This window comes from Sciurus vulgaris, assembly GCF_902686455.1.
Source record: "Sciurus vulgaris genome assembly, chromosome: 6".
NCBI classification, from domain to species: Eukaryota; Metazoa; Chordata; class Mammalia; order Rodentia; family Sciuridae; genus Sciurus; species Sciurus vulgaris.
In genome coordinates, this window is record NC_136466.1 from 7629327 (window position 1) to 7753995 (window position 124669).

Genomic DNA, 124669 nt, shown 5'->3' on the forward strand with positions numbered 1-124669 from the left:
ACAGGACAGACGCTCGGACGGCCTGGGACAGGTGACAGCATCCTGCGTCTCACTTCTGGCACAAAAGACAGGAAAATTAAAACCGTTGAGAACAGCTATGGTTCACCTCTTAAACCACCAACAGGCAAGGAGTCAATGGCACCGGAGCTGATGAGGCTCCGAGGAAACGGGCTCCCTCATCGAGCAACAGTGGGGACATACGTGGGATGCGCTCCAGGGAATGAAGTGTGGTCACACCTGCCAAAGTCCCAAATGCACACTCCACACGTACCAGGAGCCGCACTTCCGCCTGTTCCTGCAGCTCCGCTCTCACCGCGCAAGCTGGGTGCCGCTGGGGTTCCTCCGCCCCTGAATTCGTGTTGGGATCAACTGCCACCGTGACGGCGCTCAGGGGGGACCTTCCAGAGGCAACGAGGCCACACGGCTCTGCCCTAACGAGTGGATTCCTGCCACTCATGAGGCAGTGGGTTCCGTAGGGAAGGAAGGGTTCTCGAATGAAAGGGCGGATCTGGCCGCCTCCTTCTCTGACTCAGGCAGGCTCGCCACTTCGCCCTGTGACAGACTCTGCAAGCCCTCCCAGAGGGCGCACCACGCTCCCGGGCACACCAGCCTGCAGAACCAAGACGAAACGAACCTCCGCGGTCCATAAATTACCCAGGCTGTGGTGCTCAGCTGCAGCAGCAGAAGACAGACTGAGAAAAGTAGGCAGTTCTGTACCAGAGTATTGTGACAGCAAAAGATTCAGAGCAGGGCGGGTGCGGCTCTGTGGTCGAGTCTTGCCTAGCATGCGCAATGTCCGGGCCGCATTCCCGGAAGGAAAAAAGAGAGAAAAGATTCAAAACGACCTAAGTGTCCATTAATGGGAGACTGCTTAAATAAATCATGATAAGAGTCATACAATGGAGCACAATTTTTAAAAAGAAGAATAAAATTATTTATGAGGCAATATGAATAGAAAAGAGGAAGAGAAAAGCACAAAGTATACCAAAATAAAAATAAGCTATCATTTGTGCAGGAGCCTAATATATATATTTACATACTTGCAAATGCGTAGAGCTCAGTGGTCCAGCAAGAGGAGGGGAAGGGCAGGAAGAGCATATTTCGAGGACTGTTTGGCACGCAGAAAGACCCTATTTTAAAATATAGGCAATTACAAGGAAAGTTCTTACCAGCAGGCTACAGGCTTATTTTGTGACCTGTTTCTCTGGGCAAGACTTGAGTCTTTCAATAATTTCCCAAATAAATCCAATTAATTTTATTCTCATTTAATGAATCCAAATGAAACCAATGCCAACAAGGGGAAGCAAAGGACAGAGACCAACAGGCATGGAAAGCCCCTGCTGACCCTCCTGCCCTGGCCTCTGAATGAGCTGGGCACAGTCACTGCTTCCCTCGGCCACATTCCCGGCCTGGGGGATGGAACCGGCCTCCCCAGAGCAGGAAGGGTGTGGAGCCAAAGACCAGTAGGCGGAAGCAGCAGCCAGAGCCTGGAAGCTCTCTGCCCTCCCTTACTTGCCAGGAAGGAGGGCGTGGAAGTAGCCAGCCGTCTGCCTGGAGGGCAGAACCAGTCCCTGGGGCAGCTGCAGACCTGCATCAGCTGGCAGCACGGGAGGAACCCACGCGGTGGCAGGGCGGCTGGCGGCTCCCCAGGGAGTCACCTTCACGTTCCGGCCTCGGCAAGTCTGACACTGCTCTCCTCTGTCTTGTGCCTTGCTGTGCTTTGTTGAAGACCCCACGCGTGCCAGAGAGGGCACAGGGTCTGGGGGTCACTGGGGAGCTGCCGTTTGCATCCCAGTGATCAAGGGTGCTTCCTGCCTCCAAGGGTTCTTGGTAGCTCCTCTTGTGAGGCGCAGCACACCTTCCCCTCTCTGCATCCCCAAATTCCTCCCTCACCTCCACATCCCCCAGGAGCCTCCCGCCAGAGAGTTCAGCCTGAGGCCCCAGGAGAGGCAAAGGCGCCCGGCGAGTCCTGGCTCTCACAGAGTGTGCCCGGGCCTCACGCTGCCACCGTTACTGCCCGTGGGCCTTCAGGCCCACAGCAGCCCAGCGGGAGGGGAGGACTGGGCATGGACAGTCTCTGCTCTGGTTGCGCTGGCACTTCCGGGCTCCCAGCCCTGCCCCAGGACCCCCAGTGCTGCAGGGAGGCGCTCACAGGAGATCTCCTGGGCTACAGGTGACGGAGCAGGTCAGACCCCTGCAGATCAGGCTCCAAAGGGCAGCTGGAGCAGAGGCCTCAGGGGGCAGCACCTGTCCCGGCAGGCGTCTTGCAAGGGTGACGTGGGTTCTGCAGATAAGGAGACTGGGTTTAGCCCGTGAGCTTTCACTCAGAGAAGCCAGAGGAGCCCCTGGGTGCAGAGGCCTTTGCCAGCTGCCACAGGGGCTGGGACAAAAGTGGCTCCCCTCAGAGGGGGTCAAGCCCTAGCTCAAGGAGGGGGACACCAGGTCTCTGAGGCTAAAAAGAGAAGAGCCGGCTGGGTTGTTAAGACTCACATGCTGGAAGCCTGGCCCTCAGTGTGGCCATGTTGGGAGGTGGAACCACAGGACGTGGGGCCCGGCGGAGTGCTTGGTCACTGAGGGTGCCCTCAGAAGGGACTGTGGACTTGCTGTCCTTCTGGGCTCTGCTTGGCCATGTGACCTCTTCCTTCTGCACCTGCTCCAGACATTGCCATCTGCCATCTGCAGTGGGTGCTGCAGCCAAGGGAAGCCCTTACAGAGCCTGCGCCGTGCTTTTGGACTTTCAGCTTCAAAACAATGAGCCACAGAGGCCTTTTGTCTTTATAAAGTTAGCCTGCCTCAGGTACTTTTTTTTAGTAACGAAAAATAGCTGAACATGGATGCAGATGCAGGGACTCTCTGCCTGGTCATTTTGGAGTTTCAGTTTTTCAAAGAAATCATAGTTAATTCCATAATGAAGAGTTCCTTTCCATTCCCTAAAATGTATCCAAGAAAAAGCAAAGAGAACTGAGATGCTGAGATCAGTTGGGGGCTCTGTGAAGTCCTGGAGGGCCCTGAGGTCACCCCCATGTCTGTCCCCTACAGGACTCTGCATGGGGCTGAGGGGATGTGGGAGGAAAGCTGGATGCCCACGCACAGAGACCTGGGCCCGAAGAATGAAAACTTAATACTAACTCAGCTTTGCAAGTCTGTGTCCCCCAGAAATGTTGACAATCAAGACAAAGAACCTCCATTTTCAGGACCTTTAACTTAGTTAACCACAACGCAGGGGCTCCTCCTCAGGCACAGTTTTTCGTCCTCAGCCTCAGCTACTCATGAGTCACCATGGTCTGGAAATATTCAAAGAAACCTTCCCTATTTTGAGAGAGCGAGAAAGAGGCCGCGTCCATGTGGCTGTCCTTGCGGTATGTGGTTGCGATTGGCCTGCTTTACTACTAGTTACTGATGGTCGCTTTGTGTGCCTCATTTACACATTCGCTGTCATCAGAGGTGTGCAGGGAAAGCGAGGCACCCACTGGGTCCTGTGACGCACTCCCCAGGGACCAGGGCCTGCAGCACCAGGCGACATCTTCCCATTGTGGACGGGACAGGCCAGAGCTTGCAGAAGGAGAGTGCACAACCCCGGTCCCAGGGAAGGACCTGCAGACTCTGCAGAGAGGTCAGTTCAGATCCTGGAGGCCAGGCCCTCCCGGGGCAGGACTGGGCAGCCATGGCCCTGCTGCGTACTCACCCGGGGCACTAGTCTGACCGAGCAGCGCTGTCCTCTGTGAGCACAGGGCATTCTCACACCCCAGCTGGGGCCAGAAATCGCTTCCCTTTGCTGTGACTCTTGGACACTAAAGTGCAGAGAAGAGCAGGCCACAGGCTGGGCCACCAAGTGGCGGGCAGGCTGCAGACTCAGAGCTGGCTGAGCTGAAGCTGGATCCCCGGGCGCTCCCCAGCCATGCAACCCGGGAGCATGCCCTCATCCCCTCATCCCGTGCTGCCCTGAAATCAGGACAGTGACGTCCTGTCATCCAAGGTGACAGGCTTTGGGGGCCAGGTGCAGTCAGAGGCTGACAAGTGGTGGATCTGTCGTCAGGGACACCTCTTCATCCAGGTGGGCCCAGCGAGAGCACAATGAAGACGGTTCCACTTGGGTGGGAACAGAAATGCCGGCTGTAGGTCATGGACTCCCGGGGGAGGAAAGAGCCAGGGCAGGACTGGTGGGGGAAGGGAGCCATGTCACCTGGCCTGGGGTGGGACAGGGGCTCACACTCATTCCTCTGAAGCGTGACTTGCCCAATTTGTCTGGAAGGTGGCAAGAGACCTTACTCCATGTTCACGGTAACCAGCGAGGCAGGAAACACGGTCTCGTCCTCTGGCAGATGAAGGGGCTGAGGCTCAGAGAGGTGCAGGTCCCCAGCCCTCAGGAGATGCTGGTCCCGAGATCCGTCCCCTCATTCCGTCAGCAAAGGTCGGCAAGCCCCTCCCCTCCTGGGTGCCAAGCTCTATGCCGAGCCCAGTGCCCTTGGGATGCGGTCAGCCTGTTGCAGGGCAGGTGCCAAACCATCCCAAGTGACGAGCACCTGTTGCCTACTGTGACCAGTGCCCTGAAGCTGGGCAGATGGGCACTCCACCACGGAGCACCGTGGGAGTCCGCGGGGGCTGGGGCTGTGCAGAGAAACGTCCCAGGACAAGGGAACCTTGGTGAGCACAGGGGACCCCTCTGGCTTGCCAGGTGGGTCTCGTGGCCTTGATTCCCAGGCAGAGAAAGCAGCAGCTAACTCTAGACGGCCTCTGGCTGCGGGAACGAGGAGGAGCTGCCAGCCACGAGGGCGCCTCTCAGGCTGCCGGCTGCCGGCCTCCGTCTCAGTCACCAGGGACCCCAGGGGAGCCTGGCGGGAGGTGTGTGTGTCCAGGCGGAGCAGGAGAGGCGCCTGAGATGCCATTGGCCCCAGGGCTATCAGTGTTGTCTTGCTGAGAGAGGTTCAGTGGCTGGGAGGGCACAGACAACTTCCACTACGATAAAACCACACCGTCGGCGGCGGCCGGCCCTGCTCTGGGTCCCCTGCCGACTGCTGGATTACCGTCTGAGCTGTCCCCGCCACTGAGGCCCAGGCTTCCAGTGCTGAGGCAGACTGACAGCTGCAGGAGAGACAGGCTACCGGGCCTGTGCTGGTCGAAAGAGGGCGCTGGGTCCCAAGGGAAGGCCACCCCAAGTCCCGGAGTGGAGGTAGCCTGGCTGCCTCGGGGTGAGGGCCATCTGGGCGGGCAGGAGCAAGCTGAGGACCCGCAGGCCAGGGGAATGTTCTGCTCGGCATCCCAGGCTGCAGGGCCATGGAGAGCTCATAGGCGCCAGGGACTGGGGGGAGACTGCGGAGGAGTCACCTCCGCTCAGGAGGCAACGAAGAGCAGCAGCCGGTCTGCCCTGCTTGTGCCTCGCTGTCTAGTACTCCCACTCGCTGGCCCTGGGGCTTTGCTTCTGCTTCCGTGATGAAGTGGAGTCACAGACACTGATCCGAGGCCAGCTTCTCCCAGGTTCACAGAGTGCCCCGGAGAGTCTTCCTCGTGGGAACACATGGGACCGCCTCGTTCTTTCCAACAGGTGCAAACTAATCCATAACATGGAAACGAATTTTGATGGCCTTGTATGGGTGAATATTCTATGATTTCCATTCCCAACCATTATAAGGGGCTGCTAGAGTGAATATCCTGCCGTTCAAGTGCATAGGTATGTGTGGGGATGGGTTGTATATTTGAACTTTTGCAATATCCGATATGTATATCAAATGTTGATACCTTTTGCTACTTCTGCCTTGTTGAAATGTCTCCATTACTATCCACATGTTGGAAATGATTTCACCGTGGCCCACAGAAGCCAAAGACGTGGCCAACACTTAATGAATGGTACGGCTAGGATCGAACCCAGGTCTTCCAGCTCCTAAGACTGAGAAGCGTGTACAGTGGCCTGGAGTGTAAGTGCCCTCTGTTGCCATGTCAATGGGGGGATTGCAATGAGTCCGGAGGAGCAGGTATCCCGTGTGCTGGTACTGAAGACGGAATCGAGGACAGGCAATTAGGGTAGAATCCAGAATCGGGTCAAATCGAGCAAATGGAGGCCACAGAAGCCATCTGCGTCTGGGAAGTTGGAGACCACCTCTGGGAGAGTGGAATGTCCAAGACCTCCAGAGACCATTGGTTGCCAAATTTATCTGCGCTTACCATCCTTTTTTCAAAAGGCTGAGGCGAGGAGTTGCTAATTAACGCCCCGGGCCCCTACCTGCCTGAGTCACTGCATGGGCCCCTCCCCCGGCCCATGTGCTTCTCACCTTTTTGTCTTCTCACCTGCGTCTCCTGGGCCAGGAAGGAGAGAGAAGGAAGGGGTAGACTAAAACCTGTAAAAAGGGCAAGACTTCCTCACCCCACGGATTCCGCCTTTGGGTCCCTTCTTCCACCCGGGAGAAGTCTGCTCTGCTTTCCTTTAACGAAGCTGCTTACTCTGCCGCACGCTTGCCTCGCACGCTTCTCCGGGTTACACCTCAGCACCTGAGGAAGCAGGACTCGCCAGGGTAGCCGGCGGTGTCAGTACTGGCGCGTCCCCGTCCCCGAAGCTGCAGCCTGTCACAGTCCCTCAACCTCCTGCCCCCACCTTCCTACCAGCAGCCCCTGCCCGGGAAGCAGGAGCCGAGGGTCAGCATTGCAGTCTGGAGCCCACGCCGCCCCCTCAGGAAGCACAGATGGCTGGTGCTGCCCCAACTTCAAGCCCCACGCAGCTCCGTGGGGGCCGCAGCTGTGTCGGGCAAGAAGCTTCCTCTGCGCTCAGCACGTCTGCTACCCGGCCAAAAGCACGGCCCGCTAGAGCGTCCACTTCATTCCTCAGGTTGGCCCGGAGGCCCCGCTCAGCGAGGGCAAACCCAGACAGGTCTGGGGCTCCGTGCATCTCCCCTCTGGAGTGGGAAGAGGACTCTTCCTTTCTCAGAATACACCACTTAGGGGCAGTGTCTGAAGCCAACGTGTCGGGGATCAAGCAGAGTTCAGCACTAATTGGCGGGCGGAGGGGGAGTCATTAATTAATCTCCCTGCGCTCGGCACGCGCGGCTCCTTGAACCGTTCCTTAATTCGCTGTCGCCCACACTGCCTTCAATCACGCCTCCTTATTTATCAAGCCGAGTGACAGGTGGCTCCTTGCCTTTCTCTCTGAGAACGCAAGCTCCGCGTGTCCATGGGGGCCGGGCGCTCAACCCTCCCGGCCTTGCACAAGGTCAGGCAGAGTAGGCCATCCTCCAGGACTGCGATCCGCATCCCACAGCCACGCCGCCCCTCCACGCCAGACGTCGGATGCGTCTGATCCTAGTGGCTGTGTGGACCAGATTTCCATCATTAGGAAACACCCGAGACCATCAACTTACAAGAGGAAAACAATTCGGCTCACGGTGTCGAAGTTTCAGGTCCTTGACCAGGTGGACCTGTTGTCTTCAGCCCCTGGGGGCGCAAAGGACAATGGCAGGAGCACCAGGCCCAGCAGAACCGCTCCAATCACGGTCGGGAAGATAGAGAGCGAGAAGGGGCCCGGGGCCTGCAGTCCCCTCCAGGCCACCCCCAGTGACCCAAGGCCTCCCACCAGGCCCCTCTTCTCAAAAGCCACCACCCTAGGGACCGGCCTTTGCACATGGACCTTTGGGGGACACTTAATTAAACTGTGAACAACAAATGAAGACATTCCATGGTACAGGAAGCATCCTGGACCCAAGGCCGAGCCCCCCCTGATCAAGTCCCAGCTTCCTCTGCTCTGGCAGGAAGGGCCCTGGAGGACCTGAGGTGGGCCTCATCATCTTGTCCAGTGTGGGTGGCTTCCAACAAGAAGATGTGCTGCTCACGGAGTCCCAGACGTTAGCCAGAAGCCCTGGGTCTTGGGGAAATTCCCTGTGCCGGGTGCAGGGAGCTGGGCAGCCGTGCTCATGGTAAGCCCTCAGCCTTGGCAAACAGCTGACAGCACCTGACAGCCAGGCAGGGTGGTCAGGAGGGTGGTGGACAGGGCCTGGGGTCGTGTTCGGCCATTGCTGAGCTGAGGCCTCCTTTGGAAGCAGTTGAACGCTCGGACCGCGTCTGTCCTCCCACGTCTTCTGTGAGCACTAAAGCAATCGGGTTAAGAGCGCGTCACTGCACGAGGGTTAGCGCCTGCTTCAGGGGCCTCACGGCCGCAGTTCAAGTCTGCGCCTTACTATTTTTGGCCTTGGACAAATATTCATGTCGCTTTTCTTTTTATAGAAAAGAGAGTCATCTTTTTAACTACCGTAAACTCAATAAATGGTAGTTAGTAATGCTCGATTTCCTGGCACACGGTGAGTGCTAAAACATGTCCTGTGGGGACGCCCATTTGCATAAGGAGCCTCGGCACTCCTCGTGCCCACGGGAGTAGCCTGGGGCGTGCGGGGCTGCCCAGGGCAGCAGGCCTTGGTCACGGGTTGCGGGAGGATCAGCCTGACTCAGCAGACCCAGAGGACCTGGGCCTGGGCTTCGGCAGGAACGCCAGGGGTCCGTGAATAGGAAGTCCCTCCCCCACGTGCTGCAGGACGGAGCGAGTGAGTGGGAGAAGCAGCAGGGCCTGCACGGTCCACCTGACTGTCCACTGGACCGGAAGGAGAGGTGACTAGAATACCCGTGAGGTGCTTCTGGGCGTGTCCTCCGCTTATGGAGTCACGGAGGTAAACAGCAGAGCAGCAGAGCAGGCCCTGTGGGTGTTGGGAAAGCCAGCTGAGCATGTGCCTGGCGTCCCCAGCTCCCCTCAGGTGACGGCTGTCCCAGATGGAGAAGGGCGGTCTCCGTGCCTCTGCAGTCACTCCTGACTGTAGGGAGCTGTCTTCTCGCCCTCGGTGCTGAAAGTCCATTCCGCCAGCGGGACAGTCTCCGTGGCAGGAGCCCAGCAGGGCTGGCGTCTCCCTGTTTCCTTCAACATACCTTTGGCCCTGCTCAGAGCAGCTGCAGACACAACCAGGTGAGGGACAAGGAGGAGGAGCCGGGTCCTCGGGCAGTGTCCTCCAGGGAAGATCCCATGTGTCCCACGGCTCATCCAGGCCAGGCCCTTCCCCACTCCCTCCCACTGCTGGCAGGCCGTTTTAAAATTCCAGAGTGGTTCCCTCTGGAAACACTCAAAGCCCCAGCCTGGCCCAGCCTCCATCAGCAAACTGTCCCCTTCCTTCCAAGCAGGTACCCACTGGAGGGGCCAGGTCCAACTTTGTGACCCCTCCACCCCCCTGAACTGTGGGTCTCACAAGATGGTGGGGTAATGTGCTGCTGGCACTCAGCCTGTGCCATTAAGGAGGGAGGTTTATGCCCCTTGGCCAGAAAGGCTCCCAGGTCTGGGTTTAGGAGGACACAAAGTCACTTGCTACTCAGGGTGGGTTAGCTACTATAATCCTCATTTCACCATGGAAAAGTAAAGGCACAGAGAGACTTTAAAACCAGCCTGAATTCACACAGCTTGGTATGGTGGACCCAGGTTGCTAGGAGAAACTGGGGATACTCGAGATGTTGGACCCTCTCTAAGGACACCGGTAACTGCCTACAAACGTTTCTGATTGCATTGGTCTATTTTGTCTTACTACAATTAAATGCCTGAGGCTGGGTAACTTTATAGACTAAAAAGGTGTATTTAACTCATAATTCTGGAGGTCCTTGGGGATAGCCATAGCAGTGACTTGGCTCTGGTGAGGACCTCATGGCAGATGGCATCATGGTGGGGGCATGTGCCAAAAGGAGACATCACATGACAGACAGGAAGTCAGAGATCACCCATCTCTCCTGAGAGTCAGCTGGGGTCCTGTGGGGATTAATCGCTCCCCTCTGGGCCCCAGGCCCTAAAGTTCCCATCATGTCTCACATCACCACACTGGCAGCAAGTGTCCAACACAGGCGCCTTGGGGGACAGTCAGGCCCTGCCCAGTCCAGGGCCCGTGTCATTTCCTCATTGGGCTGGTTCACACTCAGTGGAGCCCAGTCTGTGCTGGGGCCGCGACTCAGGCACTGACCCAATACTCACGTCCTGGGGAAGGACGCAGTGCCGGCTGAGGTCGTTTCTGTCCAGCATCCTCCCCTTCCTTGGGTCACGCCCTGAGTCTCCTTCAGGGGAGCACGCCTCCTTCCGTCCGCAGGACTGCCCGGGCCAGCATGCGGCCCCTTCCTGATCCACTCCAGACATAGAGCTGGGGTCAGCTCCTGCACCTGACCCAAGTCAGGCCAGCAAGAGTCAGTCCTGCAGCTTTACCTGGAAGCTTTCGGAAAAGATGCCTCGCTGCCGAAGGTACTGGGTACCTGGGTACCTGGTGGAATATAAGCGTAAAGCTGCCGGTGGCTACTAGGGCGGAGCCCAGCCTGGAGCAATTTCTCACTGGCCTTGAAACAGGGATCAAGATGGGCCTGGTGGCGGGTCTCCCCAGACACTTGGGTCCGGGAGCCTCGGTGGTCCGACTGTCCGTCAAGCCCTCCGAGGTCTGCTTTCTTTTCCTTTTGCTATTCTATTTTTCTCCTCTCTCTTCCTCCTCTCTCTCCATTCTTGTTGTTTGCTCGTTTCGCAGGGACGGGGCTGGAACCCAGGACCTCCGCGTGCTGAGCGAGCACTCTACCATTGAGCTACACCCCCGTCCAGCTTTCTTTATTTTATTATTGTTTTGCAAAATTGACAAATTAAAAGCGTCTCTATTTCCGGCACATATGCGATGTTTCCATGTTTCACACATGGTGAGATGATTAAATCGAGCTAATCTGATCTATCTGTCACCTGCACACCTCTTTTTCTGGTGAGGAGCATCTACGGTTGCTCTCTTGGCAATTTGTGCGTGAGTGATACTTTCCTTATCAATTGCAGTCACGTGCTCCCAGGGCTGCGTTTCTGACCTTGTCCCTGAAAGAGTCCTGGAACACAAGCCGTGTGACTCCTTAGCACACAGCGGGGTGCTCACCATCCAGGGTGGGGACTCCAGATGAAGGGGCACAGCGATGGGCCTTGGAGGATGAGCGGGAGGTCTCAGTGGGCCTCAAGGTGACCCAAGACACACTAACACCATGGAGGGACGGGGCAGCCCAGCTGCGGGGACACAACTGAGTGGCTGGAGGGGATGGGCAGCAGCAAGGCTGGAGCCCCCACACCAGGGCTTCCGGCTGCTCGCCAAGGAGCCTGAGCAGAAATCCACCGGGGACTGTCAGCAGGGGAGCCCAGTGTCCCCACCACCAGGCAGCTCAGAACCCTCCTGGCAAGGGGTCAGCGACCCTGTCCTGCCCCTGACCGCAGCCCAGCGGTGGAGACATAGCTGAGCCTTGCGGGGAACAGTGCAGCAGGGGAGCCAAGGCCCAGGGAAGCCCCTCTGTGGGAGCCCCTGCTCCCTGAGGCTCGGGGGCCCTTCCGTTCCTCCTTGGAGACGAGGCGCGGCAGGCCAGGAAAGGCTCTGCCAGACGCAGGCTTGGGGATGCACATCCATGTTCCTGGAAGTGCCCTGGGACTCCCCAGGGGGTGAGGCCCCCTTCTCAGACAAGGGCTGCACGTCCCACTGCCCCTCTTCACCAGGAAGGACCAGGTGGAGGGCGAGGGAGGGTGGCCAGGAAGGGAGGCCGGGCGCCAAGACTGTGGTCCAGGCAATGGCGGCCCCACCTACCGACATCTGAACTGCCACGTCCTGCAGAGAGGTCAGAGCCAAGCGGTCTCCCTGGCTCAAGGGCACCGGGGAATTTCAGATGCGTCACCTCTGAGCCTGCTGGGGTGTCCGCGCGCCACAGTGGACACCGTGAACACACCTGGTCCTGGGAGTTGGCCGAGCCTGAAGCGGGAACAAGGCAGGCATCCCGACCCTGCCCTGAGGAGTGGCTGGCTCCCTGGTCCTGCGACATCCCAGCTGTGTGATCTGAGGCAGGGGACGGCCCCTCCTGAGTCTCGGTTTCCACACCTGCAGAATAGGGCTAAACCCACCCCCTGGTCACAGGGGAGGAAGATGACCCGGCCTGCCCTTGCTGTTCTTCCGCCTGGTCCTCCTGCCCATGGCCACCAGGGCAAGAGGGAGAGTCTACTCAGGGACTGAGGTGACCTGTGAACCTTGTGGCCTCGTTCTTCTTGCTCCTGGGGCAGGAAAGGCACTTTCTGGTGCCCGAGGAACACTTGCGCTCGCTTCTTTTAAATCTTCCTCACAAGGGTCTGCATAAAGTCCCCGGACTGCGGACAGCAGAACAGACGGCCAGGTGATTTTCTCCGACATCTCCTCACCTCTGCACGGGCTGATACACATCTGGTTGGAAAAGTTATCGATTCCACGCACCGGGATTGGCTCTGACCAAATGGCCCGCGGTCAGCGTGGCTCTCCCAGTAGCTGCTGTCCTTCAGTTCACCAGCAACACCCAGTGAAAACGCTGATTCCAAAACACATTTGCTGCTGTTGTTGCCGTTTCAGCCCTAAAGCTGGGGGAACTGGCTGCACTTCCGGGGATCCGCGTGGAGAAGTGAACGGGAAGCCTGCGTGCGACATGAGAGCAGGAGGGCCTGGCGGGGCTCGCGGCAAGCTGCTGGGTCTGCCCCACGTGACTCCCACCCTGCTCAGTTCTCAGAACTGCTGGCACACAGCCTGTGCCATCGAGGAGGGAGGTTTATGCCCCTGGGCCAGAAAGGCTCCCAGGCCAGGGGGTAGGAGGAGCTCACACTCAACTGGCTTTCTCTAGGCCCCTCGGGTGGGAGAGGGCTCAGGAGGCTGGGGAGAAGCCCCGTCCCTGGCAGGAAGTCAGGAAAGGCCAACCAGCCTGGGTGACCACCACACGACCACTGCTAATGAGATCGGAAGTGGGTCCCCGGAGCAGGCCTTGGCTGCAGGCTTGACTTCCTCTCACCTGCAGAGGGGTGAGCGTCGAGGCCTGAGGAGGAGCAGAGGCCTCAGGCCCAGCTGAGCACTGCAATCGCGGGCAGCTTCCAGTGGGACTGGCACCTGGGATCCTGTCCCCAGAGATGCTCACATAAGCCCCTGGGCAAGCTGGACAGGGGGTTCTTTAACTAATAACTAAGTTTATTTTAGCCGGTATTTAAAGCATAAAAATTAGACACTTCTGGGGTACGGCGTGATCTTCCCATACACGCGTTCTGCCACCTTCACGCCGGCTGGCAGGCGAGCATGTCCTCGGCTTCATCGCCTCTCCAGGGCGAAGGCATCCAGGATCCTGGAACAGGCGGCAGGTGACCTGGGTAGCCCGGGCGCTTTCTCCTGGCCAGCTGCCCCGGGCACCCCCTGGTGAGCCCTCCCAGCCTCCGGGACCCAAGTTCTGTTCTCAGCTGTGAGGGGAACCTTAGACCTGGGTGCTCAGACTTGCAGGTGCAGCCCGAGGGCCTGCCGTGCAGTGGCCTGGGAGCCCTGGAGGGCGGGAGCAGGGCAACTTCCCTCGCAGTACTCCCACCCGCCCCCCGAGCCCAGAGGCAATTTTCTTTTCACATCTTAACAACTCCTAAGGGAGGTTGGCGTGCTAAGAAAGGTGGGCATTGTAATTTGGTTGACAGCCCCTGCTCCGTCTCCGCCCGTGCGAAGGTGAGGTGAGTCTCAGGTGCCACGGCCAGGCCTGAAGTGCTGCTCTTGGCGGGAGTGGCGGGAGGGGAAGAGCTGTCTCCCAGCCTTGAAGGGCAGCTGCGTTCCCTCCCGGGGGGGCTGTCAAAATCCAGGTGGCTGGGCCCCGCCCCAGAACTTCTGACTCAAGTTGGGGTGGAGCCCGAATCAGCATTCTTGGCGAGCTCCAGGGTGGTGCTGGTTCTGCTGGGGGGGGCGGGGCACGGTAGAGCCACCAGGTATGTGAGCAGCCCGGGTGGCAGGTAGAGGAGGCAGCGGGCTCATTCCCAGGTGCTGGGCGCGGGCAGCACTGCTCAGGGCCCAGCTCACTGGGTCTGAGGTCAGGGCGGAGCTCCGTCCTATAGAAAGGAAAGCTGAGGCCGGGAGGGGCCGGGAGGGCCAGCGACCTCAGCGGGAGGCCTAGCCCAGGCAGTCCGGCCAAGCCTCGCACGTGACTTCTCAGCCGGGCGCTCGCGGGTGAGACACCTGGGGAGAACTTCTCTCTCCGCCTTTGCAGGACAGATGGGCGGGCTCCTCCGTGCAGGGTCACGTTTGAGCCCGTTCCAGCCCAGGCACCGCGCCGGGCGTGCCGAGAGGGGCCGTGTAACAGCTGCGTGTACTTCTCCTCTTTGGACCTGGCCCCTGCCTGGCCGTGGAGCAGAGGCAGGACAGGCGCTGCCCCGGAGCCAGAATGCTGGGCTTCGCTTTTGCCTGGACCTGTGCCAATGGGAGCCCGCCCCGGTGGAGCTTAGGCACGCTGGGCTCTTGGGTGGAGCTTGGGCACACTGGGCTCCTGGGTGGAGCTTGGGCACGCTGGGCTCCTGGGGACCAGAGCAGGCAGGGACTGAGAAGGGACTTCCCAGAGCGACACCAGCCCTCCACGTCACTCGTCAGAGTCTGGGGTTCAGAGAAGGAAAGGACCTCGCTAAGGCCTCGGAGCTGCAGCTGACCAGTGTTCCACTGGGTTCACCACGTGGGGGAGGCTGGGTTCCCAGCTGGTGGCACTGTGGGGACAAGGGTGGGGGAGGCTTGGTCCCCAGCAGATGGCACTGTGGGGGAGGGGGTGGGGGAGGCTTGGTCCCCAGCTGGTGGCACTGTGGGGGTGGGGGTGGGGGTGGGGGAGGCTTGGTCCCCAGCTGGTGGCACTGTGGCAGTGGGGTGGAGACTTTGGGGGGACCTATTTGGGGAAACACGCCTTGAAGAGGAGATTGGGTCTGCCCTTCTCTCTCTCTCTCTCCTTCCTGGCACCATGAGGTGAGCAACTTTCCTCTGCTTTGCACGTCTGCCATGATGAACTGCCCAAGGGCAATGGGGCCACCCGACCGTGGACGACACCTCTGAAACGCTGAGCCAAAGTGATCGTTTTCTCCTTTTAAGTTGTGTATCTCAGATGTGTTGTCACAGTGACAGGAGACTGGCACTGCAACTGGAAGGCCAGGTGCAGCAGCAGACTTGTTTCAGCACTTGTGTGCTGGGTCCTGAGCTACACCAGCACCGTGAATGACAACGGCCCTCCCGGCCACAGTGGCCACATCCACCGAGTCCACCAGCCTCCATCTGCCTGGGAGGCCCGGCCTCGATCCGTTACTATTCCTGAACAACTCGGTGCGACCACTTGCATAGCGGCGCTGTTGTTCCAGGTGTTCTAAGGCAACCAGAGCTGATTACAGGGCACGGCTGTGCCAGGCGATATGCAGACGCAATCCATTTAGCCTAGGGCTTCGCAAGCACCCAGGTGAAACCTGCTTCCCAAGGGCTTGGCCATGAAGCATGACCGTGGCTTGTGGGCTCCGTGGTGTCCCACAGAGGTTCACAAGTTGAAAGATGAACCCCTGGGTTCTCAGAAGCTGGCCTTATTTGAAAATGCAGTCACCACAGCCATTAGTTAACGTGAGGACAAACTGGGGTAGGGTGGGCCCCGAAATCAATGCAGCCAGTGTCCTTGTGCGAAGGGGAAACCCAGAGGCAGACGTTACGCGGGAGATCCTGGAAGACAGAGGCAGAGACTCAGTGTCGCATCTGCAAGCCGAGGTCTGCCAAGATGGCCAGCAAGTCACCAGAACCCGGAGAGTCTGGAGCTGGTCTGCCCTCCCAGCCCTCGGGAGGAGGCAACCCGCCAGAGCTGGGTGAGAGTAACATCTGACCTTGAGGCCACTTCGTTTGGTGTGCCACGCCCTTGTCCCAGGAGGACCAGCAAGCTCATGCACCATGTGACAGATGGGACCAATGTGACATCATGTAACATCCGTGGCCCTGTTCAGGGTCCTACCCATGGCCTCCCGTCTACCCCTTCCGGAAGCCTGCATTATGGAGCAGGCCCCGCTCCCCACACTGACTTGCTTGACCTGATAGAGACTTGAACTCCTATCTAACCAGCCGCCGAGATGCGAGGTTTGCCGACTGCCCCACCTGAAGGAGCACCCTCCTTTCCTTCAGGGCATTTATCACAATTAATGACGCTTTTTGCTGGCTTCCTGCTTATTTTCTGATTACGTCACCAAAAGTAGGTTTCTCAGGAGCAAAGGGGCAACGCCCGTTGCCAACCTGCGGATGCCTGCGAGCCCTCCCTCCCACTTCTAGGTGGGACGGTCTGTCTGGCGGGAGAAATGGGCAGGGAGGCAGACAGATGGCTCCCACTGCGACACGGTGACACGGTGAGCGGCTGGGTGACACTGTCTTTGGAGGAGGAGGAACGGGGCAGAGATGCTTCAGAGACCTGAGCAGGATTCTGCAGGGACACCGGTGTGTCTGGGGAGGCCCAGGGAGTGCGGCCCAGGGGGCAGCGCAGCTCAGAGCCTGGGGCAGGTGGCCTCCTGTGGGGCAGCTGGGGAAGGTGGGAGAAGCTGGACCTCCCAAACTAGCTCCCCAGCAGCCGCCACTCCGCCAGCTCTGGACCCGATCCTCGATCCTCGGCGACAGGAAGGAGCAGCTGGCCTCACAACCCAGGCCTCCCGGTCGCACTCTGCGCATCCCAGGACGAGCAGCCTGGCCGCAGGCTAAGGCGAACCCGGTGTTTTCTGTTCTATTCCACTTGGCCCCTCAGGTGCTGATCCACTAAAGGGACTGCAGGACAGCCGCAGGTATGGCCGAATTTAAAACACGGCTCCTGGCCTTTAGGTGGACTCTGAGGCCGGGTGTGAGTGGACAGAGGTGGGGGTCAGGGGCCCGACAGGGAGGGACAGCAGCCAGAGGAAGCAGGCTCCGCCGGGTCAGCTGGCCAGGCGACGTTCTGTGGTCAGGGAAGCAGCTCTGTCCCTCTGGGAGGGTTTGGCTGAGCTCTGGGGAGAGTCCCAGGAGGCCCCTCCTGCCTCATGCCCTCCTCTGCGCGGTGGGCGCGAGGCCGACCCTGGGAGGCTGTGCTGAGAAGCTGTGCTTGGACACCCCGGGAAGGTGTTGGCATCCGGTGAGACCCTGGCACGGCTCCAGGATGTCGCAGGCGCAGGGGCCCGTGGCGGTGGAGGGCCGCCCTCTTTCCCTCGCCCCTGCCTTCTCCCACCTGCCGTCGTATCTGGATTTGGAAGTGGAGACCCCTGGACCAGGGCTCTGCAGCCCACAGGCCTCCTGGTACTTCTCTGCCCCCATCAGGACCACGTAAGACCTCAAAGTCTCCGCCATCCCCGCCCCCAAACCTCCCAGGCAGCTCTGCTCCCTGAGCAACGGAAATAATCCGCAGCCTCCTCCAGGGCGAGAATTCTCTTGGTTCTCGCTGGTGCCTGGTTTCCATGGCAACCCGAAGCTCTCCTTTGCCACCCCTGGGAATGTCATTAGGCTGTGAGGGAGGAGAGGAACAAAGCCACCGTGTGCGGCTGCGGCAGGCGTCTGGGAGGGTGGCCTGGCAGGAGCCTTTTGTGTGGAAGCTTCGTTTTTTTCTTTCCTCTTCAATAAAATGCACAAACCATTTATTTACATCCATCCAATGACGCTTCCCCCCACCAAGGGAAAAAACAAATCTAACAATACGTACCTCGGTGCCCAGCCAAGGAATCAGGATGTGGATGCTCGCGTTTCGACAAGAGCAGCCCACAGTCACCTAAGGACCTCGTGTGCTTCTGCAGGTTAACTCTCCCAACCACCCATCTTACTGGTGAGGAAACAGCAGCAAAGCAGCCTCTCCAAAGTCGCAGGGTCCGCGAGGTTAGAACGGGATGTGCAGCTTCTTCTTGCTCATCATGCCCCCAGCCCAGGCTGACAGGAGGTGGTGGTCCCTGGGAGGGCCTGGCCTCGGGCCCCAGGCCTTGTGAGCTCCTGGCTCTCATCTTCAGGCTGTGGGGCTGAAGACCTGGAGAAGTCCAGGAGTTGTAGTCCACGTTCTGTTGCTATAACTAAGTGCCACAGGCCGGGCATTTTATAAAGAATACGGCTTCCGTAGCTCCCAATTCTGGAGACCAGGAAGTCCAGTGTCAAGCTGCCGGCCTCTGGTGAGGCCTTGCTGATAACATGGCAGAGGTCACATGGTGGGACAGCAAGAGTCCTAGCTCGGGAGTCCCTCCTTTTCTCATAGAGCATCCAGATGCTCTTCTGGAATGTTTAGGAGGCCCACCCTCATGACCTCGCCCCAGTCCCCCCAAAGCCCACCCCAAGTGCCATCGGCATTCGACTTTGGGACAAAGCTTCCAAGACAGGAACCTTTGAGGGACACATTCAAGCCATAGCAACAGGTACCAGCGTGTCTCTGGGACCCACTGTCACAGGATCTGGATCTCTTGTACCTCCTCTGCCCTGGTGGCCCTGACTTCCGTCTCTCCGCCCCCTCCCTGGGGCCACATGGTCTGTCCAAACCTCCCGCCTTCATGTACACAGCACAGGGTGAAGTCCTAGCGTCACCCAGAGCCCCTCCCAGTGGCTCCTTGTTGGCCCTCAGTGTCCTCCCCCCAAACCTAGCCTTGGGTTAGCTAGACTGAGCTCCCCTGGTGAGCCCAACCCCCAGCTTCCTTCTGACCCTTTCCCTCTACTTACGGTCACTTCTCTGCCTGGATCAGCACCTCCCTGTGAGCCTCAGCCCCCTGGCTGAACACTCAGCCTCAGCCTGTGCACCTGTCCCGTGAGGTCTTCGCCACCTCCACGCAGACCCCAGAGCTCCCTTCAATGTCTTACCTACGTGACACCTCACTGAACTGGGCAGTCTGCAGGGACAGAAGCTGAATCTGGTTCACTGCTATGACTCAGCATGTGACAGGTGCTGGGGGTCTTCAAAGGGTGGGCTGCTACCTGCACTAGCACAGGTGCAGATGGACAATGAGGAGAGGAGATCACGCAGACGTGACAAAAGGGCTTTACGCAAAGTCAACCAGAGGCTGTGCTGGGACAAGCAGGGTGTCCGTCTGAAGGCCACTTGCAGGTGCTGGGACGTGGTCTGTGCGATATTAGCGAGTCTGATCTGATGCTGGACGGACGGCCAGGCTCACAGCTCGGCCACTCAGGCATGCCCGAGGACTGGAGGCGACTGCTCTTAGCCTGTGGAGCCCGTTAACATCTCCAGCCAGTCCACCACCTGGAGAGGAATCTCTGGCTGTTAGAATACCATGAAGGTTGACAAGAAAAGGACTTAACGTGTGTCTAAAAAAGACAGAAAAGAACAAAAAGACTCACTCTCTGAAGGAAGCGATTTAAAAGATGAAAGCAGACGTTAATGAAATAGAATCCAAGCAAAACAACATCGGGACATAAGATAAATACAGACAGAGACGGTCCTTTGAAAAGACCAATCTCATAGAAAATTTCTGGCAATTCTTATCAAGAAAATCAGAGAGGTGATATTTAAAAAATGACTTTAGAAAGGAGAGAAGGAGAGGGACAACAGATAAGGGCGATATTAGAAATTTGGGTAAGAAAGCGTGGCCCCCAGGCCTCAGCGAGCCCCACGTCTCTCTCTCCCCTTGTCTCTAAAGCGATCACCTGGGGGAGGTGCCTGGCTTTAGGGAAGGACAAATTACTTAGATGGATCCCAGAAGCAATAGAAAACCTAAATAGATCAGTACCTATGAAGAAATCAGACAGGGGACAAAAGAACCACCATTTACAAAGCAAATAAACTCAGGAGGCTTATGGCCGGGTCTTCCAAATTTAAAAAAAAAAATGCTATCTATAATATATAAAGTAAACATCCAATCAGGTGGCATTCCTTCTCCTTCATCTCCGAGAAAAACCCCAACATCAAAACTGAAAACTGAAACAGGAGCCCTGTGCACCCAGAGACTTTGATATAAAATAAAGTAGCAAGTCAAACCCAGTGGCATATTGAAAATAAGGCCGGGATGCCTCATTAGGTAATATCAGAAAGATCTATTCACATAATTCACCAGCTTCACAAATTAAAGAAAAAAACATGTATGTTTCAATAGATGCCTCAAAAAGGCTTGAAAAATGATACAGTCACTTGAGCTGAATAAACTCTCAACCTAATCGTTGATGGTCAGCAAACATCAGATGCACTCATGGCATACAGAGCCACGACTCCTAGGAGCTGGACGTGAGTGGGCTTGCTGTCAGGTCCCCGCTCTAAGCCATCATGCCCAGCGACCCTGCCAGTGCACTAAGACTATGTAGATATGAACCTGTATTAATGAAGGAATCACACATCAAGCAAAGAAGCCGACATGATTTGCTGGCAATATTATTATCTCCCTCAAAAATCAGGTAACGAGACAACAGAACTAAGGAAAGGACTCTGTAAAAAAAGGATAGACAGAGACACAACATTAAACACGGAGTGATTCCCATTAGTGCTTAATAACCCATTATGAAATGTAGTTGAAATTTCCACTCATAAAAAAAAACAAAGAAATGCACACATAATATCTAGGAATAAGCCTAACATGAACTGTGTGAGATCCACCTGAAGAAAATTATTAAGCCTTTCAAATTGAACACAAATGAAATCAAAGTTCCCCTGGATCATGGAGGAGACGGCAGGGGTTGGAGACGGAGCTTAGTGGCAGAGCACTTGCCCACCATGGTCAAGACCTGAGGTTCCACCCCCAGGACAACAGGGAAGGAAGGAAAGTAGATTTTAAACTTGACATAGAACATGTAAAAATCACCAGGGAAATTTTCAATAATGACAGTGTAGAACTTGCTGTACTACAGACTACAATGATATATTTAGTGGTTTGGTAGTAAATGACTGATAAATAGAACAAAATAGAGGCTATGGAAATGGCTAAATAAATTTGGAAATTTATTGTGTGATAGCAGGCTGCCCACTTAATAAATAATATTTCTTTCTCAGTAGGAAAAATGAGGACAATAATAAAAATGTATGGAATATGTAGTTGAAAAATATTTAGACTTTTACATACTTATTGACATAGAAAGTTTTCCAAATACATATTGTAAGTTGAAAAAGGCAAGTCACAGTGCAAAGGCACTTGATGCGCTTCTGAGCTCAGATGCAAAAACAGATGTTCCTCAGCTCACGTGGACACACCATAAACCAGAAATACCATAAGCAGCAATGCACTCACTATACCTAACCCGCCCGTCACCATCACTGAGCCAGCCCGCCTTCAACATGCTCAGAATGCTGTTAGCCTGCAGGGGGAGAGGCATCTAACACAGAGCCTGTTTCATGAGAAAGTGCTGAACACGTCATGTGATTTGTTGAACACTGGACTGAAACTGAGAGACCAAATGGGCATAGGGTACCCTGCAGGGCACTGGCGAGTCCTCTCAGTCTCCTGGCTGTCCAGAGCTGTGGCTCACTGCAAATGCCCAGAACCATAAAATCCAGGGCCAACTGTGCAGTTGTATGAGTGTGGACATATCTGCATAGAAGGGTCCAGAAGATGCATGCTAAAATGTTCACAATGGAGACTTTCAGAGAGGAAACTGGGATGGAGAAGAATTTTAAGAAATCTCTCACTTTGTTCCGTATTCATGTAGATTATTTTAATCTTTCACACTGAAAATGTATTCATGCATTGCTTGATTTTATGCATTCGACAGTAATTGTTCAGAAGAAGAAAAGCAAAGAACAATTTCCTCATGAACTATGGGTGCATGCAAAATCAGTCTGGACCTGTGGGGAGCTCAGGAAGCACCCTGCGCTGCCTGTTTGCATCCTGACCCGACTGGGGTTCCTGGGGATGGTGCAGGCTCTTGCAGAGAGGCCTGCTCTGCCTGACCCCCGAAATGCTGCTCAGAGGCCCAGCCAGCTCCTGGCCTGTGCCCCAGGCTACCCGCCTCTGACGTTCTGGCCCCCGCTCTGCCATCAGCACTGGCTCCTCCGGCCTGACGGGGGCTGGTCCTTCCAGCTGAGGGGCTCAGAACATGGACGCCAGGGCCAGGGAGCAACGGCCTGAGCATGAGCACTTCCCCAAGCCACCGGAGACCAAGATGCCCGTCTTGGCCACCGTCTTTTCTCCTCTTCTGTCATCGTCTGCTGGTCTTGATGTCATGACTATTTCATGCACCAAACTGTTTCTCCTTAGAACAAAGGAGAGCAGGGACTTGATCTTTGTCTTCGCTTGCTCTATACGGGCACCTAGAAGTCTGCCTGATGCCCAGTCGTCTTTCAGGAAGTAGTTATTGGGTGACCTCAGGAAGTCACTTGGCTGGTCTTTACATTTACCTTATAGGGTCAACTTCCCTGCTCCTGGGAATGTGGACACTGAGCAAATATAAAAGGAGCCACTTCTTCTGCCCAGCCCAGTCCAGAGTAACTGTGCCCTGGAGGCCTGGACCCTTTATATCACAGCCCCATTATGAACGGACCCTGATTTCTGACCCCCCAGGGACAGACCCAGGATGCCGCTCAGCTCATTTCCTCTCCCTTGACATCTGTACCAGTTCTTGAGCCATCCGTCTGTGGGCCTCAAGCCATCCTCCTCCTCCGAGGCGTCAGTTCCATTTCCTGAATAACGTGACCCTCAAATCCGCATCAAGACAAGCTGGGGCTCAGCAGCGGCACTGGGGTGGCGGCTGGGACAGTCACAGGAGTTGCACTTTTCACCGTCTTGAGCACGTGGACGCAGCTCCCTATCTGCTTCCCTCTACCGTTCATGGAGAATCGCTCACGTCCCCAGCCTGCACCCCGGGGGTCCCTGCCCAAGTGTTTGCTTCACCAAAAACATGGATTTCTTGAGGAATCCTTAATCCAGCTTTCCCAGAGACCAGAGCCACGTCACCTGTGTCCCCTACCTACAGCTTGAATCTGTGGGGACATTGTCACAGACACAGCCAAACAGAAGACCACGGGTAGCTGCGAGCCAAGTGGACGATCAGGGAGAAGAAGAGCAAGCTAGGAGGCCTCGGTGTCCCCGTCCACGAGGTGGGCAGAGTGGCTCCTCCCCCAGCGGCTTGGTTCCTGGGCTGCTGAGCCAGTTCTCACGCTCCTGCCCAGCACAGGCAGGTGGCCCGGACAGTCGTTCCTGCAGGAGCTTCCCTGTGATCCCTAGTCAGTCCTTCACCCAGAGAGCCGGCCTCACTCACGGCGGTGGTGAGTCCAACACGTGTCAAACTCACATACCTGTGTGTGTGTGACGGTGTCGACTCCAAGTGCAGCTCCGACAGGCTCTGCCTAGCGTTGGGCCAACGCCACAGGAAGGTGCGAGGAAGCCTGAGAGGGGCTCCCGGGAGCCGGCAGGGAGCGGTGTCTGCAGCCCGGAGGCTCCACCAGGGCGGGCCCCTCACCAAAGCCCGAGCACAGCACTGCACCGCCGTGTCCGTGCACAATGGCAGCCTGGAGCCCACGTCTGGATCCGAGAACCGGCTTCAACGTGCGCCTTCTGTGGTTGCTACGTGACTTTTGAAAAACAGGAATAGAGCGATCCTGCTGAAGCATTTGATCATGTGACCCGCGTGTGGCGGAAGCCCCAGAGATGCATTGTGAATTTATGACCCGACCGTCAGGGATAATTTGGTGTGACCTTGGTCACACAGGGGACCACAGTGGATGGGAGAGAACGAAAGATGCCCCGGCCCTGCCATGAGGGCCCGGCACTGTGGCTGCTGGAGGGTCTTACAGTCGCCTGGATGCCCCCTCAGCCACGAGGCAGGTGCGCGCGAGACAGGGGACATGTGCCGGGAGCTAGCCATGTCACAAGTCAGCTGCGGTGTGACGGTGGCCAACAGCTGATGGCCGCGGTGTGAACAGGGTTTGTCCCTCAAACTCGTGCCAGACTCAACCCCTGAAGTCGCATGCTTCTGGCTCGAACAGGGCGGCAACGCAACAGAGCTGCCCGTGGGGCCTTTAAAGGTGGGCCGTGGACAGCGGGCAGGATCAGAGACGGTCATTAGGGTGTAGCCCCTTCACCGGGTGACTTCATAGGAAGAGGGAGAGGGACCAGCAGACACTCCACACTCCCACTTCCTGCATCTTGCCATGTGGTCCTCTGCACTGCCCTGGGACTCTGTCAGCTAGAAGGTCATCATGAGATGAGGCCACCAGACCTCGGGCCTCCAGAACCATGAGCCAAGATGAACCTCTTCTCTTTACAAAGTAGTGTGCCTCTGGTGTTTTGTACTAGTAATGAAAAATGAACTGGTACACTGACCTTCTCAGTCCCGTATCTTCTGTGTCTCCAAGATGGAAATGATGGCAGGCACTTGCCCACAGGGTGGTGGTGGTGGTGGCGAGGATGAAACGGTGTGGGGTGAATGGTACTGGAACATGGGGACGGCCCAGTGTGTGAGCGGATGTCATCAGGAGATACCCGTTCCCAGCAACACAGGAGGAATCCAGCCCTGTCTCTCTTCAGAGATGGAGTCTCCTGGGCAGCTGGTGAGGACCAAGGAGGAGGATCCGAGAAGGCGAGGAAGCAGAAGAGGCATGCGAGACCCAATGGTGGGCACTAGCACCATGCCAGGAAGGCAGAGGGAAGAAAGGAGGACAAGAGCATATCCCAGAACCCTCAGTGCCACACAGGTGGGGCTGTGGGTCACCCTGGCTCCTGCTCAGGCCAGGAGCTCATCACTTGGCATTTGCTTCCCAGGACAGTAAGACGCTCACTGGCCCTACGCAGCCCTCAGCACCATGCCCTGCTAGCTGTGGGCAGACATTTCCCAAATCAGCAACACGTCCTTAGGACTGTCACTGGCGGAGGGGATGCTGGAGGACCTCCTGGCCCTTCAGACCAACTGGAGACAGCCCAGAAGAGGACAGAGGAGCCCAGGAGGCAAGGTGTGCAGTCGAGAGGGCAGAACAAGGAAACCCAGAAAAGTACCAGCCTCGGAGGAGGGAGGGTGGCTGACGCTCAGAGGGGTCATGCTGATGGGCACGTGCTCTACTGCGCGGGTCAAGGAAGGCCACTAATGCGGTAAGCGTGCAGGCCGCCACAGCCATGGAGAGCTAACCGGTCCCCACGCTGACTCCCCTAACGCGCCCTTCATCTTGTTTAGTCCCCACGGCTACGGTCTCCGCCCGTTGGGCAGATTCGGAACCTGGAGCTCAAAGAGGCCAGAGCACTAGCCCAGAGCACCAGGAAAAGCAGGAGGGCTCGGGGCTGAGCGGCCGAGTCTCAGCTGCCCCGTACGTCCAGAGCCGTGAGCACGGCAGGGCCGTGTCCTGCGGGGGAGCCCGACACCGGCCAAGGAAGGGGAAGGAGACCCCAGGGAGGTCAGCACCAAGGCCCAGCCCAGGGCACCCGGGCACTTTGGAGTCACAGGCTTGCCTTGAGCTCCAGCTGACCCGAGATCAGTCCGCTGAGCCCTTTCATATCTCAGTTAGAGGGTCTTCAGTAAAAATCCTTTCAGACACAAAGTCACTGACCACAGCCTCCGCGACCCCAGCCCAAGGCTCGTACCCACATTCTGCATTTGCCCAGCTTCCGTGAAAACAGTCATTTCTGACAATTGGTAATGAATTCTCCAGCACATCCTATTTTTTTTTCTATCTCGGAGAAAACAGGGTGTGTAATTATAAGAACCTAATTATCAGATCTTTCAAGAGTCGGGCTGCTGGGGCTGTTTGTGGTGTCAGATCAACAGCACTGAAAGCTCTATGCGCACAATATTATAATTATCATAATCAATCCCGCTGCCCTCTTAGCGCTAAGAGGGGACCTCTCTTTCCAGAAGGGAAACAAAGCAAATCCCTTCGCAATGACAAATAAGCAGCAGCCTGAGAGGCCGTGCGCTTGGCGACGTGATCCCACAGACCAGGGTTCCAATCCCGGTCACACCCTGAGTAGCTGCGTGGCCTTGGGCAAGTCACTGAGCCTTTAGGTCCCTGGGTCCTCATCTCTGGAATGCAGTTGGCGTGAAGCTCCCTCCTCTCGCGGCCCCGTGAGGTTAGTAGACAACGCACGTCCAAGCAAGTCCCCGAGGGTGTGGCCCAAGATTAGCCCTCACAGATGGCAGCACTGCGTTTATTTGATAACCTCAGATTATTTTATTGAATTCTGTTGACAGATCAAGATTGCTCTCGGCAAATCGCCAACGCCTCTTCTTAGGTGCTCACTCATTGTCCAGGTATGGAGTTCGCTGCTTAGACCTACAGACGTCACCTGCTGCCGCCCTGCTTCTGTGGGAGAGGCCTTGAGGCTGTCGGCCTCATGTCCTGGCCTCCGTTTCTTGACTGCAACGATCGCGACTACCAGCTGGGGTGAATGCAGATGGAGCACAGCAAGTGACCTCCTCAGAGGACCCGCTCCACAAGGGAGCTCGTCTCCTCAGTGCCGCTGCCCAAAGGCCACTCACTGCACTCCACCCTTCTATGTAGGAAGCCAGTCAAGGGCCCGGTCCCACTGGAGCAGAGGAGTGAGCTGGCCTCCGTGCGGTCAGTAACTGCAGAAAGCCAGGATGCAAACGGAGCTCCAGTTCCACACTGAGATCTTTCCAGTGCTCTGTTTGGTCCATTCACTCAGCAGAAACCTGCTTCATGCCTCTGACATGCCATGTGGTGGGCTGGGCTACTGCACCAGTCCAGGCCTGACATCGTGAGGGCCAAGCAAGGCCTGTGCAGCAGAGAAGGGCAGCAGCAGCTTGCAGGCCTCTTCCTCCTCTGCCTCCTGCTCCTCTCTCTTCCCAGCTCTCTCCCTCTCCTTTTCTTTTCTCCAGGGCTTCACCGCCCACCCATACAGCCAGCCACATTCTAATGACATTAGTAATCAGTGTCAGCTTCAAACACCACCTATTTCGGGGGAAAAGCCACCTGCCAAAGAAAACCTATCAAGAGGAGAATTCCAGCTGGGCTCACCAATTCCCAGAGCGCGTGACAGCCGATAGCACCTGCCTAGTCGTTCATCTCAAAACGGGCTTCCTGAACACCCATCAGGCATTAGACATCCTCAGGGTCAAAGGTCAGCAAACGTTCTCGGCAAATGACAAGATGGCGGAGGAGCCAGGCTTGGCGAGCCACATGGTCTATAGGACTCCTGGAAGCCGCTCTTGTGACATCACCAATACGTAAACAAAAGTGGCTTCGTTGCAGGAGCTGATTAATAAAAACGGGGTGGGCCAGGCACCGGCCACCTCGTTCCAAGCACCAGGCAGGCCCCGGTACCCTTCATGGAGGCGCATCTGGGAATAAGGCAGACATCCGGGGGCCTGGGGTCAGAGACGGGAAAGGAGACGTGGGAAGGACGCTGGGTGGCTCCTGGGGTACTGAGCACCTGCTCCGTGCGGGGCGCCTTGTCCCGCGTTCTTTCATTTGTTTCCCCGACACCCTTGCCGGGCAGTGCGCGGTATACTTCATCACCATTACAGACAAAAATGAGGCTCCGCGGGCTGACCCGACCCACCTGGTTCCCATGGCAACAGCCAGTGGAGCCTGGCTTGAGCAGACACACCTGGGAGGTGGCGGGAAGCCTCCCTGCGGGGCCAAGCCCACGGGCTTGCTGGGCATCCTGGGCCCGAGGCGGAGAGGAGGCCATTCCACAGCGGCAGCGGGTCAGGCCTCCAGGGAAGCAGGGAGAGGGGCTGGTCCCCTCCTCTGCTGGGCGGTGAGCACCTGAGGACAGGTGCTGGCTTTGCCCACTCTGCCTCTCCAGCTCCGGGGAGGAGGCGTGGAAAGCCCTGGAAGCTGCTGCTGGTTGCCTTGCTGAAGACACGCGGGGCGAGCACTGACGTCAGCCGTGCCCCAAATCCTCGTCCCCACCCCGTCCCCTCACCCGTCACGGCCCAGAGCCGGCCCGCCACCGTGACCCTCGACTTCTGGCTATGCCCCCCGCAGCTCCACCCGGCCTCACCCGGGCCCTGGTCCCCGAGCCCTGCAAACCCAACCTGCACAGTTCCCAGGGCAGAGGGCATCCAGCTCCCTGGGGCCCTGCCACTGAGGACAGCCCTCCTCCAGGAGGCCAGGCTAGTGTCGGGTGGGTGACCACCCACCTGGGCCGACGCAGCCTCCCCGAAGGTGCGGAGCCCTCTGCCGCCCGACCCCAGGCTGCCCTGGCCCTGCTCGGGGTCTGCCTCACTGTGCCTGCGGCAGCTCTGGCTGGAGACCCCCCACCCCATCTTGCTCTGCCTCCAGGACAGAGCCCGTCACCACTGACCTGTTGTATTTTCCTTGGCAACTGTGTGTCCCTCTGTCGGCTCCCGGTGGGACTTGATCCACCCCCTGCCGCGGCCTCGGAGCGGAGGACAGCACCTGGAGGAGGGCAGACGAGCCCGGCCAGCTGCTTCAGACCCTGTGTGACCCGGAGGAGCAGCTCACCGTGTCTCAGGCAAGGCTACCAGCTCCCCAGAGAACGGGAGGTCACCTCACCGCTGGTGTCCAGTGCAGCCTTCCACCAGTGGGGGCTGGCCAGCGCATCTGAGCAGGCCCAGGGCCCTCGGAGGCCAGCCCTGCTCAGACAAGACCGTCCAGGCGACCCGCCCCCTGCCCCGCCGTCAGCGCCGCGGCCGGGCGAGCTGCGTCCTGGCACCTAGTCAAGAGGTCGGAGCTGGAGCTGCTCTGGTCACCTTGTTCCACGATCTACAGCCTCACTCGCCCCTCACCCTCGCCACCATTTGCGTGGTAGGTGTGGTCATTGTCATTTGAAAGACGAGGTTGTGGAACAATTGAGTCACTTGGTCAGCCCCTCTGTTTATTTATTCAACTTTTTTTTTCAAAACCAACCATGAGCCAGGCTCTGTTCAAGGAACCAGGGATCTAACAGAATGTCCCTCCCCAACCCGTAGAGACAGTAGTGTCACGGGGAAAGACGCACAATGACAACACAGAGATTCAGAGAGCAAATAGATCTGGCAAAGGGGGAGCCTGGGGTCAGAAAGGACCCTGAGCCGACACTGCACCGGGGACGTGGAGAGAGACACGTGCCACAGACCACAGTCACTACAGGACAGACCCAGGAGGCCGATGGTAGCCAGACCCTGGAGGCCTGGTAGACCGTTTTCAGACTCTTGGTTTTATTGGTATCGAGGTAAGAAGTCCTTAGAAAGCTTTGTAAAGAGCTTTTGAGCAGCTAGGAAGGTTTCAGAAACGAGTTCAGCCTCCCGTAGCTCATGCAGCCTCCACCCCAAGGCCCGGGTGTCCAGGGACACACTGGCTCTGAGGGACAGGGCTGGAATGGAAAGTGAGCCCAGCGCCCCGTGCTCCTCCCCGGCCTCCAGGGCAGCCCCCGTCTCCAGAGAGGCAGGCCTGGGAGCCCAGCCTCGGGGTCAGAGGCCATACCCTCCTCCCTGCACAGGGGAAGAGGCAGGCAGGACTTCCCACCTGTGCAGACCGCAGCGGCAACGCCAGCTGTCAGCCGAAGCATTTCAAGAGGAAGAGCTCCCTTTAAAAAGCCACAAAGAAACTCATTTCCTAGCAAACCTCGACTGGAAGAAGCAAAATCAGCCAACCCCCCATGAATAAAACATCTCGCCTGGCCTGGGAGTCCGCTCTGATTTCAGTCTCTCCCAGCACGGCAGGCAGATGTGTGCAGAGGACAGACAGCCATCGGGGCTTGCCTCTTCTTTTAGTTTTTACGTGAGTGTAAACAGAATTCCAGTAATCAAATTATTTGGGCCCATTAAAATTTAGTTTTCAAAAAAATTTTTTAAACTAAGATCAGAAATGCAGGAGCCAGGTGGAGCAGATCATCTTTCATTTCTGCTTTTCACCCAGCTTGGCACGTCCAGGCTTCCTAGGAATGAGATGGGGTAGCTTTTGATCTCATCTTAAAGAATCCCCCCCAGAGCATTGAGGAGCGTGCAGATGCTTCCCCAAGCGCACACCACGTTGGGATGCGTGAGGGGATGAGGGAGGAGGCTCCGGAGAGGGCCGCGTTCGGAATCCTTGACACCGAGCCGGCTGCCAATCTGTTTTTGGATGAATTCATGTATATGCCATGGAAATATGCAAGGAATTTTAAAGAGGCAGGAAACAATACACTTCTTTTAACAGTATTTGAATGCCGGAGATGAGTTACCAGACCTCCTCTCCAGCAGAAGGCCTGAAGTGTGTCATTCAGGATGCTGGCTGGAGGGCCGGGCACAGACACCGTGTGCAGTAGGGTTGGGTCTATATTCAGAGAGATGAGTTTAAAACACTCATTATCTCAATTCTTCTCTTGTGGAAAAAAAGCAGGCTGTAGGGATGCCAAAAACTGTAGCCGTATCTGTTTGCAAGCTTTTTCTTTTTTATATTTCTTCAAAGAGAAGCGGTCATAAGAAGCCTGAGTTGATCACATTGTTTCTGACATTCTCGCTGTTGTACTTGCTGATCCTTTTGTCTTGGATGCCCTTGCTGCTATTTCTGCATAAATAACTTCTCCTTTAAAATCCAGCTTATAGTTCTGCTCAGAGTATGGTGAATTAACTCCTAGCAATCATCAATTCTCCCAGAAATAACAACTATAAACTATGAACAGAATGTAAAAGCAAGTACACACACTAATGACTCTGGAGGATGATTAAAAGCAGGCAATTTTGGAGAGGAGTCAAAATGTAAAAAGGGCTGGCAGGGGATGAGCTCTCCAAATTTGCAGCTTTAGTCTGAGCTGGGTGGGGGTCTTAGAAATGGTGTGAGGCGACTGAAACTTGAATACAAACCCCACTACCTTTCTGAGGACAGGAGGACAGAGTCTAGGGTGGTCATAGCCACCAGAAAGTGACAGGAGGGGCCATGCAGGAAAGAAGAGCTCTGAAGAAGGTGAGTTCTGGAGTCTGTGTATCAACTTTGTCCAAGTACCTGACCAAGCTCCTGAACTGCACACGCACGGACCCAAATAGCCCAGATACAGATTAAACGCCGACCCAAAAGTGAGCTACCACCTTCTACAGGCAAACCAGAGATCAGAGGAACATAACAAATCTAGAGTTTCTGCAATGCAATCGTCAAAATGTTCAGGATGAAATCAAAATAACTCACCTTATGAAGAACCAGGAAAATGCGACCCATCTACATGGAAAAGAACACCAACAGTAAACTCTGATGTCGGCATTATTAGGAAAAAAACAGTAAAAATTCTAATAAAAATGAGGTAAAGGAAAATATGCCAGTGAATAAAAAGATAGGAAGTAGAAGTGCGTGGCATGGCACACCCACATGCCAAACAGAAAATCAAGACCTGAAAAACACAATATCTGAGATTTATTGTGCACTAGTTGGATAATGGTGAACTTCCAGCTGTATGTATTTGAAGCTGGGAAAAACATTGCCCTCACCTTTACCAAAACAGCAAACTGACAGATGAACTGAAGATGCAAAAATTTCATTACATACAGACACAGGGTGTATCGCATTCAAACTGCTGAAAACTTAAGTTGAAGATAATATCTTAGCGGCAGTCAGAATGGAGGAAAGAGACTTTAAAAATTTTATTGAGGGGGGAAAGATAAGAGTCTTCTCAGACTTCTCATTAGAAACTAGGCAACCCGGAAGACAACCGATCAAAGTGTTTAAAGCACCAAAAGAAAAATGCTGACAGCGTACACTTTTATACCCAGCAGAGATGTCTTTCAAAAACAAAATTAAGTCAGGAATTTTTCGAAGGAACAAAAACAGAGAGAACTCGCTACTAACAGACCTATGCTGACTGCAGGAAATGTTAAAAGTCTATCAGTCAGAAGGGATCTGGTGTCAGCAGAAACATGGGGCTACAATGAAACAAAACTAACAACACGGAAAGTGGGGAAATGCAGATAAGTAAAAAAAAAAAAATCACATTTTCTTGTTTTTAAATTATAACTATGAAAAGCAACAAGGATAGGAATATATTTGTGTTTTTGTCTTATTTAAAAGAGCCTTGTGTGACAATAGTCCCAGGGATGGAGCAGCATCCCTTGTGTGCTGTGAGGTGCTTCCTTCCAGCACAAGCAATACAGTAACGACCAGGGCAACATTTGAACCTCGAAACTTCTGCTCTTCGAAAGACACCGTTGAAGTGATGAAAAGATAAATCACAGAATGGAAGAAAATATCTGCAAATCACATGTCTGAAAGAGGACCCAGACCCAGAATATATAAAACTCAATAATAAGAAAACAACCTCAGAAAAAACAGGCGAAATATTCAAACAGATGTTTCACCAGAGGATGTAAAATGGCAAAGGTGTACATGAGAATATGCTCAGCATCATTAATTATTGGGGGAATGCAAATTAAAGCTACATGAAGTAACACTACACACCTATTAGAATGGAAAATGCACAAATTATTTTAAACTTACAATACTAATTGTGGTCGTGGACAAGGTGCATCCAAAATGCTCGTACGCTACTGGAAAGTGAAATAGTACAGTCACTGTGGAAATCAGGTTGGCGGTTTCTTACATCAGAGCACCCAGTAAATCCCTGCCCACACATTTTCCTGAGGGAAATGAAATGGGTATGGAAATGCTAATGGTGGTTTTATTTGCAATCAACAAAATCTCTATAGAACCTTAAATATCTCCAGGTGGGAAATGAATGAACAAACTTTGGTACATACCTACAATGGGATACTACGCAACAATAAAAAGGAGGTGACCATGGATACATGGTTGAGATTTAAAGACACGAAAGGATGTCAAATTCATCCTGTGAAGTAAAAAAACAGCTCATAAGGCCATACACTGCATGATTTCATCTTCATAACATCCTGGAAAACAAAACCTAAGGGAACAGAAAACAGACTCATAATTTCTAGCAGCTGAGGGTGAGAGAGGGATTAAAATCGGGGTCATGGGGGAATTTGAGAGGTGGTTAATGAGACTATTCTGTACCTTGATTGTGCTTAGTATACAGCTTGAGATGCTTTTCAAAACTCGCAGAACTGTATAGTGCAAGGGATGAAATTTAGCATACGTGCATCAGACCTTAAATTCTTAAAGAAATAAAAAGTCACCGTGCTGATGAAAGCAGCCCCGCGTGTCCTGCGTGATTCCACTTAAATAAAAGTCAGTCCTTAAGTGGGGGCTGGTGTTGAGTTGGCGCTCAATTGAACCTATGGGCCGAATGCACTGGGGCGTGGCCCACGCCGCGGCACTTGGCCAACAACACACCACACGCACTGTGGTCCCATCAGACTCCGAGGGAGTTGGCACGCTCCTGTCACCTGGCCGTGCTGAGGCCACGTCCAGCTGTAGCACCAGGCACTGCACAGGAGTTTGTGGTGGTGCTGCTGTGAGAACCCACCACACTGCCAGTCACACAACTGGTCAGCACATGAGGCTGGGCGTGGCTCAGCGTGGAGCGCTTGCCCAGCACGCACGGGGCCCTGGGCTGCACCCCAGCTCTGCACACACACACACACACACACACATACACACACACACACACACACACACACACAGACACACAGACATACACAGACACACAGACATACACAGACACACAGACACAGACACACACACATACACATACACAGACATACACACACACACACAGACACGCACACATACACAGACACATACACAGACACACACATACACACACACACACATACACAGACACACACACATACACAGACACACACACATACACACAGACACAGACACACAGACACACACACATACACAGACACACACACAGACACAGTCACACGCACACACAGACACACGTACACATATACCACGAGCAACTGTGATGTCGCATAACGCTTGGTTTGGACACCGCTGGTGGCTGGCTTGTGTTGCTGTACTGCACCTACGTGTCACACGAGCTGAGTGTGCTCCTTCTGCCTGTCAGGGCCGTTGTCCGTCCAGGCCTGGTGAGCACATCTCACTTCCTGTGGCTGGCGCACGCTCCCTTGCTGGCTCCTCCTGGCCCTGGGAGCACAGGCTGGGTGTGCAGCCACCGCACCACCCAGCTCTGCACGTGTGCCCTCTGCCACGTTTGCACAACCATGCCTTCCTCAGAATGTGGCCCCTTGGTCCAGTGGCACCTGCCTGGAAGGGACTGCTGGGGCTTGAGGTCCTCTGCCGTGTGGAGACAGCAATCTCACCTTTGTGAAAAGTAAATGGACGGTGGAAGTCACAGGCAGAGGAAGTGCTGGGGACGCACCCCAAGGGGCAGAGTGGCCTCCAGGGCCCGACATAGCGTGTCCGGCACGGCCGTCCCTTTGCACGGGCCCTCGCTCCTGCTGTCCCAGAGCTCTGGGCACCCTCCTCCGGGCAGTGCCGGCTCCACGCTCTGAGAAGAGCAGACCCTGGTGACCCTGCCCGCTCCTGGGGGCAGGAGGGTGGCCTGTCTGCCAGGCGGGCGAGGGCGCCGGCGTGTGGGCGGCAGCACCGGGCCCCTTGATTTATAGTTGGGCGGTGCCTTCTGGCTTGGCTCTGGGTTGGTGGTCCCGCTGAGCGAGGCGGGTGAGGGAGGACGGGGCCTGCGAGCCCCGCTGGGCGGGCTGCAGCTTGCTCGCCCGCTGTTCCCAGGCCCTCCGCTCCCACCCCGGCTCGGCCTTTTCCTGCTGCGGCAGGTGCTGTCTCTGAGCTGAAGGTGTCTGTGCGCACTGCGGATATGCGGAAATGTCAGCGCTCTTATTTCTGTGCAGCTTCATTTTAAATGCTCTTCAAAGAAACCTGCGACCTGGCGGCAGGGCCCTGGCACCAGACACTCGGGGCTGCATCCTAGAACCAGGTTTCTCGTGCCGTGCCACCTGGGGCAAGTCACTTCCCGCCTCTGGGCTTTGGGCTCCTCACCAGCAAAGTGGACTCTAGGCAAACCTGACGTGTGCTTGGTGACTGTGCAAGTCCCCAGCACACCGCCTGCCCACAGGAGAGGCAGACTGAGTAAGAATGTGCTGCTTTCTCCCAAATCAGCGGCACTTCTAAGACCTGGGAGGCCCACTTCACAGACATCATTCATTCAAAAGTATTTCCCAGGGCATTCCTGTGTGCCGGGGCCTGGGCCAGTTTTGGAGTGGGAGGCGGTGAGCGAGGTGTGGAATCCCAGCGCCTGGTGAAGGAGACTCAGGTGAGAAGGCAGTTCACCGGGACCTGCCTGGGAGCAAAGGGCCCCGCTGAGCCTCCCGCTGAAGCAGGCTACCAAGGTCAGGGACGGGGTGGGCCTGCTCTGGGGTCAGCAAGAGAGGGAATCCGAGGAAGAGAAGCCGAGCAGGCAGGCAGGTGACGCAGCACTGGCCGAGCACACAAGTACTGCTCCATTTCAAGAGCGCAGACGCCCCGAGGCCCCGGGCAGCGTGGGCGGGGTGCTGCAGCAGGAGCCAGCCATCTGATTTGTTTCCTAAACACCCCTGTGACTGCTTCGCAGAGAACGGATTGCAGTGGACGCTGGGTGAAGCTGGCAGGAAATCAAAGCCCGACTTCTTTTCTCCTCTGGAATCAGATGAACCTAGGTTGAGACCTCAGCTCTGCCACCAGCACTTAGCGGGGCTTAGATGAGCCCTTCCACCTAAGTCCTGAGTTTCTCATCTGCAAAATAGGAGTCATTTAGAACACGCATTGGGGGCTGCTATAATGACAGGGTTAAGCCACATACAGAGCTGGCCCAGAACAAGCCCTGGGTACAGGGGAGCGATGGCTGGTGCCACCTTCCCCCCACCCCGGGCACAGACAGCCCTGGCCTGAGCACACTCGGGACTCACACAGAACACCCCCTCATTGTTACAGCCAGATCCAAGTCCACCACCGTCAGCAGCTCCGGAGGATGGCAGTGAAACGGGCCTCACAGGATTAGTGCTGTAGCTCAGTTGCCTAGCAACAGCATCCACATCTGCATCCTCGCAGAGCGGGCTGCATCTTGCACCAGTCAAAACAAAGGCAGCAGAAGTGAGTCACAGCTAGGCTCTGAGAGCGCTGGAGAGGGCCTTGCTCTTGACAGGGATCAGATGCACCCAGAATCCAGCTCCAGGGAGGGCCCAGCCCCCCGCACCCACGGTGGGGCCCACGTTCCTCACAATTCCCTGGCCTCTGGTACGAGGAGGTTGGGAGGGGGCCGACCACTGCTGGAATACTCTGCATACATTAACATTCACGGCCTTCAGAACAATGTGCACCCTCAACTTACAGATAACGAGGCTCAGGGAGGATTAACGGCCCAAGCCCAGTCCAGCAGCACTCAATGCACTACGCCTCGCAGCTGGCCTGCAGACCCGCGCCCCACCCTGACCTCCTTCTGGGCTCTGCACCCAGAAAGCCAAGCACTCTGAGGCCACTCCCGTGGCTCCACCTCCCTCACCCAGCCCCCCCACCCAGGTCCTCTTCTCGGGATGGACCGCCACGGCCAGGGGTCAGCGTGGCTGCTCCCTTTCCTCATCAGCCTCAAGGCCGCACTGACAAGCCCCACACAGCCCCTCTCGGTCCTCGGGCAGGCCTGGCCAGAGCTCCGGGACTCGGTGCGCTCACGGCAGGCCCTGCCTCACCTCCGCTCTCCATGCTTCAGAAGCTCTTTCTAAAGGTGGAGTCTGACCCGTCACTCCTTTGCTGAAAGCTCTGTCTGACTGCGAGTTCCACCCACAGTCTGAAGCCCGGATCTCACCTCACCAGGGACCCCCAGGGCTGGACAAGCCCAGAAACCCCGGTGCCCATGCATGCTGCCGACATTACACATCATGCACACGCACACACCTGCACGCCGGACACTGAGTTACTCAGCTGTTCCTGCCAACAGCTGGAGACAGCTGGTGATCTTAGCAACCCAGGACCCTCCCTGGCCCTCAGATGACACCCACTTGCACCTGGAGGCTGACTAACATGTCACATGGACCAGAGGCTGTGGAGGTAGGCTCTGAGGGTAAAAGGACCCCAGGCTTTTGGACCGGATGACTTACTGTCACCAGCAAGGGGACTCACTGTTCCGCCCCACGGGGTTTCAAATGTGCCCGTGGATTCTTCAGCACTCCCTCCACAGGACCTCCTGCCGCGGCCACGGCAGTGCGCAGTCCCCAGCTCCTCTCCGCCTTCGGTGCCGGCAGCAGGCCTGGTCTCCACTGGGCCTCATGACAGCCTGGCCCAGAGCCCCCACCCCGCAGACCCCCGCCCCACAGCTTCGGCAGGATGGTGAGGGAGTGCTGAGTCGCCAAGCCGTGGGCCACTGGTTGTGCTGAACGGCATCCTAGAGCAAGTCGCCCACTGCGCCCGTCCCATCTGTGAAAGGGGCCTACTGAGAACAGCGTACAGCCCAGAGACTACGAGCCGGTGATCAGAAAGCAAGCAGCTGATGCCGCACTGAACAGTCCACACGTGTGATGTACGTTCTTCATTATCAAGTTCCCTTTCTCATTTCTAAAGACTCCAAGTCCGACTAAACTGAGGGGCTGGCCTCCTGCCCAGTCACACCTACCACAGTAGCCTGGGCACTGAAGGCTGGGCACCCCAGCTCCTTGGTGGAGAAAGCCTCGGCCTCATGACCCGGCCTCGGCCTGGAGGGTGAGCTTCCCTCGCGACCACAGCAGCACTGCTGACAGGCCACCACGCGCACCCCACGCTCTTGCTCCAGGCACCGTCTGCACGTGAATCCTCAGGCACAGGAACACTGGACCCAGCCACAGATGAGGAAGTTGAAGCTCGGGAGGAGCGCTGTGACCAGGGTCCCCACACGGACGCACTGGAGACAGGACTCGGGCTCGACCTGACACCAGAGCCACGGCTGCAGGAGCTTTGAGAACACCCTGCTCCTCCCTCCAGCCTCCTGACTTCTGGAAGGCAAGCGTTGGCCGTGGCAGAGCTGGATGCCTGCCAGGACGTCAGAGGCGCTGGCTTTGGGGGACACTACGCTTCTGCCTGCTCCTCAGGGAGCTTCCGGAAGTGGGAAGCCCTGTTTTGCGATGGTGCTGGTACCTGTGTGGGGCTGGCGACTTCCTGCCCCCTACACTGGCCGCTGCCCCATGTCCCTGCTGCAGTCAGGACTGAGTGAGGCCAAAGACACGGGAGCGAGTGACATCCTGAGTCACCTGTGGTGACTGGTGCTGGGGCCCATGGCACAGGCAGCAGGCTTTCTCAAATATCCATATGGCCAATTCCAGCTTCCCCCTTCACAGCCAAGAGGTGCCCGCCTGTGGCTAGGCACCAAATAATGACCCTCAAAGGGTCACCGGAAACCACCTTCGACAGCCTCTTTCCTGGTCTTGTCAGAATGGCAGGCGGAGGTCTGGCCTCTGTGTGAGGCTGAGAGTGCCTCGGCTTGCCAGGCCACAGCCGACCGCCACCCGCCAGCCCAGAGATGCCTGGGGCACCCCTGGCCGAGGCCGGGCAAGGGCAGGCCTGTGCTTTTGCTGAGGAGCAGAGGGCCTGCCATGCTCCCAGAACCAGAAGCGTCTCTGCACAGGACCTCACAGCGCAGAGCCAGATCCTGAGAGGGGACAGCAGGGCCGCGTGCCTCCTCCTGTCCCTCCAACCCTCCATCTCCATGCTCAGACTTCCTGGCCTCATCCGCTGAAAGCTCGCTGCCTCCCCAGGCAGCCCTTTCTGGGACCAGCTTGGCTTGGAGTCTGGTTCGGCCGTGGGGTCCCAGGTGAGCTGCACCGTCCTTGCTGTAGAGGGGCGTGCAGTCTCCCGGGCCGCGGAGGTTCAGATCCGGTACTGGCTGTGGGTGTGCTTTAGAAACAGCGAGCCTCGGAAGGAAGCTGAGGGCCATTTTTGTCATGATTACTGTTATTATGAGGATGTCAGGCGGCGCTAATTGTTCCGGAGCGTTCCTGATGTTGAACCCACATCCGCTTCTGCCGCCACCGGTGCCAGGCCTTTCCAGCCACAGGGGGATTGCGCTGGTCATGAGGAGAAAGGTGAGCGCTCGTCAGCTTGGGCGAGACTCGCACGCAGTCTGGGGATTGTCACTCGGGAAGGAGGGACCCAGGAGGAGGTTGTCACTCGGGAAGGAGGGACCCAGGAGGAGGTTGTCACTCGGGAAGGAGGGACCCAGGAGGAGGGTGCTCGAGTGCATCACCAGAGGCAGCGCCCAGGCCTCCCGCCCCGCCTGCTTCCTCTCTGGTGGCACAGAGGCCCGCTCAGACCACCCAGCACCCACCCAGCATCCCTCGCCCCACTGCTGTGTCTCCTAGGGAGACACGTCTCTGTGCTCACCTCCGTCAGGGGCCTCCTGGTCCAGCTGAAGCAGTCCCTTTCTCCATGTCTGTTGCCACAGTCTGTCCCCTGTGGCCAGCTACAGTCCAAAATTATTTAAATGCAAAATGCCATTATTGCAGCACTATTCACAGAAGCTGAGATACAGAACCAACCTAGGTGCCCCTCAGGGGATGAGTGGATATAGAAAGTGTGGTACATGTGCACCAAGGAATATCACGCAGCCACAAAGAAGAATGAACCCTATCATTTGTAACAAAATCGAGGGAGTGGGAGGACAACCTGTTCTGTGAAATTGGACACAGGAAGTCGAGCACTGGTGCTCTCCTGTGCACGATGCTGAAGAAAGACCCCAGCTGAATGCAGAGTAGTGGTGGTGGGAGGTGCGGAGGCAGCAGAGGGACCACGTGGAGTTAGCGGGGGGTGAGTTCCAGTGTTCCCCATCAAGGAGGGTGGCTCTGGTTCACAAGAGCCTGGCACATGGTTCATGAGTCAGTAGAAGAGAGGCGCTCAAGCCTCCAAGCAGAAAGACATGATGAGCAGGTGGAGGCTCTGTGGTCAGCCTGCACTGCATACACGCATTGAAATATCACACTGATACCATTATCACACACGTGTGTATGTGCACGGGGGATACTACGCAGCCATGAAGAGAAGGCGTCCCGCCATTGCAGCCACATGGATGAACCGGAGGAGCTCGTGCTGACGCGACAGGAGCGAGTACGCACAGTCCCACCTGTGGAAAGTCTCTGGATCAGCTCGAGGTGCAGCAGGCAGGGAGCACCACAGAGGACAGGGACGGGGAGACGGGAGTTGACAGGGGGTCTGAAGTTTCAGGCATGCAGATGAGTAAGTTCTAGAGATCTGCTTCACAGCACGGCGCCTATGGTTGCCACCGTGGTGTCAGGTAGCTTGAAGTTGACTAAGAGGGCAGGTCTCGTTTAAGTGCTCCTCCACCAAACTAAAAGTGAGTGTGCGCACGAGATCTGTGGGGCTGTTGGAGCTGTCTGTGACCTTGGCCATGACCGATGGCGTCCCAGACCTCTGCCTTTGTCCGGTTCATCACGCTGTGCATGCTAAATGCATGGCTGTTCCTCATCCAGGACCCTTCCTTGAGCTGTTTAGAAATGCCGTTTGAGAGCCACAGGCTCCTCTTCCGGCTTTGCTTTAGGACCGGGGTGATCTCTGGACATCACAGCTGACCCCCTGCTCACCCCATCCCCATGCTGTTTCCCAAGCCCTGTGCCTCCTCCTCCTCAGGCCCTGTCCTTCCGGCTGACTCGGGGCTGGACATGGACCCTAGCACAGAGAAGGGGAGCTGCTTCCCAGCTTTTCACTAACAATCTCTAAATCCCCGGAGGAAGGACATCTCCACACAGCACAGACAAAATCCTTAGGAGAAACAGGAGGCCGCACAAACCGGCTTCCTTTTCTTTTGCAGCTTGCCACCCTCAAATCAGAACGGAGTCCCCCAGACTGGGAGGAGGGACACTAGAGGAGAATCAGGGCACCCTAGAGTACCCCTAAAGAGAGAGCTCTGATCTCTGCTCCCGAGTGAGCCCCAGGAAGGGGAGAATCCCAGAGAGGCCTACGCAGCTGCAGAGCAGTGAGGACCTGCCCACGGGAGCCCACGGGAGAGGAAAGAAATCAGAAACCCGTGCACCATGAGCCCTGAGGACCAGACACCCAGCCACACCCAGCCGCCCCCACAGGGGGTGGGGTGCACCTGAAAGAGCAGCCTCCTGTCCTCTCCCCTCTCCTTCCCTCATCTCCAGTCTCTACGCCATCTCGGGCTGGTTGGGCCACGCCCCACGGAGGACATTCCTGGCCAGCATGGGGTGCAGATGCAGCCTTCTCTCAGTTCCGTGGGATGCAATGGAGCAGGAAAGCCCCATGTCCCTGTGCAGCACATTTTTGTGGCAACGCTGGTGCAAACACCCGCTGCCTCTGGTCTGCTGCTGGCAGAGCAGTGGGCAGTGCACCTTGTGTGACTCTTGGTAGTGACAACGCAGCCAGAGAGGCTCACGTCGCTGCTGTGACTTGTTCCTCTAGCTCGGACTCCTTCAGCCTCCTTTACAGCTCACTGTGAGCAGCCCCGCGGGACACCGCAGCCACCTTGGTGCTCCGTGCTCACTGCCCTCTTGGTTGCCTGCAGAGCCACGTGAGTGATGGACAGGCACCGTGCCCCTCTGTAAGCTCGCCGAGCTCTTCCCATGACCAATCACAACACCGGAGGTCCCATATAATATATCCATCCTTAAATGGGATGGTTCACCTTGGCGTCAGCCAGACTGGACTGACTCCTAGAGAACTGGTACAGCATCTCCTGGAGTGTCCCCGAGGACATTCCCCGCGGCCGGGGCAGGAGGGTGGCCAAGCAGGGGAAGCCCCACCCTCAAGTGGGCTGCAGGTCCAGGGCGCGGGGGCGGGGCTGGAATTACAGGTGGAGAGGGCGCTCAACCTGTCGGCTGGGTTCTTCTTGATGGGGCATTTTTTGCTGCTGCCATTACCCTGGTCGCCAGATCCAGACCCTTCACCCTGTCAACATGGACTCTGCAGCTCCCCAGGGCTTCTCGGCCTTCCGCCTCCGCTCGGGCCGCACCCCCGGGCTCCTGTTCCGAGCTCCTGCTCCTTGGACAGAGCCGCCACTGGTGCACCGGCTCTCCAGCCTCTGGTCCTGGGAGCCACCTCTCAAGTCCCCGCTGTTTGACCCTGGCACACTAAGCTGTGTGTGGCTACACAGAGGAGATTGTCCCAGCAGCGCTACTGTTTCTTTCAGGTTGCTCTCCATCCTTGAAACTAGACTCAGCCAACACCAACCCAGCCGTCTGTCACCTGAGCTATGGCTACGGCCTCCTAACTTACATCCTCCCTCACCTACCACAGCCTTTCTGTCCACAGCTGTCAGAGCAGTCCTCTAAAAACAGGTTAGATCATGACAGTCTCTTCTGCTCAGAATCCTCCAGTGACGTCTCATGTCCCTCAGCCCAGAAGTTCCCTTGGTGACCCACAAGACTCAATGCCCCTCCAGACCTCACCTCCCAGTGGCTGTCCCTGTGTGCCCTGGGTGCCAGCCTCCCTGCCTCCTGGCTGGCCCCCCAACTCTGAGTGCTTGCTGCAGACGCAGGACGTGGTTCCTCCAGTGCTGGCTCATGTGCTGCCTGGGTGCCCCACCTGAAACCACCCCACCCCCTCACTCCTGATCCTCAGGTCCTCGCGGTCACCTGTGTGCCGGATCAGCCCCCTCCATTAGAATGCAGCTCCGGAGCATGACTGCTCCTTCACATCCGTCTCCTCAGCACCTGGGACACACGGACACTTCATATGTGATCCGTGGGTATTCACGGAATGAACAGATGGCCCACCTTGACAGATAGCCAACCGAGGACAGTCAGAACCCTGAGTCTTGAGTGGATGTTGTCAGAGACCAGAGGGGCTCACTCCCCGCTGCTTGCGAGTATCTGAGTCCTCAGATGAGATGCTGCACTAATTTTTTGCTGGAAGTAGAAGTGCCCATCCAGATGGTGGTGGCCTATGGACAGTACAGATGTCCTGAGGGTGGGACCAGCTTGCCTGCTTTCTCACTTGTGAGCACAGTGAACTGTCCCCAGTCCTTTCTTTGGGTGGACGCCTGGTCTGGTGGGCACCAGGTCACCATCAGTAGTAACAAAAAGCACTAACTGAGCATTTACACTTCCAGAACAGTGCCCTTCCCTGGGTTGTCTCCTTTCATCTCCCCCAGCGCTCCGTGAGGTCTGCAAGGCCTGAACTATGATTTGCTGCATGCTACAGATGGCCCCTGTCCTAGAGGCCCATGTTCCAAGGGGGAGACAGACATGAGTCAGTAATGACCACCCAGCATGAGCGTGTGCAGGAGGAGGCTCGGAGCTGCCAGAACAGCTGGAAGCTGATTCCTCCTCTTTAGGGTGTGTGGGCAAGGGGCGTGGAGGGGTCACGCAATTCAGCTGTCTGCTCCTTGCTTTCTTAGGTCCTCCTGCTGTCCCTGTCCCGGAGACACACTGTCCTTGGCTCTTCAGAAGCCAGTTCCTCCTCTTGCCATCCATTTCACCCTCCAGCACCTCCACCAAAAGTAGGGCCCCTGCTCCACCCTTCCACTGCTTCCTCTGACAGCACTTAGTCTCTTTCCTTACTTGGTTTGCTCCTTCCCCATCTCCCCTGCTTGAATGTAAACTCCTTGAGGACAGACGCCTCGACTGTCTTGTCCATGGCTGTATCTCCCAAACCTGGACAAATGATTGACACAGCATTGGTGCTGAATGAATACGTACTGAACGAAGGCCTGTATGAGTGTGTGAGCTAATTAATTACAGTCACGTGTTGCTTAACAGTGGGGACACATTCTGAGAAATTCATCATTAGAGGATTTTAGCGTAGTATGAACATCACAGTGTACTCATGCAAACTAAGACATTATGACATCACCAGGTGATATGATCCTATGGGGCCATCATTACACATGGGTCATCTCCTTTCCAGTCAACAATGGTTGACAGAAACGTCATCATGCAATACGATTATAATTGAAGTTACAAAAGGCTCAGTAGGTTAGAGTGGGCAGGGGAGGAGACTTTCCAGATAGGAGAGACTGCACGGGCAAATCTGGGGAGGGTTTTCCCAGATCCACAGTGGACAGGGGCAGAGAGGTACCCTCTGCCTCACTCTGTCCAAGGAAACTCATGGTGAGTATCTGACAGTCCGTCCCCCAAAGTCCCCCACTGGAAGAGTTTTCAGAACATGCTGGGTTCTCTTTGATGTTGATGAAGGAGTGACTGGGGGTCAGCCCAGCTGAGCAAAGGCATGGCTGCATGGAGCAGAGCGGCCTCCCCCTAGCGTTCCCTGCGCAGTGAGTGACTCCTCGGGTCATTCCTCTTCTCAGCAGCCTAGTCACTGGAAGTGTCAATGTCAGGCAGACCTGGATGGGTGCCCCAGCCCCACCACCAGAGCAAGCTGCTAAGTCCCTGCCTCCCAGTTTCTGTACCTAGTAATGAACCCTTCATGCAGATTGCCATGAAGATTAAATGAGGCAGATCTGCAAAGTCCTATGTAATTACTAGTGCATAACAAGAACTCAAGAACATAACAAGAAGGGATGGTTGGATGGGTAGATGGGTGTGGATGGGTGGATGTTTGGATGGATGGGTGGTGGATAGATGCATGGATGGATAGATGGGTAACGAAGCATGACAGAATGAACAGGGATTTTTGTCGAGACCCTGGCATCTAGAAAATGTGGAACAGCCAGAGAAGCTACACATCTTCCTCACCAAGCATAGCATGAAGAGAGGTGATACTTCTTTAGAAGCAGGACGTGAGCTGCGCCAGAGCCTTACCCTCGCACCCACCCCTTTCATAGATCTAGGGCAGTGATTTGAAGGACATGGACCTACGGGAAGCCAGGGAGAAGACTATTGGAAGAATTTCCAGAGGACACAATGACTATGATTTTCTTTCTTCCTTCCATATAAGAGTGGGTGTGGTCTGGTAGTTAAGCTGCTTGGCAGCTGTGTGACCTTGGACAAGACTCTTCACCTCTCTGTTTTGCACATGCCCAAGCTCCTTGCCTCTGTGCAGCTTGTGCTTGAGTGAGGGAGACAAGCTGTAAACACGGAGACACATGAGTCATGGATAACAGCGTGCAGAAGAGCCGTGATGGAAAAGACGCAGGCACGCGATGGTCAGGAGGGGACTGACCAAGGGCCCTTCAGAGGAGGGAGGTTGGAGCCATTTCCTTGAGGACGAGAGGAAGCCGGCTGGGGAGAGCTGGGGCGAGAGGGCCGGACACTGGCAATGGTGGTGGGGCACCACGGCCCTGGGTGAACCCACGGAGACTTAGCCAGGCTTCCCGGGGAGGCCGGCAGGACCCCTAAACTAGAAACCAGGCTGGCCGTTCAAAGAGGAGGAGGAGGGCGGCGTGGTCACAGCAAGGTCCCTGGAGGTCAAACAGCCAGAACCGGGGCGGGCAAGGATCTGGAGAGGCAGGGAAGGAGGCCGTGGAAGGCTCCAGTGCTGTGGCGAAGTCTCAGGTGCGCCTCTGGCTCCCACAGGCCACCCAGGCTGAGGGAAGAGTGTGGGGCAGCGTGGGCGACAGCTGGAGAGGTGAGAGGGCATCTGAGTCGTTTCCTCTCCGCCCGGGGCTGCCCAGGGCAGCGGACAATCATCTAACCTGGTGCTGGGCAGCAGCTCCTCCTGGGTGCTGCCTGGTCAGGTGGACTTGCTTCCCAGGCTGCTGCAGGGGCGCCACAGCCGCGGGGCTCCCAACAGCAGGAACGTGGTCCCGCACAGTGTGGGCTGGAAGCTGGGGGTCAGGGTGACCACGGGTGCAGCTCCCTCCAGACCTGCAAGGAAGCCGTCCTTGCCCTGGCTGGCTCCTGGGCACCTGCCCACAGTCTGTCACCCGTGACTACAGCTGTCACACTCCACCTGTACCTCCATTGTCACCTGAGCCCTCCCAGCTCCTGGGCCTGTGACTTCACAGGGACCCTCTTCCTACAAGAGTGCCAGTCATGGTGCCCGTCACACCCGCATCACCTCGTCTTGACGGGACCATCTGTCAAACCGGAGTTACACACAGGGTGGATCCCCAGGGTTGGGCCTAGAGCGCCCCTTCCAGGGAGATGCAGTGGCCATGACATGCGGATGTGACCTGAGCTGGCTCCGACCCAGATGAGCAGGTACCTGCAGACCAGAAGACGCCACCGGGTGCCGGCAGGGCGGACACGGTGAGGCCCCTGGGCTGGTTCATGCAGACTCCAAACACAAGCTTTGCTTCCAGACCGGCTCAGAGCAGCATCCGCTGGAAGTTGTTGCTTGAATCCAAACAGTTGCGCCTCCCTGCTGAGGCCCTGGGTGGAGAACTCTTTCCGAGTCTGTGAAACGCGCGACTCTTTCTCCCTCCTGGAGACGATAGGCTTCCCCACGTGGATGCTCTTCAGAGGCGCACAGGGTCCTCCCGCTGCCTCCTCCTGAGCAGCAGCAAGTTCCCGGGGCTGCCTCCACACAGCCTGGGCCTCTCTGGTCTCCACAGTGGAGGAGACCAGAAGGAAGGGGACATGGGAGGAGACTGACAGTGACCAGCTTGGCCATGTGCCCCATGATTGCTGAGCAACTTCAGAAGCCCAGGGGTAAGAAGCCACCACCGGGAGTGGACAGGAGCATGATGTGGCCAGAATTTGAATCCAAACAATTCAACCCCTGTGCTCTGGATGAAGTGCCCCCACAGCAGGGCTGCACAGGCACAGGCCTGGGCGAATTTGTCCTGGTCCCTCGTGCGGACCACTCCCAGGAAATCCACCCATGCGGGACACACACTTTGCACTTCTGTGCAAATGAGCAATAGCCCTTCATTACAATGGTTTGCTAAAATACTGGGACTGGTGATCGTGGTAGTCAGTCAGGATAGACTCACCCGGCAGGACCCATCCAGGACTGCACCCCCTGCAAGCTGGCACACGGCCTGCCGCCCTTCTATGGGTGATGGCAGAAGGCATAGGGCTCCTGCGTCGGGGACACGGGCCATGAGCATCGTGCTCACTGTGGTTTCCCTGGCTCCCAGGTCCCAGGCTGACCGTGCAGCGTGGCCCAGGCTGATGCTATACCACGGGTTAGCATCACAGACTAGGGGGCCTGGACCCTTGTGGTGGGACCCTCAGGCAGAAGTGCCCAAGTCTCTGCCAAAAAGTAGGCAGCTTTTTATCGCCCAAGGCTGTCAGTGTGGAGCAGAAGCTGAGACGAGCAGAAACAGGGCACCCCGTGGAGGACCACCTCCTAACAGTGGCCCCCAGCTGAGCAACGACTCAAGGCCCAGACTCCTTCCCTGTGATAGCAATAACCTGCCTGTGTCCTTAGAGCCTTCTCCATGGAGCTGGAGAAAGGAGAATGGAGCGGGGAGGAGAGAGTTGGTATGGCCCCAGCCCAGAGGTGGTGTTCCCATACACCACTGGCCAGAACTTGGTCACTGGCCAAACCTGTCCACTAGGGAGCTTGGGCAGTGCATTCCGACTGTGCACCCAAAAGGAAGAAGGGAATGATGTCTTTGAGGAACCACTAGCAAGACTAGCAACCCAGACCGTTCTGTCTGGATTCTGGGCTAAATTAAACAAAGAGGCTCCAGCAATTTCTGGGGCTCTTCCAGGAGGTGGGAGTGCGAGTAGAGGGTATGGACAGGAAACAGAAAGACTGGGGAGAGGACGATACTTACGAGTACTCAGAAATATTTAACAAGAGCATTAAGTCGCTGAGACGACGCCTGCCTGAGTTGCCCCGCTATCCCAGACTGCAATGCTTCCTGGGATGGAGGCTGTATTGTCCGTTTTCTGTTGGTGTAATACGTGAAGCTGGATCACATGTGAAGAAAAGAGGTTTATTTGGCTTACAGTTTTGGAGGTCCAAGAGCATGGAGTCAGCATATGCTGGCTTTTGTGAGGGTCTCCTGGCTACATCACTACACGGCAGGTGGCACCATGAGAGGAGTGTGTGTGTGTGTGTGTGTGTGAAAGAGAGAGAGAGAGAGAGATCACTTGTCGAGACAGGAAGCCAGAAGGAGGGGAAGGACCAGGTTTGCTCTTCGGTAACAAGCCACTCTCATGGGAACTAACGGGGGTCCCTGAGACCTGCATCCAAGGGCCGCACCTGATGACCCAATGGTTTGCGGGCAAGCTGTGCCTCTTGAAGATTCCACACCTCTCAGCGTCCGTCCAGAGTCCAAGCTTCCAGTACAGGAAGCCCTAGGGGACACCCCCAACCACATCCAACACACAGCAGGGATTTGGGTGTTCAAATGGGGTTGTCACACTAATTTAAAAAGAAACTATAAACAAACAGCAGAAAGATCCATGGAGTGGAGCGATTGGACAGGGAGGGAGGCGGGTGGGGAAGCGGGGACTGGGGACTGAGTGGAGCAGGCTTTTTTCCACGCTTTTAGGATGATGTCAGAATGGATCCCATGGTCATGTATAACTAACAGGGACCAATAATGGAAAATACGTGTTTTCTGGGGGAAGCTGACGCCTCTGGTCACTGGCCGCTGCTCAGCCATGCTGCGGGGAAGGCTTCCCCTCCAAGCCTCACCTTCTCACTCGTCACTTACAAAGCGAGGCCCAGCCCTGAGCTTGCTGTCCCGTCATCCGCGACGAGGGAGCCTGGAGACCACGCCTGGGGACGCAGGCCTGCGGGTGTCTGCTTTAGAACGTGCTTCTAGAAACAGAAGGCTGGCGTGGAGCAGAGGGTGGCGGAGAGGGAGAGGAAGAGCCCGGAGACCCCGTCTTTGAACCAGCGTATTTCACAGCAGAGACCAGGAGCCGCGGGGAGGCAGAGGCAGCAGACCCACCGCGGCCTCAGGAGCCGCGGCAGAACTGGAACCCAGGCCTCACGCAGGCAGCCCGCCCTTCCTCTGCCCGCTGAATCCGCGCCGCACAGCTCCCAGCCTGCGAGACCTTCATGACATCGGCAGGTCACCACGGGGAGTCCCACCCACATGGTCTCCTGCCCCAGCGCCGGGGCTGGCTGTGGACGCCCACAGGGACGGAGGCTTGGGGAACGAGAGTCTCGCCACTGCGCGGGGATCTGTCCTCTGCAGTGAACTCCGGCGCCGCATGGCGGAAGCCCGAAAGCACGGGTGCTCCTCGCGCTGGGAGTCGGGGTGAAACGCTTCGCACGATCCCAGTTCATGATCCACAGGTTTAAAAACGAACTTCAGCATTTCCGTTTCAAACTGCAAATGAAAACCTGTTCTTCAGCCCTGATCTGCCCAAACCCTGACCTTCACTGGGATATGAATATTATTTGCTTTCTTCTTGGTCCAGGAATTCATTTCGCAGAGTCATCCTGACCACTTCTTAACGGCCACGTTAGCAGAGCCGCGCGTGATGCTGGACGGAAATCTCCCGTGTGGGCCAAACGATCATCTGCAGTGAACATTCGCGCTCTCCGTCGTGGCTCACCGATGACTTCAGCTGCGTGGACAACCAAGGGAAGGGGCGCGTTTTCACCTCGGATACGGAGCTTCTGCTGGGTGTCCTGTCCTGGCAAGGCCAGCGGGGTCCACCCGGGAGTCGCTCCCTCCCGCCCCCATGCCATCCTCCATGGCATGCCCCATGGCATGCCCCATGGCTGCCCGCCTCAGAGCTGGCAGGCCACTGGCTTCGCTCCAGCTGCTCTCCCCCGATGGCCGCCCAGGCCAGCAGCAACTCTGCTCCCCGTCCACACAGTCCCGCAGTGACACTTCCTTGGCAGATCTTGGAAGGTGCTGGGCTGGGCAGGAGACCTAGGAATGGCAGGTTGAAGCTTGCTAACTGCTAAAGACCACTTCCAGAAGGACTCTGCCCACTGATGCTCCTGCCTCAGTGCAAGAACGTTCTGGTCTCCCGGCATCCACACTAGCACTTGAAATTATCCCCTCACTAATGTCTGTCACGCCAACAGGAGTGAGTCCTCGCACTGCTGTTCACACTTCCTCCCCTCGAGTCTAGTGAGCTTGGGTCTCTTTGTGTGTTGCTGGGCCATTGGGATTCCCTTCTGCAAAAGAACTGCTCATCTTCTTTACTCCATTTCCTACTGAGTCCTTTTCTTTTCCAACTGATTTGTAGGGTTTTTTTAATATCACAGGCATTCAATTATTTGCTGATCTGAGACACCATAAGAATGTTCGTTTACGCAGCCTACGATTTATCTGTTATTTTTTTCTGATGTAATTCTTCATTAAAAGAAATCCCTCCGTTTTAATGTCAAATTCATTTTTCTTTTTCCTTTCTGGCTTGCCAAGACCCCCTTTTGTCTCACAGTCAACTCCTGATCACAGCTGCGTAAGTGTCTCTCAGAAAGCCATGTGCCTCAATGCTGTCCTCCCTTTGTAGATGCAAGTGGCTGGCGCGCAGATGGGCATCATTACCCAGGGGCAATGATACTCTTCCTAAGGAATGTGAAATTGGGATTTTAAGAGCACGTCAATCAATCATCTCCCTAGTGCCTGCAAAATCCGGCAGCTGTCAATGACCGAAAATGATAAAGACAGCCTGCCTGGAGATGCTGAAAGATAACGGGAACACAGAGGAAAACAGAGACAGGAGATTAGAGGGCTTCCTGAATTCCCTTTCTGTTCTCTGGCTTCTCAAGCCTTCACCCTTGGGACAGCCCAGCATCTCCTGCCCTGCATTTCCCAATGACCTTTCCAAAAGGTAATATTTGGACATTTAAATACTACTTTTATATTAGCCATGTCCTTTTATCACATAGACTAGTATTTACTTAATGCTTTTCTTTAAATTGACCCAATATATTTGCTTAAAATTTTTATTGAAAGAGGAAACTTCATATCAAGTCTGTAAATATAAAATTAGTACTATGTGCTATACTTAGAGGTAATGATGAAAAGAAAAATAATTAAAACAGTGTAAATTTTAGTTAGATAACTTGACATGCTGAAGGTCAGGACATATACAAATACATTAAGAAAAATAGACCTACAAGTACTTTCTCCTTAATGTAGTCAGAATGAATAGAAATTTAAGAGAATAGTCTTTCTCAGTGTTACTTAACGCATTTTTTCCCAACCTTATAAAAGCACCTCCTGGTCTCCTGGTACCTTCAAAAACTAGTGTTCTAATAAACCACTTCTCTTTCCACCTTATGATCTTTTGATTTCCTTCTCCTTCTTCTATTAATGGATTTTGAATCACTGCAACTAAAAATGTCATAACAAAGTGAGGTATCTGCAGTTATATAGACCAAGTTTTCTAATTTATCATTAAGAATCAGGCTGATGGGAAAATGGCACACATCACTTCCTCTTACATACCATTGGCCAGAATTTAGTCATATGAGCCCCTTCTGGATGCAAAGGACTCTGGGGAAATGTAGTCCACAGCTCAACGTCTGCTTCTGTGCAACAACTCCTCACCATCTAAGGGATGCATACATCTTTTATGGACCTTGCTACACACTGTCACAAGCAACTTGCACAGGGTTGGTAGGCATGTTATAGGAACTCAGGTGAGGGAAGGACAGAAGGAAGGGAGGGAGGAAGGGAGGAAGAGAAGCTACACTATTATTTTCCTTTAAGTGAGAAAATACTCCGTTTGCACTAGAATCTCTTACTCTTTTACATGAGCGTGAATGACTTTTCCCAAGAATACACTGAGAGTTAGCGTGATTCAGTCAAAACTTCATGGTTTTTTAAGCAGCTCATTTTCACTTCGAGGACCTCTATGGGGGTCCATCACATACAGATTGACATGTCACCTGGAAATAGATCCCTAGAGATCAAATTCCCGACTTTCATTGGGCTTTCAAAGTCAAGTTTCTCAGGGAACCAATTTCTTAGTCATGTCCTATTTACAAATTGAGCTAACACATATCATTGACTTAAATGTGTATGTGTGAACCGGATGGTGTTCAGAACGAATCCCAAAACAAGATACCTTGAGATTAGGGATTACTTGGTTTGAGATTAGGGATTACTTGCTTTCATATTTGCTCCCTAGGGGTGCAGAACAAAGAGCACACACTGGTTGGCTTGAACCACAGACGCTTACTATCTAGGAGTTCTGGAGGCTAGAAGTCGTGATCCAGATCCTGGAGGGACTGGCTCCTGTTTGAGACTTCCATGCCTCTCTCCTGGCTTCAGGTGATTCTCAATCTTTGGAAGTTCTTGGTTTGTAAATGCATTACCCCAATCTTCTCTTTCTCCCTATGTGTGCATTTGTCTCTGGGTCTAAATTTCCCCTTTTTATAAGGATGACAGTCATGTTGGACTAGGGTCTCCCTGATGATCTTAACTTGATCATCTATAAAGACCCTGTTTTCGGGGAAAGTCACATCCGTGGGTGCTGGGAGTAAGGATTTCAACTACTTGAATATTGGGAGGACATAATTCAACCCACAGCGCTCATTGTCCTAAGACCAAAACATCCAAAGGAGAGACAGCAGGAACCATGTGAGAGAGCAAACCCACTGCGCCAGAGAAGCAGCCTCCATTGGGTCGTTGGGTCTATAGTTAGAGAAAAGGACACACTTTTTGAATTCTCCAACCTTATTTCCCAGGATTTAAAATAGCTACAGACCTCCTCCAGGGTGGGCTTGGAGCTCGGTGAGGCGATTGAAGTGTGGGTGTTGGGTGGGCTGCCAGGGTTCAAGTCTGGGTTTACGTCTAGACAACCGTGTGAATGTACACATATATTTCAGCCTCTCTGAACGTCTGTTTTCTCATCTGTAACCCAGGTGATGCACACTTCACAAAATTATTATGACAACCCAGAGAGCAATATAGTTGATAAGCACCAGGTGAACCTGTCTTAACACCCCTGGCCTACCTGTGAAAGTTGTGCAGTGGACTTCCAGGACCCCCACCTAAGTGGCCCCTCCTTGGCCACTTATCCCTCCATCTCTCCATCTCCTCTACCCATCCATTAATTTCTGTGCATTTTATGTGAGCCACAAACACCGGCACACTGCCTTCAAACCCTTCAGCACACACACCACTAACCATTGTTTAATATTTGTATAGAGTTCTTCTTTATTTTGAGATAAAATCTAAGACAGTGAAATGCACAAATATTTAAGTACTGTCACTGGGTCCCAAAAAATGACACACCTGGGAAATGCAAACTCCTATCAAGCTGCAGAGCATTTCCATCACCCTAGAACCTTCTCTTGACCCCCCCCCTTCCTGTGTCATCTCCACACCCACCCACCCGCAGAGGGGTCATTGCCCTGATTTCTGTCATTGATGACTGTCTATCATTAGTTTACCTATTGCAAAACCTTGTGTAAATGAAGTTAGACAGTGTTCACCCTGTGGGGTAAGTTTCCCTTCATTTATCACGTTTCTGAGATTCCTCCATGCTATTGCGTATATCAGTGGCCCCTTCCTTCTGCTGCCGAATGTCATTCCATTTGAAGACAATCTCGCAGTCCATCTGCCCATTGGCCTGCAGATGAGCACCTGGGCTTTTCCCAATATTTGCATCATTATGGAAATGCTGCCCTGGTGTTCTTGTATGAGTCTTATGAGGACATGTGCTTTCATCTCATGGCATGCAATTGTTAGGTGAGAGGGTGTGTGTGTGTGTACATACATGTATATATATGTGTGTGTGAATATATATATGTATATATACATATATATATATTTAGTTTTATTTAAAGAAACTTCAAGAACTTTTTCCAAAGTAGCTGCATCATTCTGTATTACCATATATCTCCTAAGATTTTGCAAAGGGACCTTGCTCTGGAGGCCCCTGAGCAAGATGCACCAGAGAAGGGGGAGGCCACCCAGGAAGGAGACTGATTGGGAAGCTTCTGCGGTGTCCTGGGAAAGGTGACTGAGCTTTGCAAGTACTGCCTGCAGCACAAAGACCTTTCCCATCTTTTACAAAGGGTTGCCACAGGGCAGGACTGCTCCTCTGTGTGTGCTTTGAATAATCCCAACTACCTCCAGGACACTAGCTGGGGCTTGGAGAGCAACTTCTTGGGAAAAAAAAAAAAAAAAAAAAAGGCCTGAAATGTGGAGTATTTTAATATCCACGCCAGTGTGTGCATTTTTAAAAATTAACTCTGAGAAGGTTTGGCCAGTTCAGTACCAGAGGGGACAGCCTGGGCTGAGAGGCGTGAGGGGATTTGAGTGTCGTTTCTCTGTTCTTTCCCCAGCCAGCAGCTGAGGCCTCCACATTTGGCCTCCTGGTTAGGCCCCTCTGAGTGCGGTTCTGAGTGCTGATCCAGAAAGCTCAGCTCCAGCCCTCTCACCCTTAGCACACCTAACCAACCCCTTCTCTGGAGATACTATCTGGGAACCTTCGGACTCTTGGAGGATGCACCAAGACTTGGGTTTGGGTAGGGGACTGGACTGGCAGACCTTCGGCTTCCAGAGTGCTTGATTCTAGAATAGCCCTGGTTTAGTCAGCTTTTTTCACTGCTATGACTTCACGATCTGACCAGAAAAACTATAGGGCAGGAAAAATATTTGAAGGCTCACAATTTCAGAGGTCTCAGCCCACAGAAGGCTGGCTCCATTCCTCAGGGCTCAAGGTGAGGCAGAACATCATGGCGGAGGAGTGTGGTGGAGGGAAGCTGCTCACATGGTGATCAGGAAGCAGAGAGGGAGACTCCGCTTGCCAGATACAAATATATACCCAAAGCCACGCCCCCATTCCCACCCCCCAGCCACACGCCCCACTTCACTTACCTCTCAGTCCATCCCCATCGGGGATTAATTCACTAACTGGGTTAAGACTCCTATAACCCCATCATTTCTTCTCTGAACCCCTTTGCAGTGTCGACACCCCACATCCAAACCATAACGAGCTCTCTGGCAACTGCCGAGGGCTGCTCTCCTTATTTCCCATTCCCCTTGTAGAGTGCCCCCTCCACTGAGCCAAAGCGAGCCCACCTCCCATCCAGCCTGTGTTACCGCAGGGCTCCGCCACCAAGGGCCTCAGCTGGCAAAGGAGAGGCCTTCGGTGGGGGACCGCAGCAAGTCCTCGCAGGCTCCCCGCTGGCTTCATTAAACCTTCCATATCAGTCTCTGCCTGTTTGTCTAACTTAGAATTCAGAAGGGAGATATTTGACTCAAGGTCAAGTTTATTTGAACTAAATAATGAAGTCAGATGTTTTCTGACATACGGCTTGAACTGGCTGATGGTTTAATTAGACAGTCTTGCCATTTAGGCACATGGCAGGCATTTTTCAAAACTGAAAGAGCTTTCTATAGTCTAGTAAGATAATAAAGTCTACAAGAGTCTATGATTCAGTCCAAAATTACCTGAAGAGGACAGAAGTTCCCAAGATGGAGATGACCAGAGTTTGAGGAGACCCTCATGTGATCATTACACATTGTGTACCTGGATCAAGTTATGTTACTGAGCCCTATAAAAATGCAAATATTACGTCTCCATAAAAATTATTGAAAGAGCTAGACATGCAGCTACAAGCTTTCAAAGAAAATATATTTGAAGCACATACTTGAATATGATAAACAGTAAGTTATATCTTCTAGAATTGCTTAAACTTGTGATTTAAAGGAAATGTGCCTTGTTCTAAAAATGCTTAAGGGAAAAATATTGCTTTTGAAATTGTTGTTGTTTGCAGGGATACTGGGGATTGAACTCGGGGCAATTGATCACTAGGCCACATCCCCAGTCCTATTTTGTATTTTATTTACAGACAGGCCTCACAGAGTTGCTTAGCACCTCGCCGTTGCTGAGGCTGGCTTTGAACTTGTGATCTTCCTGCCTCAGCCTCCAGAGCCGCTGGGATTACAGGGGTGTGCCACTGTGCCCAGCTCTTGTTTTATGGAACTGGTAGTCAACATTTTGAAGATTGCTGCCTCAGCTGTCAATCATCCTCCACTGGCTTTTCAAGGTGTTTCTGCCAAATAAACAGAGTGTCACTCAAGAGGATTCAGGTGAGCTGAATTCTTGTCTCATTGCACTGGGGGCAGGTAGTGGTCCTTTGCTTTTGGGAAAGAAATTCATTTGCAAAACACCTGATCAGCCTCTGTGAAGCTGTCTGATGGGCCGAAGGAAGGACACGCTCAGGGGCAACAGAACAGCCCTGGCACCTTCCTGCTGGGGGCATTGCCTGGCCTCAGTGGAGGGAGGTTTCCTTCCAAAGCTGTGGAAGGTGTCTGGACCCCCTTTGGAGGGCAGTGCCCCTCGCAGAGAGGAGGCGTCCCTCAGCTCCCTGCCCTTGCTCAGGAAGCCCGACGGAGCTGGATGCAGATTTGGAATCCAGCCCAGCACAGGCAGCTTTCCTGTGTGTTGCTGAGAAAGGGCTCAAAGAACTACTAATTAAAAGCACCACTTCTCACGCTGCAGAAAATACAATAATGGCTTTAAAAGATGTTCTTTGTTTTCTTTCCAAATGCAATTAAATGCCAACTACCTTTGCTGATTCTCAGCCCAAATTGCTGATGCTATTTTATCTACCTCTCCTGGTTGCAAAGAAGAGATTGAAAGTTAACAGCGAAATTGTGAGGAAGAGTGTGTTTTCCGGCTCATCCAGTTGAAATGAGGTTCTGCTCCCGTTTTTCTTTCCCCTTGCAGCCAGCTAACAGCAGCATGGTGGTCAGCAGCATGCTCCTGACTGGCCTGGCCTCACACACTGTGAACCCCGGGAGCAGATGCCGTGACGTAAGCCCATTAGGTCTCTCCAAGTTTTGCAACCTGTTTCCTTTCTCGTGAGTGTCGACCTGGGAGCTTCCTGGGGCAAGGCCAGGTCCTCCCTAGCAGTGAATCCAGGCAGCCTGGGAGCCATCCGCAGGGGGACATTTCACCTTGGAGCTGCATTTGGCCATGTGCCTGTCATCCTGCAGGTGAGATCTGCAGTTCGGCCACCCTGCATGTGGGTGAACAGAATTGAACTTGCTGGGCTTGGAACGTGGTAACTATAATGACCCCATGAGGCCTCGTGTCGTGCAGTCTGGGAGCCGGTGACAGTTTTCTGGAGCTGACATATGAGAACCACTGGTGCTGGCTGCACATGATTCAAGCCAGTTCTGGAGGCTAAAATACAAAATGGAGGGGTTGGCCTCTCCTTCCCTGCTCTCCCCTGCTGCGGGTGCATTCCTGGTGAGTCTGGTGCTCATTGGCACCAGAGGCATCACCCCAATGTCTGCCTTCACAGAACTGTCGCCTCTGCCTCGTCACTGTGTCCTAGCCCTCTTCTCAAAAGGACGCTGGGATGTTGGACCAGAGCCCACCCTACTGGCTGCCTTTTAGCTTGATTATATCTTTGAAGATGCTCTCTCTAAATAAAGTCACCTTCCGAGATAACAGGGGTCAGGACGTCAGCATATTTTTTGGGGGGACACAATCCAACCCAGGACAGAGTTAGAGACGTACACCAAGTCCTGACTCCATGAGTGTCTAGCAGTGTGGCCATGGACTCTAGCCTTAAGAGGACATATGGGCCAAAGTTTGCTTTTCTGCAGACTATTGTAAAGGATCACCCTCCCCTACTTCCAGAGCATCGTCTTCAAATCCCCAAACGCTCGTATACTTTCTCAAATGCTCTTCACAACGACCTGTGAAGCGGAAATTAGTATTCTCATTTCCAAGTGAGGGAAGGGAGGCTCAGGGAGCAGATGCGACCTGCCCAGATCTCCCAGCAGAGAGCCGTGGCCCCGGGACTCCGCACAGGTCTGTGACTCCGGGCCCAGGTGCTCTAGATGCCACCATTTGTTGACAGCTTCTTCTGTTCCTCTTTCAGCAGTTTGCTGGTCTGAACCGTGTTGTTCTTTCCTTTTTTAATTAATTTGACAATTTGCATAGCAGGGAATAAATTACCAACATAGAAAGACACATTCTTCTCATCAAATGTGTTTATCTGGAGCTCGGGGGAGATGCCAGCCGCGTGGAGACGTGAGTGGTGGCTGTCAGTCCTGCAGGGGAGCTGGGCTGGGGTCTCCAAGCCGGCAGGAGGGGGGCGGTGAGGAAGGTGGAGGAAGACAGGTGTGGGTGGGGCCCCCAGGGCTCCTGCCAGGGTGCAGGGTCACCGCACAGGCGCGGGAGCTGCAGGAGGGGTTCACACCCAGCCCCCGGCCCCTCCTGACCTCCAATTCTTCACCTACAAAATAACAATGATGACGGCAGGGATTTCCATCTGCAACGCTGAGCGGTTGGTGAAGTCGTCACCCAGTTCAAACGGCAGAAGAAACAAAGCGTATTTGGAGGGACTATGGTTTAGGTTTGGGGTGATGCTGAGGTGCCTGAGGGCATTCAGTTAGGAATGACCAGAAGGAGGTGCTTATGGGAAAGGCATGAGCTGAAGGTAGACATTTAGAGGTCACTGGGAGAGAGGGGACCTTCCCCTCCACCCATTCCACCATCCATTCCAGGGGCTCACAGACAGCCTAGTGAGGACAACAGATGGAGAGTTCTGTGACAAGTTGATAGACAGGAGCTGGGAGGATCCTGCCTGGTTTGGGGAGATCGGGAAAGATGTCATAGAAACAGACACCTGCACAGAGTCCTGAGGACAGAATATGCCTGGAAGGGGAGGGAGATTGGCCCAAGCAGTTTCCTGGAGAGTCACCGAGGGAGAGTGGAGCTGGGTCTTGAGATGGTCGTCATTGTCACAACCAGGCCTGCTCCAGGTACAGGTTCCAGAAGGAGGACAGATTCCATCTGTGTATTGGTCAAGGTGATTCTTTCCACTATAGCAAATAAACCCCCAAACTTCACTAAGACTGTGAAAGCTGGTTTTCACTCAGGTGACAGAGGTGACAGCCCAGTATGGGAAGCTAACTGTTCTCCCCATGAAGATCTGGCTCCTTCCATCTTGTGAGTCCACCATCTCCCAAGGCCGGACAGTCCTTGGCCTCCAGGTGTTGCATTGGGAGGCTTGGCGAGGAACAGAGAGCAGAGTCCCCTGCTTGCTTAAAGGTCCAGCCCAGCAGTTGTCCACTTCACTTTCACCCACATTCAGATGGAGAGTACTAGAACTTAAAAGAGCCTAGAAGCAAGACGGTGGGAAGGTCACTCAAGGCCATCGTGGTGGGGCTGGTGACAACCCCATGTTATGGAAGGGAGCCATGGAACTTTCTGGAGAGCCTGCAATCTCTGACACCATCGGCATCACAGTTAGCAGCAGGAGAACTCTGTAGGGAGGGATTTCCTGGCCGCCACAGGGCTGCAATGGGCAGAGTGAGGTCGCCGCTTGCTGAGCCTCGTGAGTGCAGCTAAGAACGGTCAGATGTGTGACTCGCCCACAACCCAGGCGTGACATGTCACTCACGCTGGTCCTCCAGTGCAGACTGCCTTCCTGAATGGGTCCCATCCTGGACAGGGCAGAGGTGTGGGCAGAACACCAAGGAAAAGAGACCCTTTGGTTAAAGCTGTAGGACCCCAAGGTGTGAGCTGCAGAGGCTGCAGCGGCCCCTCATATCAGAGTGAGATCCAAGTGGAAGAGGACCCGTGTCTGCTCAGCCCACCGGGCAAGAGCTGGCAGGGGGCTCGAAGGACACTGGGCTTCTGTGGAGCCACCCTTTGGCATCCACGGCGCTCAGCAGCACTCAGCAGGTGCACCCTTGTTCTTGAACACACGTGAGATCCCACCTGGGGGCTCCCAGAAATACCTGGAGTAAGCTGGGGGTGAGCTCTTTATGGGGCCAGGATCCTTGCGAGAGCAGATGGGGTCTGTGTCCATGACACACAGGGTAGTGTCGGATTAGATCCCATAGTCACGGGCAGTGTGCAAAGTCACCACACGTAGGACACTGGGCAGTACCCTCCTCCAAACAGTGCTGGCCTTCAGGAAGTAAAAGATGGCTTTGGCTCTACTCGCGAGTCTTTACAAGCAAACACAAAGAGATGGCACACCAAGAAGCACAGTGGTACCTGGCACAGGCCACAGGCCTGAGGTCCAGCACTCGGGGGCTGAGCAACAGGATTGCAAGTTCAAGCCCAGCTGGACATAGCGAGTCCCTGTATGAAAACTAAAATGATAAAAAGGACTGGGGTCCCCCTGGCTTCCATCGTCAGTACGACAAAGAGCAACAAGAACGGTGTAAGATGACCCAAAAGAGTGTCTCTAGGGATGTCAGGAATTCTAAATGTCCAAAAAGTTCGTCTACCTGACAGAACCGTAAGTGTATGCTGGAGATGCATGGACAAGCATCCTGGAGATGTAGGACCGTATCTCCCACGGTCAGAGAAAGGAGTGATATGCAAACAAAGAGGGAATGCTGGGTAGACCCCGTGGTGTTGCACTGGTGTAAAGGGGGGTCAAAATTGACCCAGATGTGTTTGACACGGGCGACAGGTGATGGATGGATAGATGATAGGTAGTAGGTAGACAGATGATAGATAGGTCACAGGTGGATAGTGATAGATGCTAGATACACAGATGATAGATCATGATACACGGATGGGTGGGTGGGTAGATAGATAGATAGATAGATAGATAGATAGATAGATAGATAGATAGATAGATAAGCAAGCTAGTGAGCATCCATCATGTCTTGGCTCCGGATGCCAAGAGAGCCTACCAACAAGGACCCTCTGTGGCAATGAGCACAGGTAATGTCCAGATCTTGGCTTCTAAATCTCTCCCCCATGAAAGGAATCCGTTTCCCCGAGACACAGTCGACACCAGGACTGGGAAAGGGAAATACCCGTGGAACCTGGAGTATCTTGCGATGACAGAAAATAACAAAGTTCTTTTCAAAAATGGGTTTTATCCAAAGAAAAGACACAGGAGACAACAGGAGAGATCTCCCGCTGACCAAAGCTGGAAGAACTTCAGCAATGCCGTGAGCGAGCGTTGAGTTTAGCCCAGGAATAAGGGGATCCGCGAGTTTAGGCTCAGCAGGCTGCCGGGCAGTAGCTGTGGAGAAGGGAGACCCGCTCCTCAAGGAACCAACGTGGAGGGTCGCAGGGAGTAGAAAGGCGCCGCTCAGACACCCCTGCAGCCGGCCCTCGCTGCTGACAGCAGCTGGGGAGCACGGGAGCTTAGGAAGGAACAGCCACTCCCCTCTTCCTCGAAGTACGTCCCCGAAGTCCTCTAGTTACCAAGGGGAAACGTGCTGTCCCCTGATGAACGGTGAGACCCTGCAAGGCGAGTGTGGCCAGCGGGTCCCCAGGTCCCCGTGGCACGCGCCAACGGGACGCTCTGGGCAGGGCATGCCCCTTCTGTGTGACTCTTCCCCCAAACCACATGCTCAGTGCAACCCCGGGGACACCTCTGAGGGACCTGCCCACCCCACAGGGGTCCCGCGAGCGCACAGAGGGATCTCTTTCTGGACCAGGAAGGCGATCCTGCTGAGGAAAACGGGCGAGCGAGCTGAAGGAATTCTGCAGGCACGTTTTTAACGTACGTGCAGCGTTTGATCGGGATCGGCAGGGGTCTGTGGCAGATTCCAAAGCGATACTTCCATGTCATCATTCAGAATGCAGCTAGTTCACACTGTCCCGCGAAGGGGACCGCTTCCCTCGATAAGCCCGTCTACACCTCTGAAGAAATGATAGACCTGTGTAACTAAATTTAGCAACTAAAAGCTGTTAGTAGACCTGGAGAAACGGCAGACTGGCTTGCCGGAGGACCCACTGACAGGTGTCAGGAGAGGCTGGCGGGGCCCACGCGCTTCGGGAAGGCAGAGGAGAGGGCAGCAGCTTCACCCTGGGCCGAGCAGGCCCTGCCTCCTTTTAACCCAGGGCGACCCTATCCGAGGGTGGAGCGTTAAGTAATTCCAGCTCACAAATGATTCCTGAGGCTGGGTGAGGCTTGCCACAGTGGCTCCCGTTTGTCGAGGGTCAACTACAGGTAAATCTTTAAACATTATTTCATGGACTTCTCCAAAGCAAAGCAGGAACGCATACCGCTCTGTTTCAAAGATGGGGAAGCAGAAGAATAGGCGGGCAGGGGGGCCGGCCGAGGCCAGAACCAGGGCTGGCTGTCCTCCCCTTCCACCATACACCCACCCCACACGCAGTCACTGGGCGGGATCTCAAATTGATATGCAGATTAACCAAGTCCCTGCATGTCCTCTTGGTAACATTCCCTCCAAAGGAGACGGAGGAAGACACCTCCTCCGTCGGAGGAAGTATCGCTTTGGAATCTGCCACAGAGCAGGGAGAGGCATCAGGGACGGGCAGCCACGTCGGAGGGGACTGGCAGCCTGGATGCTGGGTCTGTGTTCTCAGAGACAGGTCACTTCTGACCAAACAGGATCCGGGGGAAGGCGCTCAGGTTGCCATGGAAGCCAGCCCTTCCCTGCACTGCTCGCTGCCGCTGGTTTTTAAGGAGATGGTGCTGTGTGCTTCTTGGGAATACGATCAAGGGAAACGGAGCCTCCCTGTATCTCCTGACCTGACCCACGGCTGGGCGTGCCCAGAGCCGGCACTGCTCCTCCAGCGCCTGGCCGCTGCCTGTTCACTCACCTCTGGCCCTTCTCCCCAGGCCCGGTGGGTGGCCCCGGGGCAGTGGGGGCAGGGCAGCCTTGTGCACACAGCTGTGCTCTCCGCATCCAGGGCTGGCACAGGGAGATGCTCCGTTCCTTGAAGACGCCTCTATTGCCTGGGAGGGTGGCCCTGGGCAGCACGCCTCCCCGGCTCTCCCGGTCACCAGCAACCTGTCCTACAGGGCCAGTGGTGAGGCCAGTTTTTCCAAGAACTCCTGGTGGACACCCACACTGGCTACCCCTCTGGTCTCAGAACTTCTGGAACAATCAGGCCCGCTCCCCATCGGCTCTGCTGCCCAGCCTTGGTCCCATCTTACCTGGCGGCCTCTCAAAAAGGTTCCCGTTGTGGATAAACAGATCTTGAAGTGTACGACAGCTGTAGAGGGGGCGTTCTCAACGCGATCATTGCCTGGCTCCCTGGAGCCCCCGACACCCAGCAGGGCTCTGTGAGACCCACCCTCCAAGCTCAGGAGCTTGCTCCTGACCAAACCTCCTTGGTTAAACCCTTGCAACGAATCTGCCACCCCAGGGATGTCCATGGCGGGACTGGGGCGTCCTCCTTGGTTCTGACGGGAAACTCCTAACTCCACCGGGAACAGCACCCCCCAGGGTCGGTCCTCAGGGAGAACAGCCGCCACCACGCTGACCCTCCAGCGCCATTATTTCCTATCACGCACCCACGGCTGACTCAGGACACAGGAAAGATAGCTTTGGTTTGTTTTTTGAGGCAACAGAGTGGCAAATCCATTTATAACAGGATGTTTGAACATGTGTTCATTAAGTCTGCAGCTGACTCTGTGTAATTGAAAAATGCACTGGTGTTGACGTGCCGGCCATGTGGATCAGCCGGCCTCTGGAGTGGGAGGCCAGCCCTGAGGCCACCAGGCCGCGCCAGCACTTGTCCCTGAAGGCAGGCTGGGTGCACAAGGAGGAGCTGTCTGACGCCCTGTGCCCAACAGCCTGCACCCCGGGAAGGGCAGGATTCCTGCCCCCACCCATCGGGCATGCAGCCACCCCCCAGCACAGCCCTCAGCTGGGGCCTCCACTTCCAGCTCTACCTACCTCCACCCAGCTCCACCTCAAGTGGCCTGCCATCTAAGGAAGAGGGAACACACAGCACGATTGTGAACCAAAGGGCGAGATGCAGAGACCCGCGGTCACGCAGCTGGCGGAGCCATTAGGACGCTGGTGGCAAAACCCCTGGGCTGGTGCAGCCCTGGGCATGCTGTCTCCGCTCTGGCCTCCGTGTCTCCTTCTAGATGAGGCCAATGGCTGTGGCACAGGGCAGGGCACCCACCCCCGGGGACCAGCAGGAGGGTCACAGGAATTAGACGGCACACAGCACTGGCACTTGGCACAGAGCAGGGGCGCCTAGGCACGTGTGGCCTCCGCATGGACCACGGAGCCCGAGTCCGGGTGAGGACGAGTGTGCTGCTTGATGGCAGCGGAACCTGACTTCTTAGGGCCCAGCTGTAACCTCACAGTGCTGCTCAGGGTCCTTGACAGAACAGAAGCAGTTCTGGGGGCAAAGGGTCCCACAAACCTGGGTTAAATCCCAGGTCCTCTACTGGGGCCTGAGGGCGGCTCTTTGTCCCTCTGAGCCACAACCTCTTTGTGTGTCTGGCAGGGTGATAGCCCCAACCCCCAAGGTCACACAAGTCTAAACGAGCTGATTAGAAGGTCCCCCCGCCCGTCCTCTCCCTCCTCCAGCTGTGGGGAGCCACCGGTGCGTTTTGTGGAAGCCACCGGCAGACCCTTCCTAGGCCACATCTCCACATCCAAGGCTGGCTGCAGACCTCAGGGCAGTGACTGTTCAGCATGGTCTGTCCCTAAAGCCAGGTGCCAGAACCACCACCCAAGGCAGGGTGTCAGGAGGCAGGGCCTGGGGGGCGTTTCGGTTACAGGGCCTCCCACCTCAGGAACAGAGGAAGCCACATTGCAAGGGCCAGAGGCTGGGAGCCCAGCCCTGGAAGCTGACCAGCAGGGGCTTGTGGAATGAACTCGGGGCTGCAGGTGGCCAGGTGCATCCTCACTGAGGACCTCAGCATCAGGTCAGGCCCCAGTGGCCTCAAGGTGGAGATCCCCCAGGGTCCCATTCCAGCCGCCGGGGCTGGCCCGCACCTCGGGGACCCTCCCCCCGCATGGCCATCAGTCTCTCTGAGAAGAAGGTAGACGAAGCTGCCAGGGACGGTCAGGCTCTCAGACACATCTATCTTTATTTGTTTCCTGTCAGAAAATTTCGAGAATTACACCAAAAAATACTTCAGCCTCTGCTACCTACTGACAAAAATACACCACAAAATTATAAAGCGCTCAGCGGTTTTGCTAGGGACAATTTGTTATTCCGCTTCAGATGACAAATGAATTTACAGGTGACTCAGGGTGATGGGAGGGTGGGGAGGAGGAAGAGCAGACGAGAGCGTTTGGCCGGGGAGTCTGAGCGATAGCAGCCTTATTACCCAGCTGTTGTGCACGATGATTTCAGCAACACAGCAAGCCACAAAAACACCCTTTGACTGGCCTGTCGGAGACTAATGGGAAACAGTGACGCATCTCAAATAACCAGCTCTCCCAGCCGGGCAGGCCTGCTGGCCACAGAGCAACACCGCCCCGGGCAGGCCTCCCCGAAGCGTGTGAGGGCCTGGGAGCAGGAGGCCTGGGCAGTGCTGGACATGGCCCTCCATCAGGAGCTTCGGAGCTTCTAGAACTCGGTTGTGGGGTTTGGACAAATGTTCTTTCAACACAACCAAGCGGGCAAAAGGAAGTCCCCTTTGTCAACTTGCTGCAGAAACGGCCAGGCTTTGTTGCAGCCCATCTTAATCTCTTCCTGGCTGCCCCTTGCAGATGCTGGTCACCATCCAGTCCTGGAGATTTCCGCACTGGACCACAAGGCTGAGCCCCTCTTGCCGGCTGGGCCTTCCTCCTGCTGCCCCTTCCTCCTCTCCCTCTCTGCCCTGCCAGCTCACAGACAGGGCGCACCCAGGAGTAGATCTAGAAAAGCCAGAAAAAGGCAGAGACAAATCTGCCCACGTCTCAGTGCCTGCTGCTGCAAGTCAAGGGCCACAGGGCCGGCACTCAGAGCCCCGGGGGGCTGCCCAGCCCTGGCACCAGCGCCCACCTGCAGTTTGTGCCCATCTTGCAAATGCACCAGAGGTCAGGATGCTTCACTCTGGGCTGGAAAATGCCAAACCCGGTCCTTCCTTCCGCCCGGGCCACTCCTGGCTTCCCGCGCTCCTGCCCCGGGGCAGACCAGGGGCAACCAGGCGCCCCGTCCGTCACTCACTCAGCCGAGCCCACACTGGGGCTGCGGCTCCTCTGAGATGCCCAGGGACGCGGCTCCTCACCGCCCCTCGCGGCCTCCCCGATGGAGCTGCCCACGCTCTCCGATCCTTCTCTGTTTCTCTCCTTTTCTGTTTTTTAAATGTTCCTAACAAAGAAGAAGCAGCGGCTTTGAGAGTATCTTACATGGGAACGACCAACACGAAACATGCCTTTGTACAGGAGCCTGACTTGGGGCCGAGTCAACAATACCAAGGGACAAAGGAACACGGTTCAGACAACTCCAGTGCACGACATTCGGAGAGTGCCGCCCCGCCCCCCACCCACCCACATCCCAGGACAGTGCTGTCTGGCCGCTGAGCTTGGCCGAGCCTGGGGGCCCCTGCCCACCCCACCCCCACTCCGGCTCGGGTGGGCCCCTAATGGCCCTGGGTCTTGGGCGGCTTGGGCTCGTGGATGACGGCAGCGGCCGACAGCCAGGGCCCGATGGCCCGGGCAGTGCTCTGCTTGGCCACGCTGTAGTGGCTGATGACCGTGTAGAAGCGGCTCCTGGAGTTGGGGTCCTGGGACGAGTAGTAGGCATCCAGCGAGGCCGGGATGCAGCGCTTGTGCTGGGGAAGGAGGAGACGCCGTCAGGGGTGCGCTGCAGGCGGCCAGCCCACCCACCCGCCACACAGCACCCACGGGAGCCCGGCTCAGCGCAGAGGGCGACACCCCCGCTCGGCCTGCCCTCCCCCAGCTGTCACGTCACCATCGCTTGGAAGGGGCCAGAGGAAATGAACCCGGCTGACCCCCCAAGGCCAGCCTCCTGCTTGCAGGCTCCCCTGACCCCAGCTCCCCTCCGCTGGCCCCAGGGCCTGCCCTGGGCTGCTGCCCGCACAGCGTGGTGCTTATTCTCTGCTCTGCATTTAACACTTGTATCTCTTTTCTCTTATTTCGGAAGCCTTGGTTCCTGACAAGATGAATGTAATCGTGCATTTGCCTTAGCTCTTAACATGTGTAGGACAGTCGCAAGACAATACCAGTCTTCCTCCTCAGAGTCAGACCACTGAATGAACTTGGACGGCTCCGTGGCTCTCTGCGCCCTGAGGTCAGAGTCCCCAGCTCAGAAGGTGGTCGTTTTCTGACCAGGTGACAGTGTCTCTCCTTTCAATGAGGCGTTTGAAACCCGAGACGGCGGACCCCTTGTGTAAAACAGGCTGACGCCCGACACCAGGAGGTGACGCCCGACGCAGGCCAGGTGAGGCTGGCAGTGCTGGTGACTTCCGAGCCGATTCCACCTGTGTCATTTTCATCTTCTAGGGGGCTTGCCATGTCACGACCCCTCCAGAGTCACGGGCGCCTCTACCTTCCACTGAGGTGGACGTCAGCGTCCCGTACGCCTCAGTCCCTCGAAGTACTTTTTCTTTCTAAGTTTATGTTCTCAACTTGATTTAGGGCCAGGTTCTTGGTGTAGCTTGTTTCTAATTGTTGGGGGTTTCTTCTTATTTTAAAAAATTTTCCAAATATGTCAGTCACTTATCATCTTGTGGACAAATGTCTAAGAAGACACACCAGAGGAGCCTGCCTCCCACCCTGTCCCTCCACTCTGTTCCCTCCCTGTCCCTGAGTGACCGTTTTTAGTAGGTTTTTTTTTATAGGTCTCAATTTAATTGAATAATTTGGGAGGAAAGTCTAAAGGGTTTTTAATTCTTTTTTTAATTCTTTTTTTATTTGTGCAGACTGCATTTTGATTCATTGTACACAAGTGGGGTACATCTGTTCATTTCTATGTTTGTGCACAATGTAGATTCGTACCGTTCATGCATGTACATGGGTCACGATGTCTGTCTCAGTCCACCATTTTTCACACCCCCGCTCCTTCCTCTCATTTCCCTCTATCTAATCTAAAGCTCCCCCATTCTTCTTTCACCCCCATCCCCCAACCCCATTATTTATCATCATCCACTTATCAGAGAAAACATCCGGCCTTTGGTTTTTTGAGATTGGCTTATTTCACCTAGCATGATGTTCTCCAATTCCATCCATTCATCTGCAAATGCTATATTATTCTTCTTCATGGCTGAATAATATTCCATTGTGTGTATAAACCACAGTATCTTTATCCATTCATCTGTTGAAGGGCATCTTGGTGGTTCCACAATCCAGCTATTGTGAATTGAGCTGCTATAAACATTGCAGCTCAATTAAAAACAATTATAAACAACTAAAACTGTGTTTTAATTTTTCCTTCTGGACTTTCTTATAAAATAAGCTACACCTTTCACTCCCCTTTCTTCACACAAGGGTGGACGGTCTCTTCCTCCTTTCACCTAGAGGCTGCTCTACCTGCTGGCCTGGGCCGTCCTCGCGGGTCTTCACAGCGCTGTGGAGCTCCACCGGGTGTGTCTACCATATTCACGCAGCTGTCCCCAGTTCCAGCTGTTCCCAACCATTCAGGTCCCGGCCTTTAGCCGTGAGGAGGGTGGTCTGGGGAAGTCGTAGGGCAGAACCCCAGGACCTGTTCACACTGGAACGTGAGTGATCATCACCCCAACCTTGGGGAGCCCTCCTCGCGGAAGGCTTCGCCTCTTTCCTCACCTGAGAGATGGGGACGCTCAAACCTACTTTTCAGAATGGCTGTGGCCTGATAGAGAGAATGCTTATGAAACGTGCAGCAAGAGCCTGAGATGCAATGAACGCCTAGCGAAGGGCGACTGTAAACATCTTAAATCAGATTCCACTTCTACTGCCACTAGGGTGTGGAGAGCCCAGCATCTGGCCGGCCCTTCTCCAGCCGAGCTGGCTGAATCCTGTCCTTGAAGACTCACACAGATCTTTGGGGCATCACCAGCCCAGGTTGCAGGCGAGGAAACGGAGGCTCAGGGGGCAGGGGGCAGGGGGCTCGCCAGGTCAGGCTGGCTCAGTTCTTTGAAGGAAGCTTTGCAGCTGGAGCAGGGGCCAGGGGAGGGGCCCGCTGCGAGGCCGGCGGGAAACCTCAAAGCGCCCGTCGTCACAGCTCTGTGGGCCACTCTGAGGTAAGGACCTGCCCTCCTACCGGGGAGACTGTGCCAAGGGGGAAAAGCAAGGCCCGTGCTGGCGAGCTCTGCTCATGCCTGGACACCTCCTGACCCTGGACAGGGCCACCTGGGAGAGGAACCTGACCCTTGCTGGAGGCTGAGACCTCAGGAAACCCAGAAATTCCTTGCTGGACACACACTGGGTTTCAGCCTGCAGAGTGGTTGTCAGGCCCAGGATTGGGACACCAGTGAATGGAAGAGAGTGGTCAGCCCCCAACTGCAGCTGACAGTGACTGGGACCACCCACCAGCCGGAGTCCCTTACCTTGTAGACAAATCCCTCTGGGCAGCTGTGGTCGTAGGTGAAGGCTTTGTAAACCACCAGGAACACGATGCAGGCGAGGAACGCTAGGGCCAGGCTGACGAGGATGGTGACCTGCAGGAAGACAAGACTGAGGGTCACCACGCTGGTGCCAGCCCAGCCCACAGGGCAGCAGGCAGGTGGCATGCTACAAGTGGGGGCAGGGACCCACACGCTGCTCTGCCTGGGCTTTGTCGCCGACTCGCAGTGTGCACTCGGGCCTCAGTTTCCCCTTGTGCGAAACCATCTTGAGGCTCTTCCTTGTACCCACACTGACTGACTTTCCTGTGGGCTGGGTGGCGAGGGGCTATTGATCAGCAGGCACTCCTTTCCAGGGCTTCCGGCCTCTGCTGTGAGCATCCCATCATTGCTGAATTCCACCTCAGACATCCATGGCCTCTCCGGCCTGCGTGGACACCTAGTACCTAGACCTCCCCCAAGGGCCTCCTGCCAGCCACGCTGCTCCACTAAAGTCTCACCGGCAAGCAGTGCCAATGTTGAGAACAGGGTGATATCTGTGCAGCTAGCTGTCTTAATTACCAGGATGCAGGCAGTTGTGACTGCTCCCTCAAAAGCCAATACAGCGCAAACAGGACTGCTGGGCCCCCATGCTTATCGAGGTTGTTAAGAAATATTTGCCTGAGAAATGTGCAGCTGCCTAGAAACCTTATCTATCAAGGACAGGGGGGCCTAACTGCAACTCATCTCCTGCACAGTTCACCCCTTCCCTCCTCCCTTCTTCCTCTAGGGCCGTTCAGTTCTGGTGGGACCCAATGAGAATCAAATAGATTGGCAGGACCCAACCAGAGGAGGACTAATGTTTAGCTGTTCAAATGTTAACCAATTAAAAAGAACACTGTAAAACTGTTTGCCTTTCCTTATAAAAGCCTGCTGAACAAAGGCTCAGGGCCTCTTAGCATCACCGGGTTACCGTGTGCGCAGAGGACCAGGCTCGAGCTTGCCAATAAATGACTCTTTGTTGCTTGCATTGATCGTGGTCTCTAGTGGTCTTTGTGGGGTCTCGAGCCGCTGGGCACAACACCAACCCACTCTGCAGTCATCAGGCCTCAACCCTGGATGTGCTGTTTGCCTCTTCCCCAGGCTGCACTTCCGGCCTTCTGGGATCATCCAGAATCCAGCACTTGTTACCACTTCTGTCATTGCCAGCCTGCCCAGGGCCACCATCCCCTCTCCCTCACAGTATGGAAACAGCCCCTAACCAGGGACTTCCTTGCCTCTATGGCGTGTCCCACAGCAACCAGAGAGATCCTGGAGACAAGTTGAGGCACATCCTCTTCCTGCTCAAGCGATGTCCCCAGGGAACTCAGACTAGAAGCCTGGCTCCTGGCCACTATCTACCAGCGAGCTTCAGGAACACCATCGGACTCATCAGGAGGGAGTAGGTGAGCAATTTCAGAGGCAGCTCCAGGTTTACACTGGCCCCGTCGCACCCCTGCCTAAGGTAGATATTAGGGCCTCTGGTGTTCCAGGTGGAATATTTGTGTGGGTTATTTTTAACAGCAGATAGCCTTTTGAGTCTGTTAGCCTAGAAATGTTACAGAACTCCTCTCCTGGAGAGAGGGGTCCTCTTGATTTAGAAGAAAAACGAAAGCAGCTTTGGGGACCTTGCTCCTATCTTTCTCCACCCCAAGGCTTGTTTGTAAGGACAGGAAAGGACAGGAGGCCATGAGGCTCCAAGCAAGCGGAGCTGCCTGTGGCAGCTTTAAGGCCGGATGGGAGAGGTGTGGGAAGGCAGAGGGGAAGCGGGAGGCAGGAGGGAGTCAGTCAGAATCCTCTGGGTGGAGACTCCAAGAGAAATCCCCACGCACGCGTGTGTAGGTTTCAGACAGAGGTGTGCCGTTCGGCTTTCAAGTCGGTCGGAGCAGTGTGCTGCCCGCCCCTCCGCTCCCCGGTTCCTCTGCTGAAGGGTTGCACAGGAACCAGCTCCAGCCCGGGACTGGGGTGGAGACCAGACTGAGCCATGTGGAGCTGAATGGAGCAGCCCATGGAGGCTGAACCTGGCGCACCAGGTGTCCCCACGACACTCATCCGCCCTCAGACCTCCCAAAGACGGCACTGGAACAGGACAGGAAAAGGGGCCACCCAGGACCACCACCCTGACACCCATGCTGAGGACCCAGGAACACTGGTCAGTAGACGTTTGCAAAGAAACTACAAGTGCCCAGATTTTCCAAAAACCAAAAGGCAGAAACAGTCCCAATGCCCATCAACTGAAGAGTTGATAGTCAGATGGTGGCACGTCAACTTCCGTATCCACAGATTCCACGTCCATGGATCTCACCAACCATGCGGAAAAAAATAACCGGGAAAAGTAAACTGCTTCCTTACTGAACATGTGGATATTTTTCTTGTCGCTATTTCCTAAACGATACAATGTAACAATCATTCACACAGCATTTACCTTGTGTTAGGGATCATGAGGGATCTAGAGATTATTTGAAGTACAAAGAAGGATGTGCCTAGGTCCTATGCACATGCTATGCATTTTATATGAGGGAGCTGAGCATCTGAGGATCCGGGCGTTACAGGGGCTCCCGGATCCGTGACCAGGACTCTTGAGGAATGAGTGTGCATCTGCACAATGGAACACGATTCAGTCACAAAAGAGCTCGGAGTGTATGTCACCAATGCAGAGAGACCTCAAAACCACACGCTAAGTGAAAGAAATAGATGCAGAGGGCCAGGTCGCACGTGATTCCGGTCCAAACACAGGCAGGTGGCCCCGGGCAGGGCTGGACGCTCCGGCGGCCACAGCAGCTGGGTGAAGGGGCCCCTCCTGACCGTCCCTGTGTTAACAACCTCCACCCAGGAGGAGCAGGGTCTGATGCACCGAGTGTCACCAGAGCTTGAAATGTGAGCAGAGAGGCCTTCAGCAAATGTTGCTGGAAAAAGAGACGCACAGCAGGGAGGGACCCACAGGGTCGTGGTTTCAGCCCCAACTGCACCAGAGGCAGCTGAGGACCTTTCAATGCTGAGGCCCAGGTAGCTGCAGCTGCAAGGAGTCTAGTTCCACAGGTCAGGGCCAGGGCATTGCTGTAAAGTCCCCCGGTGATGGACTGTGCGGGGCAGCCAGGGAAGTGCCTCTCCTCTGTGTAATGCTGCCTGGCCGCAAATTGTTAGCGTCACCCGGGCAGCATTTGAGACAATCTGGGTTCTCTGGTCCCACCTCGACCAATGACGACAGAACCTCTTGGAGGAGGAGTTCAGGCCTCAGGATGATTTGAAGCCCCAGTCCCTCCCTAGTGCAGGTGGAGGAGTGCTGTGTAGACGGGGGACAGCAGGCCCCTGCCACCGGTACCATCGGTGTGAGTGCTGAGCAGGCGCCAGGGCGCAGCCCACCCTGTTCCTGCGATTCTGCCCGACCAAGGCCGTCCCACGTCAGGCTGGGCCACGCGTTCTATGGCACCAGAGTGAGGATGCCCGGGGTGGCTCTGGCCAGAGTCTGCCTCCCTGCCCTGCGGTCCGGTAACTCCTGCGACTTAGGTCCGTCGTTCCTGAAGAGACTTGGGAGGCAGGGCAGTGGCAGTGAATCGGGTCTCACTGCCCCTCAAGACCTCAGAGTCTTCAGGTGAGGGAGAGGTGGACAGATGGACACAGGCAGTTGCAGCACATGGGGCGGCACTGGGACCAACGCAGGTCCCCAGTGCTGAGGCCAGACTTGAGCCACAGAGTGGCGTCAAGGGCTCAAGGAGGCCTGGGAGAGAGGAGGGAGGGACACTGGAGCTGGGCCTGAGTTCCTGCGAACGGAGTCTGCCTTGGTTTTCCAGGTGGGGGAGGGCTGGAGCCTGCGCTGGCTCCCGGCTGGATTTCCCGCAGGCCGAGGGGCCGCGCATCCTGCAGAGCTGGCCGCCCTAGGCCGGCCTCAGTCTTTCTGGTAGATTTGTGGACTTCACAGCCCCCAGTGCCTGATCCCTGCAGCAGAGCTCCTGAGGGGCGGGTGGGCCTCCAGGGTCGGGAGGGAAGCCCGCTTCCCCACAGAGGCCTCTGCACATGAAAGCCTGACTCCACATCGATATTTATTGACTCGGTTTATAAAACCCCATTCCTTGGGGACGTTCTAAAGCCCTTAGTCTCACCTCCTGAATTTAACAACCTGGGACCAGCAATAAATAGCTCGTTAGCTTTCCGATCTAGACGTGACTGGTCGGAGGACGTTATCCTGGCCACGTGACGCCCCCTCTGTTCCCCGTCTTCCTGCTCACTCACTCCTCACTCACGCAGTGTGGGTGCATTACAGGGTCCACGGCAGGTCAGGCACTGCCGACGGTCACCGCCCCAAGGAGCTGCACCAGGCAGAGTGGGCACTGGACGCATATGAGAAAACAAGAACAGAACGGGACCTGGAACAGAGGGTGCGGAGGAGAGGGCAGTCCAAGCAGCAGAGCCAGGCAGAGGTGACCCGGGGTGGGACATTCCAGGGCCTCCCAAAAACCCTTACAGGAGAGGAGCTCGGGGTCCCAGAGGACCTGGGAGGTGCAGACTGGCCGTGACAGGGGTGCAGCAGGGACAGGGGCAGCCCTAGGGAGCTGTGCGGGCCCGTCCGGCCTCGTCCTGCCGGGGAGCCAGCTGGTCCCAGGGCTTTCAGCACAGCCCGCTGGGCCCGGCCCCGCTGCGCCCTCCAGCCTCATGTGGGTCACCCCTGGCCCACCGCCCTTCTCAGTCCCGGCCCAGTCCTGAGCGGCTCTGGCCTGCCTGGGTCTCCTCCTGGTGCCCGTGCTGGAGGGCCAGTGAGAAGGTCTCCTCAGCCTCCCTGCCAGCCTGGCCCCTGCCCCGCGCCTGCCCTGGAGCCCGCTGGCTCAGGCTCCTCCTCACCACCGCGTCCCTGAGCCCTCCTGCTGGGAAGGCCTGGGCAGCCAGCAAGTGCCCTCCTTCTCTGTGCCCGGTTGGGAAGATCCTGAACTGCAGGGTCGAATTGCAGTAATAACACACTCACACACACACTCACACACACACTCACACACACACTCACACACACACACACACACACTCACACACACACACACACAGGGGTGGGGGGGGACACAGGCAGACGCAACGCGGCCCGGCCCAAAGCACACTGTGCCTTCTGTCCCGCCTCGTCAGTCCGTCCACCAGCAACCATACACACCTGGAAAGAGGCAGAACTCAGGCTGACAGACTGCACCAGGCAGCCCAGGGTTCCTCTTCAAGTTTTGGGGCGAGAGAGAGACTAGAGGAAGAACTTGCAGTGGACTCTGGAGTTGGCCATGCCGGCAGAGACGTTCTGAGACCAAGGACACATGGCTCACCGAGTGACCTGCCAGGAGGCCTGCTGTGCTCTGGACGTGTACCCCTTCGTGTGCCTGCTCCGCCCTCCTCCCCTTGGTGAACTCCTACCCATGCTTCAAAGCCCAACGGCCGCCTGCCGCCTCCTCAGAAGGCTTTCCCCTGCCTTTCCCTCCACGGTTGGTGCCGAGTGCCTGTCACAGGCGTATGCCCTGTTGTACGTGCCCGTGGGCAGGGCTCACCTCTCCTCTCCATCCTAGCCCCAGCCTGTACCTGCACAGCGGAACGGAGCCGCGGGTGCACACCCACAGACCGCGCCCGCCCTTCCTCGGCTCTGGCACAAAGCCCCACCCTCCCCCTGAGCTTCAGGCCCGTCCTGACTGTTCCACAGCAGAGAAGGGGAAGTGACGCTCAGCCGGGTCCAGGAGGCCACCTGGGGTCTGGCCTGTCTGACACTCGGGAATTTGGTTGCCCCCAAAGTGATCGCCCTGTCTGCCGCCACACACCCCGGAAAGTAAAAGGCCTCTCTGGAGCCGGGGACGGCTGGACCCGCCCTTCTCTGTGGATCTGGGCAGTGGCTCTGGTCACACCCCGTCAGGGCTCCAGTCTTGCTTCTGCCTCTCGTGAGCTGAGTGACCTTGGGCAAGCTGTTTCCCTCTAAACCTTTGTTGCCTCACTGTTAAATGGGGGCAAACGACTCTCACCCACGGGGTTGATGTGAGGATTAACCGAGACGATGCCTGTAAATCGCCCGGTGTCGTCCTGGCCCGTGGGCATAACTGATCATGGCGATCCGTGTGGACTCTTCAGCAGGTCACTGGGCACCATGGCAAGTGACTCTCACATATTCTGACCTTTAAAACCTGGGGCAGCCTGATCAGCCCTGTGAGTAGCCCCATCTAACAGCAGCGGCAGCTGAGGCACCCCGGCTCCCGTCACTTGTCTGAAGCACAAGGTCACTGAAGGAGCAGAGCCAGATTGGACTCTGGCACTTGGCGCCGAAGGCCTCCATCCTAACCGTGGCCTCATCTGGACTTCGGATGAATGCTTCTGTCCTGCGGCAGCCTGTGCTTGCAATGGAGCCAGATGTCAGGCACAATACTCGCAGGAAATTCCTTCAGGGAGCGGACATCACTGCAGATGTGGAAACCCAGGAGCCAGAGCATGCTCCAGCTGCCCGGCCAGCCGGGACGCCGATCGAGGTCCTCACGATGCAGGGAAGCGTGGACTTGGCCAACATCCGGTTTAGTGCAACCCGAGCACACAATGGCCCGTGGGCAGCCCCGTCTAAAGAAGAGTGAGAACCCAGCAAACCTCGAGCAATAGCACCCCTGGCGTCAGGGAGATTCTGTTTTGCGGGAAGATGAAAACAGTTCATCTTCTGAACATGGCAACAGGAACTTCCAGAGGTAGGATGGGGCTGCCCCCAGCCGTGCTCCTGGCTCAGTCCAAAGATCCTGCAAACAGGGCTCGAGTGGGAAGGACGAGGGGATCGCAGCCTCTATAGCTTCCCCTCAAGTGACCCCTGGCTTTCCCAGCTCTTTCCCTAGTACCAAGTGGTGGATGGAGCAGGGCCTTCGAAGCCAATTGTCTGTACAGAGTCCGGGTGGTCACTTAATAGTGCGAAGCTGGGCAAGCGGCCTGCCCAGAGTCCTCAGCTTACCTCTCTCTGAAATGGGTTGAAATGGTGACTTCCTCACACTGGCCACTGAGCTTTCCCGACTTCCTATCTCTTGGCACAGAGGGTCTGCGACTTGACTGGGCCACCTAAGGAAATGGACCAGATGCAGGGTCCTGAGCCCTGCGCCTCTGTATTCAGAGGCCCTTGATCTGCCTGACACCCTGAGGTCAGCATGCTCCACACACACTCAAGAGGCTGGGATACAGTTACCTGGCACCGGTGCCCAGGACACTGTCCAAAACCCTTTGTCTGGCATCTAAAGAAAGGAGGACAAGGAATTCACTGCCCTTGGGTGCCAAATACAGCTGTCTCTCTATATCCATGGGAGATCACCTCCAGGAGCCCCTGCAGATATTCCTGTGCATGTGCACACACACACACACACACACACACACACACACACGCATACACACACGCGCACACACATGCACACACATACGCACACACGTGCATACACACACGCACGCACACACATACACACACATGCATACACACGCGCACACACGTGCACACACATGCACCCACGCACACACACGTGCACACACACGCACACACATGCATACACACATGCACACACACACATACACACTCGCACACACGCACACACACACATGCACACACATGCACACACACATGCACACACACAGAGTCTTGATCCTGAAAGCACTAGGCGCTCTCCCACTGGCCCCTGCCGTTCCCCACAGAGGACCCCCCCAACACGCACACACCAGCCAGCCCAGGCCTGTCCCTGGTGGGCGCAGTTTCTGGGCACCCACCGCTGCCCGTCCTGGCCATGCTCACATGTCCCAGATATCATGGCTTCTCAACATGCCAGCCTGTCCTCCCAGGCTGTGAGCTTCCCAAGAGAGGGACCTCTGCCCCAGTGACCTCCTGCCCAGCTCTTTACCTGGGCCTGGCACAGAGAGCACACGCGTGAGCTGTGAAGGGGGCCATCCACTCACTTCCGCCGATCCCGGCAGGCAGGCCCCAGAGCAGGGCCAGGCGTGTCCTCTGCCCAGAGGGCCAACAACACAGACTCTGCAAGTGCCTCCCCGCGCCCCAGCCAGTCCTCTGGTCTAGACGTGGCCTGTGTTCCTGTCTCCATGGAGACGCAAACCCTGCCGCTCGGATAGCTTGTTTCATTAAGCTACTTTCATTCCCTCCATCTCCTTTCTTGGCAGAAGAGCTGATTTTAAAAAGGGGGGAAAAAAGGTCAGGTCAGCAAAAATTGGTTTGGAAAATTAGAAACCATCTTCTCCAGATTCCAGTGGATGGCATGCTGGCACACCAGCGGGGACTCCCCAACCAGAAAAATGCACCGTGTCTTCCTGTGGTTCCTGCGGGGTGGGAAACGGTGCCCACCAACGCCAGGCCTTGCACTGCCACGTCTCCTGCAGCGGCCGCTCCAGGAGGGAGCATTTCCGCCCACCTCGGTTAGAGCCAGCGGGATCTCTGCCTCCTCCCAGACACAGACCACGGGGCCTGGGCGGGGTGTGGCGCCTTTCTGCAGGACAGCGTCCCCAGCAGGCCTGAGTTGCTCCCTCCCTGGTGGCATCTGGAAACCTGGGCCTTAGGCGTGATCCATTCCCAGGGCTGGCAGGAAGGCTCCCCACGCTGGGCTGCGCGTGCAATGGGGTCTGGGCAGCACGTGCGCCTTCCTTCTGGGCCTCTGGGCCTTGGGCAGGTGCTCAGCAGGAGGTGGCTACGTGGTCAGCCCAGTAAGACCCCGGCGCTGGGTCTCTACCAGCCCGGCAGGTTGGCAGCCCTTCACAACCGCTATCAAGGCGGGGAGGGGGGCACTGGGAGGGGACTCGAGGGCTCGCTTCCCTCAGGGCTTGGCCACCTGCTCTTTCTCCCTCGGGGGACTTTGCCGCAGGTCTCTTTACTGTAAGGAGTCCTGGCCAAGCACACAGCTACATGCAGGGTCCCTGGTTCCTCCTGGTGGATGGCCGAGCCTGCGGCGCTCTGGGGCTCCCACCACTCCCGTCTCGGACCGCTTTCCCGATCTCCCCACTGGAGAGGGCACCGTGTGCCTCGCACCTCAGAGCCACAGGGAAGGAGAGGAGCTCGACTTTACAAGGGACCCTGTGCCTCAATGGCAGGCACCAGGTCCCAGCCCCTGCTGTTTCCCGTCGGCCTTCCGGAGCCTGAGACCCACTGACTTCTTTTTGTTCACGCCTCGAGGGTCGGGATGAGGATAAGGGTCCGTTCTTCCTGCACGCAGGAGCAGGCCACCCGGCGTGGGTCCGCCCGCTCCTTCCCTGTGGCATGCTGGCTTAGGCTACACCGGCGAGCCCGACACCAACATGGAAATAAGCACACCTTCTCCCACACGCTGCCTTGAGGCTCTTCCTCTGGTCATGGTCGGTGCCCTCGGGCAGCGCTGTGGTCTGGACAGGGTTTGAGTTTGTGTGGTGGCAGCAGGACTCGGGCGTGGAGACATGGGAGCCGGAAGAAGCCTGAAGGAGTGGACCCTGTGCCGCACTAGGTCAGCGGGAGGCTGGGCCTTTGAAGGGGCGCTCAGACGGTTCACGTGGAACCCTGGCTGGTTCCCTTAGAGCGCAGGCCCTTCCCGCTCTCTGGCTGCCTGTCTCCGTGGGCTCTCCCTCTCCCACACACTCCCGCCACGATGGGCACCACCGTGATGTAACATAGTCCAGGGTGACCTAGAAGGAGCGGCCGCCATGTCATTGGGCTTTCAGACTCCAAACCATGAGCCAAATAAACCTCTTTTCTTTTTACGAACCTAGCTTTTAGTGGAAAATGAACTGCACAGCCGCGTGAGCTCCCTCCCCGGAGCGAAGTGGGCGCAACAGGGTGAGGAGACGAAGGCTGTCTCAGGGCCCTCTCGAGCCACATGCCCTGGCTCTGCTCACAAAGAAGCTGCCCTCTGGTTTCTCGGCTGCTTACCAGGTGAACAGAGCAGATCTTTGTCTTCCATTTAGAGTCTGCCCTTACATACAGACCTCCTTAGCAGGGCGTCCCAGGAGGAAAGATCCTGGCCCGGAAACCTCCTCCCGTCCCCGGGCATGGACGGGTGCTGGTGAGGAAGGGCTGAGCTGTGTCTACTTGACCCAGGCAAGTGCTCACCAATGTCGCTTCTGCATGACACCCAGAAGCCAAGATCCCCCCAGGGTCCAGACGGTCTCCGGTCAGTGGGCCTGCTTCACTGACCTCCGTTGGAATACCTTCCATCACCCTCTGACCTGATAAGACGTAGCACAGGGCGACGGCCAGGCCTTGGCTCTGAGGCCAGAACCCCCAGGCTCGCTTTCCGACCCTCACTTCCTGGTTCTCTTCTCAGAGCTCCCTGGCCTCGGCCGTCTCACCTGGGAACTGGGATCACTAAGTACCTGGAAGCACTGACGTAGGAGCGAGATCAGCCTGTGGGAACGCCGAGCTCGGTGCCTGGCATGGAGCAGGCGCCAGAGCCCGGAGCGGGCGGTGAAGGCCGCCTGGGTCCAAAGGCGTCCCTCTGCCCATCTTGGCTCCCGAGCTCTGAGTGGCTTTCTTCTGCGTCTATCAGACCACATTCCCTCAGTGCTAAGGACTCCGTTCTACTCTGTACTCATCAGACTCAGGCACACACCTGGGGACAGGAGACAGAGTGTTTGCCGACCCGTCTGGCCTACTGGGGAGAAAGGAAATAATTCCCTGCAGGCTTCGGGAGACTTTGGGAGGAGGCTGGAGACGGCCAGGCTGCTGGCTGCCCTCCCGTTGCAGCTTCTCCCCCTACTGTCCTTCAGGTGACTGTGAAGGTGTGACATCTTGAAGCCTCAGTTTCTCCAGCCATGAAATGGGAGTCAGAGCAACGCCCAGCCCTCAAGCACTGACAAGTGAAGCGAGGTCCCAGAGGCCACCTCTGGCTTTGTGCTGAAAGAGCCCCTGTTCAGTGAGCACCTTCTACGTGAGGGCGCCAGAGCCACCCCCGTGAGACACCACCCTGGAGAGCAGTGCCAACCCTAAGTGACAGGACCGGCTGGGAGCGAGCGCCTCAGGGATGGCCTGGGTACTGCCCTTCAGTCTGTTCTTTCCTCGGCTGGGGGCAGCTCCTCAAGAGGGAGTCGGCTTCGTCTCTGGGCTGCACCCCACAGCTGGGAGGATCTCAGGGGAAAAGATGTACAAGAACGCTGCCGGGTTTCAGACCCCGTGTGGTCATTTCAGCTTTACTTACTATTTATGATCTTTAAACCAACCCTCTAAGGGAGGCCCCATCACTTTTTCTGTTTTATACATGAAGAAAATGAAACCCAGAAAACTTCAGTCATTTACCTGAGTAAACTCAAATATCCGGTGAAGTGGCAGAGACCCAGAGGCCGCGAGCCCTCGGGCTCCCTCCCAGGGCCACCGTGGCCAGGACTGGAGTGATTTCTTAGAATTCAAAGGGCCCTCCCATCCCCAAACCAAGCAGATGGGTTATCATAATGTTTGGTCAGCCCCCACAGAAACCCCCAAACCCATTAGAGAAGCCCATTCCCTAAGGCCCAGTGAAGCTGCTAAGTAAATTGCCTTTTGAAAGTAAATGGGAAATGAAACATCTGTGGCCTCAAACTTTATCTGAGCAATAATTCAGGAGTCTCTTTCAGAACTCAGAGAGGAAAATTCCCCACGGGGAGGAGGACTGGTATAGAAGTGTGATTCTGGGGTGTGGAGCCAGGAATTCATTAATATCTGTGGAATCCTTGAAAGAGAAAAAGCACCATTTAAATTGGAGCATTCCAAAGCAATAATTCATTTCCCAATTTAATGTGCTATTGGCATAATCGTTAGAAAGGAGAAATGAGGGTTCGGGGCCCTGCTTATACAGGAGATAAATCTCTTGCCCCTGAAGCATTTTTCATTTCAAAAGTTCAAACTGTCATTCGGCTTGGGCCAGAGGATACGTTGACAATGAGCCTCTTACCAGAGGAGGCTGAGGCCTTAATTCACACACGTGTGTCTTTACAAGGTGCAAAGCAAACGCAGCCTAGCTCTAAACACGTGCACCCACTACAACCTGGAGGGGTCAGGGCTGACCCTCCTCAGCCCCTCGCTGCAAGCGCAAAGCACCAGGAGGAAGACCTGGCCCAGGAGGAGCTTTGCGCATGCTGGGGAGCCTGCCCCCACCACGGGGCAGAGCTACCTGGCTCTGGTTTGTTGTCAGGGAGCGAGGGAATGAGGTCCTACAACGCAGAGCTGGCGGCTCAAGGACAGACAGCGACTGCGAACTTCATGTGAGATTTCCCAGTTTTTAGATTGAGGGCAGAAGGTCCAGGAGCGCTTTCACGACTTCCTGTTCATTTCTCACTTAAAACCTTCAACAACCCTGGGCAACAGAGCTATTGATCCATATTTTGTAAGAAATAAGTTTCCAAAAGCAGTTAGGCCAAGACCAGACAGTCAGTCATCCTCAATCTGCTTTGGACAGCTGCAGGGAGGGGGGGAGGGCGACTGGCCTGCAGCTGAGCGGAGACACCACGGTCACTTGGGACCCATTACTGTGTGGGACAGGGCGGGGAGTCAAAGGGGTCTGGAGCAGGTACACACAAACGGCACAGGCCTGCTGCCTCCACCCCATGGAGGGGCCTGGGGGAGGGGAGAAGGTTGTCACACCCCCGAGCATCTGCCGCAGGCCGCCCTGGACGCCACAGGCACTGCTGTATTTTAAGTCCACAGCGATGGTGGGATGAGAACGCTGTGGTGCCCACCTTCCTAAGGTCAGCGAGGGGCCTCCCGGGAACACACAGCCAGGACAGCTGGGGCCTCTTCCTGGCATCTGCTCACCACCCCTGGGCCTTCCTCTCACCTGGGCAGTTCAGCTTCCATCACGACCTTGTCTGCCATGGGCATTTTGGAAAAATGACAAGACAAGAAACTTCCCACCAGTGTTAACAGGGTCCTTGTTCACAAAATGCAGCTCAGTAAGTTAAGAAGGCCTGTACTATAGCCTTGCTGTTTCCAAAGGAAGTGACCCTATCTACAACTCTGTCCCAACGTGCAGGCAAGAGGGCTCTGAGCAGCAAGGTCACAAAGGGTATTTGCTGTTTCCATGAAGATGATTTTAATTCATTATTAAGAAAACAAGAGCGCCTACGGAGAGCCCATCATACAGGTGGCCCCGTAATTCAGTTCTGGCTATTCAGAGACTAGCGTCCAGCAGTCCGAAAGCACAGCAAGGGAGCGAGAGGAGGAGCCAAGCCTAACAGCAGACTGACCTAGGCTCTGACATCTCCTCCACTCTTTCCTGCTGTGTAGCCTTAGGAAGCAATGACACATCTCTGAGCCTCAGTCTCCTGATCTTCAAAATGAGGCTCCATCATCTCCCAGGTGTCCTGGGAAGACTTGCAAAGATGCTGGAAGCAAAGGTTCCCTAGGGCTGGATACCATTCCTGTCGCGATTAATTAAAGATATTCAGAAGCAATCACAAAGACAGCCAATTGCTCGACTTCCTGCCACTAAAATAGCCAGAGGCCTGGCTTGTTCACCAAGATGGCCTGGTGAGTCACAGCCTTAATTAACTTTCTCGTGGTTTCATTGGGGCAGACATCACCCGCTCTCTGGCTGCACATCCCTCATGAGGTTCTCTGACTCCACAAACCCCAGGCCGTCATCAGGCCTGCGCACACGGCCAGCTGGGAGGCCACAGAGAGAGACACTCCACTGGCATTAAAGCAAAGGCCTGGGACCTTCCCCCACTGAGGTCCTAAAGCAGCTGTGGTTTGGGTCCACGGGTGTATGTGCACGTTCAACTGTGCCCCCCACAGCCCTGGCAGAGTGAGGGGCTCCAAGGCCCAGAGCCAGCTGCTGGTGTCCCTGCCTTTGTGAAAGCGCTCCTTGCAGAGCTGTGGACGGACCACAGGGTTGGAGGTCAGGCTCAGTCAGGAGCACTTCCTGGACATGGAAAATAAGGTCAGCAGGAGGTGCAGGGAGGATGCAGCACCCTCTGCACACACTCCCCAGAAAGAAGCCACGAGCCAGCAGGACACGAGCTTGACACCCGCCCTAACACACTGGGACTGAAAGGACTGCTTTGGGCTACGGCTTGAGTGCGCCACAGGGGCTGCTGCATCTGGCCAGGCCCGGTGCTTAACACACCTGTGCTGAGGAAACGCACAACCTGGTGTGCTCATCTCATTTTTATCACAGCCCCGCCTTTTCCAGAATCGATGGAAGGCGACTTCCAGGCCATGTGGGCCGGTGACCTCCGCCACGCATCAAATGCCCACCTATGCCATGTTCCGCCTAAGCAGTCCGCGCCGCTCCTCCTGTCTACACAGTTACTATAGGTTGAGCATCACTGATCCAAAATCCAAAATCCATGATGTTCCAAAGTCCAGAGGGCTCCAAAATATGAAACTTTTCGAGTGCAGACATAGTGCCATAAGTGAGACCCCATAGCTGACCTCATGCATGTCACAGCCTGACTGCTGAGACCATACAGCTACCATTGTCAGGTCGCCTTCGGGCCCCGGGCATCAGGTGTGCCTGAGACACGGACGGATGCAGCTTGAGAGAGACGCAGGATCTAAAATCGGAGTTCGTGCATTTTGGACGAAGCGGGCATCATCACTGTTGCATTGAGGTAAACAGAAGGAACAGAGTGGGCATAAACTGGAGGAGGGAGGCTAACAGTACCCCGACGTGAAGTGGGTGAGCGATAAATTAGAGGAAGGTTTCTCTAGAAACCTGACCAGAGACAGACACTGGATCAGCAATAACATTCCCAGAGTCCCAGAAAACAGAAACAGATTGGCAGCCCAGGGGTGCACACGTGGTCCCTAACTTGTGTGACTGTGGGTGAGTCACTTCTCTATCCTCTCTCCGAAGGGAGTGATTCCAATTCTGTCCTGTCAGGGCCATTGTGAAAGGAGATGACAATCACGGTGGGCATGTCTTCTGAAACCTCAGCATCCACCCTCCTGTCTTATTTTTGGCCTTTCCCCCTCTCTACTTTATTGGAGGAGGCACCGCGGAGCGTGGGTGTCAAACAGTAAAGTCATTGATGTTGCTGGAAAAGAAGAGAGCGGCTCGGCTCGCAAGGCGGCTCCGGGTTGCTCCAGCGTACCTGGGCTGGACTCCATGGGTGTGAGGAGTCCTGGCCTGGCCTCCACTGGAAATAAACATAAAGATCCTGGCAGAGACAGGAAAAAGTGCTCAGCGTCACCAAGCACAAGAGAAATGCAAATCAAAACTGCAATGAGACTTCACATCACCCATCAAAAAGACAAAAAATAATAAATGCCGGGAGAATACAGGGAAAGCAGAACCCTTGCACACTGCTGGTAGAAAGGCAAACTAGTCCAGCCACTATGGAGAACGGTACGGAGGTGCCTCAAAGAATTGACCCTCCAAGCCCACAGCTGGGAATACCCGGAAGGGAAATGAAATCAGCGTGCCAGAGAGACTTCCTTCCACCTGTCCATGTTTACTGCAGTGCTATTCAAAATACCCAGGTTACCGAGTCAACCTAAGTGTCTATGGATGGGCAGTGGGTAAGGAAACAGTATCTGCACACAATGGAATACCCTTCAGCCACATGAAGCACAAATTCTGTCATTGGCAACAACTTATGGATCTGAAGGAAGGATCTATGTTAAATGAACTGCCAGTCACAGAAAGACAAGCGTGGTATGACCTCACTCATATGCGGAACTTAAAAATTGGATTTCATGGAAGCTGAGAGCAGAGTGCTGGTTACCAGAGGCCAGGGGCCAGGAGCGAGGAAGGAGAGGCTGGCCAGTGGGTACAATGTCAGAGTTAGAGAGGACAGAGCCGCAGCACAGCAGGGTGAGCTCATGCCCAATAACGCAACTTATGCCTCAAAACAAGAGAAGGTCTGAATATACTTACCATAAGGAAGTAATAAAAGCCCAAGATGATGGATATGCTAATTATCCTGAGTTAATGATTACCCAATATATAATGACTTGAAACATCACCTCGTACTTCATGGTGATATTATGAGTCAGTTAAAAATCAAATTTTAAACACCTAATAAGGAAAATTAAGATACTGATTTAGGATAAATAAGAATATATGAATGATACACAAAAGACTTAGGCCATTCTGATGGATGGACAAAAATGAAAGGGGCATCCCTTCCCCAACCCTGGGGCAGTGTCTGGGATCTGCTCAGTAAGTCACACTTCACCATCGTCTCCTGCAGCTGAGAAGTACCATCGGTTTTCTTGGTCTTGTTCTCGTTTGTTTTAAAGAACAATTTCCCAGGACTCCTCAGAGAACTGAAATGGAGAACATCTTATTCAAACACTACAAGGTAACCCCAAAACTCTGACCATCCCCTGGACCACAGATACAGGTGGAATGCCTAATGGATATGAGCCAAGGGGCCAGGCGCATGAATGCAGAGATGTGGTCTGGGGAGAGTCCATTAGGAGGCGAGGTAGAGCCATGTGATCAAGATGGCACGCCTGAGCCAGCCTGGACGGAGCGGGCAAGGCGGAGCAGGCCTCAGGCAGAGAGAGCGGCCTGCACGCATGTGGAGCGGTCCATGGGGGTGAAAGATGGGCTTCTCTGCTGAGCAGAGGCAGCCTGCCGAAGCAGGGTGGGTGTCAGAGGAGGAGCTCACTGGGAGTGAGGGAGAGCTGGCAGGCAGGGAACACCCAACATCCACGGACACTGTCACACCTGAATTCAAAATTCACTTCGGCAATTTGAATGGAAATTGATCTGGAGGGGATAAATTTGAGAGGAAGGAAGACACAAGTCAAGGGCTGTAAGAATAATCCAGACCCAAGCAAGTATACACAACCCAGGCTACTTCATAGCTGAAGGCTGCATTGGCGTGTGGGGAGACACCAACTCAAGCAGAAGGACTTACGTTTTCTGGTGCCAACTGTTTTTTGATGCTGTCCATGTGTTATCTGAGCATCCTATAAAATAAGTATCTCCATCTTGCAGATAAAAGACCTAAAACTTAAGGAGGTAAAGAAATGAGTCACAGACCAAGCAGGTCTGATGGTTCCCCAGCCCACAGAACAATGTGGTTGAACTCTGCAGACCTGCATCAGAAATAGGAGCCAGACGCAAACAAAAAAGGAAAGGCAGTCTGTTGTATCTTATGAGATATTGTTCTCTAGATTCAAGAATGACTAATGGATGCATAAAAGGTAATCTGTAAATACAGAGTCCCAAGCTCTATTAATAGTCAATGATAAATGGTGATGCGTTAGAATCAAATTCACATAAATGGAAGTTTCCACTGTATGATAGCATCCTGGGAACATTAGACTGTGCTTCATGTCTTGTGCTTCCATGAATCACCCACGTCACATACCCCAAGGCTTGGGACATGGTGGCCACTCTTTGAATGTGTATTGACTGAATGAGGCCACTTGAAGAACAAATTGCGGAAGGGAGTTACAATTAAGGAGTGATGATAGATTCGTTTCAAAATATAATCTCTCAAAGTTTTAGAGAGGCCGTTGAGTATAAATGGAATTTGTTTATTATTTCCTTACCTGTTTACTGAAAACTAACACTCTCTCCCAACAACATTAAATCAGATGATTCTATGGGTTAATTATGTTTTTTTAAAAAACTGAAGCAGATTACATCTCTATGAGTTCCAATTTTCTAGGGCCTAGAGAAAGGAAAATGCACACTGTGTTCAAATATTTGGAGGCAGCATGACTTTAAACCAGACCTGACAAAGATAACACAAAGAATAACACAAACACACAATATGATTTAGACAAAATCTTTAAGTAATGTACTAGCAAACAGGACTCAGGATACATGATGAACAAATGAGAACATGTAAGAATGGCTTAATATCTCAAAAAATGTTCATATAATTTATCATAGTATTGAGTCAAAGACAAACCATATGATCATCTCTATAAGGCAGGAAGGACATTTTGGGGTATATCCATCAAAATTTAAAAGGCAAAACACTAGAAACTACAGATCTCAAGATGCTGACCAATGTGATTAGACAAGAAAATGATGTTAGGAGTATAAAAGTTGGAAATCAGAAATAACATAAGAAAACCAAATATCAGAAAATGAGAAGCAATATTAGTATTGGGGAAGATGAATCAATGATATATCTAGAAACATCTATAGAATCAAATGTTTAAACAACTCATCAGAAACAATAAGAGAAGCTGGTAACTGCCTGGTGGCAAATAATTGTACAAGATTCAAAGGCAAGGACTGGGAGTATAACTGGAGGCAGAGCGCCTGCTCAGCACACCTGACGCCCTGCTCCAATCCCCAACACTGCAAAACAGAAACAAAATCAAAGTATAAATAAAAACCAGTCAGAAAATACAGTGAAAGAGAGCATTCCTCTTAAAATATCATCAAAAATAGGTAAAATACCACAACTACTGGAAAGGTGATGTTAAAGCCCAATTAAGAGTCACAAAGAATTCCACAGACACAATATGAAATCTTGTTTCCAGACAGAAAGTCTTAGTATTTTAAAGATATTGCTTCTTCTCAGATTAATCTATAAATATAAGCAATCCAAATTAAAAAGTAACAGGAGTGCTTTGGAAACTAAAAACACCACATGTGTTTGGAAAAGCAAACATGGAAGAACGGGTAAAGACTTTTGGAAGAGCAAGAAGAATAAGGAAAGAACAGTTAGGACAGATAGTAAGAGGTATTATGAAACTATGGAACTGAAGAAATGTGTTATATGATACCAAAGAACCGTCAGAACAATGGAAGAAAAAGAGAACTGACATAAACTGAGCTACTTATGAAAATGTAGTGTCTGAATAAAGGTCACATGTCAAATCAGAGAAGGGAAGGATCAACTAAAGACCTTCTAACAACTGGAAAAGTGCCATTCAAAAAGAAAGAAAAATTGATCCCTAACTTACTCTTGACTCAAGAAACAAATTCCAGACAGAACAACATTTGACATAAAAAAAATAAAACCATAAACGTATCAGAAGGAAACATGAGTTTAGGGTGGAAGAAGCCTTAATTTTTATAAGACAAATGTATCAATGTTTTCTTTTATGCCTTCTGGAGTTAGTGATGAATTTTAATTAAGGCAAAAGTGAAAAATCCTATAGGATTCAAAAAGAGCTTATACCATAAACAAAACCAAAAGGCAGAAAAGAACTGAGAAAATACCAAAGTAGAAAGACCAAGTCGGTAGCTTTGGTAAGAGGCACACAAATCAGTAGGAAGGAATTCAAATTAGTCCAACCAACAGGAAGGTTTCCAGGGAAAACCAAAGGTCAAATAACCAATAAACATCAACAACAACAACAACAAAAATAACAAATGCTGGCAAGGAAGTGGAGAAAGGGGAGCTCTTCATACTGTTGGTGAGAATGCAAATTAGTAGAGTTTCGTGAAAGAGCGGGGGCTCTTTAGGAAGCTAAAAATAGGCCTACCACATGACCCACAAAGCCAGCCCCTGAGTACTACCCACAGGAAATGAAATCTGCATACCAAAGAGATACCTGAGAGCCCGCATTCACTGTAGAACTATTTGCAATACCTAAGACAGGTAACCAACATAGTTGCCTGTCAACAGACAAATGAACCAAGAAAATGTGATTGATATGTAGATAATGTATATATCCACGCATATGTATGTATTCACACACATACATTCATACACACAACGGCATATTATTCAGTCATGAAGAAGAATAAAATCCTACCATTTGCAGCAAAATGGATGGACCTGAAGGACATTAAGTGAAATAAGCCAGACTCAGAAAGACAAAAGCAGTACTGCATGTTCTCTCTCATATGTGGAAGTTTAAAGAAAACCAGTCGACCTGATTGTAGATTAGAGATTACAGAGGTTGAGAACAGGAGGAGGGAAGGGTAGATAAAGGGAGGCTGGATCTGATCAGTGCTCACTGTGTTTGTGTGTACACAGATGTGTGTGAATATCACGCTGAACCCCATTCATAGGTATAATTAATATATATTGAGAAAAAAACAGCATAGAAAGAGGCTCAGTCTCACCAATAAGGACAGATATGAAAACGTAAGAGGAGGTTTTGTTATAGTTTAGATCTGGAAAGTGCTCCAAAGGCTCACGTGCTGAAGGACTGGTCCCGGACGGTGGCATCACTAGAGGTGATAGAAAGTTTAGGAGGTGCTAGTTGGAAGAGGGGGCCACTGGCCAGCGCCTTTGAAGAGTTTATTTCGACCCTGCACCTCCTTTCTGCTCTGGATGCCGTGAGGTGGCTGCCTTGCCCCCCCTGCCCCTTCACCACGAGATCCCGCTTCACCTCAGGCCCTGAAACGAGAGAGCCAGCTGACAATGGACTAAGCCTATGAGATCAGGACCCAAGTAAATCTTTCCTCCTTTAAGTTGCTTTTCTCAGGTATTTTGTCACAGTGACAAAAAAACTATTATTAACACAGGTATCATTTTCTATCTACCTTATTGGCAAAAAATTTAGTTTGTAAAACTTGGTGCTAACAATGTGGGAGGAACACATTTTTAGGCATTATGAAGGAAGTATAGGTTGTTGGAAATTTTTTGGAATACATTTGGAAAAAAAAAAAAAACTATTAAAACTGAGGATGTACCTATCCTCTGGCAAAATTCCTAAGGTTGAAGATACTCATACCCTACAAATACACTTGTAATATGTATGTAAATGTGTGTGTGTGTGTGCGTGCACGCGCACGCGCAAATGCACGTCTAGGTCCCTCTGGATTGCTATTACAAAATACCACAGACTGAATAACTTATAAACAACAGAAATTTATTTCTCACTGTTCTGAGAGGCCTGCAAAATCCAAGGTCAGAGTGCCTGCAGATTGAGTATCTGATGAGGGCCACTTTCTGGTCCTAGGTAGCACCTTCTCAATATGCCCTCACTTGGTGGAAGGAGCAGAGAAGTTGCTCAGGACTGCTTTACGAGAGCCCTAATCCCATGAGGGGCTCCTCTCTCATGACCCACCCACCCAGAGGCCCCACCTCCTAATACCATCATCTGAGGTTAGGATTTCAATACAGGAAACCGAAGGTGACAGGAACTCCAGAACGTAGCACAGTGTGTGTGTGAATGTGTGTGTGCGCGCGCGCACGTGTGCACACACAGGCAAGGAAGTTTACTGCAGGATGAGTGTTAGCATCAAGGACCGAAGGCTAGAGCGACAATAGTGAGCTAATTGAAGCCATGAAGAAGCAGCTTCAGTCTACAGCAACTGACAAGAACAAAGGGTTCACAGTGCTGATGTGGAAGGATCTCCGAGACATATTATTAAGAGAAAAAAAGCAAGATACAGAAGAATGTGTATAAAATGATCCCATTAGAGAAAATGAAGGAGGATAGCAAACGTCATTTGCATGTATAAATGTGAATACTGACATGAAGAAAATGTCTCTGGGTAGGAACGTAAGAAAAGGTTCCGGGGCTGTCCGACAGAACATTTTGCGCTGATGGAAAGCTTCAGACATCTGCCCTGTCCAGCGCGGCAGCCCCCAGGCTCTTGTGGCTGTTGGCTCTTGAAATTTCACCCATACAACTGCAGAATTAAACTGTGGATTTCACTTCATTTTGATTAATTTGTATGTGTATGGCCACGTTGGCCCAGGGGCATCCAATTTGGACAGCGTGGACCTGGAAAATGGATATTTGGGGTGAGAAGGATCATGAAGGGAAAGAAAGGGAGACTCAATGCCTACGTTTTTCCACACTGTTGGATTTTGTGCATCCGTACCTGTTACTCTTATTTAAAAACAAAAGCTCCAGTGGCCCCAGAGGCTGAGGCAGGAGGATCACAACTTCAAAGCCAGCCTCAGAAACCTAGCGAGGTCCTAAGCAACCCAGAGAGACCTTTCTCAAATTAAATAAATAAATAAATAGGGCTAAGATGTGATTCAGTGGTTAAGTGCCCTTGGGTTCAACCCCTAGTACAAAAAACAGTTACTGACAACTGTCCTTTCCAAAGCCACTGTCCTCTTGAAAGTTGCAGGGGCTATAGAACTGAATCAGGGGCTGTTTCTGTCCCAGAGTGTCCAGAACCATGGAAAACACACATCAAGGCTGAGTTGTTCGGATTTCACCCCAAAGGCTGGAGTCTCCGCAGGGGAAGGAAGTGAACGTGGGTTAGTCTCAGAGGAGCTACATCCCGATGGTGTGTGGACTGTCAAGACCCAAGACAGGAGCTAGAGATGAGGGAAGTAGCTAAAACACATGCAAAACCTATTTTTATCATCCTCTAAAGAAAAAATAATAAAGCTATTTATGGCCCTGAAATTGCATTCAGTCTATTTTGCTTCAGCATGAAACAATCATATTTGGTCTGTTGAAAGTCATGCAGCACCAAGGAAAAGGACAAAGGAACGTACTTCTGCCTCCCGCAGCCACCGTTTTTATGAAGCCCTCCTCCACCTTGAGAAGTGTTTGGTCTTTACCTTTACTGGTTTTCATAAGGCTTCAGACCTCTAGGAGATTCGAGGATAAGAAATTGAAATGCTAGACAAATCTGCCTTATCTTGGTGGCACGACTGTGGTGTGGTTTCTGATTCTAGACCCAAGGAACACACTGGTAAACTCTAGATGGAGGTTTCCGGACCCTGAACTGTTGACTTTTGAGGCAGGATGATTCTTCATTGTAGAGGACTGTCCCGGGCACCACACAACGTTCACGAGCATCCCGGACCTGCCTGCTGGATGCTAACACACACACAGATACCCACAGTTGTGACAAGCCACAACCACCTTCAGAATGTCCAAAGGGCCCCTAGGGAAAGACATCACCCCTAATTGAGAACCACTGTCCGAAAACATCACAGCCAACAGACCCTGGGAGATCAGCTCACCCAACCGCCTCTGTTACAGACGGGAAAACTGAGCTCCAGGGACTGAGGCCCAAAACAAGTTGCCCCGACTCAGTTTGGAGAATTTGGAGATTAGAGATTTATTTTTAGCTCAAGGAAAAACAAATCTGAATTTAAGTCAATTCCCTAATTCAATATTTACTTACGTCCTCTCTCCCCACCTCCTATATGTGATCCAGTCTAGAATTTCTGTGTAATAATCTGATTTTCAAGCCACAGCGACTACTAAAATTCATAACTGTCTACTCCCGATGCTTTCATTTCCCACTTGTTCGGCGTGAGAGAGGTTAAGGGGAATGTCTAACACATACCAGTGGCCGCTGCAAGCCAGGAGTCGTGCCAGGTGTGTCACGCACAGAAGCACTATGCCACTGGTAGCCCCATTTTGCAGAAAAGGAAACTGAGGCTCCTGGAAATTAGATGTCTTGCCCAAGGTCACACGGCCAATAAGTTATAGAACAAACATGTGAACCCAGGTCTGTCGCGCTGCAGAGTGAAAGCCAGCTCAGACTATAGAGAATTAGGATGGACTCATGATGAGCTCCCGTGGAGAACTAGGTCCTCCGACTACTAGGGTTGTAGAGCTGCGGAGCTTGTCAGCAGCTTCAGGAGGAAGCGGGGCCTGCATGGCAGTTGCTATGACAACCAGTTCTCTTACAATTATGTAGCACAGTGGTGACATGAGGAGCTGCACACGCAGCCACTTTGTTGGGGTCTGTGTGACTCTGACAGCTCCGAGAGATTCAGCACCATGCATCCATAAAAACAAAAAATCGGATTTAATATAATCCCACATTGCAGCGGCAGAGGCCCAGAAAATGAGTGTCAGGAGTGGCTGTCCCCCTGGACTGGGATCACGCAGCAGGTCGTGTGGCAAGCTGGAGGACCGTGGCATCTCTCCCTTGGGAACTGTTTTCTTATTTTCTCCTTTTGGATCAATGCACTTCAGGATCTGGTCAAACAGGTCATTCAAAGACAATAAAGAAGAAAAATACAACCCAGTGCTCGGCAAATGGGGACGTGCTGCGAGCTTTCAGAATCCCAGCTACCGCTTTTCAGTTGAGTTTAATTCAGGCCCTTCCCAACGCACAGAATCTCCAGGTTCAGACACCGAGTCAGGAAGAGTGCACGTGTGCGTGAGCACGGAGCACCTGCCCCTTAACCTGCGTGAGTTTGACGACCGCTAGCCGTCCTGCCGCCCATCTGCACCTCCGATGCAGCGTCCACTCACAAGGACACTGAAGACAAGGGGGACGGGCTAGCAAACTACGGGGCACATCTGGGAGTTCAGTGAGATGGAAACTGTCACCCAACCCGAAGACGTCCTTCCACCTTCCCCGAGCGCCTCCCTCTTACTGCCTCGCTAGGACCTGGACGCCGAAACGAAGCCCTGCCACCACCCGGGCGGCAGCAGGGGAACCCCAGACAAGTGCGTAGACTTGCAGAGAGGAGCGTTCCACTCTGACCACTTAGGAAAGTAAACAACTGCTCCAAATGGACCTGTGTTACCAAGGGAACCTGTACAGGGGCCTGGTGGTCTGACCCCCGTGGCACATTGTGATTGGGCTAAAAGTCTATAAAATGTATGGTTTTTCCTGCGATAAACGAGTTTGCAGGCGGCTCACCACAAGCCTGCTCCTACCCGGCTCCCAGGGTCTGGGTCTTGACTCCACGGCTCTTATCTGCGCCTGAGCTAACCTGGCACCCCTACACTACAGGGTGCTGAGAAATGCTGGGGTCATAGGAGCCCAGGACCCCTTAAGTCCCCAGGAGGAAGTGAGACCTGAGCTGGGCCACAGGCAGACACAGGGGTGGAAACAGAGGTAGCGCAGACTTCATAGGTAAGAGCACAGGTGTGGAAGGCAGCTCTGCAGAGCCATGAGACCCTGGAGCCCGGGCCTGCAGCACGTCTGTGGTAAGGAACAGGGGCTGCAGCAAGGAGCCCCTCTGGCAGTCTGCCCTCTGCGCCAAGGATTTCACGCGGCAGCCCACAGCAAGTGGGCAACCACGGGAGATTTCTCCAGAAAAAGAGCGATCGGTTGGTCTACTATGATTTTACTTATGGTAGGTAAAGAGGACGGGATAGGCATGGAGAGCCAAAACTGGTCCCGTGGAAGGGGACATGAGGAGCAGCAGCTGAGCTGGGCAGCATCAGTGGGGACGGCAGGCCCAGAGGGACCAGGTGTGGCCCCCCACCGTAGACCCAGCATGGTGGGAGCACTTCATCCAGCAGGAAGGAAATATCCTGTAATGGCAAAAGGAAGCTCACTTTCCCGGGAACTCTGAGGAACAGAGTGTCCATTTAAGTGACCCCACAGGCCTGCGATGTAGACGTCATCGTCCCACTTGACAGACTGGAAAGCAGAGTCAGAGAGGTGCCATGACTGGCTTTAGCTCGCATAAACTCACCGTGAAAGATTCCCGGCCACACACTGTCCCCTTTTACAGTGCCTTCTGCGCAGGATGTCCCATGAACCAGTGTGTGGCAGGGGCAGGAATAAAGCGGTTGCTGATTTCTTTCATGTACACACCCCCCCTACGGTTGATTTTAGACTTCCAACAGTTCAACAACTGACTGGCAAGTTTGAACAAGCCTCATTTACTTACTCAGGTTGGTCTGCATCACAGAACATAAGCCAGCAGTAAAATCAGCCCAGTCACTTGCCCTGGAAGTCACTGACCCTCCTAGCCCTTCATCTGAACCCTGAGTCTGTCCTTCCCTAGAGAGCAGCATGTATATTTTCTCTCTTTGGGAAATATTTTGTTAAAAAAATAATAAACCACGTTTGCCTTTCCGCTATCAGTTAATAACAATATGTGTTCCTGGAGGTCACTTAGCAGTAGAGCCATCAGGCCAGGGAAGCATCCAGCCAAAAGCAGGCCGGCATCCGTGCCCTGATTTTCAGGAAACTCCAGCCAGCAGTGAAATAGCCAGGTGACCCCACCGCAGCCTTTCCCCAAGGGCTCAGCGCGGATTCTTCCCATGCCGGTAAGGACTGCGCTGAGGCCACCAGGCAGGCCTCTTAATAACTTGCCTAAAAACGTTCCTCAAAATAAAACAAGGAGAGCAATGAAAACCAGGACGAGAGGTAATACAGTAAAACCTCTGATCTCCAGTGCTGCTGTCAGCAAACCTGAGACCCCCGAGGGCGGGCAGCCCCTGGGTTTGATGGAAGATCGGCAGAGCCATACAGGAGGCCTCCCCTCAGCAGGAAGGTGGGTCGGGAAGACGGCGCCTATGGGAACGTGTCCTCCTCGAGCCGCTGAGGAGGAGAGACAAGACCCTGTCAGTGAGGGTCTGGAAGAGGCGGCGTCCAGAGCCCGCGGATCAGCACACGGCCTTCCTCGGTCAGCATGGTTCCTTGTTGCTCACTCGTCACTACAGATGTCTGGGTGCTGATCCTGGTGAGGCACTGGCTGGGCACTTGGGTGCAGAGAGGAAAGAGGCCACAGTCCTGCCCCAGGGTGCTCAGGTCTAGTCAGTGGGAGAGCCAGAAGGGAGCCGTAGAGGCCAGCACTGCCTCCAGGGCAGGAATCAAGGAGGGCGGGCGGGCTTCGCGGGGACCAGCGGGCACCCTTGGGCCCAGCGTCGAGGGACGAGTGGGGAGGTGGCCCTCTGGCCAAGGCAGCCAAGGTTTCCAGCCAGAAGAGACAGCAGGGACAAGGCAGGGAAGCACAGAGGGCACAGGGCGAGGAGGGAAGGGCGAGCATTCCAGGAGGTCAGGGCACCTGCGGGAGCAACAGAAGCAGGGTGGGACCTTCAGCTGGGACGGAATGCCAAGGTGGGAGCTGAGCTTCCCCAGTCTCCTGCTCTGGGGACGCAGCCAGATCAGACTGCGCGCCTGAGTGGAGGAGAAGGTCACTGGAGACTGCAGGAGGGAGGGCCTGGCTCTAGGGTCCGTCCGTGTTGGAGGACACCCAGCAAGCTCGCAGCCCGTGGCCGCACCTTCCCTCACATAAAGAAGGAACAGTGGCAGGTGAGGTCACTCTGCAGCTGCCTGAGGAGCTATTTATCTGCAGCCAGGGCTCCGCTCCCACTTGGCTGCACGCACAGTGAGTGGCCTTGCCCAGCTCCCACGCAAAGGGCAGGCGACCCCGTGCTCCGAGCCTGGGAGGACATCCCAGCTCCATGGCCTTCTGGGCGTGGCATGCAGCAAGTGCCAATCACAGTTTGGGCACAGCACAGAGGCCCAGAGAGCTGGATGGATCAGTGAATGGATGAAACAATTTTAAAAGACCAACACTCTAAAACGTTAGGCCCGAACTGTCCAAGGGGGAGGTTTTGTTTGGTTTTTGTTTCCTTTCGTGTGGTTGATTGATTTTAATAAGAGCCTCCCAGTGCCAGTTTCTTCAAAAGAATCAGGCCCCTCACTCCCAGGGCCTCCTTCCCCTCACTTTTCCGTGTGCATTTGACTGACAGGAGTGGCAAGTTCTGGTCCTTGATGGGATCCTGTGTTCTGGCCTCCCGCCATCGACGGCGCTCCGGGTCTGTCTGCAGGCATCCCCGCCGTCCTTCCCTGTCAGCTTCCGTCTGAACCTGCCCAGCCACGGTCAACGAGCCAGATCTCTGAACCCTGAATCAGGCCTTGGGGTCAGGAAGGAATCCTGTGGCCAGCCCGAAGGACGGGGCCCACCTGGAAACACAGACAACACCAGCTCCATGACAGTCCCTGTGCCAGGAACTGGGAACACAGGAGGAGGCCGGGCACCTCCCTGGATCAGGGCTGAATGAGGCCGCAGATGTAGGGGCACCAGGTAGGGCAAAGCTGTATGGAGGCGCTCAGAGGACCCTACAGAGCCCGGGGGAGGCCCTGAACCAGGTGAAGAGGACCAGAGAAGGGTCCCTGAGGAGGATACGGCCGAGAGCAGAACGGCTGAGAACCTGGCCAGGACGATTCCTGTCTGCCCCCTTCTCTGGGGATTCCTTGACAGTAGGGACATGGCCACCGTCCTGTCTCCCAGGAGATGGCAGGCACTGAGCCAAGCCCAGAGCACATGCTGATGAAGACAGAGAAAGACTGGAGAGACTGCAGAGGAAGCAATGAAGGCAGGCAGGCCAAGCTACTCGAGGACAACAGCAGGGTAGCACTGGGTACGACGGGGAACACGCAGCCCGGGATGGGTTCCTATTCTGTGCTCAATGTCCTGGTGAGCAGGCTTGGGAAGGGCACCTCTCCCTCACCTGTAAATCGGATGTGATACTAGAATCCGCTCTGCAGGATGATTGTAGGGTGAAGAGATGTGAAAGCTTTTTTAACCCATTATGATCATTCATGTTAAAATGAATGTGTAGAAAAAGAGTCTAAAACAAACAAACAAAAAAAAAACAGACCACACTTACGGAGAGCCAAGACGGGGCGGCTCCAGGGGCCTGCTAAGAGGCAGAGGCCCGGCGGAGCCTGACACGGAACCAGCTATAACCTGGAACAGCTCCTCCCATGCCCAGTCCTGTCCCATGGGAGAGTCACGACGGGGAGGCTCAGAGCCCAGCCAACAAGATCCAGCTCATTAGGCAGGAAGCTAAAAACCCACAGCAAAGAAAAGGGATAAAAATAGGAAGGAAATAAATAAATGATCATTTATTAAGCCCTTACGCGATTGCACCAAGAACGCAACTGCCTGTTCTCTCAAGAACACTGTCGTCTGGGGTTAGTGAGGATGAGCCAGGATGTCAAAGGGGTGAAGGGACATTCTGAGGTCATGTGGTTAAAGAGAAGAAGAAGGTAATCGACTGAGACGTCAAGTGTGCCCAGCCTCAAACCCAGGTGACTCCAGAAAGTCAATCATTGACACAAAGGCTACTGAGGGCAAGCGCAGCACCTATGAGTGAACCAGCCCCGGAAAACTCAGGCGGGGACATGGGGAGACAGGGCAGCAGCCTCCAGACACCAGCACCCGCCACAACACCAGCACCCGCCACAACACCAGCACCCTCCACAACACCAGCACCCTCGACAACACCAGCACCCTCGACAACACCAGCACCCTCGACAGCACCAGCACCCTCGACAGCACCAGCACCCTCGACAACACCAGCACCCGCCACAACACCACCACCCTCCACAACACCAGCACCCTCGACAACACCAGCACCCTCCACAACACCAGCACCCGCCACAACACCACCACCCTCCACAACACCAGCACCCGCCACAACACCACCACCCTCCACAACACCAGCACCCGCCACAACACCAGCACCCGCCACAAGACCAGCACCCTCCACAACACCAGCACCCGCCACAACACCACCACCCTCCACAACACCAGCACCCGCCACAAGACCAGCACCCTCCACAACACCAGCACCCGCCACAACACCACCACCCTCCACAACACCAGCACCCGCCACAACACCACCACCCTCCACAACACCAGCACCCGCCACAACACCAGCACCCGCCACAAGACCAGCACCCTCCACAACACCAGCACCCACCACAAGACCAGCACCCTCGACAACACCAGCACCCTCCACAACACCAGCACCCGCCACAACACCACCACCCTCCACAACACCAGCACCCGCCACAACACCAGCACCCGCCACAACACCACCACCCTCCACAACACCAGCACCCTCCACAACACCAGCACCCGCCACAACACCACCACCCTCCACAACATCAGCACCCTCCACAACACCAGCACCCTCCACAACACCAGCACCCTCCACAAGACCAGCACCCTCCACAACACCAGCACCCGCCACAAGACCAGCACCCTCGACAACACCAGCACCCTCCACAACACCAGCACCCTCCACAACACCAGCACCCGCCACAACACCACCACCCGCCACAACACCACCACCCTCCACAACACCAGCACCCTCCACAACACCAGCACCCTCGACAACACCAGCACCCTCCACAACACCAGCACCCGCCACAACACCACCACCCGCCACAAGACCAGCACCCTCGACAACACCAGCACCCGCCGCAACACCAGCACCCTCCACAACACCAGCACCCTCGACAACACCAGCACCCTCCACAACACCAGCACCCGCCACAACACCACCACCCTCCACAACACCAGCACCCGCCACAACACCAGCACCCGCCACAACACCACCACCCTCCACAACACCAGCACCCCTCCACAACACCAGCACCCGCCACAACACCACCACCCTCCACAACACCAGCACCCTCCACAACACCAGCACCCTCCACAACACCAGCACCCGCCACAAGACCAGCACCCGCCACAACACCACCACCCTCCACAACATCAGCACCCTCCACAACACCAGCACCCTCCACAACACCAGCACCCGCCACAACACCAGCACCCGCCACAACACCAGCACCCGCCACAACACCAGCACCCGCCACAACACCACCACCCTCCACAACACCAGCACCCTCCACAACACCAGCACCCGCCACAACACCACCACCCTCCACAACACCAGCACCCTCCACAACACCAGCACCCTCCACAACACCAGCACCCGCCACAAGACCAGCACCCGCCACAACACCACCACCCTCCACAACATCAGCACCCTCCACAACACCAGCACCCTCCACAACACCAGCACCCGCCACAACACCAGCACCCGCCACAACACCACCACCCGCCACAACACCACCACCCTCCACAACACCAGCACCCGCCACAACACCACCACCCTCCACAACACCAGCACCCGCCACAACACCAGCACCCGCCACAAGACCACCACCCTCCACAACACCACCACCCTCCACAACACCAGCACGCTCCACAACACCAGCACCCTCCACAACACCAGCACGCTCCACAACACCAGCACCCGCCACAACACCAGCACGCTCCACAACACCAGCACCCGCCACAACACCAGCACGCTCCACAACACCAGCACCCTCCACAACACCAGCACCCTCCACAACACCAGCACCCTCCACAACACCAGCACCCTCGACAACACCAGCGCATTCCACAACACCAGCAACCTCCACAACACCAGCACGCTCCACAACACCACCACACTCTACAACACCAGCACCCTCCACAATACCAACACCCGCCACAACACCAGCACCCTCGACAACACCACCACACTCTACAACACCAGCACCCTCCACAACACCACCACACTCTACAACACCAGCACCCTCCACAATACCAACACCCGCCACAACACCAGCACCCTCCACAACACCACCACACTCTACAACACCAGCACCCTCCACAACACCACCACCCTCCACAACACCAGCACCCGCCACAACACCAGCACCCGCCACAACACCACCACCCTCCACAACACCAGCACCCTCCACAACACCACCACCCTCCACAACACCAGGACTCTCCCCAACACCAGAACCGTCCACAACACCACCACCCTCCACATCACCAGGACTCTCCCCAACACCAGCACCCTCCACAATACCACTACCTTCCACAACACCACCACGCTCCACAACACCACCACCCTCCATAACACCCACACCCTCCACAACACCACTATCTTCCACAATACCACCACACTCCACAACACCACCACCCTCCATAACAGCAACACCCTCCACAACACCAGCGCCTTCCACAACACCAGCACCCTCCACAACACCACCATGCTCCACAACACCACCATGCTCCACAACACCACCACTCTCCATAACACCACCACCCTCCACAATACCACCACTCTCCATAACACCACCACCCTCCACAATGCCAGCAACCTCCACAACACCACCACCCTCCACAACACCACCACCCTCCACAACACCAGCACCCTCCACAACACCACCATGCTCCACAACACCACCACTCTCCATAACACCAACACCCTCCACAACACCACCACCCTCCACAACACCAGCACCCTCCACAACACCACCACACTCCACAACACCACCACCCTCCATAACACCAACACCCTCCACAACACCAGCGCCTTCCACAACACCAGGACTCTCCCCAACACCAGCACGCTCCACAACACCAGCACCCTCCACATCACCAGGACTCTCCCCAACACCAGCACCCTCCACAACACCACTACCTTCCACAACACCACCAAGCTCCACAACACCAGCACACTCTACAACACCACCACCCTCCACAACACCACCACGCTCCACAACACCACCACCCGCCACAACACCAGCACCTTCCACAACACCACCACCCTCGACAACACCACCACCCTCCACAACACCACCACCCTCGACAACACCACCACCCTCCACAACACCACCACGCTCCACAACACCACCACGTTCCACAACACCACCACACTCTACAACACCACCACCCTCCACAACACCACCACCCTCCACAACACACCACCACCCTCCACAACACCACCACCCTCGACAACACCACCACCCTCCTCAACGCCACCACCCTCCACAATGCCACCATCCTCCACAACGCCACCACCCTCCACAATGCCACCATCCTCCACAACACCAGCACCCTCCACAACACCACCACCCTCCACAACACCACTACCTTCCACAACACCACCACCCTCCACAATGCCACCATCCTCCACAACACCAGCACCCTCCACAACACCAGCACCCTCCACAACACCAGCACCCTCCACAACACCACCACCCTCCACAATGCCATCACCCTCCACAATGCCACCACCCTCCACAATGCCAGCAGCCTCCACAACACCAGCAGCCTTCTCCACACCAGTAGCCTCTACACCATCAGTACCTCCCTAGCACTCGTATCATCCATAAATCCGGTACTTTCGGAAGCCCCACTCCCTTCCGTACAATGAGCACCCAGCATAGCACCATTCTCCATGTTTCCAGAACCCTCCTACGGAGCGACTTCTCCGGCACTGACGGGCTGCACAGGCGCAGCAGAAGTCCTGGACCTCACACCCTTCATTGCAGCAGCACACGCCGTTCCACCAGGGCACCAGGGGCTTCCCTGACTGCCCAGCCCCTCCCCCCGCACCCTGCACCGCGCTGCACTCCGTTGCCCCAGCACCTTCCATAGCACCAGCACCCTGTGGCAAAATCGGCTTTGGGAGAACCCAGCTCCCAGGGTTTGGCGCCCTCCCTGTGGCTGAGCTTCGTCTGCTTAAGTCTGCAGGCCTCTGCCTTTCACAGTGACTTAGCCTCTCTTTGGTTTTAGAAATGGCAAAATTCTTGTCGATCTTTCAGTCAGGTGTCCACCCTCCATCTCTCCCACCTTCTCTCACTACGTGTAGCTGTCAGCTGCTCTCTCAGGTCAGTCTGCAAGCTCAGTCACATGCTGTGACACCTCTGAGGGAGTGTAGTGGCGGGGTGCACCCCGGCCATTCCTACGGTTCCCTGAACCCTGAGAAATACGTCGCAAAGGGGACCCTGCACTGTTTGCCCGCACGGACGTTGTAAGAAGAGCTGTGGATTCCAATTCCAGCCTGTTCTCCAGGGGAAACCGCCATCCTTAGCCGCAGACCATCACGTGCGCCCCAGGGCAGCCCACCCACCCCAACCTCCCCAGGGCTTCCAGCGCTTCCTGCTCCGCAATCTTCCTACCCTCCCACCTTTGTGGAAGGGACACCCTGGGCCCAGGCAGATGAGACAAATGCAGGGAGCCCCCTGTGCCCCTTTCTCCCACCAGACGTCAGTTCTGGACTCTAGCTCCACAGCCCGCTGGGCCCCTGGGCCTGGGAGAGCTGGTGCAGCTCAGACCCTCCACGTCTTCTTAATTACCACCCAGCCTCCTCTCCTGGCTCCCACTCCACCTCCAACCACAGATCATCCTCCACAAAGCCCAGAGGGAACTTTCTGGAAGGGGGTCAGGTGAAGAATGCTAGGGCTTTACGTAAGCAGAGGAGAATTTGCTCCCTCCCTCCTTCTTGATCCTGGTGGCAGGGCCTTTCTGTGCCCCCAGGCGTGAAGGGCTGTCCTGCCGCAGGGACAGGCCAAACGAGCTCAGCTGCGGGGCTCCCCGGCCTGGCCCTGACCGAAATGCTCCCCACGTCTTAGCTAGCCCATTCCGCCCTAACCAGCAGGTGTCCAGTGCAGTGGCGCCTCTGAAGGGACAGGCCAGGGGCCAGCCCTGAGCCCCGCTGTGCCGCTGGGCAGCCAGGTGAGCGGGCGCCTCACCTCTTCGAGCCTCATTCCTTTGGGAATCAGGAACCCCGTGGTCGCCCCTCATCCAGGGAGACAGACTCCCAGCGGATCCGAGGCCTCAGACAGCACCGCACCCCACATCCACTCGATTCCCCCCGAGGCGAGAGTCAGCCCAGGAACGCAGCACGGGCTGGGCAGCCAGCGGGCGGCAGGTGCTGGCGCCGGGGCTCCGTCCGCCCGCACCGAGGCATCTCTGCACTGAAGGGAGCGCGCTGCGCGGCCTCGCGTCTGCGGCCTCCCCAGCACCCGTGCGCTTGAGCTTCGCCGCCCCTTGTAGGTGAAGTCAGGGTTGCTCAGCAGCCACGACAGGCCACCTGGAATCTGGGGCAGCGGCTGAGCGACTCACAGACAGGGAGTGCGTGCAGCACGGGGACACGGAACCGAGGGAGGGTTCGCGTCCTGGGCCGGGCAGCGTGGGGCAGCGTGAGATCCAGCCTGCTACTCAGACTGGCCCACGCTTTCGAATGTGTGAATTGCGCATGTCTGAAGTATTTCCAGACCACAGTTGATGGCGGTTAACTGAAACCCGGGGGCGAAACCGCAGGTAAGGAGGGGCCGCTCCTGTCCGTGCTCACCGTGAACATGATGGAACAGCCACGTCACCAAAATCCGTCAAAAAGCTAAAAAATTAAATAACGTGTCCGACACCAGGGCTGATAAACACAGCCACGGCAGATCCTAACACCTGCCTTCTCTGCTTGGGGTCTTCAGTTCCGGCCCTGGGGAGCACACCCCCGGCCCTTCCTCACCTAACCTGCCCTCTAAGCCTCCCCTGCATTACTGCGTGTCTCCAGAGCTGCCACTGGTGACTCGGGTAGGGAATGATCCCACTAGAAACTCAACACGCCACTTAGTAAAAGAAGCAAAACCTTAAAGCTAATTCTCATTTTTGTCTGATTATTGCAAAAATACATGCTCATTGCATAAAATTTGGAAAGCATAAAAAGTAAAAAGATGAAACTGTCTCACAGCCTATCATTCAGAGTAAATATTGAAATACTCTCTAAAACAAAGTGATTTTTAAAGAACTCTAAAATTCCATAGACAAAAGATCCTACTCCATGGTATATTCAAAGTACTTAGAATCAGCATACTACAGTGACACAGCCACGACAATGTTTACAGCAGCTCAATTCACAATAACTAAGCCATGGAACCAACCTAGGTGCCCTTCAACAGATGAATGGATAAAGGCAATGTGGTATATACACACAATGGAATATTACTCAGCCATAAAAAATGACTTTTTGATATTTGCCGGTAAATGGATGGATCTGGAGACTATCATGTGAAGTGAAATAAGCCAATCCCAAAAAACCAATGGTCACATGTTCTCCCTGATATTTGGATGCTAACACACAATAAGTTGTGGGGAGGGGAAGAATAGAAGTTCAGTGGATTAGACAAAGGGTAATGAGGGCAGAGGGTTAGGAATAGGAAAGACAGTGCAATGATTCTGACTCCACTCTCCTACGTACTTATCATCATGTGTAAGATCTACTCCATGTTTGTATAAATACGTCAAATAGACGCTACAGTCATGCATAGCTGAAAAGAACAATTTAAAAATAAGTGAAAATTTTAAGAAACCACTCCCACATGAACCTTGGCGTACTTCCCACCCGGGCTGCCAGGACAGGTCAACTGGCTCCGGCCTGGGGCACACGTGGGGCATGGAGAAGCCCCCGCGCCCCCTCCAGCTCCGAGCTCATTCCTGCAGGTGCCTGCAGGCAGCTGGGGCGGGGTCCCCAGTCACTAGGGCCACACTGTGTGGCAGAACTGAAGGCACAGTCAAAGAACAGCCCCGCTCTCCAAAAGGGAGCTGGCATCCAGAGTCCCACCCTGCGGGGGTGGGCGGCACTTCCACCCAGGGTCACACAGCCTGAGGCTCCAACACAGACCCGAGGAGAGAAGGCCGCGGAAGGCAGGAGCAGACCAGTGTGGGGGTCCACGCACCCACTGCCGCTCACAAGTAACCCACCGGGCCGTTCTCACTCCCCAGGCCCCTCTGCCCTGCCGCCCCGCCATTCCTGCAGTCCCAGTTGACACAGAAGAGCCACTGTCATTGTGCGACATTTTCTGTACTAACGCGCTCTGTGTTTCAGCCCACGCCCGCCCTGCCACTATCTCCGTGTGATAAATGAGTTTAATAACGTGCTTGTGGCCATGTGACCAGCACAGAGCGAAACGAGGCTCCAGCCAGCCCGCCCGCTCCCAGGTCCGCCACGTCCGCGTGGCAGCTCTGGCCCCGCACCTTTGGGCTGCCCGCATCTCTCCGCTCGCCGCCCTTGCCTGCGCCACCGTGACTTCTTACCTGGACAACTGCATAGCCCAGGTGCCGCCGCTCTCCTTCCCGCCCCGCAGCCCATGACCACATGAAAGGCAACACGCTTCCTCTAGGGTTCAAACGCCCTCGCCTCTCCGAAGCTCAGTGGCTGCCTATCCATAGGAGCATGATCCCAAGTTCCTCCCTGTGGCCCACAAGGAACTGTCAGCACTCTGCCTGCTTCTCCGGCCTCACCTCTGCCCCCTAGAGCCCAGCCTCGCTGCCTGTCCCTGTCCCAGCGCCCCTCCCACTGCAGGCTCTGCAGGAGACCTCTTCCCCACACTCCACAGGGGGCTCCAAGCCAGCTGCCTGCAGCCCTTCCCAAACCCCCTCCTCCTTAGAGCTGGGCTCCGCGGCCCAACCTGCAACGCCTCACAGCCAGCCACGTGTGCACCAGGCTTCCAGGGACCCTCCACCAAGAGCAGAAAGCCAGCCCCTGGGTTTGCACCACGAAGCCCTTTTTCTTCTCTTGCATTTGTTGCAACCATGACCATTGACTGAGTTTCCATCACATTTCCCGAGGACTGATGGAGAGCGGGAAGCAGGGGACTGGAGCATCAGCAGGATCGGGAGGCATCTGCCCAAGATCGGGCTTGTCAGAACCTTCTAGAGTACGAGGGCCTGAGCGGGGCCCTTGCCCCTCCATGTCACTCAGTGCTGGAATGGGTGTGGCTTCAAGAAGTCCTCAGGGGAAGCCTGCCACCTCCCCGCAGGGCCTGGTGCCTGCTCCGCCAGCGCCAGCCCACCCTTTACCTGGACAGCACCGAGACACTGACCGTGAACTCCGCGATCTTTGGCACCCGGAACTTCCCTTTGTTCTTCTGTTCTGGCTGATACTCCGTTCTGGTCTTCACGATCACCTGCAGAGGACGGCCAGCGTCAGCACACAGAGACACAAGGGTTCCCTCCCCTTTCCCTTTCTCTGGCAACCAGGATTTATTATCCAAGGCATACGATCAGAAAATAACGAATCTTCCCTCCCAAACACACACAAGAGGAGAGAACATCCCGGTCACCCACGTGTCCCCGTCGCAACACAGGTGGCAGTTTGGAGGGTATTGTTCCAGATGTTCTTGTGTGTATGTGAATGCATAGATTAAGTACATTTGCTGTCTATGAAAACATATATCCCGTGCCTGTGAAATGAATCCCACTTCCACCATCTCATTCATGATCTGCTTTCATCAGGCAACACCATGCCTTTTTCCCAGTTTCCAATATAGACAGACATACAATTTCTTTTCTTTCCTTTTCTTTTTCATTGCTGGGGAAGGAACCCAGGCAGGGCCAACACATGCTGAGCAAGCTCTCTACCACCGAGCTACCCTTTTGGTATGGTATATTTCACTATATATGTTTATTATAATTGATCTTTAATTGTTGGCCCTTGGAGGTGGTTTCCAAAGTTTGGCTTATGTAAACTCTTCGTGATGAACATCCTACACCTAAAACTTTGCACATGTTCTTAATTCCAATTTGATTTGGGGACTTGCAAAAAGAAAAATACAAAAGCATGCTTGATCTATTGTATCATCTTATTTCTCTGAAGTCTGACTAGTTTTGCAGAGGTAGCTCATCGTTACCAAGATATGCTGTCAACCTGACAAGACATTCACGGAACTCTATCCCACAGTGTGGGCAGAATGGAAGGAAAGGAAACCTGGCAGGTAACCAGTAGCTATGCCAAGTGCTGCAGTACCGTGAGGAACACAGACACCCAGCCTCGGGGCATCACCTGAAAATATGCACAATAACCATAACCATAATCATAATCCCTATGTCCTAAGATTCCTTTGAGAGTTAAGTGAGATGAAAAGGGTTGATGTTTTTAAACCATTTAGAATATGCCAGAACTAGAGCAAGCACTTCATATACCTTGCCTATCTAGTACCACTGCTCCCACTGTCCTGACAAAGAACTGGAGCTCAGAGATGCCAAGTCCCTTGTCCTCAGTCACACCGCTAAAAGAAATCATCTTCTAACCAAATTCACTCTAAATTCTCATCATAGCTTAAATGAAGAGAATTTTCACTGACAGTTCCCACCAGCTTTTCCTGGAGACAACAGTCACATGTCCTGACTAGAGAAAGCATTCTTGTTCGGAGAATGTTCTTTGGAATCCACAAAAGACTCGGGGCAGCTCCACAGGAAGCGTGGGGAGACAGCTGTGCGTCCTGGACATCTCCGTGGGGTTCTATGCCGCGTTGGTTACAGAGGTTCCGCCACACGAGCCCCTCAGAACTCTAGTCCAGAGGTCAATTTCACCTCAGGGTGAAACCACCCCCCTTCAGCCTCCTCTGAATGACCAAATCAGAACTTCGGCTTTTTAAACAGGAAGGTGGTACGGCCACACTCAGATGTGGGCCCATGGGGCATCGGAGGGACTGAACCCTGCCAAGAGCTCAGAAGGGCTTGGAAGAGGACTGAGTGCAGACCAGAACACAGCACTGCCGCCACTGGACTTCACTCCTGGAGACCTGAGCAGAGAGAGGACCAGCTAGCGGGCACTCGGACGGCTCACCCACAAAAACTAAAGGTGGCAAGCGTGTGCTGCCTTAGGACACACTAACTGGCAACTCACTACACAGCACTAGAAACTAGCCACCTTCCCACGCTGCCAAGTGCATCTCAGCTGCCTCTCTGTGACCCTTCCTGTCCAGATCCAAGCCATCAGGCTGGCCGCCAGCATCTCCGCAGCCCACATCTGATGTGAGGGAGCAACTGCTGCTTACTCCGCCCACCGCTCCACTGCACAGACCTCCTTCCCAGAGCTCATGGAAAGGCACACGACTGCTTCCATCTTCTGTGTAAGCCGAAACACCCTGTCTTCTGCCAACTCAGCGCGTCAAGAGCCGGAACTGAGAAGGAGCGGTACTGGGATGAGACAATGAATAGGACTTACAGCAAGGTCACTCTCCCGGTTGTAATGATAACCATTCTGGGGGTGCTTCTCTAGCACCATCTCCTTCTCCGATCAAAGCTCCCTGATCCTCCTTTCAGGAACTCCCTGCTGCCCTACTGTGCGGCATCCATGTGGTTTCTGGGAATACCACTCTGTCCCTGGCGAGGATGGGCCTACTTGGGTTAGGCCAGTCAGGGGATGCTGTCCTAATAATCATGCCAGTTAATTGGCTCAGACGCTGGCATGTTATCTAATTTGACCAACGAGATAGGCAGTATTGACTGGGGACTTGAGGAAAGAAGTCTCCTTGGTCCTCGTGGGTGTCCTTCAGGACGTGCTTTCCTTTGAACGGCGTGGGGAGGCCCGGAGTCCCCCAACTGCTGTAGCAATTGTTGCTACTAGGAGGGGACCAGGAGGAGGACAAAGGCAGCACAGGAGGGAGGGCAGAGCGAGGGAAACCCGTGGTGGAGGTAGGCCCTGGTGCCATCCTGCCGGCCGGCCACAGCTTGACTGCAGCCGGCCCATGCCGAGCTCCACAGTTCTGGAGCAAACACACTCCTCGGGACTTGATCCAATTTGGATTGGGTTTTCCATTACTTGAGACTAAAAGCCTTCTATCTGATACAAATGTGTTCCAAGAAAATCCAAGAAAATGAACTGAAGAGCTATTAGAATCCAGTAGGATAGCCAAAGACTAAGTAAGTATACCAAAATCAATCGATTTCCTAGGTGTCAGCAAAAAGTCAGCTCAAAAAACACCACAGTCCACTGAAAGATGCGCACAAGAATATTCAGAGCAGCTTTGCTCATAAAAGCCCTCGACTGGGACGAGTCACATGTCCATTAGCCGGGGATGGAGACACTGCATTTTATTCACAAATGGGAACGTCACACAGCGATCCTACGTATACGTGGCTGAACCTCATAGAAACTGCATTAAACTGAAGAAATCAGACACAAAAGATACTTACATACTATGTAATTTCATTTTCAGCATCTTGTAGAATATGTACGTGAATTTACACATTTACAGGTGTGATATCCCACTCACCATCCGAGTCGGGGGCTAGAGGGTGCCGACTTCAGGCCGTCAGGACATAGCCCTCCCCTCTAATCCACTTCCTGCTTCACCTGAAACTTTTATGAAGTGCCGCCTACGTTCTGAGTGACTTTCTCAAGAAAACACCTCTTTCCACTTTAGCTTTGGCTTCTGAAGCCAAGGAGCCCAGATACAGGCCCTGGTACTGGTGGGCACCTTAAGTCACGTGAGTCCTCCGCAGCTGCTGCTGTGTAGCTAAGCACGGGCCCGAGGAGTCCCAGCTCCTGCACTGTGCCTCCCCTCTGCCCCCACGGGACAGTTAGCCCAGGAGGGACCCAGCGCCATTTTGAAGGCCCACTTGCTGAGGCCCAGTGGACAGTGCCCCGCCCTCTTCTCTGCATCTCTGTAGGAGAGGTGATCTCCTCTTAGGTTGGTTTGATGTGCGATCTGTCGTCTCAGTGACGGGGTGGAAACGCACACACACCAGCAGGCACTGCACTGCACTTCACATTTTGGATCCTGGTCCTTTCCCAAGCCAGCACACTTGGGCACTCTGTGCTGGCCAGGGTCAGCTAGCCAGCGTGCCCTGTCGGCTGCAGGCAGAGGAGGGGAGAGGGCCAGGCCCTGCAGTGCACCATGCTTCTGAGTTTGGATGGCCAGGAGGTCAAGTGGCTTATACGCACTTCTGACTTACATCCTCAACTTACAGAGGTTAACTGGACACAGCCCCATCGCGAGTCAGTAAGCAGCTGTATTTGCCAGGCTCGTTCTCCCCCCATTCTGCAAAACCTCTTCCCTGGGGACCATGGCGAGCTTTCTCTCGGTTCCCTTCCTACCACACTGACCAGGCCTCCTAAGCACCCCTCCTCCTCATCTCTTAATGCTGGGATGCTCGGGGCCAAGCCATGTCCACTCTCCTCCCTGCAAGTGCCTCTGAGGTTCTCCCCCACTCCATCATGTCCAGTCCATCCTTCCGTCCGGGTCTCATTCAGATCTCACCCGGCACCGGTCTACCCTACTGGACATCTGCCCTTGGAGCCACACGCCTAAGATCACCAGGGCCACAGTCAAGCTCTTGGGCCCTGACCACGCTCCCCAGAGTCCTGCCCCAGCACTTCTAGCTCAGAAAATGGCAGCATGACTTGTGCCCTTGCTCAAATCAAATGAAAGAGAAATCTCTTGATCCCTCCCTCGGCGCTCCCAGATCACCCGGTCACTCCACTCTCGTCAGCTCCACTTCCTCAGAAGCTTCTCCTGAGCCACACCACCTGCCTCGCCGCGCTGCCTCACCCCAGCCCAGGGCACGCACCCCTCCGTGCACGTCCCTACCTCCATTCTCACCTCTCCAAGCCCAGGTGAAGCTCCTTCTAGGCCAAGGAAGCAGCATATGCCACAAAAGCTCCAGAAGGTTCAGGAGCTGGCACGGGGTGGACGCACCACAACGAGGCAGCTTTGCTGGGCCAGAGAACGGGGCAGGAAGGGAGGGGTGGCTGGAGCCAGAGGGCGGCCAGACTCCGAAGGCCACGCTAGGCACCCTGTAGATTCATGGGGACAGGGAGGAGTAAGGAAGAAGCACCAAGGGAATGGCCTTCCAGATGTGCGTCCGGGCAGAGAAGCCTCCAGCAGACCGAAGAGGCACCGGACAGGGAGCCAGAACCAGGAAGCCCAGGCCTGTGAACCTGCTGGAACCCCCATCTGGATCTGCACGGGCTTGGCGTTTGTTCCTGTGGCGTGGAGCCGGGGCCGCTTCCCTTCTGTATGTAAAGGAGACAGTGACAAGTTCTTTCTGTACCATGAAGTGGAAAACACAAGGAATGTTAGCCGATCGTCATTGACCGTTCCTTGGAGGACTCAGCTTGCATAAGCAGAGAGAGAAGAGAAAATCAATATGCTAAGAAAGGGTGGATTCTGGGCCTTTATTTTTTTCCCCACAGTAAAAAATAAAACAAAGCAGATGAAGCAAAACAGCCCTGAGCTCCTTGATTTATAACAGAAATGGGGGGCTGGAGGGAAAGAGGGGGAAACACTTCCTCGTCTCCTTATTATTGAAAGTAGGGTTTTGTGGTATTTAGAAAAATGGAAGTCCAGGTTTCACATATCACTGTGTATGTGGGCCAAGAAACAGCTTGGTTTTCTTTTCATATTTACATGTTTGCCCCCATTGTCCTGTCGGCTGCTAATATGAGGAGCATAATTTAAGGTAATTGGCATTGTGAACATGGGATAGATCACTTGTCCCCGAAGGACCCCCGTCCGGCCCCGACTCCCCCTTTGCCAGAGAGGCTAGATAATACATGGTGGTTCAGATGGTACGGAGGACAGATCATAAAAATTTAAAATACTACTTCCCGGGATTATCAATAATGAAGAGGTTCCCACGTGGAAAGGCCGGAGATTGGCAGGAACAATAAATAAGAGGGTAGACGTGCTGACAAGGGGCAAGATCGTGTTTTCCTGAGCTGGACTCGCACAGGACAAAAATAGATCTGCGCTGCAGAGAGGGCTTCAGGGCCAGGACGGGCTCGACCCCTGCCCAGCAGCCCTGGGGCCAGAGCCAGGCGGGTGCCCAGGCCCCTCTCCCCGCAGTCCTGAATTCCCTCGTCCAGAGTCATTGCTGTTATTCCCGTTGTCCTACGAGGAAAGCTGGCCACGGTGGGTGCAGTCGTGTCCCATGAGCAAACGACGGTGAGGGGTCACGTCCGCGGCAAACTCGGGATTCCCGGGCTCTTTTCTATCCACCGTGGATGTTCTTGGACTCCGTGTGCCTGGCCAGGGGCCCACAGCACCACGTCCCGGGTCAGCAAGCCCTCCCGCCCGGCGGTGAGCAACAGCGGCCTCGCACCTGAGGAGCCTGCGTCTGAGAGCAAGACGACTCCAGGCCATGCGCCTCCCTCGCCCCACCTGCTCTGTGGGTGAGCCTTCCCGGGCCCCGCAGCTTGCTCTTGAGTCGGGAACGCAGGCACAGTGTGGGCCACAGAGGACCTCGGCCTCCGGGAGGCCCACCCACCGACTCACATCAGGGAGCTGGAGCCAGGGAGGGGGGGTGGTGTGGAATGGTCACGAGCAAGACCCCGTCCAAAGCAGGCCTGTGACGGGACCCTGCCGACCGGTCCAGGCAGCTCCCTGGGACCAGGTCTCTTTCCCTTGCTGGGCCGCAGCTTTCCCAGAGGCAAGATGAAGGTTGGGCCAGTGTGGCCTCCAATGGACCATCTACCCCCAACAGGCCTTTCAACTACGGCCATGCAAACCACAGGGCAAGATGAGGAACTCTCCATAGGGTCCTCTGTGATCTAGAGAGCCAGGCCCCTTCATAGCCCACCCCCTCCTGCTGCCTGAGGCTGGCCCTTTGCGCTTCAGGAAGAGAAGACTTCATCTCAGAACTGAATTGATGGTGATAATGATACTGATAACAACAATGATAACAGTAACAGCTTTGCATTAAGCATTTACTGTGAGCTGGAGACTGTGATAGACATTTGGCAGGCATTTCTCTCATTTTATCCTTACAACAATTCTTAGAAGAAAATATTATTCTCATGAGGAAAAGGAGACTCAGAGTAGTTAATAAACATGCCTAAGATCACACAGCAAGCAGGTGGTGGAGTTCGCATCTGAATTCAAAGTATGCTGCTATCATGCCTCCTTATACATTCAGGGACACTGGTCCATTCCATGGTGGACTCTGCGTAAAAGTGAGCAGGCAACACCAAGCTCTCCCAGTCTGTTTCAACATTGGTAAAATGCAGGGGGGGGAGGGTGGTTTAACAAAAATTTGACTCATGTTCATGGTTAAAAATAATGGACCCCACCCATCCCATCTGTTTCCCAAACACTTAATAGCTTGTTATGTGCCCTTTTCAAACTGTTTTATGAATTATAAGAATACAATATGCATATACATAATGTCTTCAGATTCATCCATGTTATCATAAATGACAGGATTTCAGCCTTTTCATTGCTGAATAATATTCCATTGTGTATTATCATTAGACAGCATAAACATGTATCAAAACATTCCATTGTACCTCATGAATATTTACAATTTTTATGTCAGTCAAAAATAAACTTCTTAGAAGACAATAAAACATACGCACATCATGCATGTTCTGCAGTGGGTTCTCTCCTCATCACTCTCTGAAGTTCTGGCTTCTCCCCCTTTAGCATGAGGACTCACCTTGTTCCTAAAACCACTGCTCAGTCTTCCACGGCCATGCACCCAAGCTTATTTGAACAGCCCTTCTCACAGAACAGTCTGCATCCTCCCAGCTTAAATAGATGGTTTTAGACCTACACACGTATACATATGTTCTTGTGTACTCAAGAACAGATGCCCTTAGAATAAACTCCAACCACAGGAAGCTCCCAGTCTGGTGGTATAGAGAGCTCAAATTTTATAAACAATGCCAAAATGCTTTCTGAAAAACACTGCAACAAATTATATAACCAGCAGGAATACACTGAGGTCAGATGTGTGCCCAGCATTATCAATGCTGGACGGTAATAAAAACAAACTCTTAAAAACATTCTTCTGCCAATTTGATAAGTAAAGTTTTTTATATTTTTTGAAATTATGATTTTAAATCATAGAAAAATGTTCACAGGTTTCTTGGCTGTTTATATCTACCTGCAGGACCTGCCTGGCCAGTGCCTGCTCCCTAGAGTGAGCATAGGGCATCTCTGGAAGCCTGGACCTGCAGAGATGGCCCTTCTGCTGCTCCCTGGGGGATGCTGGCATTTCTCTGCTCCTGCATCTCAGGGAGAAAAAGAGGCTAGGGAGGGGCCAAGAGGGCACAGAGGCTCCAGTGACAAGAGGGGCCACCCCCTGCCCAGTGTCCCTGAAGATCTCCCGTGGGGCAGCAGGCCACACAGCTCCAAACACCCCGCCTGAAGCCTCACGAGTCCCAGCATGCTTCACGTCTACCGTCCTCCGAGCATCCTCTTCAGCCGGCATAATCCGGTGTCCAGTCAAAGAGAAGAACCAGCAGTGCGCTCTCTCTGGGCCGCCCTGAGCTAGGCCTATGAGCCAGTTTTCAGGTTAGCTCCTGACAGCCATCCTGTTAGGCAGGTACCACTGAAACACGCACAGCCCAGGGAGAGTAAGCAATTCACCTAAGCCTCGTAGGAAGCAAGTAGCTGAGCTGAGATCTCAACACAGGTGGTGGGACTACAAAGCACATGCCATCTACCACCCAAATGTGAGCCTGCCAGACATTAATAACTGGCCTCTGAATGTCTGCATTCCTCACAGGCAGGTGAGCTGGCCTTGTCCAGGACCTGGGAAGACTAACTCATCAACACAGAGGAAAGGGCATCTGCCCAGAGCTGGGCCCCTGGCCTGCCTCAGCATGGTTCCCTGGGGCTTTGCCACCACAGGCTGGCCTGCCAAGTCCTGGACAAGGTTAGCTCACCTGCCTCTGAGGAATGCAGACATCCAGAGGCCAGTTATCAATGTCTGACATTTTGGGTGGCAGATCACATGTGTTTTGCAGTCCCACAGCCTGTGTTCAAACCTCCGCTCAGCTACGACTTACTAGGAGGCCTGTGCCGTGCTCTCTGCAGACCTGTCATCCGCTCCTGGACATCGCCCAGTCCACCACGTGCGGATCCTGGCTGCCCCACCTTCTCTTGGTGTTCCTAGGACAGCAGGTCAACTCTGGAGACTACTTCTGCATCTACAGTGGGGATAATGGTAGTGACCCGCGGAGAGGGGGTGGGGACATCTGGGCTGTTGTAGTTACACAGATAAACCACAGGCACAAGCCTCCCGAGGCTTGTTCCAGAACTGGATGCCTGCCAGTGCATGTCCCGGCGTTTCAAGAACTGGCTCCCATGATTCAGAGAAAGCCACTCGGCTGCTTAGCTTGGAGTCTGTTTTCCACTGTCAAATGTAGAAACAGCCCAGTTCTAAACCAGAGGGAAAAGGAGTCTTGACAGGCAGCACTTCCCACAGGCCACTGTGTGTCAGGACGAAGGCTGCTGAGATGACACAAGGCCAGTGCCCTCAGATCCGGTGGGCAAAGGGAGCAGAGAGCCAGGGCCCCTCACAGCAGCCTGGCACCGAGTCTCCATCAGTGCACCCGCCTCCCATGCCCAGGGTCCAGTGCCCATGGTGAGCACAGCGTGACCTTCTCGCTGGCTCGGGCCTCTGCTCTTTTCTCTTCCTCCTCCACCCAGGTGTGACGGCTGCGGGGAAGCCGGTCCCCACTTTGGGGGTAACCGCTCTGGGCTGTGAGGAGGAATGATTGGAAGGGAAGAGGAGGAGGAGGCCTGACAATCGAGTGTGAGGCCGATCCCGTCCTGTGTCCCTGATGTGGCCCGCAGCAGCACACAGTCTCCTTAAAACAGGGCTCTGGTGCCATCACTTGCCTGCTTCAAACTCCTTCCAGAACAATCCTCCAGGCTCCCCTGAGCTGGGGCCACCTCCCTCTCTCCAAGCCACCCCTCTTGCAGCGTCTCCAACCAGCCCGTCCCCGTCCCCGGGCGTCCCTCCTCTGTCCTCGCAGTGCTGGCTGCACGCTGGCCCTGCCCGCCTCCCGCGCGGTGTCTCAGTCGGGAGCCCCAGGGCGCCGCTCGTGGCTCTCAGTGTCACCCTTTCTCACACGAAGCCCCCACCCTTCCTCAGGAGCCCATCCCACAACGTGCCCCAGGCACTCCCACTCCAGGGCGGCTTGTTCAGAGGCCCCTTTCCCTCTGCACTTGGCGCCCCATGACCCCGGCAGCCCGCTGTCCCTCGGCGGCTCTGTACACGCAGCCTAGCACGAGGCTTGGGCGAGGAAGGCAAGGTTTCCTGACTGTGCCACTGGACGGCTGGATGGGCGGGCGACTGATGGGTGGACATGTGGACTGTGTGGAGAGGGACAGAGGGGTGGGTGGATGGTAAGATTGATGCGCGTGACCATAGCTACCCTTGTGGGCGGTCAGGGAAGGAGTCCAGGACAGCTTCCGCCTTATCAGCACAGCAGAGGGCGAGAAGGGCGTTCTGCACAGAAGGAAGGGCAGGTCCAGGGAGCGGGAGGCACAGAAAGCCAGGGCACTCTGGGAAGCAGGCCAGGCCAGCAGCCCTGGGCACTGTTGACACTTTGGGCAGGGTGATGCTCTGGGGACAGAGGGAGCTGCCGTGTGCTTTGCAGGATGTTAAGTAGCACTCCTGGGCCTCTACCCAGGAGATGTCAATAGAATCACCCCTCCAGCTTAATGCCGAATGCCCCCCTTGGAAATCATGCTGCTGGAACCACCGTTCTAGAGAGGTGTGACACGGAGCACTCAGGAAGGCAAGGGTCTGAGGGTGGCATCGGGTGTACAGAGGGACTGCGAAGGAACCACCCAGGCCCGCCTCAGACGCAGGAGCCTCCTGGGAGGGAGCTCAGGAGGAGCCGTGGCCACACAGGCTTCTCAACACCAAAGCCAGCATGATGCGGGGAAAACGCTGGGGTGCTGGGGTGCCGGGGTGCTGGGGTGTCAGGAGGCTGGGGTGCCAGGGTGCCAGGGTGCCGGGGTGCTGGGGTGCTGGGGTGCTGGGGTGCCGGGAGGCCGGGAGGCCGGAAGGCCGGGAGGCCGAGGTGCTGGGGTGCTGGGAGGCCAGGGTGCCGGGAGGCCGGGCTCCGGTGGCTCCCGTGCTCCACCCTGAAGCCTGGGAAGTCACTCCACTGACCCGAGCCTGGCTTTCTTCATCAGTGGTGTGGGGCACGGAGCGAGCCCCACAAGGCTGCTGAGGAACACCGCACAGCCGCCGGCAAGCTCACGCTGCGCTCTGGATGCAATCCGAGGCCCACGGGCTGGAAAGTGGGTACTTGGCATAGCACTGTTGAGCACCCCGGGATCTTTAGGAGGCGGGGCCTAGGAAAGCTTTGTCACGGGGTGCCACCACCAGAAGGCGTGAGTGCAGTTCCTGGACCCCAATTAGCAATGAGAGCAAGAGCTGCTGTAAGAGCAGGTCTGGCTCCTGACCCTCCTGCTTTCTTGCTCCCAGGTGATGGTCCCTCACACATGCTTACCCCATGAAGCCATCCAACAAGCTGTGATTCAGCCATGGCTGGCGCCATGCTGCTGGAACTTTCAACTCCAAAACAATGAGCCGAATAAACCTCTTTTCCTTGTAAAGTTCCAAGCCTCTCATATTTTGTTATAGTAAGAGAAAATGGACTAAGGACCCTCATCTCCTCCATCTAGCCTCCAAAATATTTTCTCCTGATATTCATATTTTGAGCTACTCAAGATTATTTGCAAATAAATGGATGGAATTGGAGAATATCATGCTAAGTGAAATAAGCCAAGCCCCCAAAACCAAAGCCGAATGTTTTCCCTGATAAGTAGAGAATGATATAGAATGGGGGTGAGCGGGTGGGGAATGAGAGAATAATGGGGGAAGTTTAGAATATGTAGAAGGAAATGAGAGGGAGGGGGGTGTGAAAAATGGTGGAATGAGACAGACATCACACCCTATGTACATATATGATTACACGAATGGTGTGAATCTACATTGTGCACAACCATAGAAACGAAATGATGAACCCCATTTGTGTACAATGAATCAAAATGCAGTCTGTAAAAAATTAAAAGCTAAATTAAAAAAATAATAAAAATAAAAACATTTAAAAAAGAATATTTAAATGAATTCAAAGATAGTTTTGATTTATATACACCAAGCACCTTCCGTATTTTACATTTTCCAAAGAGGAAGCCTTGATTTAACACTGGAGTCAATAACCCAATATTAAAACCCCCAAACAATTTTAGCTTCAAATGGTTGCCATATGACTGAAATTTAATCAAAGGGTTACAACCATACAGGGGCTCACATCACCTCCTTTCCATCACCCTGTCTTAATATTACCTCCCTGTCTTATACACAGGAGGCTAAGGTTGAGCAGTTTAATAAACTCACTCCAAGTCCTTAGTCAAGGTAGGCTAGTAAAAGGTGGAGAAGGGATTTGAACTCATGTGAGGTGGCTTCCAGCTCTACAATGGTAACTACAATACTATCCTAAGAATCTAGAGAAACGTTGGCTTCTTGACCGGAATTCACTTTTAATACATTTGTCCTAATGTCAGGGGGAAAGCATGTTTGCTCTTGTAAAGATCATAATCTAAACATTAGCAGACCATACTGCTAATACAATTCCCCACTCAGAGAAGACAGCCCTATGGAGGATAACTAAGTCACTCTGGTGAGTGACTGAGTTAGAGACAAAGTCTATGGAACCCCAGGCCAGCTTGTTCCTCATTCCTGTGGAAGCAGAAGGTTCTGGAACAACACTGTCTAGATTCTATATCCAAGATGCTTTACAAGTCTTTGCTTCGGGAAGTTACACTACTGCTCTGTGTCTGAGGTTTTTAATCTGAATCAAAGTACTCAGGCTGCAGCTCAGTGGCACAGTAATTTCCTGCATGTGCAAAGCCCTGGGCTCAACCCCAGTACCAAAAAGAAAGGGGAAAATCAAAGTAGCAACTCCAATGCTCCATTAAGCTATGAGAAAATGAAAGAAAATTGTGTGTGTGTGTGTGTGTGTGTGTGTGTGTGTGTGTGTGTCACGTACAGATGACTTAAGACAGTCTCTGACATTTGAGAAGCACTTGGAAACCATGACTATTTTTCTCTGTCCCTCAGGATTCAGGGCCTCCTTCACACACACAGGGCCATCATGGAGATGGGGTACTTACTGGCCAGCCTTCGGGACAACTTCCTGGAACATCTGGGCTGAGCACTCAGTGCTTATCAGGACGGTCTCCTCCTTCACTGAGGAACGAAGGCCCCCGGGAGGGAAGAGTAAGGGAGCAGGAGATCACAAGGAGCTCCGGTGACCCCAGGCCTGGGCAAGGGTAGCAGAGGTGACCCCACCCCACCCCTTCTCCTTGTCAACTGCAGGGAAATGCAGGTCTGCAGGCCTGTGGCTTTAGCCTCACTGAACCCCAAGGAAACACCCTCCTCTCTTTCCCCAATGCCACTCACACCTGGCTTCAAACTCCAGCACTTCCACCAACTCCTGTGTCTTAGGAAGAGTTTGCTCACACTGACTCCTGGGTGTCTCCGCAAAGGTCCTGCTAAAATTGTTCTGGGGTGTGGTCTTGATATCAGGGGTCTTAACATCTCAGATGATTCTGATATGTTAGTAAAAAACTGACATCATCTGATATGCATGTAGCAAGCACTCACTTAATACTCTCTTCACATTTTTAGTGCTAATTGCTTGTTCGAAATTCATTTTTAAAGGCTCTATCAGTTTCTGAGAATGGCCCAAGAATTCCTTATTTCTGCCACCCACCCCAGCACGGTCTCATACTGACAAGCTCTGCACTTTCAAAATAAATGACTCGACCCTGGCCAGTCAGCAGGCTCCTTATCTGGCCTTGACTCCTCCTCTCTGGATTAGAGGGAGCCAAGTGGTAAAGACGCACAATGCCCTCCTGAAGATGCCAATGCGAAAATCGAACAGATGGAACGGTCCATTGTTCCCTCGTCAGCCAGGAACTTCATCCCTGCCTCCAAGCACCTCTCACTGTAGGAAAGCTCACACTGTAAACCCCAGTTCTCGGCGGGTAGTGGACGGCTGTTCTCCCACCCGTGCCCGGGGGTGGCAGCCCCTCGCCTTGTAGGAGTGCTCACCCGATTCTTCATGGACCACTCCCACGTCAGGAGATGTGCCATCAGCCAGTCACTCGCTCCAGCCACGCCTCCCAAGACACTCTCCCCAGGCTGCTGTCCCCCAGGCTCCCCACGCTTCGACATGTGAGCGCCCTGCCTCCAATGCCCGTTCCTCCCATGGTCTTCCTGGAAGGTTTGCACTCACCTTTCAGAGCCCAATTCAAATGTCCTCTGCAGCTCATCTAACTTGTCTCCCAGTCCTGTCCCCAAGCCCTCCCCATCCTCTTCCCACTTCAACAGAATTAGCTTTTTCCACCCATGCACTCTCTGTCTTTGTGATGTTCAGGTACGGCATTTGCCATGACACATTATATTCATTTGTCATACTGAAAACGTATTTTGTCATTATTCTTTTTATAACCAACTCCTAGGTAAGAACAGGGCCTTAGCAGGTGCAAACTGAATGCTTTTTGGACTGAATCCAATTCTCTGTCTTCAAACCTCCACCAGCTAATTTTCGAAACACCTCCCAAAATAATCAAGGCAGGTTTTTCTCTGTCACTATCTAGAAGCTTATTTGTATTCATCTGCTGTGACAAAACTTGAACAAGGAAAGCTTAATTTGCTTGCCCAAGCATATAGATATGAACCAGAAAATGAATAAACACTTACCACAAATCTGAAATATTACAAGTGATGTCTGGTCTCTGGAAGGAAGAGCTACATTTTATAAGAAAGGGAGCATCTGTGGCTGATGGGGAAAGGGGTTTGGGTGGGATTTCGTGCCATTCTATTTCCTGTGGTGGGGGTCCTAGGGGAGGACGAGAGGAAGAGCACCTCGTTTACCTTCTCTGGAGCAGGCAGCTGTAAGTGATTGACCTCCAAGGGGGTGATGAGAGGGACGGTCTGGAAGCCATCCTCCACCGAAGGCGGCTTCGTCCCCTTCTCGCTGGGGTTGCTGTTGAGCTTCACCATCCTCACACTATCTTCCCGGACCTAAGGCAAGCAGTGGGATTCTGGTTACAGCGGGAGGCGAGGCAGGGAGAGAGGGCTGACGACACAGAGAAACTGCGCTGTCCCCAACAGCTCCACTCAGCCGCTTTCAATCTAGCCATCCGTCATCCATCTTCCGCCAGATTTCCTGACATGATTCCCATTGTCCAGGAAAACTTCTTTAATCATCAGAACATGCCACCTGCCCACAGGGCTCAACAGCCCTCAAATTGGGGGAACCAAAGAAAATCCCAGACCTACATAAAAAAATACAAGCTTAAAAAATACCCAGACACGACAGCTAAAGTATTCCTATAACCCCCGTGGAAAGCTCATTCGTAGTGCAGAATGAAATCCCATTATTCTGGGTCCCCCTGCAGTATGATAAATTCCAACTCGCCACCCTGGTTGCTATTTTATTACATTGGCTTTTCTTCAGCAATTCCCCTAAAACACAATGCCTTCACTTGATGTCTCCAGGTGTACCCTTTTACATCACACGTAGACTGTACAGGAGAGTCAATTTTCTAAAACAAAAAGCGGTTGGCTTGAGCCTGGTCCTGCTATTCAGCCATGGAATGCCTCCATTTCCTCAATAGCGGAGGGCCATTTTTTTTTTTTTTTTTTTTTTTTTGGTTCCATGGAAAGTTAGCAGCCCCCATATTGCAAGATTGCCAACTGAATAAACAAATCGCATTTATCCCTCTCCAGCTCCCTTGGAAGTCAAACAGTGCTTACACCCCACCCTCAAAAGCCCAGCACAACTAAATTCCTCCTGTCAATCCTGCTGATGGAATGTTATTCAACAAAACCGGGCTGTTGCGGGACCCGGGGTGGTGAGGATTCAGAGGGTATTGGGGAGTGGCTTCAACAAAAACAAATGCCTACTTACTGTGCTGCACTCTTGGGGTCAGAGCAGATTCAAGCCAATTTGAGGAGGAGGACAAACCGGAGTCCTCCCTCCCCAGCCCGAGCCGTGGTGCTGAAGGGACAGCGCCTTGCGTGCGTCTGGATCGGGAGCTTCTGAGCGAGCGGCGCCAGCGAGCGGGGAAGATCTGCCAGCTGCCTGCCTGCTCGCGCTGCGACCCCTCCCACCGCGACGGCTCCCGCACCATCTGTCATCTGGCACCACCTGCTGTTTCTCATGCATGGCCACAACCGCTGCATGGGACACCGGCTTCAAGAAGTGGGAGGGCTTCTGGCCACACCAAAAAACAATACAAATTTAAAAAATCAATCCACATTCCATAAAAAGCAATTCTTGAGCCTTTGGGAAACCGGAAAAGCAGGCACATCTTTGGAAGGAATCACCTCCTAAGACCTTCTTGAATAATGCTGTGAATACAAGACCTGCACTGTGGTCTGACCCTCAGTCAAGACAAATGAAAGAATCGATCGCTGTTGCGTCTTTCCCACCCGGTGGGCCGTTTTCCGGGCCCTTCAGACTGTGCTCACCTACAGAGTGTGGCTCCTAACAGTGCCCACTGTGGGGTTAGTGTGAGGGTGAGTGAGACACAGAGGAAGCATGTGGTCCGAGCAGGGCGAGTGAGGAGCTGCATAGCGGAAGCGGCTCCGTCCACAACCACACTGTGATCACACAGGGCGACTAGGGCCAGCGCCCAACAGCTCCAGAGCCCTGCTCCATCGCCACCAAAGCCTATATCCAGCACAGGGTACAGCATCCCGGTGAGTGTCTGCAATCTGAAAGGGCAAAGACCAGTGTCTCCTCCACCAAATTCTGGATATACAAACCTCGAACATTCTGCGTTCCCTCCCTGACCTTGCTTCCTCCTCTATGACCGAGAACAACAGCTCTCCCCTTGCACGGTGGTTGTGACTATGAGGAGAGAGTATGCCCAAGGAAAACCCTTGAACTTGGGAGGTAGGTTCCGAGTGGCTGAATTGCATCAGCCTCAGGGACTGCACTTACACCCCTTCAAACCTCTGCGGTCGAGACCGTTGCCACTGCTTTCTCCCAGCTGAGGTTCCAGTCACTGTCACCTGTTCATCCCCAGCTGAAGGGCTGTTTGTGATGCATTTTATGGGGTTCGTCTGTCTTGGCATTTGTCAGTTTCCTCTTTTGCTTGCAGGTGCCCTGCTCTGCATGACAATTTGTGTGGTCACCCTGGCCAGGGCTCACATGATAAGCATGCCCTCTTCTAACTAAAAGGCCAGAAGAAAATAAGCATATTATCCATATTGCTCAGTAATGAAATAAATGTGTGTGTGTGTGTGAAAGAAAGAGAGAGAAGGAGAGAGAGTGAGACTGCGGGACAATGAAGTCTCTGACACACAATCAGAGCTACGTGGGGCACGCGGAAGAGAAGCATGCGCAGGTGAGAGGAAGTCTTCCAGTGAGCTGACCCTCCACTCCTCCTTTCCAAAGGCTCTCACGTCCCAGCACTAAGAACAGTGCGACGTACAGAGGCTGGATTCAAACTTGTGAGTGCTTGATTTTAATCCTATTGTTGCTGTCCCAAAGAAGAAATCCTCTTTGAGGTGCCTCATGATGGATTCAGAAGAAGAAATCACGCTTTTAATAATGCCAAGTCAGAGGTGCTGAGAGTTCAGTGAGGTCCAGGAGAAGGGCCATCTCATGACAAGGGGACACTCAGGCTTCCTGAGCTGAGGTCAGGAGAGTGGCTTCAAAGAGAAGCAGGGTGCTGGAGGGATGTGGGAGATGCTCCCTTTGTTGGAGAACAAGGTGGAGAAGTTCTTAATACAACAAACTGCTATTCTCCTTGACAGTTACAAGGAAACACTTGGAAGTACAGCAGAAACCACTGCCTCTTCTAAGGTGTGCGCACACATGCAAGCCAACTGCCACTCACGGTCAGGAGGGCGGGGAGCCGCCGGTGGTGATGCTCGTCCAGCCACCTGCAGTGGTAAAGCACTCGTTTCCACTAAACTGAAAAGTTAAGTATGTCTGTTGCCATCTCTAGGGCAACCAAAAGACAGAGAGAGAGTGTCAGATGTCAACTGAATGAATTAAAATGGAAGAGAAAATTCAAATAGCCAAAAAGAAGCAGAAAAGGAAAAGTGGGAACGACAACAAAAAGGGAAACAAAAAACAAAAGAGCATACTTGTACCTAAACATCAATAATTATATTAAATGTAAACTGTCTAAACAAACTAATTTAAAACAGTTTGTTAACATGGAGGAAACAGGCACCCACTAAACACTGTCAACAAGAAACTTGCCGCCAGCATAATAATAAAGTAGGTTAAAATGGAAAGGAAGAGCTGTTGGCTTGCAGCTCCAACAGAGCCGAGGCCGATTTTCTTCTGTCATCCTTCGTCCAGTTCCACCCGACATCAGCCTCCGCATCCATGTCATCCAGGTTCAAGGACATCAGAGTCATGTGAACTCTTGGACCCCTTTAAAAAAAAGGTTCTCTGGCCATAATGGAAGAAGGCCCAAGAGGTACACGGGCAGGGAAATGGGTGCCAGATCTGCCCGGACCTCAAGACCAGTCCCCTGGTTCTTTCCTCCACAAAGAGGTTGATGGTAAATTCGCCAAGTAAACAGTTGACTGGAAGGACCTGGGTGTCACAGTAAGCCAGACCAGAATGTGCAGGTCCCCGGCTGCAGTGGGACATTCCGCCTCTTCCCTGGTCAGCAAGGCCCTCGAGGAACTGCCTGGAGGGAGAAGGCAGCAGAGGAACACAGAGAGGAAGTATCACTTTATTGTGGTCGTTAGCACTGCCTGCAGGGTAGCCCTGACATGCAGCTGGAGAACTCTCGGAACCCTTTAAGAGACTAGGGACCTCCGTCTGCGGCCTGCGGTGCCGCTGGCCTCCCCTCTTATGACTTCACGGCTGACATCAACAACGGTGCTGTAGAACACCCAGCGGGTTAAGAGCGACAAAGGAAAATATCTCAAGAAAGGACCATTGAACAACTAAAAAAATAAAGGGATAAAAAGTGACACACCAGGATAATACTGACCCAAAGAAAGCTGAAGTCGCTGTATTAATGCTAACATCGGACAAAGTAGATTCCAGAGCAAAGAAAATTGCAAAAGATCACGAGGGGCATTACATACAACAAAAAAATTGCTAATCCACTAAGAAGACAAGACAATCTTAACTGTGTATGAACCGAATAACAAAGTCTCAAGCTACATGACGCAAAATGACACAACTGAAAGAGTTAGAGACGACCACAATTGTAGCTGGGGACTTCGAGGCTTCTTCATTAACTGAAAGAGCAAACAATATGAGGAAAGATATAAAACAGGATTTCTCAACAACTATTCATTTCGAGCAGTTAATTACTTTTTGTGGGGAGCTGTCTGTGTGCTGCTTAGCAGCATCCCTGCCTTTGCTTACTAGATACTAATGACATCTTTCTGTCAAGATGTGACCCTCAAAAATGTCTCCAGACATTGGCATGAGTCCCATGGGGAAAGGGAGGCAAGACCACCCCAGTTGAGAACCAAAATTTACAGAATATTCCACCCGACAATACAGAGAGAAGAATAAGCATTCTTCTTAAGTGTTCATGAATCATCTACCAAGATGATTTATATCCTGAGATGTAAAACAAACCTGAACTTTTTTTTTAATTGAGATGGAATAAAGAAGGTTCTCTGGCCATAATGGAATAAGGCCCAAAATCTGTGACAGGATGATATC

At 54.3% G+C, this 124669-nt stretch overlaps 1 protein-coding gene across 2 annotated transcripts; it reads right to left on the minus strand.

The window, feature by feature from the left end:
- Positions 1-64341: 64341 nt before the first annotated feature.
- NSG2 (neuronal vesicle trafficking associated 2) lies at positions 64342-121205 on the minus strand. Of its 2 annotated transcripts, none has more exons than XM_079144335.1 (5): positions 120923-121205; positions 119875-120033; positions 105291-105374; positions 68332-68442; positions 64342-65619 (listed from the first exon to the last, which is right to left on the minus strand). In XM_079144335.1, the coding sequence occupies exons 2-5, from the start codon at positions 120010-120012 to the stop codon at positions 65428-65430; spliced, it is 525 nt and encodes a 174-aa protein (XP_079000461.1). In that variant the 5' UTR covers positions 120013-120033; positions 120923-121205; the 3' UTR covers positions 64342-65427. The 2 variants fall into 2 exon arrangements, with proteins under 2 accessions (XP_079000461.1, XP_079000462.1); XM_079144336.1 differs by having other exon boundaries at positions 119884-120033; positions 120923-121145.
- Positions 121206-124669: the final 3464 nt, after the last annotated feature.

What these genes read in the sequence shown, in the direction of transcription:
- NSG2 (XM_079144335.1), bottom strand. Translation starts at nt 120,012, where the DNA reads ATGGTGAAGCTCAACAGCAACCCCAGCGAGAAGGGGACGAAGCCGCCT. An exon ending in CAAAGATCGCGGAGTTCACG is followed by an intron (nt 68,443 to 105,290) that starts GTCAGTGTCTCG and finishes GTCTTCCTGCAG; the next exon opens with GTCACCATCCTCGTCAGCCT. An exon ending in CAGAGGGATTTGTCTACAAG is followed by an intron (nt 65,620 to 68,331) that starts GTAAGGGACTCC and finishes CTCCTTCCCCAG; the next exon opens with CACAAGCGCTGCATCCCGGC.